This window comes from Sciurus vulgaris, assembly GCF_902686455.1.
Source record: "Sciurus vulgaris genome assembly, chromosome: X".
Taxonomy (NCBI): Eukaryota; Metazoa; Chordata; class Mammalia; order Rodentia; family Sciuridae; genus Sciurus; species Sciurus vulgaris.
Window position 1 is genome coordinate 23340973 of NC_136471.1, and position 144179 is coordinate 23485151.

General features: G+C 37.3%; 2 protein-coding genes across 8 annotated transcripts in view; one reads left to right on the forward strand and one right to left on the reverse strand.

The window, feature by feature from the left end:
• Positions 1-16381: 16381 nt before the first annotated feature.
• Positions 16382-81666, reverse strand: OCRL (OCRL inositol polyphosphate-5-phosphatase). Of its 3 annotated transcripts, none has more exons than XM_079123359.1 (24): positions 81442-81666; positions 81103-81173; positions 76582-76661; positions 64062-64100; positions 55043-55153; positions 54532-54621; positions 53759-53879; positions 53514-53675; positions 52190-52291; positions 51382-51496; positions 49857-49973; positions 49572-49759; positions 47485-47596; positions 44360-44469; positions 42568-42703; positions 36842-36952; positions 35825-35990; positions 35316-35551; positions 27570-27593; positions 24439-24555; positions 23488-23572; positions 22733-22860; positions 20415-20526; positions 16382-20209 (listed from the first exon to the last, which is right to left on the reverse strand). In XM_079123359.1, the coding sequence occupies exons 1-24, from the start codon at positions 81478-81480 to the stop codon at positions 20085-20087; spliced, it is 2697 nt and encodes an 898-aa protein (XP_078979485.1). In that variant the 5' UTR covers positions 81481-81666; the 3' UTR covers positions 16382-20084. The 3 variants fall into 3 exon arrangements, with proteins under 3 accessions (XP_078979485.1, XP_078979484.1, XP_078979486.1); XM_079123358.1 differs by having other exon boundaries at positions 81103-81185; XM_079123360.1 differs by lacking the exon at positions 27570-27593 and having other exon boundaries at positions 81103-81185.
• Positions 81667-98518: 16852 nt separating this feature from the next.
• Positions 98519-144179, forward strand: part of SMARCA1 (SNF2 related chromatin remodeling ATPase 1) — a 72188-nt gene continuing 26527 nt past the window's right edge. For 4 of the 5 annotated variants that reach the window (XM_079123352.1, XM_079123353.1, XM_079123354.1 and 1 more), the window contains exons 1-18: positions 98519-98851; positions 103544-103630; positions 105528-105694; positions 105991-106091; positions 106197-106297; positions 109055-109234; positions 113903-114058; positions 115204-115335; positions 116368-116436; positions 121771-121880; positions 123481-123707; positions 124619-124740; positions 127432-127584; positions 129383-129515; positions 130266-130414; positions 132763-132882; positions 138612-138722; positions 138981-139094. In XM_079123352.1, coding sequence (XP_078979478.1) covers positions 98678-98851; positions 103544-103630; positions 105528-105694; positions 105991-106091; positions 106197-106297; positions 109055-109234; positions 113903-114058; positions 115204-115335; positions 116368-116436; positions 121771-121880; positions 123481-123707; positions 124619-124740; positions 127432-127584; positions 129383-129515; positions 130266-130414; positions 132763-132882; positions 138612-138722; positions 138981-139094 — 2406 coding nt within the window. In that variant the 5' untranslated portion in view covers positions 98519-98677. The remainder of the gene's footprint in view (positions 98852-103543; positions 103631-105527; positions 105695-105990; positions 106092-106196; positions 106298-109054; positions 109235-113902; positions 114059-115203; positions 115336-116367; positions 116437-121770; positions 121881-123480; positions 123708-124618; positions 124741-127431; positions 127585-129382; positions 129516-130265; positions 130415-132762; positions 132883-138611; positions 138723-138980; positions 139095-144179) is intronic. The other variant, XM_079123355.1, reaches the window with a different exon arrangement.

Consider the following 144179-nt stretch of genomic DNA (forward strand, 5'->3'; position numbering starts at 1 on the left):
TGTCCTTAACCTGACTATCCTGCCAATGACCTCAGGCAGGGGAAGTTTCTCAGTCCTCAATGGTGGGAATTTATCTGGGTTTAGGTGTATGGTATGGATCGTACTTTATATTCTTATAGATGTTACTCAATTGTCCCAACACCACCTAATGAATAGTTAACATTAGAATTTATTCCACATGGTGAGATGCTTGCACAATGAAAACTACATATATTAAGGGATGAGTACATACATGATTCCTATTGGTCTCATGCTCACTCGACGTACAAGCTCACCGAGTAGTGGTGTGTGTGGGGGGTAAAATTGCTGTACCAAATCATTGTTTTCATCTCCTTTATTTTTTGTTCTGAGTACTTGTGTGTGAATTCTGAGAGTTAAATGCTATAAGATATGCACTTACTATCAAACCAAGGCCAATTTCTGGGTTCATAGGTGCCATATTAAGGGACCCTGACCTTCAGTGATAGGGGCTCAGACAACTACAGACTAGCTCAGTGATTGGCATTCTTTTGGAAAGGATGTGATAGTCACATGGTCTCTGTGGCAACCAATCAATTCTTCTGTTTTAGTACAAAAGCAGCCATAGATTACCTGAAAAGAAATGAGCATGGCTGTGTTGCAATAAAAACTTATTTATAAAGACAGTGGGTTCTGTTTGGTCAATGTGCCCAAGTTTGCCAATCCGTGGGAGCAACTGAGACACAATTCTATAGGACTTGTCCAGAGGTTAATTATATGTTAGTCATATAGGAGAGTGTCATAAAATATAGGGTCATTGAGAGTCCTTCTGGACATCGTAAATGGGCCTTTTTGTCTAGATAGATAGTCAGGGCTTCTGGCAGGTGATCCCTTAATAGTATGGCCTGTGTCTACTCTCATAGAGAAGGCCTTGATGTCATTTTGGATCTCCCAGGGATGTCCCTAAATTAAGTTTAAACTACAACTAGGATAGGGTATATATAACCTAACATTGCACACATAAAGATTGTAAAGATTGCTAACATAACTCTTTAGATCCACATTTCCATCAGAGAACAGAGCTCCATCTGATCTCAGCTTAATCTTCAAAATCTGTGTTTATATACTCCTTTGCCCCTCACTGAAAAGCCCCACGTTACCTGAGATAAGGCTGCCTCACCACCCTGCTACACATTACAATGGCTCCAAAGTAAGCCTGACTTTAACTCATTTAAAGTTGTGTTCAAAAGTTTGATGATTGTTGTAAAGATTACTGTGATCTCAAATGGGAACTCAGCCAAAAATTCAAAATAGCTATTGCCCAAACTGAATGTTTTACTGTTGATGACTCCATTTTGTATTTTCCTTATAAATTCTAATTGTTGCCTGATCAATATTTTGCAGAAGTACTGCTTCAAGAGAAAACATCAAAAATTAACTTGGAATAGTAAGCCATCACCTATAGAACGGATAATGTAAACCCCAATTAGATAAAAGGGGGTAAATAACTGTAAAGTTATAGACATTAAAGCCAAAGCCCAGTACTCTTACTTTATGACTGGTGAGACTGACTTGCTTGATGGTTAAGATCAAACTTAGAAATACAGATTTTAAATAGAGAGGTCAAGAAAAGTCCGTATTTGGGTCTTGCCCTCAAAGTCAGCCTGAACCCAGGGAACAAGAGGACTTCTCCAAGGAGCTTTGCAACTTTGAGTCACACAACCTCCTGACCAAGGAGATTGATAAGGCCGCTAGAGGAAAAGCCACTCAGTGCACCTGCTGCAGAGGAGGGTCATGGAAAAAGGGAGACATCCCTGATACTTTCAAAGAAAGCCACATCATGGAGAAGACCCTGCCTAACCAAATGGCACTAATGGAGCTAAGAAGCTGCTCTTAAGTTCTTATGAGTGACCCCTGTGGAAACTCAGCTGACTCTTTAACAGACAGGAACAGGTCACTTTGACCAGCTTGATCTTAAACACCTAGCAAATCAGTTAAAACCAAAGTATAGCCATTCTTGGGCATTTAAAAATAATAGTAACTATCAAGAGAAACTGCCAGAGTCAGAAGTTTTTAGTCAGTTTAAGGCCTACAGACACAGGTAGGCTTAATCTGTTTGCTAGTAACAGAACTATAGAGAGAGAGATCTCTACTAAATGTTGTGTTCACATTCCTGACAACCTAGACAATGTTAAAGCTCCCAAATAAAGGCCTGTCCTCTCCAGCCTTTGCTAGGCCTTGTTATGGGAACAACTTCTCAGTTCTTCCACCCCCTGGTGAGGAATTATTGATTTCTGTCATCTTTGTAATATGCATTAGCATGTTCCAGATCCTGCAACATTTATATTGTATCAATCTCATTTCAGTACTCATGCCTTTTTGTTCTTCTCCCATAGAAGCACCCATCCCCAGATGCCTTTACAGCCTGCTCTCCCTGCAACCGGACTTCTACCATGAACCCCTCAATTGACCCAATTTCTAAAAAGGAACCTCCAAACTGCTTGCCCCACGCTGTCCACTACCAGCTCGAAGAAGTCAGATCGGTCATCGGCCCTTTTCCCTACAGCAGTGAAGAAGTTCCTAGTATTAGAGGGGTAAATGAAGTCAGAATTGGGGACAGGCAGTTAATGCAGAAATAGAGGATCAATTAAATCGAGAAAATGAAGTCCAAGAAAATCATCTGCCTTTGGAAACCTGGGAGGAGAATGAACTTTTTACATCTCACCTGCAAAACCAACCCCAGTCACCTAGGCAGGAAGGAGAGAAGGCTTCAAAAAGAACTGGAGAGCAAGATTTTTTTTATTTTTTATATAAAATGAAATGGGGGAATGTAAGATATAAAGCCACCTTTCTCTCCCGTGACAAGAATTTCCCACCTCCCAACGACCTGTCAATCTGCGTTTGCCTGCCTCTTCGGTTATAGGAATTCCCAGCCTCCCCACCACCTGTCAATCTGCGTTCTCCCCACCTCTCATGTTACAGGAATTTCCGGCTTACGTTGCTGTAATCTTCCTGCCTCCAGCATTACGTCCTAATATGTCATTGGTCCATCAGTCAGTCTGTAAGAATTCTCCGGCGATTGGTTCCTCTCAGCCCACGAAATTCCTATGTCTGAGAGAAACTGTGAGCCGTCTTTCTCCTTTTCTTTTTCCCCTTCCCCCGTGCAGACGTGAATTCGTCTGCGCAAAATAAAGGGTTCCTTGTGTGAAAAAAAAAAAAAAAAACTACAACTAGGACCATTCCACAGAGATGTCTCCTTTTGCCTTCATCAAACTGTGTTAGTTCACTGGTCAATTCCAAGCATATCACCATCAAACCCTGGGCTATCACTCATGCTGCCCATCAAAAGAGAGAAGGGGTATGAGGATTGCCAGGGTTGGATGGTGCTACCATTCACTGAAAACCCAGGAGAAGGAAGTTTATGGGGGAAAATGAATTCAGCTTGGGATAGGTTGTGTTTAAGATGTCTATGGGACATCCAAGTAGAGATCTCCAGCCGATAGTGCCATACAAGCATTCAAGCTACCTACATGCAACTCTGCTCATGCTTTCCAAGAAAGAGAAAATCACAGTTGAAAGCATTCTTGCAGTTCCACCTGCCTTTTGGTCAAGTGAGCATGTGCTCTTGAATGACTGTGAGATGGAAGAAGTGGCTCTGCTATTCCTTCAGTGGCTCTCAGTTCTAACATAACTTTAGTGGTATGACCAACTCCCTGGACTGAAGACATTCTAAAGATGACACTGTGTGTGACAGAGAGAGAGAGAGAGAGAGAGAGAGAGAGAGAGAGAGACAGACAGACAGACAGACAGACAGACACGAGACACCCCTCCTGAAATACCCACTTGGGGATATTTAAGGGATTTTTTTTCTGGGCATATTCAATTTCTGCCTTAGGTAATTGGCTTTGGAACATAAACACGAATAAAATGTGACACCACTGTAAATGAGTCTGAAGTGGAGAAGCGAGGATGGACATTGCTTCAGATAGTTTGAGAATTCATAAGCACACAGTTGGTGACTGCAAACAGATCAGTGAGTGGGGCTGATGGAAAGAGAATCAAGTAAGAAGTGACCTAAGCTTCAACCCCAGCACAGGGCATCAGTTAGTGGTGGGATCAAGGACAAGGAGCATGCAACAGAGACTGAGATGGAGCAGTCAGTGAGGTAGGAGGAAAACCAGGAGTATGGAGTCCTGACAACCCAGTGAAGGGGGTGTTCCAGAAGAAGGATGACATGCTGCTGAAAGGTCAGAAAAGGTGACAACTGAGAAAAAGCCTTTGGCAGAATAGAGGTTGCTAGTGATCTTGGTGACAGTCATGTCAGAGGGATGGGCTAGAGGAGATTGAGGGGTGAGTGAAAGGTGAACAAGTGTGGGTAGCAAGTGGAGACAACTCTTCTAAGTGTGACTGTGGAGCAGGATGACAGTTTGGTAGACCAGGAAAGTTCTATCCTTCAGCTCTCATTCCTTTCTATCAGATCAGTCCTGGGGATGAATGAAGGAATTTTATCTCTTGCTATCATTACATGGCCCCAAAGAGTGTAGGTCTACTGTACAAAGTGAGAGGTTGAGATAACAGATTATTGTCTTACAGCTCTAGTGGCTGGAAGTCTAAAATCAGCAGGGTCGGTTCCTTCTGAGGGCTGTGAGGAGGATCTGTTCCATTTCTCTGACCTGGCTTCCGGTAGTTTGCTTGGCATTCCTTGTGTTACAGATGTATCACCTTGATCTCTGCCTTTATCTTCATATGGCACTCGCCCTATGAGTGTGTGTCTGTGTCCAAAGTGCCCCCCTTTATAAGGATATCTGTGATAATGGAGTAGGGCCCACTCTTGTCCAGTATCACCTCATTTACCTAACTACATTGGCAACAACCCTATTTCCAGAGGTCATGTTCTCAGGTATTGGGGATTAGGACTTCAACAGAAGAACTTGGGAGGATATAATCCAACCCATAACAGGTCTCATTTCCTTTTTCTTCTTTCTTTTCACTTCCTTCTCCTATCATCTGACCAGGGGTATCCTGTTCTTTCGCAGTTCACACCTGTGCTTCCCTTGCTTCATTCAGCTGCCCCAATCACTTCCATCCTTCTTTCCCAGTTCCTTTCCCAGATCTAAGCCATTAGCTTTCAGCAGCAATATTACCTCCCAAGCTTTGTAGACAATTTCTAAATAACTTGAAATATTGAGAGACAGTGGCAGAGGAAAACATTATTTAATTCAGCCTGGTGTTCAGAGAAAGAAGGCTGAGAACTCCATGGCCTTTAGATAGGTTATATCTAGTCCTGAGAAAATGTTTTGCTTTTGTTGACTTTTGGGGTCATAGGTAGGAGACTATAAGGAAAATAGTGTATCATATTTCCCCAAATAGAAAGAAATGATCGTGAAATAAGAAAAGTGCACTTTAAATGCCAGTTTTACAACTGAGAATAATCATTCTCTTCTGCCATCTACTGGTCACAGCTACAATCAGTAAATGATCCTTGCTTGTCAAAGCCAGGGCCACTCTTAGAGGTAGAGGAGTGGCCCATTGTTGCCAAAAGGCCCTGGGTGGGAGGCGTGTGGAGGGGGTTGGGGGGAGGTTGTGGAGGCATGCCTTGCAGCTCCTTCTGAAGGGCACAGTCAAGACAGGACTGTTGCTAGGTGCAATGGCACACGCCTGTAATCCCAGCTACTCAGGAGGCTGAGGCAGTAGGATTGCAAATTTGAGGCCAGCCTGGGCAATTTAGCAAGACCCTGTCTCCAAATTAAAAAAAGGGCTGAGGATGTGGCTCATTGGAAAAGCACCCCTGAGTTCACCCCAGTTCAGAAGACATAAAACCAAAAATAAACAACAACATAAAGATAGAACTTTTGCCGGGCTACCTTGTAAGAGCTGGAGGAGAGTTGCCCACATGGATGTGAGAGAAAGAACAAGGCTGCAATGTGAAGGAGCAGTGGTGAGTGGCCAGCTCTGGGCTGGCAAGGCCTCCTCCAGTCGCCTCCATGCCAGAGCAGGACACTGTGTTCATTCATTCTAATACACAGACATTTCTTTCTTTCATGAAATAATGTTTTCCTTGATCCCTTTCTGATTATGAAAAGCAATACACATTCATTGTGAAGTATTTACAAAATGAGAAAAATATAAAAGTGAACAAAAATCATTGAGGTTGGCACCAATGAGTGGCTTGGGATGCTCTACCATAATCTCCATGAGCACCCCCAAAGTTGTTTTGAATACACATGCAATTTAAAGTAGAATTCTGTTTGCTATGCAAAGGCAGCTTGCAGCCTCAAGAGAAATTCTCCAGCCTACCTTTTCCTTTGGTTTTGTTTTTGCAGTACTGGGGACTGAACCCAGGGCCTCAAGCATGCTAGGTAAGCATTCTACCACTGAGCTACATCCCCAGACTGCCAGCCTACCTTTTAATGGTTTCTAAACTTTCCTATGTGGCATTCTAGAGCCACCATGGCTCATAATGCCACCATCTAAGGGTGACTGCTATCAACAATTTGGAGCATGAACTTCCACTATCTTTCTGCCTATGTATTATCTTTACATCTGATCATTTGACTTTAGAAATATTTAGTACCTACCTACTTATATCCTACCTTTTCCACTGAATGTTACATCCTAACATTTTTTTCCATGTCATCACCTCCCAAAAACATTTGGAGTGAAACTCCACATCATGTACAACCAAAAGAATGGATCCTAATTAGAATAAGATATACCCCATATATGTATAATATGTCCAAACACACTATTATCATCTATATCTTTAAAAAAATTTTAAAAATAAAGAAATGGAAAACATCATGCTATGTAAATTAAGTCAGATAGAGTAAATCAAGGATTGACCATTTTCCCTCATAAGTGGAAGCTAGAGCAAAATAAGCGGAAAAAAGTGGGGGTGGGGGGTGATTGGATATCATAAAGATATATGGTAGATCAGTGGGATAGAAGGAGATTAGGCAGGAAGGACAGGAAAGGGGAGGAGATGCAGAATGAATTTAACAAAACCATGCTATGCACATATGTAAATATACCATAGGGAATTCTACCTTTATTTATATGTAAAAAGTACCAATAAAGATAAATAAATAAATGAGCAAAAGGTAGATCAGTAGAGAAAGAAGAATAAGGGGAGGGAGGAGGGGAGGAAAAGCAGGGAACGTAGACTAAAAGGGAGTAAATCAAATCCCATTCATATATGACTTTGTCAGAATGAACCCAACTACTATGTATAACTATAATGCTCTAATAAAAAAAAAAAAAACATTATTTGGGGATGGGGACAGAGCTCAGTGGTAGAGCACCTGCCTAGCATGCACCAAGCCCTGGGTTTGATCCCTAGTACCACAAACAATAACAAAACTACACTATTTGTAAAGGCTCCACAATATTCTATCCACAAAAATCTATGTGTTCACCAACCTTTTGATTATGAAGGCTATGTAAATTTTTTCTAGATTTTGGCTCTAATGAATAATACTGGGATAAACATCCACAGAGTTATGCCTTGTGCTCCTCTAGGATCGTTTCCTAGAAGCAGAATGATTAGTGTCAATGTTTCTAGGCTCTTAACACATATTGCCACATTGCTTCTAGATGACACTCATTTACCCTTTACAAGTCCCAGGCATGCTTGTTTTCCCTGAGCTTTGCCAACACTGAAGTAATAGATGACAAAGATTATTGGACATCAGGCACTAAGTTAGGTGATGGGGCTATGAGATTAAGGAAAAATCCAGGAATTATATCTCTGCCTCCACAGAGTTTCTGACTTGGTGGGACAGAGTGACTTTGATCAAATTGTAATGTATAATTACAAGCTGAGGGAGAGGAAAGTGTATGAGGAGAGTGTGTAACAAGGTTAGGATCTAGCTGGAGCTGGGCAGTGGCCAAGGAAGGATCCTCAGAGAAAGTGACATTTCTGCTGAGACTGAAGTCTTGGGAGGAGTTGGCTCTGTGGTGAAAGGATACAGACACCAGTCAAGGACAGAAGTCATGTTGGTTGAAGCCAAAGGCACAGCAGGTGGTAGGGTGTGAATGGAGTCTTAGTTCATGACAATCAGACCAACTGGACCTTATGGGTCCCCATGATAATTCTAGGAAACCACTGGATGGTTTAAAACAGGTGATATAGTTGTATTTGTTTTCTGAGAATCACTACAGTTTTTAAAAAAAAATTTTAATTGTGATAAAAAACACAAAATGTATCATCTCATTCTTTAATATTTTTTAAGTTGTATATGGACACAATGTCTTTATTTTTATGTGGTGATGAGGATCAAACACAGTGCCTCACACATGCTAGGCAAGCGCTCTACCACTGAGCAACAACCCCAGCCCCCATCTCCATCATTTTGAAGCATAGAGTTCAATAGTGTTCAGTGTATTCACATTGTTGTGCAACAGATCCCCAAACTTTTTCATCTTGCAACACTGAAACTTGATACCCACTAAATAACTGCCTATTTCCTGTCCTCAACTCCTAGGAACCCCATTCTACTTTCTATCAATTTGACTACCTCCCATTAGTAGAATCATAGAGTAAATGTCTTTTTGTGACTGGCTTATTTGATTGCCACTTTTGGTTATTGCGAATAATGGTGCTATGAACATGAGTGTGTAAATGTATCTTTAGGATCTCGTTTTCAATTCTTTTGGATATATATCCAGAGGTATGATTGCTAGATCATATAGTAGTTCTCTTTAGTGTTTTGAGGGATCTTGAGAACTACTTTAAAAAAGCAAATTCGGCAAAGCTGGTTTTGCCACCTAAAACCAATAGAAAATAGCAGTACTCTATGACTGCTAAAAATTATTACCTTCTTGGACTACATTAATATAGTTCACTACATTTTCTCTGTCACACACACACACACACACACACACACACACACACACACACAAACTCATCTGAAGTTAATAGAGCTCAAAATGAATAATTAATTGCATATACATTTTAGGAATATCTACTGCATACACTTATATCTTTAAGTGGCTTTGAGGGACAATCTTTGTCAACCAAACATCATTGAGCACTTGATCTCTGTAAGGCATCATGGGGAAACCCCAAATATGCTGAGTTTTTCTACTCTCTTGAAGCTTCTAGTCCCAAAGAGGCAACAACACTCTTTGGTGTATGGTGTGTTGATCTAGTCACACAAGGAATGGTTTTAGGGGTCCAGGGGAGGCAAGAGTCATAAGGATTCTTGGAGGTCACATTTAGGTTTGATAGGGTTTGTACAGGTGGAGAGGGAAGGGCTACAGGTTCTAAGTGGCTGCTGCAGATTGAGCTAGAGTAGAGTGTGCATGAGTTTAGGGAAGGAGTGGGCATGAGAAGGTGGAGTGGGCGTGAGAAGGTTGAGAGGGGGAGACTCAGCCAGAGAAATGGGTGGAAGAGAGTAATGAGAGGTTTGAATGCCAGGTCGAAGAACAGGAACTTCTTTGGTAAGCAGGGAAGGGGGGCACAGAGGGATTTTGAGTATGGGAGTGACATCAAAGAGTGCAGTGATGTGTAGGATAGACTGAAAGGCAGAAAAACTGGCAGCTGGGGAATTCATTAGAAAAGGGTTAAATTACCTTAGGTTTATTACCCTAGGTCTGAGGTAATGAGGGTTTAAATTCTATGAGGCGTGGGAAGTGAGTAGGGGCAGGGAGGGGTCAGTGAGAGGAGACTGTGAAATGTCCTAATCCTGTTCTCTTTTCCTTGGACATTTCATCATACCTTTTTCCTTCTTCCTTCTACCCTCCCATTTTGTCTTCCCTCTCTTCCTTCCTCTGTGCTCTTTTCTTGTCCCATCCTCCCTCCATCAACCCCTCTTTTCTTCCATCAATCTTTTTTCTTCTTTAAGAAAAGACCATGTACTTGTTTCCAATCTTACCCATTTTGCTTTCCTTCAGAACCTTGCACAGTGGCCTGCAGTTAGCAGGTTCTTCATTAATATCTGTTGGGTTGCAACTGGTAAATGATTAGAAGTAGAGCAGGGTCAAAAATAGGCAAAGGTTCAGGCCTGTGTGATGGGAGAGAGAAAGATGCCAGGAGAAGCGGGTCAGGGTCTAAGACAGGTTGAACTTGAGCTGTGAACAGGTTATCTAGTTGACATGACATCTTTGGGTGCAGTTAGAAGGGATGGCAATTTTAAAGAGCATCCTCACTGCTCTGGTTTGGATGTTGAATGTCCCCTAAAAGCCTAGTGTTAAGTGCTTGCCCCTCAGGATGGTGCTATGGGAGGTGGTGATACCTTTAGGAGGTGGGATCTAGTGGGAGTAAGTTGGATCACTGGGGGTGTGCTCTTGAAGGGACTCTGATCTCTTCCTCCTTTTTGGGTTCCAGCTCAGCAGTTTTGCTGCACCACACACTCACTACCATAGCCATCCAGTATTCCCAGCAGAAGCCCCAAACAATGGGGAAACCAAATCACAGACCAAATCTCTACAAACATGAGCTAACCGAATCCTTTCTAAGTTATCTCAAGCACTTTATTATAGTAACAGAAAGCAAACATACCCACCTTTGCCTGGGGAGATAATGATTGTGTTTAAGAGCACAGTTTGGGCTCTAGGGTCATATTCTAGTAACTAGCTGAATAGCAAGTTACACAGACTCTTTGAGCCTCTGCTTCTTCACCTATAAAACTGAGGATAAAGCAGTACTTTTAAAGGTTGTTTTGATGGCCACAATGATAGTAAATGTATTATTACAGAATCTGGAATAAATGAAAGCTAGAATTATTAGCTATTTTGTTAAAGTTAGGAAGAGGACATTATGGAGCAAAAACTCATTTCACATCATTCCTCTGAGAAAAGCCACTCATGGCTTCCTGTTGCACATCAAGCAAAATGCTGCCCTTGTCCCCTCAGGCCCTCTGTGATCCTGCCCTGCTCACCTCTTATCTAGCACATCCTCCTCCTCACGGTGTTCTGCCTGGCTGTCCCTGGAACATGACAAGCTGGTTTGCTTCCTTAGGGCCTTTGCATTTGCTCTTTCCTTTCATTGGAATGTTCTTTGTTGGATCTTGCCTGTCTGGCTTTTTTGAGTTTTGGTATGTATTGTGTAACCACCATTCAAATCAAGATATGGTATGTTTTGGCTTCCTGAGATCTAGGTCTTAGCTCAAATACCTCCTCCTCAAAGCAATCCTGTCTGACCAAGTCCCTCTGTCGTACCCTTTCACACTCACCTTGCTTTGTCTGCTTCATAGTACTGTGATGGCCTGTGGCTGTCTCGTGTACTTCTTTTTGCATGTCTCTTTACCTCCATCCCTGCCCCACCCTCCTAATGAAAGCACCAAGAGAGCAGTGACTTTGTCCTGTTTACTTCTGTATCACCACTTTGAACAGCCTGCGCCTGTAGGAGGTACTCCATAAATACTTGTCAAATTGATAAATAAAATGCAAGAGGAGGTGGTGATGGTTGAAAAGGAAAAGTCCGGCAAGGGTAGGAGAAGGCTCATACAAGGAAGTGCTGGCCTCGGCAAGAAAGAAGGTGAAGCTAGAGACATTCTGATGTACAGGGCAGGACTTAGAGAGGGCTGCTTTGCTATTTTCACAAAGTAAAGGGTGTAGTCACCTGTAGAGAGCTGAAGGGCAGCAGGAGAGAGGTCTGGGCCAGGACCAATAGAGAGTTTGGGCTACTGCTATTTCCTACTTATTCACCAGGTATTATTCCAAGCCCTTTAAATGTATTAACTGATTTTATCCTTATGACAATCCTGAGGAAAGATACTATTACAACTTTTATTTTAAGGTGTAGGTTGCAATGGTTTGAGGGTGCACCCCAAAGGTTCATGAACTGGAAGCTTGATTCCCAGTGTGACAGTGTTGAGGTGATGGGAACCTCAAAGAGGTGGAACATAGAAGGTGATTAAGTGATTGGGGATTGATGTGGTTCTTGAGGAACTTGGGTTATAACAGCGAGTTTTTTTTTTTTTTTTCTTTTTTTTTTTATAAAGAGTCTGGCCCCTGAATCTCTCATTTCCTGTACTGCTATGTGATCTCTTCTTTTCCTTGGAGTGCTCCTATCATGATGCCATCTACCCTGTTGTGATGTAGCCAAAAGGCCCTCACCAGAGCCATCCCCATGCTGGCACCAGATGCCCCAAACTGAGCTAAAAAACCTCTTTTCTATATAAAGTACTTGGCCTCCAGTATTTTGCTACAGCAATGCAAAAAAAGAGACTAACACATGGATACACTTTAAATATGTACATTTTTCATCTGTCAATTATACCTCAATAAAGCCAGATAAAAAGATGTGTAAGCCAAGGTATAGAGAGATCAATTAATTTTTGCTCAGTATCATACATCTGGGAAGTGGCAGAGCTAGGATTTGAATTCAATTTGACTGCTGGAGCCTGTGTTAAGAACCACTACAGTTTCCTGCCTCCCTAGTCCCAGTGGAGCAAGTTGGTGAACATTCAACATGAATGAAAAGGATTACAGAACCACAGATGGCAGGCCCAGGGGCAGTTAGCCAGAAAACTGTGACAAAAAGCTCAGGACTTGGATCAGAGAACGTGAATGCCACAGGGTGGATGATGGAATTAGGTGCAGCAAAGATGGGGGCTGAGGCATTCTGAAGGGTGAGTGGGTAGGGAATTAGTTTTCTAGGGAGAAAAAACAGTATGTGCAAAAGATCTGACCTGGGAAAGCTCTCAGCTCACTGGAAGGGGTAAAAGAACAGTGTCATGGTGACAGGGGTTGGGGAAGGTTACTAGTAGACAGGGATAGGATCCTTCAGTGTAATATTCTGCAAAGTATGGTCCAAGCAATCCTGCATCAAGATGCTCTTGGGTATTTATTTAGAATGTGGACTCCTGTGCCTCATCTCAAACCTACTTAATCAGATTTTCTCAGAGTAGAGTGTTATGATTTAGATATGAGGTGCCCCCAAAAGCTCATGTGTGAGACAAGGTAAGAATTTCCAAAGGTGAAATGATTACAGAGGTATAATTTAATCAGTGAATTAATCCATGGATATGGATTAATTCGGTGGTAACTGCATGCAACTAGGGTGTGGCTACAGGAAGCAGGTCACTGGGGGTGTGCCTTTGGGGTTTATGTTTTGTCCCTAGTGAGCAGAACTCTTTCTCTTCTTCTTGATTGCTATGTCTTGATTGATTTCCTCTGCCACACCCTTCTGCTATGATGTCCTACCTCACCTTGGGCCTAGAGCTATAGAGTTCATCAACCATGGACCGAATCTCCAAAACCCTGAGTCAAAATAAACTTTTCTTCCTCTACATTGTTTTTGTCAGGTCTTTTGTTCATATCAGCACAAAGTTGACTGAAACATGGTGCCTGGGACCCACTTTTTAACAATGTCTCCAGGTGATTCTTTTTTTAAAAATTTTATTGGTTCTTTTTAGTTATACATGACAATAGAATCCATTTTGAAATAATTACACAAGCATGAAATATGTCTTGTTCTAATTCAGAGATTTGGCATCCACCAGTGTAGGGCCTAGTGAATCATGGGAAAATTCAGGTTTCACTGTAAATCCGACCTACTGTGACATTTATGTTCATTAAGAATTCAGTGATGGGGAAATCACTGAAGGGTTATCAAGAGGGGAATGATGAGACTGATGCTCTTAAGTCATGCTGCCTGCTGTAGAATGGATTGAGGGCAGCAAGGCTAGGAAGACAACAAGGTAGAAGGCTATTACAACCGTCCATGTGAGGAATGATGGTGGCCTGGATCAGTATATTAGCAGTGGAGGTGATGAGAAATGGATGAACGTCAGGCATTGTCATCAAAGTGGAGTTGATGGGACGTGGAGAAACCAAGGCTAAGTCCTAGATGCTTAGCCTAAGCAACTGGGTAGATGGCACTGACATTCTCTGAGATGAGGGATGACTGACAGAAGATCTGGGTTGGGTGAAGATAGAAGAATTCAAAATAAAAGAAATCCATTTTGTATATTTAAAGCTTGAGAGGCCTATAACTTATCCAAGGGGAGATGTCAGTTAGCTAATTGGACATATTGGGCAGAAACTCAGAAGGTATGAGTTGAAAAATACACATTGGACTCAGGGGCATTAGAGTTAGCATTTAAAGCCATGGTAAGTGGCAAGATGCCATGAAAGTAATGAATGGAAAAGCAGAGTGAAACTGTTTGAAAAAATAGACTTCCTACTTAGGATGAAGAAGAGGCTTAAAGAGCATGAGAAAGCAGAAGTGGATGATTAAGAGCTCTGGTCCTTTCAGGGTAATATGTGGCTAGGCTTGCAGGAAAGCTCTATACTGGGTTGATGGCTGAAAGAGTGGAAGTGAAAACCTCAGGGCTTTTGAAACAAGTGATATTAATGTCAGGTGACATTGAAGTCACCAAAGATGATGGCAGGGGGTGAGACAGGGAGGACAAATGGCACTAGGTAGCGACAAATGTGTTGTGAAATAACTGAATTGGTAAATCTTTGGTCCCTATACCAGTAGCCTCAACATTACCTGGGAAATTGTTAGAAATGTAAATTCTTGTCACTCCCCATATGGTTTGTCCCCAGCAAAACTCAAGATGAGGCTTGGTCCCCAGTATAGCAGTGTTAGGAAATGGGGTCTTGTGGGAGGTATTTGAGTCATGGGAATGGAGCCCTTGTGAATGGATTAATGCCCTTCTTTTGGAAATGGGTTAGCTATCATAGGAGTTCAGCCCCTTTTTCTCACTTGTGCACCTGCCCTCATGCCCTTCCATTTCCTGCTATGAGCTGAAGGAGCAGGAAGCCCTCACCAGAAGCCAAGAAGATGTCAGTGTCATGCTTCTGAGCTTCTCAGTCTCCAGAACTGAATCAAAATAAACCTTTATTCCTCATTTTTAAAGTATCCCAGGTGATTCTGTTGTGCCGCCAAGGATAAGAACCACTGACTTAGACAGTTTCCAGGTAATGCTGATGCTGCCAGGTTGGGGACCACAGAAAAAAACAGCCCTAGACGACTGTAATGAGTGGTCAGGATAGAGAACCACCTATCAAAGTGAAGATGGGCGAAGTGCACAGCACAGAACCACACTCTCAAAGCATCAAGGAACAAGCAAGACCCTCTTCTTTGCCCTGGGATCTGGAGGGGTGGGAATAGTTTCCACTAGTACAAGATGAGAGAGAGGGTACCACTGGTGGGTAAAAATCAATTCAGGTAAGAAGTCAGACAAGGCCCAAATAGCAAAGGTCAAAATTAAAGAGGGATTTACTCACTAGGCAAGTCAGAAGAGTCAGAAGCCAGGCACCCAGGAAAAGGCAAATTTCCACAGGAAAAAACAAAAGGCCAGCAGGGAGGAATGGGCAGAGCAGGTGGTGTGGCTCCTGAAGCTGGATGGCAGTCAGGTGTCACACATTGGTGATGGTAAATTGTTATGCATTCTTTGACTTACACCTCGCCCTCATTAACAAAAAGGTTTATGGGAAAATTCTAAAATACAGAACTATAGAAGGTGTGATGGCATGTCTGGGGTTCGTGTGTGTGTGTGAAGGGGTTGAACAGGCTGACCACTGGCCTGGTCTTACCTACCTGACAAGGTTATCATCAAAAGAGAAATCTAAAGCATTAGGTTCAGTCAATATGACAAAGAAGAAAGCTGGGGGATTGGTAATCTACTTAGCATCTTCTATGCACCAGGTACCATCCTGGGAACTTTAACTATTTCTAATTTAATGCAGGGTCTTGTGGGTCATGGGAAAGTTTGGATATTATTCTAAATGCACTAGGAAGCCTCTGAAGGGTTTTTAACAAGGAAGTGATGAGATTCACATAATTAAGTCATTTAAGATCAATATTATGCCTATTCCATTTTTAGGCAAGAAAACAAGAGGTTAGCTAGTCCAATAAACCAGGTCTCTTTGAGATAAAGCAATTATGGCAAAATGTTAAGTGGAGAGTTTAGGTTAGAGTGTTCACTGAACCAGGTCTAACTTCAAAGCTCAAGCTCTTTTTTCCCACTCTGCTGTACTGTATTGCTAACCTAAGTAACTTTAGGTCAATCATTGTCCCAAGACTTTCCCCATTTAGACAATGAGATTGAATTAGATCATCACTAAGTTTCTCTCAAACATTTTGCAATTTAACAGTTGCAGTGTGCAACTTTGGAAAATTAGGGAAAACCAAGAGCCAGTTCTTCAACTTGCCTTGTTATCAGAGAGGCCCTAATGGATCTCCTGCACCAGAAGCCCAACAGCCAGGATGCACTTTCCTCTGCAACATCAGGCAAGTATGGTTATCATGCCTCCTATGCCACACTGACCATCACTGTGTAAAAATGCTAGGCATAGCCAGGTGCAGTGTTTCACACCTTATAATCCCAGTGACCTTCAGAAGGTTGAGGCAGAAGAGCTGCAGGTTTGAGACCAGCCTTGGCAATTTAGAGAAGACCTGTCTCAAAATAAAAAATAAAAAGGACTGGATAAAAAAAAAAAAAAAAAAAAAGCTCAGTGGTAAAGTACCCGTGGGTTCAAATCCCAGTATTGAAAAAAAAAAAGCTGCTGAGGGGGAGGTCACTCTCAAAAGGAAACACCTTCTTCTGCCAAGCATTATGGGTGGGGTTAGAAAAACTATTCTTGATAACACTGAGTAAGCACATTCATCAGGGTCAAGCTCACAGTTGGAGGGAACTGGAAGAGTGCCCTGGTTGAGAAGAAGCTTACAGCTGAGGCCTCTTTAGTCTCAAAGTGAATGGAATCAGAATTCACAAATTCATAATGGATATTGGCTGGGAAAAAATGGCACCCTGCTCCAATCAGGGGTATCCTCCCTAAATGTTAGCTTAGATCTGAGGTACCCAAAGTACTAAATTTATATACCTATCATTCCAAAGGGTAATAAAAGTTCAAAACTGGCTTTGAAAAGCTGCAAAATGAATTATGTGAAAACAAGCTCTTTAGAAGTCATGGCTAACCTACTGAGGTTATGTCAGAAAGGACAATTGGGTCTTCTCCCAATATGTATGCTAAGAGTTTGTCAAATTTCTGAGGCTGGAAAGATCATGGATCTGACCTAGTGTGAAATTTATGTGCATTAAACTTCAACATACAGCTGGGTACATTGGAATGTGCCTGTAGTCCCAGTTACAAAGGAGGCTGAGGAAGGATCATTTCAGTCCAGGAGTTCAAGGCCAGCCTGGGCAACATTGCCAAACCCTACTAAAAAAATATCAACATCCTTTTCTTTTGTTGTATGAGTGCTTAGGATTCAAATAAGGGTATTTGGTTGGCCTGTGAAAGGATATGACTTTTTAAAACGTGTTTTGCAATGCTGGGGATGAAACCCAGGGCCTGGAGCATGCTAGGCAAGGACTCTACCATTGAGCTATACCCTAGCCAGTGTTACTTCTTTATTGGCTTCTGAAAACACATGGCTTCTCACCTCTGCGAGCAAATACACTGAAAAGTTTCTTTGTTTCAGTGCTGGGGATCAAACACAAGTCCTCACATATGCTAGGCAAATGCTACATCACTGAGCTACAGTCTCAGCCTGAGAATTCCTATAAATGATACTTCCCTGCAAGAGAGATGATCACAGCAAAGGTATATCTGATGGGGACTACAGCAACATCAAGTGGGACCCAGTGATATAAGCTTCCCTCCTCAGTTCTTTTTCACCAATATCACATTTTGATTTTTCATACAACATATATTTATTCAGAAAAGAATTTGCAATAAATTATAATAAAAAAGACACAAAATACAGAATCCCACTAGCAGCTTTGCTTAGTGACTAAGACATTTTTGGGAAATATAACAAACAATTACAGAATAAGAATCAGGAAACAGTGAAAGGAAAACTAATGCAATGTCACCTCAGGGATTTGAACAATTTCTTCCTAAAACAACAGGTGCAGAGTCCTTCCCTACCAGTTGAATCTGAAATCCTTAATTTGGAGGAACTATGAAATAGTACCTTGGTGTACTTAGGAATTAGAGGGTGGGATGCTGGGACAGGCACAGGAGGGAAGCAGATTTCTTATATCTAGTCTGTCTTCTCTTCTCTATCTAGAGATTGTCTAAAATCCTCAACCCTGTATATATCCCAGGATGAGCCGGGAAAAAGGTTGATGCAGTAAACCAACTTAGAGCTTTGACCTGATTAAGAAAGAGGCTGTGTGTGCTGCACAGAGCTCATAATCACCATACCCTTGGTCACCCAAAGACCCCAGGTTGGAAAGATACTAGAAAACAGGCTCAGGAAAGCCATTTCCCTGCATTAGTACTCTATCCTAGCTTCAATTATCTAGCTCCTATTCTCTGCCTCTTTCTGTGACCACTTTGTGGACAACTGGAGATGACCAAACTGTTCTGCTCTCAGTCTTCCATTAAGTAAGTTCACCACCCAGCCCCTGACCTATCAGACCTTAAACTATCTGGCATCAGTATTTTGACTCTAATTTCTCTCAGGCCCAATCAAGAAAGGGTTTAACCAGTATATTGCAGTATACATACCTTGTCTTCCCCCAAAGAACTCAACTTTCAAGAGATTGGAGAATCGGAGAACCAGTCAGTGGTAGAGTTTCCCCTGGCCTCTCATTGGATGGTCTAGAAGAGTTAAGGAATCAAAGCCCAAGATTGCACAGAGCCCATACATTATGTCCCTTGATCTAATGTTAACAGGCAAGAATAACTTGGGGTGGTTTTAATGAAAGAAACCAGGAGGAAGTCAATTGCATCAGGGAGTTTTGCAGTTAGTGGCTGGTGGCTTGTTTGTCAATCAACAAATTAATTTTTAAAAAGGTTGTCCCATAAAGCTTGAATGAATGAAATATTCAGAGGGTCATCTTGGGTGGGCAAGGCAAGGTTTTATGGTTGGTCCCACTGATCAATCTCTCTTACACAATACTGGATACAGTGACTGGGAGGCAAAGGGAGTCTTCTACATCCTTGAAGAAGCCAGATATGCAGCCCAAAGTCAACCCTGCTGGGGTGGGATAACACATGTCCCTTGGTACTTCAGACAATTGAAGAAGGGTTCTGAGGGTTATCCTCAGTATCCTTGCTGTGGGTGGAGCATTAGCTCCAGAGGAGTCTGCTAGAGGCACACAAACTCCCTTTTTCAGTGTGGGGAAATTGGCAAGTGTTGCTCTGGAGGTGAATTTTTTCTTTCTTTTTACACTGGGGATTGAACCTAGTAGTGCTTTACCACTGAGCTACATTCTAAGTCCTTTGTTTTTAGTCATTATTTTGAGACAATGTCTCACTAAGTTGCTGAGATTGTCCTCAAACTTGCAATCCTCCAGCCTCAGTTTCCCAAGTTGCTAGGATTTATAGGTGTGCACCACTGAGTCCGGCATTGGAGGTGGCTAAGTGGGAGATGCATCCCCTAGTGTCCAGGATTAATAAGCCTCATATAAAATGTAAATAAGAGGATAGGGAGAGTAGGAAGCAGGACCTATCAAATGTGAATACTTTTACTCCTGAAATACTCAAAGTGCTTCCACTCTGACTGTGATTCTCTTATGTCAATGGGATGCCATCTCTATAGCTCCTAAAGTTATGTTACTAAATGTGATCTAAGTCAAGAAAAATGGTTCCACCCAGAGCGGATCCACAAAAAGGCTGATAACAGTGACATATACATGCCATTGTAGTAGAAATGTACAAATGCATGTAATGACCACATATAGACAGTGAACTCACTGTTAAGGAGAACCAAGGAGTCATTAGCCTCACCCAGGCTTCCTTTGAAGTGATAGAAGGAGTGGAGTGCAAAGGAGTGACATGGGGAAGAGTGGGTCAAAAGTGCATTATATGGAGGACTACAGACAAGTCTGAGATATAGCAAGTAGTGCTTATAGACCTAGAATGGAAACATCTCAGAATCTAGGCCTAAGACTAAGGACAATCATGACAATTGGGTAGGAGGGCAACAAACATTATCCGTAGGTAAAGGAGTGTAAATACAGACCTCTTTGCCTTATAAAGAGAAAACACAAAAACACCAAAATACGGTAACTTTGGCTTGGCAATATAAGTCTAAAAGTATTTTGCTGTGTAGAATATGGTAAAGAAGGGATTAAGAAACTCTTTTTCTTTTGCACTATTAACAGAACCTGAGATCCTGCAATAGACCCTTCCTGTGGCACGCCTTCTCAAATCATTCTGAAATACTTGGAGCCCAAGATCTTTCTCCTCTAGAATTTTGAAGAAGAAAAGACTTAGTCTTCATCACTCCCAAGCAGAAAGCCCAGAAGAAACTGGATGGCACGCTGGCGGTCACTTGGAGTCTGTCTTGCCATAAGGTTGGGTGGAGGCCTTAGGAGAAGAGTAGTGAAGAGAGTGGCTGGAGGGCAAGAGAAAGAAAAGGGGAAAAGCTTTGTGAGACATGATGTAAGTAAAACCTCAGGGCTGGAAGGCCAGGGGACAAAAACAGTAGGATTGAAATGACTGTCATGTGCTTGAACATCCATAAGGTATACAATGTAAATGATGCACAGACTGTTGTCCACAAACACCCCCATGTAGCTGTTCTTATGAAGTACCCTTACCAATCATGTTGGCGCTGACGTTGTTATATTCAGAGAATTTTAACAGTTCTCGAAGGAATGCCATCAAGTAACGGAAAACATTTCTATGGCATCTTGGCAGCTGGGAAATTACCTGTTTTTAAAAAGGGGATGGACAGTGAGGAAAATAGGTGGAAGAAGGGAGTAAAAAGAATTTATAGGTGCCATAAAAGCAGTTTACAATCCAATCTTTATAGACCCTGTTTTTCTCTACCTTCCATTACTTACTCATGACCAACATAATACCTGCCAAATTGGATCTTCTAAGTAAGAATGGTCATATTATTTGGTACCTTACTCAATGACCAGGCCATGCATTCATCACAGATTTATATGCACATGATTCCTCAAAAGAAGGCAGGTGTTACAGTGAATCTCACCCTCATACATATCCATAAAGACTGAGGTCCTAATTAGAATAAGATGTATTTCATGCTTGTATAATTATATCAAAATGGATTCTATTGTCATGTATAACTAAAAAGTACCCATTAAAAAAAAGATCAAACTGTGGTATATACACACAATGGAATATTAATCAGCCATAAAGAGGAATAAAATTATGGCATTTGCTGGTAAATGGATATCATGCTAAGTGAAATAAGCCAAGCCCCCAAAATCAAAGGCTGAATGTTTTCTCTGATAAGTGGATGATGACACATAATGGGGACGGTGGCGGGGGTGCCAAGAGAAGAATGGAGGAACTTTGGATGGTGTAGAGGAAAATGGGGTAGGAGAGGGTGGGGGAAGGAAATATAATAGACTGAGATGGACATTATTACCCTATGTACATGTGTGATTACATGAATGTGTGAATCTACACTGCGTACAACCACAGAAATGAAAAGTTTTACCCCATTCGTATATAATGAATCAAAATGCAGTCTGTAAAAATAAAAACTTAAAAAAATTAAAATTAAAAAAAAGATCATATGTAAAAACTTAAAAACTTAACTTCCTAGAAGAGAACAGCAGAATAGTGGTCAGCAAGGGCTGGGAAGGAGGTGAGGTAGGGGCAATAGAGGGAGGTCACATGACCAGACACAGACAGGAATAGTAGGTACTAGCTTTCCACAGTGCAGTAAGGTGGCTGGAGTTTACAACGTATTACACATTTTGTAAAGAACTAGAGGAGATGAATTCAAATGTTTAAGGAGATGACAATGTTAATTATCCTCATTTAATCACTACACATTCTCTACCTATATGGAATTAAGATACTGTACCCCATAAACATGTACACATTTTTAGAATAAAATAATTTGGATAGAAAAAAGGGGTGGGAGGGGGCAAGAATGGAGGAAGGAGGGACTGTATAGAGGGAAAAGAGGGGTGGGAGGGGTGGGGGGGAGGAAAAAATAACAGAATGAATCAAAAACATTTCCCTAGGTAAATGTATGATTACACAAATGGCATGCCTCTACTTCATGTACAAACAGAGAAACAACATGTATCCCATTTGTTTACAAAAATAAATTTTAAAAAATAAATAAAAAAGAAAAAAGAAGGTATAAGTTCATTAGAGTAGACAAAGGGGATGGAAGGAAGGGAGGGGGATGAAAATAGGAAAGACAGTGGAATGAATCAGACAGAATTTTCCTTTGTGCATATATGAATACACAACCAGTGAAACTCCACATTGTGTACAATCAGAAGAATGGGATCCTAAATAGAATAAGTTATACTCCATGTATGCATAAAATGTCAAAATATACTCTACTGTCATGTATATCTAAAAAGAGCAAATAAAAATTTTTTTTAAAAAACCCTCCTCAAAAAAGGTAGATGTTAATCTGTTCTTTTCCTATTTTTCCAGACAGGTAGCCAAGCTGAATGGAATTCTCTACAATGTCATTTAGCATCACTGAGGACCTCCCCTCAATACTCACTAGTCTAATTTATAGGTAGTATCAGCTATTGTGCATCAAATTCATTTCAAGATTAAAAAAATACACCAAGAAGACTCAAAGGCTTCCTTCCTTCCAAGTGTCACCCTTTTTGGTAATAACCATCAGAATGCCATGTACAATCAACTTCACCAATCTTAACTCAGAGTAGAGGCATCTACTTCACTTTGTCTTCTCTAAACAGAAATAGGCCAACTGGAAAAAAATGTGGCAAATATAATCAGAAATAACAACCTAAAATTCAAGGGTCTCAACTCTGAATGCTGGTGTCCTGCCAAGAATAACATACACAGACCGATCCTACCATGCAGCTGGCTGACTCTCGGGCTTTGTAAAACTGAGGATTTCTCTGTGGGTGAAACTGCCCCAAACATACCTTCAGATCAAACTCACCTGTCGGCAGACTCGAGGATCATGAGCAGAGTCAAGACATCGCTGATACAGCTCATAACAGATAACTGGCTCTGGCAAGGCTTCCAGGAAAATGAGCAGGGCTTCAGCCACAGAGTGATTACTGCCAGCTGAATCACCTTAAGTCAAGGGAAAGGGGCTCCAGGAAAAAGGCCATTTAGAGTCTCAGATGGCTCCCTTCAGCAAGATCTTGAAGCGACATTTTCCTCCTCATACTCAGGGCATACCGAACCTAACTTGGGTTTGATATGTTATTGGTCCACGTACCCTGCAGCTGATTTGTTACAGAATTGGTCAAAGACTCTGGGATACTTGGCCCAATTTCAGACTCGGAAGAATCTAGAGCCAACAGAATAAGAGTTTCCACTGGAACAATCCTATAAACTAACTGCCAGTGTTTCCCATCCTTCTTCCTCCCCTAATGACAGCACATGTGGGGGCAGGAGTAAGTGATGGGCTGAAGGAGAACAGTCCTGAGGCTGTGGCTCCTATGCTCCGTGCTTATTAAAAGTCATTGTTACCTACCCTTGCTTCCTCTTAGTAATAGCTTGACACACAGAGAGGTCAAAAGTTACTGAAAGAAACAGAAACAACTGGATAGTTAGTGATTATCTTATAATAAAAGACAACTACAAAGACAATAAATATAGAAATACGAAAATTACATGTAGGTGGGAAAAAGAGTTTGGTCAAGTACCCATCCAACTTCTTAAGCCTTGCTTGGGTAGAAAGGATACGAATTTTCTCAGGAATGCTGGTATCCAGACAATCAATTATCTGCTGCAACTCTTCCTGCATTCCAGGAGTTTGGAACAGGTCCTCCTACCAAAGAAATCAGAATGAAGGGAACAAGGCAAGATAATTATCCCTTCTGTTCTGAAGATCACAGCAGAAAGCAAAAGGGAGGGCAGTATGTATATTAATGATTAGGAATGGAAGTTTGAAAATAACACTTTTCCTCTACATCATCTCTATAATCCATGTGAAATTGTATTTCAAACAAGAAAATGATCTTCAATGGTTTTAGCCTATTCTTGACAGGGCAAGAGAACAGTGGCCAGATCAAGAAACTAGGTGTCCCATTTGGAGCCTCTGGACAAGACAGGGTACACTTAACATAACCATGTTCAAATACTGACACTACTGAATGCTGGAAAGGAGTAAATGCCATATTTATGCTAATTTTGCTTTCATGTTATATTACTCTTTAGTAGATAAGAGAACATTACCCTTCAAGTTGGTCCAAGAGAATTCTCTTTTATTGGGTAATGGGTCAGGGTGGCTAGTGATTTAGATCTTATTTAAAAGATATATCAGGACTAAGTTAAGGAAATGGGCTTAACGTTTGCTTTGAACTTTAAAATCAGTCAGGCTATGTGACAGCTAAAGTGAGCATTACAGACAGGTACTCAGAAAAATGTGCAGAGCCAGGAGACAAGTATTCTCAGCTCTGGTCCTAGTTCTGCTACTGCACTTAGATCATGGCCTTAGGTAAATCACTTAGCTCACATACTTTAGCTGTCACATCTGTGAATAGGGATGCTTCCACCCATGCAGGCAGTCTGATAGTGCTACTGTGTGGAGGTGGCTTGGGAAAGTTTAAAAGCACTATGCTGACGTGAGGTCTTAGAACTTCCTATGGGACTTGCACACATCTGAAGTTACAAGGAAGGCCTACTCTTACTTACCTGGTGACAGGCATATTTGAATAAGTGATCTACTAGAAGCCAGATCTCCTTGGGGACTTGAAGGGGTCTCTCGCTGGTACCTTCGTCCAAGGGAACCATTTGCAGAAGGTTTTTCTCCTAATAGATGCAACAGGATAAGGATTAAAAGGGCCTCAGAATAAAAACAATTTCCTTTTAATTCTATTCCTGTTGAGTACAATGTGATTTGTATATCTTAAGATTTTTCATTTTTTTCCTCACTGGGGACACCCCTTGTCAGAAGGCACTTGACACAGATTCCCACAGTTAAAGGATCTCCTTTCCTAAATGCTTCAGTTGGTCATCAAAGTGTTTCACTTGGGTTTATGATGTTTATCATGTGGATACATTCTGTGTTATAAATCCTTTCAAGGGTGACACTGAGAACCAACATTTTAGAAATACAGTCATAACAGTGTCCTCCCTGACTTGTGAACATTGTTACAATCATCAATAAGTACTTTTGAGAGACCATGTCTATACTTAGGTTTGTTTCCTTTTAACTTAGTCTTCCTTCAGGTATTATCACAAATGCTACCATTTTCATTGTTGTTTTAAAGGGGGTTCTTTGGCTCTCAGGAATTAAAGACAATTGTCCATGTTAGACCCACATGCATGAATATTTCAGGCTTAATAGAAGTTCTAATCGTAAGGCACTAAACTCATAAGCCTTAAGAACCAAAAGCAGTAAATTAAATACAACAAGCGAACAATCAGAAATATCATGAAAAGTCTAGGGTCTAAGTCCAGAAGTTGTTGTTCATAGTAATAACTCAGTGAAGATTTCTATGAGAATTTACTCCTTTTACCTGCTTTTCTACTATCTTTTACATTCTTCTGAAAGGATGTAAGAGAAAATAATCTAGAAGTGTGACATCAATTAGATCAATAAATCTGAGCTTGAAAATGGCTAGGAAATAAACTGAGTTGTGCCTTAGCACTAAAAAAAACACCCCCAAAGGAACCTCCTATGTATGTAGTAAAATATAAATTATATGAGAAAGATGTCTGAAATAGGTTAAAAGAATTCTGAAGGCAGCCTTCAGAAAAATACTAATGAAGAAAACATGACCATTTTTTGGCATCCTCCTTTCTCCCATATCTTCAGCTCATATACTATATATGTTCAACTTTAGGAAATCCTTGCCCAACACTGTGCAACCTGTAAATTACATCCACAACCCCCATCCATGTATCTTTAATGGAAAAAAATAAATATTCTTCTATTTTCACAGAGGCCATGTATATTACAGCAGCACTGAGGTCTCAACACTATGTTCTTTAATAAGCACTGATGATCTTCTAAGGCTACTGTGCCTTTCTAAGGTAATAAGGAAGAGAAGGAAGCATGACAGTTGGTTACCATTTAAAGTCCATATATATTTTTTTATATTTGCTTTGTTTCCTTTCTTTCTTTCCCTGGGATTCTATCACTTGATATTCATGTTCCCTATAGTTGCCAGAACTTCCATCAGTGGCTCAACCATTGACTTCTTTCTGGTTGCAAGTATTAAGTGCAGGCATCCACATGGTGTCTGAGACAAAACACTGTCCATAATGTACTCTTCTTTCTGGACCAAATGCAACACATGTACAGATTGTTTAGCAGATGCCTCCAAACTTATCATATATAAATTATTCAACACTGATTCATGTACTTTAATAAACATCTGACTTCCAATGCCTTAGTACATTCTTGTACTAAGGCACTGAGGCAAACACACAACACTGACCAAGAAAAAGACAGAACTTGGACTACTCTTAACAGGGAAGGGCTGGGAAGCAGAGCTGTCTCAAATCACAGTGGTTTAAAAAGGTTAATAAAATGTCAGTAGGTTATATGTCCCATCCACTATCCATTCTCAAATTCATGTGAGATAATACAAAATATCATACTTGCATCTCTGAAGTCTAGAGAAAGACACAGTAAGAAAATGAAGAAATAATAATTTTAAAAGTTCAACAAATTATCCTGAGTTCTGAATTTTGAAAAGGAACCAAGACACTTTGCCTTCTTTCAATGAGACACACTCAGTGCCTGTAAAGCCCAATTTTTGTAACCTTAGTGCTAACAACTAAAGCACAAAACAGTACACCATCCCCACTGTCAAAACATACTTAATACCACCAAATGAGGAGGCGTCCCATTAGATACTATATGAAAGTGCTAGATAGAGACTGTTTACCAAGCCCATTCTCCTCTACTTGACAGTCCTCTGTGGAGCTGGCCACTGTCCAACTGAAGACAGAGAGGCTGTGAGGTACTGCAGAAGGAGCACTTTACTGGGCATGCAGGAAACCTGGGTTCTAGTGCCCTCTGCCCCACACCACTGCTGTCAGGAGTGGTGTGACTTTCACAGGGTCTCCCTACCTTTCCAGGCCTTGGTTGTTTAGTCTATTAGAATGGAGGAAATACTTTTTCCAATCTGAAGGCAGAGGGTTGAACCAGATGATCCCTTATGATCTTGTTCAGCTCCACAATTCTAGTCTATGGTCTATTTCTTGTCCATAACTGTGTATTCTTTTAGGAATTAATCACCATTATCACTAACCCCAAACTACTCAGTACAACAGAAATGTACTTGTTTTGGCTTTATTATCATTGGAAACACAGGATAGCTAAGTGGTACCTTCCTCCTTCAACTCATGAGCTTTAGATACATCAAGACAGCTCTGGGTTGGATATAGTACGTGATAATGTTTGCCTCACATGTGCAAAGCTCTGAGTTTGAGCCTCAGTACCATGAAACTCACAAACACCCCCCACTCCGAATCTGGAATCTTGAGTTGTACTGCTTTTATGTACTGTGTCTTAATAACCTGGAGGATGCAGTAACATCTTTCTTATACTTCACATTTAAATACAGCTGGCAGGGCTGGGGTTGTGGCTCAGTGGTAGAGCACTTGCCTCACATGTATGAGGGCACTGGGTTCGATTTTCAGCACTGCATATAAAAAATGAATTTAAAAAATTCAGCTGGCAGGACTTTAGGTGATTCTCACCAAGTCAGAGGTCTCTGATATGGGAACACCTAGGGACAAATTTCGGGGACCACAATTAAATGTTAATCAAGCACAAGGACACTCTCATAACCACCAATGGATTGGATTACCTTTTCTAGGAAGCTGTCTTCTTCCTGAGAGCAGAGCAGGAAAAAAGTCATTGACAGATAGAAAACGATTAGAATTTTATTACAGAATTAGAAACAGATCAGTATCAGAACTCACTAGCTTACTAAATTCATATGCTTTTTAAAGCTTTCAATTCTTCAAATAAATTATGATTGTTGAATGGAACACATTCTCCATATGTAAACTTCTCTATTATGCATATTAAATTTTTGTGTGATTTACTGAGAATATCCCTGGAGAAACATACTTGTGCAGGACTAGACTTTTGTGCTCTCAGCCAGCTGGCCCAACCAAATACCCACTGATGTTTCTTCCTGTTCAAATGCTACACTGTGCAGCTTCTTACCTCATCATAATGCAAACTCAATGGAAGAGTTTGGTGTTGGCCCAACAGTAACCATTCAGAAGTAAAAGACAAACTACATTATTTTCCTTGACATTCCACTCTTTCTAGCTGGCCTCCAGAGTAGTGACGCAGACTCCTTTCAATCTCCCAATACATACCCTCCTTCTCAAAGGCACCTAGACTCCTCAGATTTGAAAGTCCCTCTGAAATGTAAATGAATTTCATTTCAGACCTTTGTGGATCAGAAGATCCATCAATAGCATCTCTTTTTGTTTTCTTAGTAGGTAGAAGAGAAAAAAGAGAAGCAGAGTGGAGGGAAGAAAGTAGCTTTTTAATCTTCCCTGTATTTATGCTATTATTACAATTCAATAATAATAACAGCAGTAATAACTACCACCACCACTTAAGGAACATCTGCAACACGCCAAGAGTAGTGCGAAGTGCTTCTAAGTGATGTCATGTAATCTGCACATGAATGTAAAGCAGGTAATATTCCCATATTGCAGATGAAGAAACCGAGGCTCTGAGAGTTTAAATTATTTGCCCAAGGTCATGCTTATGTAAGGGGCAAAACTGGGTTTGGAACTCAAGGTCTGAGTAACTCCATGGTTATTATCACCATGCTCCCTTAGACAATTCAAAGAGGGCAATGCAACTGCTTCCTGAATGGAGAGGCAGGGGAAAAGTGAAAATGTAGTTCTCAGTGTTCAGGCTAAAGACAGTGAGATGCCCTTATTTACAAGGCCACATCATTAATGGAAAGAGTATAGGCAGTGATGTTAGATGATCCTGGGTACAAATCTTCTGCCTTTTAATTTTGTACAGACCTTAGGCAAGTTACCAAACTTCATATTGCCTCAGTTTCTTTATCTCTAAATTAGGGATAATAGTATTTGTCTCACAGGACAGTGAAGCAGCCTAAAACCAAGGGGTAGTGGGGCACACTCCCCAGCAAATCCCTACTGGGTTCCTCATGATCTTGCAATGAGTCATTAGGAATTCAAATACAAATCATATGTATCACAATCTGGTAGGTAGAAGGAGAAATTCCAATCTTACTGTCTAAGATGCATGGGGGCTGGGAGTGGCAGCAATTATGTATTCACCGACATTGTAAGAGGTAATGTAGAATGTGTTTCCCCCAAATTGTTGTTTGCATATGACCATTAGGTTTTTTAGTATTGTTAGATGCATTGCAAATTAAACCTGCTTTTATGGGTTTTATACAGACTCTTAAATACCCCATGAAATAATCAGAGCAACAGTGCTTTATCAAGTACACATTATTTATAGTATTAAATAATTATAATAGTTTGTAATGTAAAATTCTGAGTGCCAAACATGTGATTTAATACAATTCTGGACAACCTTTTATAAAGTTTAGGAGTACCTGTTAACAAAGAGAGAATTTCCCTAATAGATTTCATATATTTTTCCTCCAATAAATACTTGACAAATAATGAGTAAAACTAGGCAGAAATTTGGCACACTAACCTGTCAAATCAGACTTTGAAAGAAGTTCTTTGAGTGTTGATTATCTACTAGTACAAGGCACTGTGCTCAATACCTTTGCAGGGAGGGCAATGAGAAATGAGGACACATAAAGTAGAGAGATGTGGTTGGTCCCTAATTCTGGTTTGCAGCTGAGTTGGGTAAGGAGTCCTAGAATTTATGATCACATGTAAAAGTTTTATGGTCACTAATCCTTAAGTCATGGGATTTTTGTGTGTGTGTGTGTGTGTATGGTGCTGGGGATGAAACTGAGGCCTTGCACACATTAGGCAAATGCTCTACCACTGAACTACACCCCAGCCCTGATTCATAGGATTTTAAGGAATAGACATGGGAAGGGGATATCACAAGTGGAAGAGGCAAGTAAGGTATTGGTGGCAACACCTGTAGTCCAGCTATTCTGGAGGCTGAGGTGGAAGGACCACTTCAGCCCAGGAGTTCAAGGCCTGCCTGGGTAACATAGCCAGACCATGTCTCTTAAAAATATGTGAAAGAGGAAGAAATATAGAAAGGCACAGAAAAGATAAATCACAAGGCGAGATTTGAAAGAAGTTAGTCATCTAGTTTGTGCTAAGCGTAAGCTGAGATAATTAGAGAATGCTGAGAAAAATAGTGGGAAATAAATCTGACCTTGAATAACAGGTTAAGGAATTTGGATTGTATTCAGCAGGCATGGGGAAACCACCGACTACATTTAAGCAAGGAAGTGATAGACCACAAATCAGTATTATAAAGATGAATCTGGGGCTGGGGAGATAGCTCAGCTGGTAGAGTGCTTGCCTGGACAGCACAAGGCCCTGAGTTCAATCCCCAGTACCGCAAAAAAAAAAAAAAAAAAAAAAAAAAAAAAAAAAAAAAGATGAATCTGATAGCCCTGAATAGGAAAATCTGAAGGGCAAAGACAGAGATAAAGGGAAACACTAAAGGCTATCAAAGTAGGTCAAGCAGGAGAGAGTAAACAACTTAAAACTAATAGTGGGAAAATAATTATTTTAAAAATGATTAATGGACAGCCTATGGATGTAGCTCAATCACAGAGCACTTGCCTACCATGTATGAGGTCCTGTGCACCATCCCCAGCACTGGAAAAAAAAGAATGGATAAAAAACAAAACTCTGAAAGAAGACTCAAAAGGACTTTGATTAAATACTGATGGAGGGACAGGAAATTTATATTGAGAATTTACTTCTCTGGGTATAAGCATAAAGAAAATAGATGAAGCATAAAAGAAAACACATTTAACCCAACATTAGTTTCAATTTTGAAAACAGAAACATCACTTAACCTCTACTGATGAACAGCGTATTCCAAAGGTGGTCTGAAGTTACTAATTACTTAATTCGAATGAACTTTAAAGAGTAGAAATGCCCACTCTTTGCAAGAGGCTGTGTTGATCACATTTAAAAAGGGAACCTAGATCAGGATCTCCCTAGTGGGGCAACATTGGCACATAGTAAATGCAATAGAAATCATTATTTACCCCAACATTTACTCTCAGGATAATGTTCCAAAGTGGTACATGTAGCTAAAATAATGTAAAAGTTATATAGGGGAAGAAGATACATACTTAAAAACAAAAAGCAGAAAATGGAATGGAAATTGAAGTTCTCAAAAGGATTAGTCCATATGAAACACAGAGAACAAAATAGACACCTAACAGATAAAAATTAGGGATTAGATCAATAGGATAAAGTAAACATCTAGTGAAGAGATCACCAGAGACAAACTGATCAGCAAGTTGTTATTCCTGTTATCTGAAATTTTTTATATCCTTTTCCTAAAGACATTTCCCAAATAAATGTAGTTTCTCCACTCATCCCTCATTTTTTTTTCATCTTAACCAGATTTGGTAGTTCAAGACTAGTCCCTTTTCCATTAGCTAATTCTATGAGCAATACCAGAATGTTTCTCCCAACATAGTTGATTTACAACATGCTAGTCCTCAAAGTCTTCTGAAGGTTCTGGATGCCCTCTGGCTCAAGCATAAGCTCATCTGCTGACTTTGTGACTTTTTATCACCTGCCCCTATCCTAAAGAACCAGTTTTACATGCTCTTATCCTTAACCTTCATTCTTTCCTAGAAAGTATTTTTTCCCCCTTACCCAGGGAATTGAACCTGGGGAACTTAATCAGCGAGCTATATCCCCAGCCCTTTTTAATTTTTTTAATTTTTTTATTTTGAGACAGGATCTTACTAAGTTGCTTAGGGCCTTGCTAAGTTGCTGAGACTGGTTTTGAATTTGCAATTTTCCCGCCTCAGCTTCCTGAGTCACTGGGATTACAGGAGTGGGTCACTGTACCTGGTTCCTAGAAAATCTTAAAAATCTTTCATTTGTTATCTTTTCAATTTCACCCTTTATCCTTTATTCAAGATGTCCCTTGCTCCTGAAAGAGCCTGTTCATCCAATATATGAATACATTCTTCTTAAGTACTTGCATTTGCTTGAAAATACTTCTATGACTAACACCAAATCACTTTCCTAATTTACTTTATTCACATGTACTGAACTTATTTCTAGGTCACGTTAATGTTACATGTATCAAATATTCATTAAAACCAAAACAGGCTGATTCCGAGATTGATTTTTCAGAGATTAACTTGTCAATCAATAAAACTTTTATAGGATATAAGGGCTTGAGTAAATAGCATGGGAAAGGAGTCTATTGTTAATACAAATCATAAGCTCTATAACCTTCACTTTACATGACCTTCTAAAACAATGATCTGCGAAGTACAGTGGACATTAGCTAGTAAAGATAGTTACTGTTCAGGTTATCTCTAACCAAACTACTAACCATGATTCAGAAATTAGTCATGCTGTATATCTAAGTATACTTTCATAACCACTAAATTATGGAACCCACATAAACTTCATACTATTTTATATCCAGTGTGTACCAAATAAATATTGATGATTATTTGCTACTTATATGCTATTTAATAAGCAGAAAAATCTATTAATTCTGGAAAAGAATAAAGAAAATCACAAACAGAAGATTGTTTTCTTTTTCCAGTTTGTACTAATCCCAACTACTCTAGGAGTGGCAAAGTGACTATTATTGAGAAGGGGAGGAAGAATGAAAGGATTTATGCCAGTTATTTCGTTCTGAGGAGCAGGGTATGGCACAAGAATCTTTCTGTAACGGTACATAGAGAGAAAACACACATGCTAGATTGATGTCTGTCTTCACCATAATTTTAAAGTACATAATACAATAATGGATGGGTACCACTGTCAATGGCATCATCTCACGGGATTTGAAATATCATCTTGGGTCTTAGAAAAACACACAAACATTAAACCTAAAAAAGCATTTCAGAAGGTTAAAATTAAGTCAAAACAGAGTACAAAGGAATTAATAATGGAATACTGATTATTTTAGATTACTTGTTTATTACCCATGCTAAAATGGGTAATTTCCTCATCAATGAGATATAGGAATTTAATAACACTGAAATGCAAGACTGTGAAGGGAGCAAAAACCCCAAATCTTACAAAATAAAAGCTTTAAAAGAAAAAATGATGACCATACCAATTTAATAAAAACTGAGAAGTTCTGTAATTCAAAGTGATCATATTTCTATTTTTTAACATTGAATAACTGATACACACAAAGAAGAGGGCTTCCTATAGAACCATTAATTCCCTAATGATTTTGGCTACTTTCTATTCATGGGTAAATGTGGCAGAATTACCTGATAATACATTTTACGTAATTTTTTATGCTGGTTGAGCATCCTTCCAATCACTTCCAGAATTAATAAGGAAAAAATATTACAAAGGCTATAATAATGCCTCTACTAATTTTGACCAAAAATAAGCTAGGTTTCAGTTTATAGGAAATAAAAGGGGAAAAGAGAGTATGCAGGGATAATTTAACAAATGCCTAGAAGAAACAATCAGACAAATTTAGAAAATGGTGGAACCTTGATTGGGTAACTATATGAGATTCTTAAGAAGACAACAGGCTGGGCTTGGTGGTATGCACCTGTAATCCCAGCAACTCAGGAGACTGAGGCAGGAGGATCTCAAGTTCACAGTCAGCCTTGGCAACTTATTGAGGATCTTCTCAAAATTAAAAAAAAAAAAAAGGGCTGGGGGTATAGTTCAGTTGTAAAGTGCCCCTGGGTTCAATCCCAGAGCTGCAAAAAAAAAAAAAAAAGAGTCAGTATCATTAAAGGAAGGAGAGAAAAACTGTTCTACTCTTAAAGAGACTACGATGAACTGATGTACTGATGATTGCATTTGGGCTATAAAAAGCTATAAAATAAATTCTTGGCATACCTGCAAAAATCTGATTATGGACGAGATGTTAAATGATTTTGTGGATAACTTTGTTTTCTTAGGTGTAATAATGGTATTATACATAAACAGAAGTTTTTCCTTTCTCTTAAGAGATACAAGCTGAAGAGTTTAGTGGTAAACTGACATGATACATCAAATGGTACAGCAAAAAAAGTGTATATATGTATAAGGCATGTGGGGTTTGTTGCATTGTCCTTTCAAATTTTCCACAGGCTTGACAATCTTCACAATAAAAAGCTGGGACAAAGAAAGCTGGTAAAGGGTATTGGGGATAAATGGAAGAGGGTAGGAAAAAATTATTCCAAATGTATTCTAAAAGATGAAACATTGAATTTGACAGGCAGGAATACGGTGGTAGAGAAAAAAAAACAATTATCATGAGAAACAGCAGGATGGCAGGATATGAATTTCTTAAGAAAATGGTTCTCTTTCAGCGATAAAACAGTCATGAGGGCTCTAGGGAAACAAGTATAATTCCAAGAAAGAATGTTGGGACTGGACTCAAGTGCTTTAATCTGCTATCTAAGTCACAGCTAAAACAACTCCATGGCAACAGAACAGATCACACTCAGACAAGCCCTGGCCCTCCCCACTAGATGATGTGATCACTTGGTCTGGCTATGCCAAAGGAATCAATTTGAATACTAATAGTAATGATAAAGTATGACTGTCACTTGGCCTTACTTTCTTGGGTAAAAGATCAAGAATATACTTTTGCAGCCCAAAGAGATCTGCCCACAAATCCAATAATATTTTCATTTAGAAGAAAAGTTCTCAATTGGATGAACTTGTTATTAAAGCAATTTATGTTACTAAAACACTGTGCATTTCCCTCATATGGACATTGATACTAACTTGGTTGAGGGCAGGAATTATCCTCCTTTCCTTTCTTGAGTCACATTAAGTATCAAGCCTTAATGGGATGCTGATAAAATACGTATTAGACCCCACAACAATTCTGATTCTGCTTCCAGAAATGAGCAGTGGGAGAAACCTCTATTTTAATAAGCACCACCAGGGATTCTGATACAGGTTCTCCAAGGTTTCACTACAGGCTTCTATTGGCAGGGAAGTTTTACTGTGCTTGGATATGATGTAGCATAGGGAAGAATACTGGAGCAGGAGTAAGAAAAATGTGGGTGATAAATGTGTCACAAACTTATTTGACTTTGGACAAGTTGATGTCTCTGTGCCTCGGTTTTCTCATATTCATAAGAATAATCACCACCTGCTCCACTTATTGTACCTCACATACTGCCAACTGAGACAAAAGTGACTTGAATGTATGAAAAACTTAACGAATATGCATTGTACCTTTGATAAGGGAGTCTTTAATTTTATTTGGTGAGCTTAATATTATCTATTATATTCTCATTGAGAGCTAACTACAAATTAAGCCTCTCCTTTCTTAGGCTTAATCTAACCAAAGTAGTGCTAAAGTAACATTCTTCTGTAGCACTTAACAGTCCCCCTGACCCAAAACAAAAAGCACAGAGATAAGAACATCACTTAAGTATCACCAAGATTACATGTACTGAAGGCTTATGTCTTATGTTTCTTACCAAGTCTATGAGTTTGGTGACTGGTACTTCTCGGATTGGTCTTTTCATTCGGCACAAAGCCTCTAAGGATGTACCAAAACAACTTGGGAGGTAATTTCCACTGATGGTCAAAAAGTAATCTTTGCCTCGATCCAGGTGAAGGACAAGAATATCTTCAATCTTATCTTCCCCTGAGTTCAGGATGGTCACAGAGTCTTTGCTGACATACACATCAAGAGAAATGTCCACTGTCTCATCTGAAATATAAGAGATGATACATGATAATACAGAAACTTCAAAAGGAAAAGTAAAAAGGGTATGAGACCAAAAGAATACGTGTCCTCTAAAAAAAAAAAAAATCACCAAGTAACAAAAGGGAGTAAATTGTACACACAAAAGAGGCATAATCAATATAATGACAGTGAAGGTAAGAGACATATGGTTAGAAAACAAGAAGTTAAGGCAATGGTATGGGAGTGTTAAGGAGATGATACATGACAAGCAGAGACAATGGTAAAGGGAACACTCACTTGGCTCCAAGTAGCCCTCAAAAGGTTCAGCCCGAAGCCATGGCTTGCAGTACTGGCTGTCATTAAGTTTAGGGATGAAAGAAAAATGGCAGGGAACCTGTCCATTGTTGCTGATCTGGAACTTCTCCTTTTGTAGTTGCCGAAACTTCACATTCTCAAACACAAACTGGGGAATAACAGACAGACACAAACATGCATCACTAGTAGGGGAAGTAAGTCAGTTGGATTATTCCATAGAGAATATGAATAAAGAATAAGGTAATAATTAACAAGGTAACTTCCATATGCATTCACCAAGTGAGCCGACTTCACATCATATACTATCATACATTATTAAACTCACAACAGCATAGAAGGAATTAGGTGGCTCTTACTACTTCTCTAGGCTACTCTGATTGATCCTGGAATCATAAGAGGTTACCCCAATCTTGGTCCAGAGTACTTATTCTATGACCAAATCTTGTTTTCTGAGATATGAACCATGAACTCTGAAATATTAAATAAAAGTGGCTAACATGGAGGCTTACTAGGTGCCAGGTGCTATTCTAAGAGCTTTCCATGTATTAACTCATATTATAATGCCCTTAATCCAGTAAAGGAAACAGAGTGTAAGACACTTGCTGGCAGTCATATATCTAATAAATAGCAGTACTGGAACCTAAATGGAGGTGGTCTAATTTCAGCACACACAATCTTAACCACTTTGCCTTGTTGAATTTTATTTTCCCTTCTTTTCTTTCATACTGGGGATGGAACCAAGGTCTTCCTGCATGCTGTGCAAGCACTCTATCACTGAACTATAGCCTCAGCCCTTTCTATTTTATTTTGAGACAGGGTCTTGCTAAATTTCCCAGGCTGACCTTAAACTTTCAATCCTCATGCCTCAGCCTCTGGAATAGCTACGAGTATAGGCCTGTATCACCATGCCTGGCTCCTTGATGCCTTTTCTAAGTATTATAGTCTCCTTTGTGCTAATCACAATATGCACTAGACAGGGAGGTCATATACTTTGCTCACCTCCCTCCTGCTGAGTTCTAAGGAAGGAAGGAAGTCATTTTCCATCCTGTCCATGATGCGAACAATATCTTCAAAGACTTTCCGATACCTCCGTTCGTCCACTACTTTTACCTAAAAGAAAAAAAACCCTATTTTCAGTCTTACATGCTCCCAGTTCATCTCCCTTTTAGATTATCTAACAATTTAATCAGTCATTACAGCAATCCTTTAAAATAAACTGTAGTGTGAATAACATCCTAAAAATTCTGACGTCGTGCTTCATCCACAACTTTCCCCTGAAAGAAAACAGATCTTTATTTTAGTCTTACGTACTCTCAACTTCTGAATCTCCAAGAGTCTGTAAAAACTTTTAAAAGGTTATTAAAGCAAACATAAATCAATCTAGTAAGCATTACAGAAGCATACACTTTAAAGTAAAGGTAAGGTTAACTGTCTAATTTCTGGAAAAATTAAATCTCTAAGTTAAGAAGCTTGGTAATAATAAATATTTGGGAAGAAAATTTTCTTGCTCCATTGTTAATATATTTGGTACTTCAAGAAATGTGATGATTGTGGTAAAAATGATTTTCTGCATTGTATATAATGACAGTGCCAAAATATACCCATTACTGTTTTCACAATCATCATAAAGTAGTGAAACAGCAGAAAATACGATTAAAGCATTTAACTCCATTAGCTGTTATGCACAATGCCAAGAATCATAATAGCACTGCTCAGATTATATAATGGCAAAGGTATGTGCCATTTTAGAAAATGGTCAACACAAAATGTCCTGGAGTAAAACCATGACAACAAACAAATCATCTGGACTAATCAAAATATTTCCCACCTGACACAGCACTTTCAACTTCCTGATATAGCTGTATTTTTTAAAAAAATATTAGAGCTTCAAACAAACCAATGCCAAAAGTTAATATAAATAACAACATTTTAACTTACTGAGACATCAGTTTCTTTTTCAGAAGAAAAAACTTTACAATAATCCATGTTTTAAAAAAAAGATTTATGTATACAGAAAAGTTTCTAAAACAGAACACCAAAACTGAGCCAAAGATCTCAGACTAGAGAGATTTTATTACATATTTGAACCACAACTCTTAGGGAACTGAGGATCAATCACTTTAGTGTCACCAGGTTCCATATTATACATACTGTTGAGATGAATTTTGTACTTTCACGAAATTTTGCAAACTTTTTATTTCAAAAAAGTATTTACATATGTCTTTTTATTTGGTAACTGTAAAGTTACCAAAGCAAGGAATATTCTGATGGTTGAGAACATTAAGATACAAAACTTGGGGCTGAGGATGTGGCTCAGTGGTAGAGCGCTTGCCTAATGTGTGAGGCCCTAGGTTTGATCCTCAGTACCACACAAAAATAAAATAAAGGTATTGTGTCCACCTACAACTAAAACGAAATATTTTTTTAAAAAGATACAAAACTTGCTCACTGCCAGAGTATACCAGAGGTAATGGCTGGACCTCTAGCTGGACTCTTTCAAAAACACAAAGTATGTGAAAGAATTAACCCAGTTAAGTCTTAAATACCATGGGTGCATGGGCCTACCAATCACAATCTCCAGGAGTGCCCATGCATCCACATATTTTAAAAACTCTCTAGAGAATTCTGTCCATGGGAGTCTGAGAATCAATCAATGGATCATGGTACCAAGCCCAGGAGTGGGACCCTATCTCAGTTTAATCTCAGTCAGCCCACAGCAAGTCTTCTGAAATTAACTGACCACAGAGCATTTGGCTCCTCTGCTAACAAGTCATTGGTGCCAATGGTGGTAAAAATATAATGTGGTTTTTAAAGCCTCTAATCATAGCATGCCCAAGAGTCCAAAATATGGAGTGGTTACTCAATAAAAGCAATCCTTTTCTCAGTGGGTTAACATGACTTAATGGCACATTAAGGATAATGAGGTGAGGAAAACCAAAGAATTTCACCATCTGATATATTCATTTCAGAAATAGAAATTACCAACAAAATTAGGAATCAGATAAAAGTACAATGAGCTAGATTGCTATGTAATATTATAGAGAGCTCTCTAAGAAATGCTATTAAATGTTAAAAAAAACAAGTTACAAACCAACATGTACGGTATGAGACTACTCACAATACACACAAAGTTGTACACAAAACTGTATTTTGTCTATGGGTAAACAAAAAGCACATGCAAAGGTCTAGAATTGAACTGTTCAATACAATAGCCACTAGGCACATGGGGGACATATAAATTTAAATTGCTTACAAATTGAACCTAGTTAAAAATTCAGGGGGGCTTGGGAGATAGCTCAGTCAGTAGACTGCTTGCCTTGTAAGCATAAGGCCCTGGGTTCGATCTCCAGCACCCAAAAAAAATTCAGTTCCTAGTAACAATGGCCACGCTTTAAGTACTCAATAACCACCTATACCTAGAAACAACTGGACTGGACAGCACAAATATAGGACATTTCTATCATCACAGAAAGCTCTAGTGGACAAATCTGGTCTAGGAAGATATAAATTGACCTGGCCGGTGAGTGGGGGTTTAGGTAGTTAGAAGTGGGAACTGAGAATAGGAATTGAAGAACTTCAGCCATATTTGTAAATTCTGCTTAGATGTATATTTGAAAGGAAAAGCTCTTTGAAACTGCTGTACAATTTTAAAAATCATTAAAAAATAGAAAGAGAGTCCTTTGTTGAAGATACACAAAAATATTCAAAAAGCCTGGAAATTTAAAAAATATCCCACTGGGAGCTCTGGATTAATGTGTAACAAAGAATTAAAAATATTTCAAGGTTCTGCTAGGCATGGTGGTGCAAGCCTATAATCCTAGTCACTTGGGAGGCTGAGACAGGAAGGTTGCAAATTTGAGGCCAGTCTTGGCAGCTTAGCAAGACGCTGTCTCAAAATAAAAAGAAAAGAAAAGAAATGGCTAGGGATGGAGGTCAGTGGTAGAGCACCCCTGGGTTTGATCTCTAGTACCAGGAAAAAAAAGTTTCAAGCTTCTGAAAAGAAACACCAACAAAAAGCCAAGCATAGCTTATTAAACCAAGGAGGTAAGTGTTTGAGGAAAAACACCCTCATAAAATGGATTAAGAGAATTCAAATGAAGAAAAGAGGGAAGTCCCCAAGTACAAACTGGAATCTGATGGGCTAAAAGTAATATCTGAAGGCATATTTAGTTAAAAAAAGTACTTTAGAATAGGGGAATTGTGGGATAGTGGAAAGGCCATAGTTAGGGAGTTAAACAGACTTAAGATTTGAATCTCAGCTCTCCTTCTAGTTGAATACTCTCAAAGAAGTTATCTTAACTTGCAAGTTTTCCATTTGCTCATCAGTTATATGGGAAATATTTAACTCAAATCATTGTGGGGAGTGAGATGTGTAAAATTTGTCTAGCAAAGTTCCTGGCACACAGCTACTAGTTTAAGAGTACTGATCATTATTATTTCAACGATTTCAAAATGGGGTCTGGGGATGTAACTCAGTGGTACAGTACATGTTTAGCATGCACAAAGCCCTAGCTTTGATTCCCAGCACCGCAAAAACAAACAAACAAACAAACATGTCAACCAGGGATACATAAATTAAAACTGCATTAAGATTTCATCTCAATCTAGTCAAAATGACAGTTATCAAGGATACAAATAATAATAAATGCTGGTGAGGATGTTGGGGGAAAAGTACATTCATACACTGTTGATAGGACTGCAAATTAGCACAACCACTCTGGAAAGCAGTATGAAGTTTCCTCAAAAAAAAAAAAAACTAGGAGTGGAACCACACATGAAACCCAGCTATTCCACTCCTTGGTATTTATCCCAAAGGAAAAAAAAATCAGCATACTGTAGTGATACAATCACCTAGGTGTTTACAGCAGTACAATTCACAATAGCCAAATTATAGAACCAGCATTATTGCCTATCAATGGATGAATGGTTTAAGAAAATGTGGTATATATACACAATGAAGTTTCACTCAGCCATAAAGAATGAAATTATAGCCAGGTGTGGTGGTGCATGCCTGTAATCCCAGTGGTTCAGGAGACTTGAGGCAGCAGGATCACAAGTTTGAGGTCAACCTCAGTAATTTAGCAAGGCTTTAAGCAACTTAGTGAGACCCTGTCTAAAAATAAAAATTGAAAGGGGCTGGGAATGTAGCTCAGTGGCAAAGTACACCTGGGTTCAATCCCCAGTACCAATAAGTAAAAAAGAATGAAATTATGGCATTTGCTGGTAAGTAGATAGAAGTAAAATAAGCCAGACTCAGAAAATCAAGGGTCCAATGTTTTCTCTCATATGAAGAAGCTAGAGCAAAGAAAGAAAAAAGGGGTGGGGGATTAGATCACTGGAGTAGAAGGAGGAGGAGGGAGGAACAAGGGAGAGGAAAAGGGAGGAAACGCTGAATATACTTAACAAAATTATGCTATGTGTACATATAAGACAGTGAATTCCACCTTTATGTATATCTATAAAGTGTCAATTAAAAGCAGTCAAATAAATAAGTGAAAGTAAGACCACTAAAGTAGAGGAAGGGAAGAGTGGGAGGGAAGAGGAGAGGGGAAGCAAGGAGACACCAGAGACTGATATGGAGTAAATTAAAGTCCATGCATGTATGATTTTGTCAAAATGAACCCAATTACTCTATATAACTATAGTGCACTAATGAAAGCAAAACAAAAACAAAAAATCTCTTAATTTTCAAATGGGCAAAAAATAAAATGATGACTGTTCTGATAAAATTTAAAATATATTCAAAGAACAAGAATTAATTTTGCTCCTCGAGGAAAAGTTCTTTTTTTTTTTTTTTTTTTTTTTTTTGCAGTGCTAGGGATTGAACCCAGGGCCTTGTGCTTGTGAGACAAGCACTCTACCAACTGAGCTATATCCCTAGCCTGGAAAAGTTCTAAAGTCATTCTTCTTTAAAAGAGGCGTGGGATAAGCAATGCTGGTGATAGCTATCTCAGAAATAAAAAAAATCAATATAAACACAAAGGAAAGAAATATGCCCTATTACACTCTTTACAGGTCTGAATTCATTAACCTTCATGAGTAGGTACCATTATTATCCACCTTTTATAGAGGAGGAGACTGAGACACTAGGATATTATTCTATTGCCACACAATTAGAAAGTGGCTGAGCTGGGATGCATATTCAAGCAGGCTACCATAAAGTCCATCCTACCAAGTCCTGCACTAGATGCTTTGATAGATTACACATCCACAAGTGTGGAAAATCTGCAAGAAATACTGTAAACATACTAGATATAACAAATTAAACCAGCAAGATTATAATATGAAATCTGCATATTAATAACGCACAGCTGAAATATACAATGGGAAAAGTAATATGTAGATTTGGTCACATTCTGATCAGTCTGTGCCTTTGCTCCTGCTGTCAACCCCTACCACCACAAATCTCTCTCCTGATGCTTCCCTTCCTTACTATCTGATGAAAAGCCATTCATCCTTTAATACCTAAGCTTCCAACTCTTCTTTATGCTACTGACTTTAGGAGGCTCATGTTACCACCCAATCATTAGGTACCATGAGAAAATTCTGTATCACGAAAAGGTCTGGCACGTGAAGAACTATAAGGACAGCAAATGGGAGGACTGAGGGCACTAACTTTTCAACCCTGCAAATGATTATTTGGTTATGGAACATATATAGCTCACAGTCTAAATAATACTCTAGAAATATTTAACACACAAATGAATGAACAAACAAGTGTTCACCCCAATATGGAAGAGGGCGCTAACAGGCTTGTGGTCACTGGTTTTCAGTTCCATGTGACTCCGATAATGAAGCTGATTAACATTTGTTCCTCTCCAAAGAATTCGGTCACACCAGGCTGGAACTCGACATTTTCCACTGTAAATTAAAAAAAAAAAAAAATGAGGTATAGCGAGAACAAACCGCAGATGAACATATTACCCTACCACACCAGTTTAAGATCTGGATTAGGCCCTTTTGTTATATGCTCCTAAAGAGCCATGTACTCCTTCCCAAAGGACCCCTATCATCTTCCTGACTCCAACACAAGCTCTGTTAAGAGACTGTTTCTGCTTGTCTGCCATGGAACTCCTGGCACATAAGTATAGTATCTGGTGTAAAGAGGGTGCTCAATGAACAGTTATCTAATGAATGAATAAATGGTTCTCCTAAGATTAGGTTTACATCTTCAACAATTTTCTTAAAATATCCCCAGAAGTTCAGGATTCTATCTACTCTGAATACTTCCTCTTTCTTTGCTCTATGAACTGCAATGACATGTCACAACAGACAGATAACTAATCAGGTTTAAAAATCCAGTCCTCAGCTGGGGTTGTAACTCAGTGGTAGAGCACTTGCCTAGCACATGTGAGACCCTGGGTTCGATCCTCAGCACCACATAAAGATAAATAAATAAGATAAAGGTCTAAAAATAATTTTTTAAAAACAAATCCAATCCTGTATTACTAACCTAGGCTTAATCTCTGGAGAGACCCAATAAGAGATTTCTCCTTTAAACCTAGACTTTTATGGACAAACACAGCTTCTTCTGAAAGAGATGAACTAACATCGAAGCATGTAAGTATGAGCATGTAACAATCCATGAACTACTAAGGATATGGAGAAATCTATTTATCATTCTATTCAAATAAGCAATACCTTATATGCCTGATCTAGAAGATGACATGAATATTTCTTATCAGAAGCTCTACAGCTGGATCTCAAGTGAGGTGTAGAAGAAACAAGGTAAAGTATACATCATCTATTAGTGTCACTTTTCTTTTGCTGACTGGTTCCACTGGAACATAGGAATACAGACTCCTCCCACCCCATGCTGCCCCAGGGCCCTCAGAGAAAGAAGCAGCTGAGTATGCTCAGGGATGCTTTCTCTTTCAAGCTTCTGTGTTCAGCCAGCTAGTAAACTGTAAGAAACAAAGAAACAGTAGGGAGAAGACAAATAATTACCAAGAACTTACTGACAGAAGCACTTCACTGGAGTGATTAGGAAATCAAAGGGTCTCCTAGATGATTCTTAGTCTTCTCCAATAGTGGCAGACATGGGGTCCAGGCATGAGTATTTAAAAAATATCTCTAAGTGATTCTAATGTGTTCTCAGGATTAAGAACTACTGTGCTAGAACAACCCTTCATGGCCCTATGTTTTTACCTTCTGGTATCCTGAGTTAAACAGCTAAGAAGCACTTTGGGAACAAAGGGCCAGAAGAGGGCAATAGGTGAGAAACAGGGGCAAGATCAGAAGTCAAAAACTTAAGCAAGTATGTTGAGGTGATAAAAATATTTACTATAGGCAGCCCATAAAACTTCACCAGCCCTGACAAATATGTAACAATTTCCTAAGATAAGATCACCATTGAGTACACAATTAAAAACTTTCTGATAACAGCATTGAGCCATTAGGTTATTATCTCTTCTTATGGTATGGACTAAAAAAATTCCTAGTCTCTTACTAACAGAGGAGGGAGAAATATAACATTAAGACTTAACTTATTCTGTGAGAAGGTTCTTATTACTTTACCTGGAATCCCATCGGTCTGTTTTCGAGTCATACTTGTAAGTGGGGATAAACTTGATTTCCCCTTCATTGAAGTCGATAAAAGCTTTTTTCTGTGTGCGCTGGATATTTAGCTACAGATAGGAATAAGATCACATAAGCATAATACCCTCTTTTTTAAAAAGTATTTTTTAGTTGTAGATGGACACAATCCCTTTATTTTACTTATTTTTATGTGGTGCTGAGGATTGAACCCAGTGCCTTATACGTTCCAGGCAAGCACTTTAACACTGAGCCAGAACCCCAGCCCCTAAGCATAATACTCTCTTAACATAAGTGATAATCAGGTTGATTAGTCACTGCACCCATTTCTTTTTTCTTTTTTTATTCGTGGTACTAGGAATTGAACCCAGGGTAGTTATACCACTCAGCTACAACCCCAACACTTTCCCCCCTTTTATTAGTGTATTAAAGATGTACATAATAGTTGGGTTCATTTTGACATAATCATACATGCATGGAATTTAATTTATTGCATTACAGTTCCGGGTTCCCCAACTTTCCCTCTCCTCCTCTCTCCCATTTCCTCTTTCTCTACTCTCTACCTTCCACTCAATTATTTTTAATTGGTGCTTTATAGATATATATAAAGGTGGAATTCACCATGGTATATTTATACATGTACACAGCGTAATTTTTGTCAAATTTATTCCACATTTCCTCCCCTTTCCCGTGCCTCCTCTCTCCTATTTTGAGACAGGGTCTCACTAAGTTGCTGAGGTTGGCCTCAAACTTATGATCCTCCTGCCTCAGACTCACACCCCAGCAGCTGGGATTACAGGCATGCACCACCATGCCTGGCCACTGCTTCCCTTCCTAAGTACCTAATTCTACACCTTTTATAACTGTGGGGGAATACATAATTAAAATTTCTGTATCTTATGAATAAAATCTTGGTATTCCCACAGCATCTAAATTCACCATCATACGGGATGCTCATTATTTGCACATCACTAATTTTTTAGTACTAATAATGCTAGGGGTAAAATGGAAACATGAAATTTGAATAATAAGTTCCTTGAAGCTGGGCAGAAATGATCCAGCAAAATTATAATTAAGTACAAACAATTGTTGAATGGATAATTCCAAAAACTGATTTCAGGAATAGTTACAATTTGTTTTGAAAGTTATCCTTGCTCAATTGTTTTACCAGAGTTACAAAAGATTCAGAATTTACTCCAACTGTACTCCTTTTGGAGGCAGGAAAGAGGAAGAAATGCCAAGAAATTAGCCAGTCAAACTCAATACAAAGGCAAACGATCAAGAAAGGTTCCCTACAGTCAGGCACAGTGGCACATGCCTATAATCCTAGCTGCTCAGAAGGCTGAGACAGAAGGATTGTAAGTTCAAAGCCACCTCAGCAACAGTGAGGCACTAAGCAACTCAGTGAGACCCTGTCTCTAAATAAAATACAAAATAGGGCTGGGGGTGTGGCTCAGTGGTCAGGTGCCCCTGAGTTCAATCCCTGGTACCTGCACCATCAAAACAAAAGTTCCCTACAAAAACCATTCTACTGTAAAACATTTGAATTTTGGCCATGTCTAAAGGCCAAAAAGGCTCTCCATAAGGATTTAAAGACATATGAATTAAGTCAAAACATTACTTTCCTCAATCAGAAGCATTCATTTTTGTGCTAGTCCCATGCTATTCTGTGTATCTATTCAAAGGAAATAATATCAATATATCAAAGTGATACTTGCATACCCATGTTTATTGCAGCACTGTTCTCAATACCAGATACAAAATCAACCTAGGTGCCCAACATGGATGAATGAATAAAGACAATGTGGTATATATGCACAATGGAGTATTACTCAGTCATAATGAAGAATGAAATAAATCCTAATCATTTGCAATAGACTGGATGGAACTAAAGATTATTATGTTGTTAAAGGAAGTAAGCCAGACACAGACAAATACTGCATGTTGTCTCTCATATACGGAAGCTAAAAAAGGCAACCTCAATAAAGAATATAGAAAGGCTGGGAAGGGTGGAGGGGAAGGTAGATAAAAGGAAACCAGATTTGACTAATACATGCTGCATGCATGTGCTGATATATCACATTGAACAGTATTAATACATACAATAAATGTATGTTAATCAAAAAATTAAAAAGCTTGATCAAATTGTGTTTTTATGTATGTGCAAATATCCCACAATGAAACCCACCATTCTGTATAATTCATTTGGATGAATCAATAAAAACCAATCTTGGAAAGGATTTAACTCTTCAAAGATGTTTAGGCAACCAATCATCCTTCCCTTGGGTGAATTATATTTTCCAAAAGGGAAAATTTCAAGACAAAGGAAAATGTATTCATTCTTTCTACTTCACACTGACTCTAACTAGAATTATTTTACCAGAACCTAAATGTGTTTTATGGAATAAACTGAACTCCACCATAAAAATGCACTAATTGGTAATGGTCAGTATTTATATACTGAAGTAAAAATTTAAGTCACATGCAGGGTCTAGGGGCAAATATACTTCCTGTCTCACATATATGGGAACTGGGTTCCTGAATATCAGGTTTTATCTGAATGTCACAGAGCCAGTGCTTTTTCCACAGGTTTTAACATGAATAGCTATATATTAGCTAAGTCCCAACTTACCAATCAGTTCCAATTAGATTATAGCTTATGCTATTCTTCCCAAACAAATCTCCTTTTGGTGCTTCCCAATCTCCCTCATGGGACCTCCCTTTTTATTAAATAACCTCCAAGCTACACTGCTCAGCCTGCCAAGTAATCATAGAACAGTTTTCCCTGTTCCATCTGCCAAACCACATCAACAGAGTTGAAGGCCCACTTCCTCCAGGAAGTGTTCTCCAATTAACCCCACCCATTCTCCAGCTCATTTATACAAATCTCTGCTTGCTAATGTTATGTTTACTTTTCACCACCAACGTTATTTCCCCTCTGCCCATCCACTTAATCAAAGCACTACAAATACTGTATGCACTCAATTCATCACTAGTCACACTTTTTGCAAGACAATATGACTTTTCTATCTCTTCCTAGAGTAACACATGCCTGCCATGTGTCTATCTCATACTCCACATAATCTTGGCCATGGAAACTTACTTACCTGATCGAATTTCAAGAGTCTCTGAAGGTCATTCTTACTAATAAGACTTTTCACTTCACTGGCATCAGGCATGCAAAGTCTGTAGTTCAAATCTCCCAACCAAATTACAACACTGAGGACCAAGAAATATATGAACAGAAGTAGCAGAATTAGCATAAAAAATCAGAGAAGAACGGAGAAAAGAAAATGGGTAGATTATTATAAGGATTCATTTATCATTATAAAGGTTTAAAACTGTCATTAACCCTTTGGGGGCAAGCACTATCAACATGAGAGAGAGAGAGAGAGAGAGAGAGAGAGAGAGAGAGAGAGAGAGAGAGAGAGAGAAGAGAGGAGGATTATAAAATAGATGGAAAAACAGGCACTCTGCATATGAAGAACAAAACTGGGAAATACAGTATATGTGTAGGATTCAGTAGCCAAGGAGTTAATGGACTGAGAGCATAGAGTTTATTTGCTGGACAAGCTTCAAAATTTTGCCTGGTTGCTTGCCAGGTATTTAGGGGAAGAGAGCTGAACATTTTCTGACTCTCAGAACTCTGAGATTCTGCAGACTCTCTGCTAAGTTCTGCATGGTCAGAAGGACAGCTGTCTGAGTGACCAACTAGAAAAATTAGGTCCAGGGCTCTCCAGTATAGCCGACCTGTCTACCCCTGCCCAATATCTGCAGGCCAAGTTCCAGCTGAGGAGACTGGAATCCCATGGAATATTCAGCTCCTAATCGCAGTGTCAAGACTTGAGATGTGCTGAGAGGGAGACCCTAAAATTACCATCTCAAATGGATTCTCTTGTGAGCTATCAAGTTTCCAATGAGTAATGTTACCAATTTCAAACGCAACATGAAAATTTTTTAATAATGGGGAAATAAGTATATCTAATTGTGTGGCAACTTCATGAGCATAAATTTCAAGACCTTGACTTTATCACTTTGAAACAGAATTCTATATGATCCTAACTGTTGAAACAATATGGAAATGTTCCAATACCACAACCCTTCCCTACTCTTTCCTCAATTATCCTACTCTCTACTGATTCTAATTCCCTAAAATATCCCATCTCAAACTACTTATTCTAAATCACACTTTTAGAATTATAATTACCAGTATTAATTAATTAATAATTTTCCACCATCGATCCATCTATTCCTCGAAGAATTTCTACTTCTATACCTATTAAGTCCCACTATTCACTGGCCTCTTTCTGCTACTCCTATTGTTAATAACCACAACCACTAAAAATAATAATGCAGATTTGCATATACTGGCTTGGAAAGAAATCCATAATAAACAGGACGATATGGTCACATACAATAAGCATGTGTGTGTTTGTATATGTACGAAGTTTAGAATAGCACTGTTGAATGGAATTAATTATAATGCATGTCACGATACAATTTTAAATTTTCTAGTAGCTACATTTAAAAAGTAAAACAAATGAAAAAACAATATTCACTTAACCCAATATATCCAATTTTTTATTTCAACATGTAATTAATATTTAAATTTTTGAGATAGTCTACATTTTTCCCTACTAAGTCTTCAAAATCCAGTGTATAGTTCATGCTTACAGCACATCTCAATCTCGGATAGCCATTTTCAAGTGCGCAATAGCCACATATGGCTACTGGCTATCATAATGGACAACGGCAGATGTAGATGGATACACACCCAACTGTTAAGGATGTTTCCTTTGGAGATTGGGGATGGCTGGGGAGAGTAAAGGATGAGAAATGAGGGATTGTTACTGATAATATTATCTTTATTACATTTACAATGAACACGTCTATTTAATAAAAAGAATAAAAAACAAAAGTTGACTCTAATCAACAGATCCCTTCAGCATTATTCTAGATGCTCCACTAATACCACTAACCTTTCTTCTAATGTCAAATCCAATTCCTCTATCTCAATGAGTCTGCTCTTCCTAAAAAACAAAACAAAACAAAACCAAAAAAAAAACCCCTCTGTTCTTTGTGACCCCAGTCCTTAAATGGAAATCCCTCAGTCTTCACAGCTCTGTAATTTCTCACCACATTTAATCTCTTCTTATGCCTACTATTCAAAGGCTACGGGAGATATGCCACTCACTCATGTTTCATAATGTTCAGTTGCGGGAGAGTCTGATTGGGGACCACAAAACTCATTCTTGCACAGATGTCCTTATAATCTTGATTCCTTCTCTCAAAGTCTTCCACATGGGCAGCCAGGTGAGAATTAACAATGCAGAAAGTAGTGTTGTGAAACACAAATCTCACAGCTACCCCACCTTTGTTTCCCTGTTAGCAAAAGTAATTATTCAGTTAGTACACAAAACTAGAAATTCAATTTCTCATGGACATAAAAATAGTCAAGTTCATTTCCAAAGTAACTCACCATTTTCCCCATGATCCCAGTTCCAACTGTTTCTGTAGCAACATCACGGATATACCGACACTGATCCTTTCTGGCAAATATAAGGAGCATCATCCCAACCAGGCGGACTAATTGAACCTATGAATGCCGGGAATTATAAAGGGTTTGTGTTAATACCACTTTTTACTGCAAATTTAACTTTACAGAATTATTTTTTTCACCAAAAAGATATACTGATCCCTAAATCTGAATCCAAATTCTCTAATTTCTCACTGGATCCCATAAAGTAGAAACCAAAATTCTCTGGAGAACCTCTAATCTGGATAACCAATAAGAGTTAAAAGCTTTAGCTGGAGCAGTGGTATACACCTGCGATCCTAGAGAATTGGTGGCAGAGGCAGGAAGATGGCAAGTTCAAAGCCCACCTTGACAACTTAGGAAGACCATCTCAAAATAATACAATAAAAAGGACTGGGGATATAGCTCTGTGGTAGAGTATTCCTTGGTTCAGCTAGTACTACGCCCCCACCAAAACACACAAAAAAATCTTGAATAACAACAAGTACACTAAACTCTAGATTTATTTGTTCAATCTCTGTTTAGCCTACCAAGAGTCCATTAAAAGTTAAAAAACAAAGACAAGGCTGCTATCCCAGTTTCTTTTTTCCACTTTTCCTTCCTAGTTTCTGATTTCTAATTTTCTAAGAAATTTAAATCTATAAACAGCAATTCTTTTTACTTTATTATTAACCTGTGAATAAGAGCTATAAATGTGTCTAAGATGTTTGTTTATTTGTTTTTGGTGGTGCTGGGGATGGAATCTGGGGCCTTGCACAGGCTAAGAAATTGTTCTGCCACTAAGACCTTGAGGTATGTACTCAACAAAACCTATATGAGAAGAACAATATCTTTAGGAGTTATGTTACCTATATAAACTGTTAAAAGATATAGAGGTAAATTACTCAGATTACTCCTTTTAAAGAGCTTAGGATGGTAGCCCCGTAATTAAAATAATACTTCTGGTAGCTAAATGCCTCTAACAAAGTTCTTTTAAAGACCAACAAATTAGACCACCTTGTTTAAGTCAACTCTACTCTTGACCTGCAACCACATTTAGAACTTGTTTAAATTCCACAACACTTCTATTTTTGTTCTGATTCCAAAGTATAGTCTTTGCAACTACGTGCTTCACATTATTTTTCTATAAAGCATCTAAGTCTGACCATGTCAGTGAACAATATCACTCTTCAACTTTCATAGCACAAATCAATTACCTTACGTGTAACTGTACTGAATTATCGATATGAGAAAAATAAAACTGTTCTCTCCTAAAACCTACCTAAGCAATAAAAATATTGGGTCAGAAATCTTAGAGAACTCTTTTTCTTAGGAAGTAAGTATGAAGGATTAGTCTTCCCTATCCCAGTATCACATATAGGAAAGAATTCTATTAAACCATTCTTTTGGAACAAGTTACAGATAATGGAATAACTCTCAGCGAGTTCTATTTAGTCATATACTAAAAAGATTATTAAATGCAGCTTACTTTCTTATACTTGGCTTTGGAATGCAAACCCCTCTCCACAGCCATGGACCATTCTTGTTCCTTCACAGATTCAAAGTAGAAAAAGGCCTCTGTGCTCAAATCCAGTTCTTGGAATCTGAGAGAAAGAAGAAGTGAGATCTGTACCTTTCCCATAATTATCTCTGACTACCTCCTGTCCTGTCTCCTTGCTGAGAAACATTGCACCAAAAAAGAACGGAAGAGAGAAATTTCATAGAACTGCTCTGTTGACCTAGGTTACGGTAAGTTAAATAAGTAAGGTTATCAGTAACTTAAGTAAATAAGTTGCTTTTTTCCCCCTAAAGAATGAATCCCCACTATTGCATTAATAGGGTATGCAACAAACAAAACCTCCCTAAAGGGATAATGGTAGTGCTTTGCTCTTACAACCCAGCTAGAGTCATTATTAAAATTGACCTCAAGAGGCTGGGGCTATAGCTCAGTGGCAGAGTGCTTGCTAGCACGTGTGAGGCACTGGGTGTGATCCTTAGCACCACATAAAATAAACAAATAAAATAAAGGCATTCTGCCCATCTATAACTACAAAAAAAAATTTTTTTAAACTGGCCTCAAGTCTCATTTTCTATCTAGAATATAGTTTTCTATAGGTTCTTCTTTACACCATGTTAGGTATCTGTTCCATTCTGATCTCACAAATTTGACCCACAAGTTAACTTTCATATACATAGTCACAGTAGGGTTTTACAAAATATTTTTTTAAAAGAAGGTAAATCATCACGTAAACTAACACCAAACATTGCCAAAAGGGAGTTCTAGAAGTGTTCTTTACCCAATGCAGTAGATATCAGGAGGATTTGGATCACAGTTCAGCCAGGGTTCTAACGTGCTATCCGGAGACTGGCCATTCACATTCCAAGTTCCAACAAAAAATCTATTACATTACACCAAAAATAATTTGAAAACAAAGGTCAAGTATGAACAAACAGACATCCTCTCTTGTCATTTCTATACAAGGGTATATTCACAATAAGCCAACATAATTTCTCAAAGTGTTTTTCCACACACACAAGAAAAATCTCTTGCATGTAGAGTACGAAGGCAGTAAACTTATTTTCCCTAAATTTTACACTGAAGGAACCTACAGAAAGGAGCCAAGTCTCTATTTTAAAAACACAAAGTTAATTGCTCTACCACATTTTCTTTCAGTTAAACCCATCCAAATTCTTACTTGAATGGAAAGCTTATGGATGGGAAAGGGGTATCTTCATGTGGCAAGTGAGTCTAATATGGATAACTGCTCCATAAGGAACTGTAGTTGCATCCAAAAACTCACTTCCCAAAGGATTACACGGACATCTGCGTAGGAAATTCTGATGAGGCAGATATAGTATTAAGAGGGAAAGCAGAAGGGAAAACTCCTGGCTGTCTTAAGTGTTTACATACAAATATAAAGCATCATGTGGAACATGAGAGACTGAAAGTTTTCATAGGGATATAGTTATGATTGAATTAGAATAAATAAGACATAATGGGACAGCAGATGGAACTGGAGTCTTGGACTAAAAGGATATATTCTCTTCATAAATAACAAAGAGTGGTATTGTTGCTTCACACTGGGGATACACGCCCTGCACCACACATACCAGGTCCAGAGAAGAGGATATCAATGAGGTAAAGGTACAATGAAAAATAATACAGGGGAAAGAATCCCATGACAGACCTTTCAATCAAGAGGACTTGGTGTAACTTTCTTTAATTTACCAAAGTAAGTTAAATGGTAATGGTGAACTTTAATTTTCCAATATTGGTTGGAAAAAAATTCAGAAGCCCAGATAGATAAACATACTTGGGTATGAAAAGTGCTAGGGGACAATTATCTAGTACATGTGAGCTTGATTTGGTTCCCTAAGAGTGGATAGAAACATTAGTAGACATGACATTATTAACAGGTAGAAAAACCAAGGAAAATTGAAGCATCTACATTATTTTGGATATGCATGCTATTGACCAGCATAGAGGCAGGGACTCAAATCAAATGACGATTCCCTTTTTTCATGCTTGATTCTTAATTAAGTAATACCTTGATTATCAAAAGGCTATTATTGTCTGTTATACCTAAAATTTTAGACTAAGTAAGTAGAAAAGAGACTAACTTGAAAGTATGAATGTTGACATATTCTTTTTCTCGTTTTGCCAGGATATGTTTGATGAGACCCTCTCGCTGGCCAGACTGGGTATTTGGTACAAAGAGCTTCCTCATGGTGTTGGTCACTTTGGGCTGTTCCTTGTTAGAAACTTCTTTTTCACGTGGAAGCCTAGCAAATAAATGAAGAATTCAAAGTAAAATTACCTAAAATGTAAGTCTCCTACTGGGGAAATGCTTCAATGTAGGACTTACATTCTATTCAAGGAAGTGGGTGGAGGTGGGGGTTCCCGATGAATCCCCGTAGGCTGATTTTGTGAATTTATTTTCTTGTCCAAATTCATAGATGAAAAATTATCCTCAAATCCAAGAAGCCCTGAAGGACATAGAACCCAAAGTCAAATTGGGGAAGAAAGTTAATATATAGCCAGGGTAGACAGAGCTTTGATTTGATCAGCAGTATTACTAAACAGAAAGATAACAAAAGGGTCATAACTACTTAGATTGGGGGAAGAAGTACATCAACCCTGAAGCACTAACACACTAACTAGAACAGACATTTACATTAATTTGGAACCTGCATAATAACAGCTAACATTTATTGAAGAGTTAGCACAATACCTGTTTGACAGTAAGGGATATTATTTTCTCCCTTAATCATCACAAAAACCTCACAAAGTAGGCACTGTCAAGAATTTTCCCATGTTATAGAAAAGGAAATGGAAGCTCAGAGTTGTTGAATAATTTGACCACGATCCTATAACTAGTAAGTCTCAGACTTAGAGTTTAAACTCAGGCTGTCTGGCTCTGGAGTCTATTCTTGTTTCCACTATGCTAAGCTGGTTTCTAAAGAGCTATTATATGACATATAGGATTAGGAGTGAATATTAGTCAGTGGCTGTGGACTCAATAAAGCCACTTCACAAGAGACTGTGTCTGACATTGGCTTTAATCCACATCTGGCCTAATAAAATCTAAATGATCTGAAATGATCACAGCAACCAGGGATAAAAGAATCCTTTCAGTACCTGAAAACACAGAAGGTTTGTCCTTAGTGTCTAATTTCTGGAACCAGCTAGATGAGTCTTTTTGCTCTGGAGCAAGAAGCTGTGACTGAGCTGGAAAGATAAGGGTCATTGTCAGAAACTGGGGAGCCTGGTTCTGAATGGAATTTATCATAAATATAAAGTCATTCACTCAACACTCCTCAAATGCAGGGGCCAGCACCATATCTGAAAGTTACAGAAGAGACTAAGGAAACAAGGGCAGTTCTGGGGTCATCTGGGGGCAGAAGGAAGATTGCAATGTGTGGTAAACTGTATGCCATGACACTGAAGGTTCTAGAAATTAACTCAGTACCTTTATAGCTTAATAGACTAGTTCCCTAACCTATTCCTGGGTTCATTCCTGAAGAAAAAAATTAACTATAAAGGCTCAAGGGTGAGGCACTTTGCTAAAGGCCACCTGCCTCTGAACCAATGTGTCAGTATTTCATTCCCATTAAAATAATAGAAAGTAAAGCACTGAATTTTGTGTTACCTTCCTGGGCAGCAAGGACCTCTGAGAGAAACTTCAAACAGTGTTCCTCATCAGGGATTTCAAAGCGGCGCTCTCTGGTCCAGTCCCCCTGAACCCGAATTTTGCAGCCACCTAAAAAGAATTGAAATCCATACACATACAGCTATAGGATACAATGCTGTATTGAGATAATATTCACAACTTAGGTTAACAGAAAATCCAGATCAAAAGATTCCAGACCTCTAACACAGGAGGCACATGTACAAGGGATGAGATGTGGTAGAGGGAGATGAAGCAAGGACGGAAGCTTAAGGGAAGAAGACAGTAGTCTCAGGGATGATGAACTATGTTAAAACATCAGCCAGATCTAGTGATAGACGTACTTAAACCTGATCTATCTCTCAGATGGCAATGCAGGAACGTCCAAATTCTAGGAAAAGATAAATTTCTCAATCACTCTCCTCCTACTCATGAGCTGGAAATTCCTACCATTTCAAATTCAGATAATACAGTAAGAATATCTGAAGCATTAAGAGGATAAAGGAAATAGAATGGTTGCTTATAGGTTCAGGGTAAATTAAATTTATGAACTCATTAAAAATAGTGCAATTGGTCCAAAGTATTTGGAAAAGAAACATCTACATCTCATTACACCAACTGAAAAATGTGTGCTTTACATGAACTTGCAAAAGCAATATAATGATCTTTGTCCAGGAGAGCTCTGGTTCAAATATAGCTAACTAGACACAAATTTACCTTGGGCTGTAATGTTTTACAGTTATAACATCTTATCTCCCTCTTTCTGATGCCCTATTGTTATTAAGTCAACTGTTTGGATATTGTGATTTAGAAAAAAAAAAATATATATATATATACTGGTTTACATTCTTTTTTTTGGTACCAGGGATTGAACCCAGGGGTGCTTAACCACTGAGCCACATCCCCAGCCCCTTTTTATATTTTATTTAGAGACAGGGTCTCACTGAGTTGCTTAGGGTCTTGCTAAGTTGCTGAGGCTGGCTTTGAACTCGCAATCCTCCTGCCTCAGTTGCCTAAGCAGCTGAGATTACAGGTGGGTGCTACCACACTGGTTACATTCTTATTCTAACAAGTTGACTAGGTATGCTACTTTTCCACACCCCTGGAAACCATGAGCTCCTTAAGGGCAAGAGGCAGGCTATATATATGTTACTAAATACTTTCCATGGTCTAGGGTGAGGAACTTTCTCAGGATTGTCTGGGACTAAGGAACATCCTACAACTCAACATTTTCAACACCAACACTGAGAAAAATCCCAGGCAAACCAGTCCTAGGCTGGTTGGTCATTCTGCTGGTGACAGTGATGTCAGACTTCATAGACAAAAAGCATTTAATAAATAACTCTTGAACCGGACTCTTCCACACTTGTCAATTACAAAGAAATATGAAAATCATAGTTTTTTCGTGGTAGAAATTCACTTCTGAACCTTCGGTTCTCTTTGGTCCTCTAAATTTTTTGTTGTTTCTATCTTCATATAATGAGTTTTAAAAAGGAAAATAAAATTACTGTTCAGAAGAAGAAAAAAAGGTAAAAATGAAGAAAAATGTGAAAGAAGGTATCCAAATGGAGCAGAGATAAGAAAATTAATGAGGGTGCCACTGCAAGGAGGAAAACAAAGGAAGTAAGATGAATAGAGTGTCAATTAGGAGCAGCCTTGAAGATACAGAGACAAACTCCTTCAGGGCATACCAAGTCCTCCCTTTCTCAGATAATTTTATATTCAGAGTAGTTAAAAAAGAGCAGTTTCTACCTGATAGAAATTTAGAACAAGAATACACATTTTCTTTCTCTCACAATTCTTGAAAGATGTATTTTAGCAAGTATGAAACTGACCTACTTAATAGCCAGAAATTGTTTATAAAATAACATTGGATGTTCTCTCACCGTGTTGCTTGGAAAAGAGGAGAAATTATCCCATAACCCAGGCTTTCCTCTCTTCCCTTCCAAAGCTCTTCAGGACCTCTGTGTTCAGCAAACCCTATTACATCTTCCATTTCGTCTAACAATCCCCTGCACCTCTCAGTAGTTCTCAACCATGGATGCATTACAATAAGCAGAGGCACTTTTAGAAAACATTGACACCTGGACCTCACCCCAGGACAATTAAAACAATTGCTGGGTATAAATCCCAGGAAGTGGCAGTTTTTTAAAACACTCCCCAGGTGATTTTGCTGTATATCCAGATTGAAATATCAGAGTCAACTGCAAACTGGCTGGTTCCTAAGAGGGGCACTTCCCCTGCAGTCCTCTTAGTGGAGGCTGTTTATATTCTTTCACACCTGATGGAATACACACGAATACATAAACACACACACACATAGATTATAGGCATGCAACACCTTGCCTGGCTTACACTAGATGGAATTTAAAGTTGGTGTCCTTATTTGTTGTAATACCACCTCCAGACCATTCCATCTCCTCCTCCCTCTAGAAAAACCCTTTCTCCTTTGAAGCTTACCCATTGGATTGAATCATCTTCTTGCCTTTCCTCCTCTATAAGACCATCCAGCACCCTCTTAGAAACATCGGAATCTAGAATTCAATACCCAACACGTAAGACTTTCTCTTCTCTCAAACTCCTGCCATTATTTTGGGTCTCTTTAAAATTACCACAGAAAACCCAGTGAACACTTTCAACTTCTTCATCCAATGGCCTTCCCACTCCACCTCAGCTGCCACTCCCTCAGTCCCTACTGGGACTCCCTCATTATACCATAAATTTTTTCATCACAGAAACATCACCATTTCACAAATCTCTAATTCAAATATCCCATGGAAGCTGGGCATGGTGGCACATGCCTGTAATCCAGAGACTTGGGAGGCTGAGGTGGGAGGATTGCAAGTTTGAGGCCAGTCTCAGCAACTTTGTGAGGACTTAAGCAACTCAGTGAGACCCTGTCTCAAAATAACAAAAATAAAATAAAAAGAACTGAGGATGAAGCTCAGTGGCAAAAGCATCCCTGGGTTCACTTGGATTCAATCCCCAGTACCCTTCCCCCGCAAAACACAACAAATAACCCATGCCGACCTCTTAATCCTTCCAATTTACTTATTATCCCCACTGTAATTGTTCTTCACCCCCTGGGAACCTCCAGTCCATTGATTCTTCCACTTTATCATTATCCATCAACTCCCTCCTGATTTCACTTCCCTTTTTCTCAAACAGGTACCATCATTACACTCCATTCCAAAAACCCACAACTGCCTTAGCCCTGGTCTCCCAAGGCACCACCTGGCCAAATTCCAAACCTCAGAAACCCAACTAATTGTCTTCTCTGTTCTTATAACTGAGCAACCAGAGGTAGTAAACACACATGTGTATACACACACACATGCTATCATTATAAATTAACCGCCAACCTCAATGAGGCCCTCCATCATAGGAGGCAATGTATTTCCACAGTCTAGTCTCCTACTGCTACCTGGAACAATTATTTCACACCTTCTCATTTATTCTCTCTTCTCATGCACTCTCATTCTAAGCAGATTGCTTCACCTCAAACTTCAGAAAAAAGAAGCTCTCACATAGAAAACTGTATTTTGTACTCCTTTCCATTCTAACACAAGAAAGAAAATTCTTCCTACCAAGATCACCTTTGTTTGGAAATCCAGTACTGGGGATAGAACCAGGGCTTCACACATGCTAGGTAAGCATTCTACCACTGATCTACATACCCGGTCCTCTCATTCTGGCGGGTGGTGGGGACCAGGGATTAAACCCAGGGTAGCTTAACCACTGAGTCACATCACCAGTCCTTTTTCTATGTTTTATTTAGAGACAGGGTCTTACTGAGTTTCTTAGGACCTCACTAAGTTGCTGAGACTGGCTTTGAACTTGCAATCCTCCTGCCTCAGCTTCCTGAGCCACTGGCATTACAGGCATGCACCACGGTGCCCAGCCATCTCATGGTTTTGAATATTATCTATGTGCTAGTGGTCCAAACCTTTCTTTTGAGCTTCAGCTGCATACATTTAGCTGCCAATTTATCATCTACAGTCAAGTATCTCAACTATACACAGCTAAAACTGAATTCATAACACTTTCTCAAAGGAAAACTTGTTCCTTCTGCAACCTGTTTATGCAAATCGTAGGTACCATCAACCAGGTTCATGTCAGAAATCTGGAATTTATCCTTGACACTTCCCTTCCTGTTACCCCTGTACCCAAATCGATTTCTATTGATTTTACCTCCAAATACATCTATCAGCCCTACTTCTCTCCATGTCTATTACCACCATATTTCTGTATTATACTACTGAAAAAGCTTCCCAACTGGCTGGTCTTTCTGTTTCCATGCAAATTATAACACCTCAGCATAAACTCCTTCACTTCTCATTTTTTTTTTTTTGGTACCAGGAATTGAACTCAGGGGTGTTTAACCACTGAACCACATCCCCACCCCTTTTTTGTATTTTATTTAGAAACAGGGACTTGGTGAATATTTTAGTTACAGAGGTTGGCCTCCCGAGTTCCTTTCTTCTCATTTTTAAAACCTAAAAATACTGATTCAACACTATGGCTTATAAGATTCATCTGCATCTGACTCTAGCCTGATTTGTCTTGGTACTGAAGTGCAGGCATCCTGGTCATCTTTGACTTCAAAGAAACTGTGAAACTACTTCCCACCTTGGTTAACCTGGAATATTCTTTTCTCTCCTGTATTCACCTGTCTGTTATTGGTCCCTCTCTAAATGTCTTCTTCAAAGAGGCCTCCCCTGGCTACCCCTCCTAATTTAATTACCCCTCTTATAAACTCTTTTGGGGGGGGGTGCTGGGGATTGAACCCAGGGCCTTGTGCTTACAAGGCAAGCACTCTACCGACTGAGCTATCTCCCCAGCCCCTCTTATAAACTCTTTATACCTCTTTGTAATAGCAATCATGTAAATGTCTGTACCTTATCAGTTTAAAGTCTGTTTCCTGCATTAAAATCCATAATTTATCAAGGCTTTGTTGTTTTCTGCTATGTCCCTAGAGCTAGCACAGTGCCTGGCCATAAAATGTATTCATACTTTTATGGAATGAATTATAGGTAACTATGTGGCTCCAGTACCAAATAGCACATAAGCAAGAACCAAAGCAGGAGAACCAACCTTATCTATATTGTGCTCTGATGATTCTGCAGCACTTATAATCATGCCTGGCAAACAGAAGGTACTTAACAAATATTTGTTAAATAATAAATTAGGAAGGGTTATATTGATAATTAGTGTAGTAGTCAAGCAAGTGGTGCACACCTGTAATCCCACTTACCCAGGAGGTTGAAGCAGGAGGATAACAAGTTCAAGGCCGGCTTGGACAATTTAGTGAGACCTTTTCTCAAAATAAAAAGGTCTGGGGGTGTAGCAATGTGGTACAGTCCCCTGGGTTCAACCCCCAGTATGGCAAACAAACAAAAAAAAAAAACCCAATTATTAGTACAATATAGTCCATTAATAGGTCTGAAAACTATAAGAAAAGAAAAACAAGGAAAATATAACCATCTCCATAAATAAAGAAAACACATTTAATAAAATTCAGTATACACTCATGATTTTTAAAGAACACACAATATGAACAAGAATGACTTTCTTAAGGACTTTGGAGGCATCTCTTTGAGTCTAACTTTTGTGGGCATTTCATTCCAAATCGCAAAACTGGTCCCTCTAATAAAAATATGTGAAATTCATTTTTACTCTGGATAAAGTCAGTTAGATAACACAGATGGTTATCCCAATTACCGGTAAAATTATCGTGAACTGTGGACAACATTTGGTAGTCAAGTTCTCTTTTTTGAAAATTAGTTGTTTACCTTGAAAATATGTATGTCATGGGTTGTGTCTGTTTGGATATATAAATGAGTGAGATTTCTTTCTGTCTTTGTAGTTTCTTAGCTAATTGTGATGTGAATCACATTCTGTTTTAAGGCCTATTCAATAATAAAAGTATTTTCTCTAACCAAAAATAAAAGAACACACAAACTTGAAATAAATGGAATTTTTTAATATGGTCTTTGTAAAAATAAAAACAAAAAACCTGTCAAATCAACAGGCAAAAATGTCCTCAACTGTAGCACCACTGAAGCAATTCTCATGGAATTTGGATGTAAATAGTATTTAATACTGGCCCTTAAATTTCCACTGGTGTAGTGAGACATGAACCAAAACTCATAGTTACAGCTAATAGAAAGGAGACTAAATTATTATTTACAGATGATTAAGGCTATTTACCAAAATGAAAAAATAAACAGCAAAGAGTAGTAAAAATATAGTTGGTATGGTTTGATATAAGGTGTCCCCAAAAACTTATGTGTGGGACAATGCAAGAAAGCTTAGAAAGCTTAGAGGCAAAATGATTGGATTATGAGTATTAACCTAATCAGTGCCTTAATCCCCTGATAGGGATTAACTGGGTGGTAACTGTAGGCAGGTAGGTTGTAGCTGGAGGTGGGTAAATGGGGTGTGCCTTTGGGGTTTATATCTTGTATGTGATGAGATCTCTCTCTCTCTCTGTCTGTCTCTCTCTCTCTCTCCTTCCTGGTAATGTCCTGAGCTACCTTCCTCTGTCACACCTTCTACCATGATGTTCTGCCTTACCTCTGACCCAGAGGAATGGAGTTGGCCATCTATGGACTGAGACCTCTGAAACAGTGAGCATCAAATAAACTTGTCCTCCTCTATAAGTGTGCTTGTCAGATCTTTTGGTTACTGAAGCAAAAATGCTCAGTAAAACAACAGTGAAGTAGCCAGATATGTTCTGTATATTAATAATAAGCAAGTGGAAGTTAATAGAAAAAAATGCAATTCATAATAGCAGTAGACAAAATCCACCATAAAAATTATAACTTAAAAATGTGATATGTATGAAGAAATTATAAAATTTTACTGAGAAACATAAAACAGGACCAAATAGAGAGATGTACCATGTTCCCTGAGAGTAACTTTATTTTATAAAGATGTTAATCTAATAAAATTTGGCATATATATATATATATATATGGTGAAACATTGGTCATTAAAATGATATTTTAAAATAAGTTTAAATCACATGGGAAATGTCACAATATAATATTCAATGAAAATGTAGGATAAAAACTATATGTAAAGTGCTAGGGGTATAGCTTAGTAGGAGAGCACATGTGTAGCATGCAAAAGGCCCTGGGTTCAGTTCCCACCATGAAAAAAAACCTCACAAAAATAACAACAAAAACTATATGTAAGGATTCCAATTATGTAAATATATAAATAAAAGAACAGAAGGAAATAAATAAAAATGTTAACTACAATGATTATCTCTAGATTTCAGGAGAATAAATTTAATTTGATACTTTAAACTTTTCTGACTTTACACATTATACATAATGAAGTTATATTAACTCTATAATCAGAAAAACGTGAAGTTTCTAATATGTACAAGTATGAACATATAACAAATCTTACCATTAAGTATAATTATATTGCACCAATAAAAAATATGGAAAAAAGTGTTTAATACCAATAACCTGACAATGGGGAAAAACATATTTACACTAAAATCAGGCCTATCTGACAAACCCAGTGTCCTCCTCCTGTAATATATTGAATGCTCTAAGGGTTTATGTATGAAGCCCATTACTAAATGTGAAGAGATAACAAAGGAATTTATAAGTAGTCACTTAACTATATTACTGCTCTGATCCAGTAACTTGAACTCTACACAGAAACACATGAGTAATTTCTATGTAGGAGAATTTACAACAAAACCAGCACCATAAATTCAGTGTTTATAAGAGAAAAGGCACAGCTCATTTTCATATCTCAATTTTGGATCAAATACCTTTCTATATCAAGAACAGGATATTTTAATATCTTATTTCAACAGCAATGTCAGTCCGAGAAGAAATGCCTTTGCTCTGATTTTCCTTTTTTTAGTCTTACTTTTATCTTCTACTGCTTAACACAACAAAACAGATACTGAGTTTTCTTAGATGCCTGTAACAAAAGCCAGCAGCTAGGTCTACTTAGAGTCACAGGATCAGGCCTTAAGGTTTCCAAAATCCATGATTAAAGGAAAGAATAATAAAACCCAAACTAGAAAAAGCCTACCTAAACCATTCAGTACAAATTAATAGTGCCAAAGGCAAGGATTGCATTTAAACAAAATTACACATAACCTGTAGCCCCAAGCTAAGTGCCAAGTCCCACTCATCCAAGGGTTCAACCAAGAGATAAGACAACCATTTGATTTAGATTCATGTGGTCAGATACTCTTTTCCATAGCAACCAGACAGCAGTCACAGTAGCAGTCAAGTGCTCATTTTCTCCTCTCCATAACACAGTACAATTAGATGATAAACAAAGAACAGCTTGCACAGAAAGTCAATGATGATTTGCTTCAAACAGATAAAAAGGAGAGAACAGTGGAAAGGAAGACCATGTTCCCTCTGATAAAGGGATACCTAAAGGGAATGGGGTTTAAATAAAAGACCAAATTATTTTTAAAAATAAAAAGAATGCCTGGACAAGCAATTTAAGGGACTCTGTACCTCCTAAAATAATATAACAGATAAATGAAAACACTATGGTTTAACATAAAAAATAAAGAGGGCAAGAGAGAAGCTTAAAACACAACAGCATTTTAAATAACCAAAAAAACACCCATAAACCTTAAGTGCTTTAAAAAACATTTTACTAGCCTTTCCTACAATTATCGGTTTCACAGCAATGATTTAACTGACAGCAATAATACTGCTAGTGCAAAGAAGTTCAGCATTAGAAAAAGTGCAAAGAAGTTCAGCATTAGAAAAGCAAACCATGCTTTCAATTTTTGTAAAGATTCTTATCAGTCACATGCTTTTCTTCAGGCTCAACCTAAATGTTTGTGCAAGACAACTGCTAATTTATATTGTTACTTTAAGAAAATGTAAACTACAGAATAATATGGTAAAATAGAAGATGTGCCCCAAAAGGTATCTCAGATATAGTGAGCCTTCAAGTAAATATTTGTTGAATGAAAAGCAACTGCATTCATAAAGATACTCACTGTTTGAAGCGATGTCAATCAAAAGGGTTTCTTCCGCTTCTGAGAGGAGAAAAAAGAACAAGATAAGGGAAGATAAAATCATTCATCACAATCAAAGGAAGTATACAACTAAGTGCTTCTCTCAGTCACTTCTCCTAGGTTTTAGAACACATTAAAATTTACTCGTTTAGAGGCTCTTTCCACGGGGTGATCCAAGAAGGCAGACTAGAAGGCGATTGCATCTCCAGTCGCTCCAGAACCCAGGATTCAAGAAGGGGAGGCATTGAGAGACTCGGACTAAAATAGAGCCATGGGGTGAGTCTCCCCCACCTGGTGAAGCTCGGCCTGGGCGGGAGGCCCGGATAGGAGCGGCTTATCAGAGCAGGGCAGGGCAGCTAGAGTCTTCCCCAGGCAGCCCTGGGCACTCCGGCGGTGGGCTCCTCCCACACGGCCAGCTTCTCCAACTTCTCAGAGCAGGCCCCCCAGTGAGAGCCTTCCTGCACAGAACCAGCTCCAAGTCCGGGAGCCAGCATGGCAAGCTCCAGCCTGCAGGCAGCTTCAGGGACCAGGACTGGGCAGTAGGGACATCCCCAAGCAGCCCGGCTCCCTCCGACGGGAGGCGCCTTTCAAGGCTAGCTTCTTGGAGCAGACTGCCCAGTGAGAGCCTTTCTACACAGAGCCAGACATAAGTCCCCGAGCCAGCGGAGAGCTCCAACCCGCAGGCAGCCTCTGGGACCAGGACAGGGCAGCCAGAGACTTCTCCAGGTGGCCCTGCCCCCGCCGGCCACAGGCTCTTTCCACAGTGCGATCCAAGATGTTGGACTAGAGAGTGACTGCATCTCCAGTCGCTCCAGAACCCAGGATTCAAGAAGGGGAGGCATTGAGAGACTCGGACTGAAATAGAGCAATGGGGTGAGTATCCCCCACCAGATGAAGCTCGGACTAGGCGGCAGGCCCGGATAGGGGCAGCTTATCAGAGCAGGGCAGGGCAGCTAGAGTCTTCTCCAGGCAGCCCTGTTCACTCCAGCAGTGGGCTCCTCTCACAGGGCCAGCTTCTCGTAGCAGGCCCCCCGTGAGAGCCTTTCCACACAGAACCAGCTCCAAGCCCTGGAACCAGTAGCAGGCTAGGGGCAGCTTTCTTCGGAAGCACTGCATTACCAAGTTACTCCAAGACTTCAGGCTACTGAAGGTTGGGAGGTGATACACTGGAAATCTACAGGGACACTATAAGTCAGTAGAGGAAATCTGCAATATCTCAGAGTCCCACTGACATCTGACCAATATGAGAAAACAAGGGAAGAAAATGTCCCAAACAAACCTAGATATTATATCAATAAACCCAATGACAGCACAGCAGAAGAAATGTCAGAAAGGGAGTTCAGAATGTACATAATTAAAACAATCAGGGAAGCAAACCAGGAGATGAAAGAGCAAATGCAGGCATTAAATGATCGCACCAATCAACAGTTAAAAGAGCAAATACAGGAAGCAAGAGATCATTTCAATAAAGAGTTAGAGATACTGAAAAAAAAAAACAAAACAAACAGAAATCCTTGAAATGAAGGAAACAATAAACCAAGTTAAAAACTCCATACAAAGCATAACCAATAGGATAAAACACCTGGAAGACAGAAAGTCAGACATTGAAGACAAAATATTTAATCTTGAAAACAAAGTTGACCAAACAGAGAAGATGGTAAGAAACCATGAACAGAATCTACAAGAATTATGGGATATCATGAAAAGGCCAAATTTAAGAATTATTGGGATTGTGGAAGGCACAGAGAAACAAACCAAAGGAATGAACAATCTATTCAATGAAATAATATCAGAAAATTTCCCAAATCTGAAGAATGAAATGGAAAACCAAGTACAAGAGGCTTATAGGACTTCAAATATACTAAATTAAAACAGACCCACACCAAGGCACATTATTATGAAAATACCTAACATACAAAATAAAGAGAATTTTAAAGGCCATGAGAGAAAAGGATCAAATTACATTCAGTGGGGAAACCAATAAGAATATCAGCAGATTTTTCAATCCAGAACCTAAAAGATAGAAGGGCCTGGAACAACATTGACCAAGCCCTGAAAGAAAACAGATGCCAACCAAGAATCTTATACCCAGCAAAACTTATTTTCAGAATTGACAACGAAATAAGATCCTTCCATGATAAACAAAAGCCAAAGGAATTTACAAAAAGCCAGCATTACAGAATATTCTCAGCAAAATATTCCATGAGGAAGAGATGAAAAACAACGATGCAAATCAGCAACAGGAGGAACTAGCCTAAAGGAATAGCCAAATAAAGGAGAAAACAAATCATATCAAAAAAAACAAAAATGAGTCAAATGACTGGGAATACAAATCATGTCAATAATAACCCTGAATGTTAATGACCTAATCAAAAGACATAGACTGGCAGATTGGATTAAAAAGAAAAATCAAACAATATGCTGCCTGCAAGAGACTCATCTCATAGAAAGAGATACCCATAGACTAAAGGTAAAAGGATGGGAAAAAACATACCATGCACACGGACACAGCAAAAAAGCTGGAGTATCCATCCTCATTTCAGATAATGTGGACTTCAAGCCAAAACTAGTCAAAAGGGATAAAGAAGGACATTACATATTGCTTAAGGGAAGCATAAATCAGCAAGACATAACAATCATAAATATCTATGCCCCGAACACTGGCTCATCCATGTATATCGAACAAATCCTTCTCAATTCCAGAAATCAAATAGACCACAACACAATAATACTAGGTGATTTTAACACACCTCTTTCACCACTGGATAGATCTTCCAAACAAAAATTGAATAAAGAAACCATAGATCTCAATAATACAATCAACAATTTAGACTTAACGGACACATATAGAATATACCATCCAACCAAAAGCGAATACACTTTCTTCTCAGCAGCACATGGATCCTTCTCTAAAATAGACCATATTTTATGCCACAAAGCTACGGTTAGCAAATACAAGAAGACAGAGATACTACCTTGTACTCTATCAGATCGTAATGGATTGAAATTAGAAATAAATGACAGAATAAAAAACAGAAATTTCTCCAATATCTGGGGATTAAATAATACAATATTATATGGTGAATGGATAACAGAAGACATCAGGAGGGAAATAAAAAAATCCTTAGAAATAAAGGAGAACAAAGACACATCATATCAAAATCTCTGGGATACTATGAAAGCAGTACTTAGAGGAAGATTTATTTCATGGTGCGCATTCAACAAAAGAAGTAGAAATCAACAAATAAATGACTTAACACTACAGATCAAAGCCCTAGAAAAAGAAGAGCAGACCAACACCAAAAGTAGTAGAAGACAGGAAATACTTAAAATCAGAGCCCAAATCAATGAAATTGAAACAAAAGAAACAATCGGAAAAATTAACAAAATAAATAGTTGGTTCTTTGAAAAAATAGACAAAATTGATAAACCCTTAGCCACACTAACAAAGAGGGAGAAAACTCAAATTACTAAAATTCAGAATGAACAAGGAAATATCACAACAGACATGAGTGAAATACAAAACATAATTAGAAGCTATTTTGAAAATCTATACTCCAACAAAACAGAAAACCTCGAAGACATCAACAAGTTTCTAGAGACATATGAATTACCTAAACTGAATGAGGAGGACATACAAAACTTAAATAAATCAATTTCAAGCAATGAAATAGAAGAGGTCATCAAAGGCCTACCAACAAAGAAAAGTCCGGGACCAGATGGGTTCTCAGCTGAGTTCTACAAAACGTTTAAAGAAGAGCTCATTCCAATACTCCTCAAAGTATTCCATAAAATAGAAGAGGAGGGAACCCTCCCAAACTCATTCTATGAAGCCAATATCACCCTGATACCTAAACCAGACAGAGACACATCGAGGAAAGAAAATTTCAGACCAACATCCTTAATGAACATCGACAAAAAAATTCTCAACAAAATTTTAGCAAATCGCATACAAAAATATATTAAAAAGATAGTGCACCACGATTAAGTGGATTTTATCCCAGGGATGCAAGGTTGGTTCAACATCCGGAAATCAATCAATGTCATTCACCATATCAACAGACTTAAAGTTAAGAATCACATGATTATTTCAATAGATGCAGAAAAAGCATTCGATAACATACAGCATCCCTTCATGCTCAAAACACTAGAAAAAATTGGGGTAGTGGGAACATTCCTAAACATTGTAAAGGTCATCTACGCTAAGCCCATGGCCAATATCATTCTAAATGGAGAAAAACTGAAAGCATTCCCCCTAAAAACTGGAACAAGGCAGGGATGCCCTCTTTCACCACTTTTATTCAACATCGTCCTTGAGACTGTAGCCAGAGCAATTAGACAAACCAAAGAAATTAAAGGGATACAAATTGGAAAAGAAGAACTCATACTATCTCTGTTTGCTGATGACATGATTATATATTTAGAGGAACCTGGAAATTCCACCAGGAAACTTTTAGAACTCATAAGTGAATTCAGTAAAGTAGCAGGTTACAAGATCAATGCTCAAAAATCCAATGCATTTTTATACATAAGTGATGAATCTTCAGAAAGAGAAATTAGGAAAACTACCCCATTCACAATAGCATCTAAAAAAATAAAATACTTGGGAATCAATCTCACAAAAGAGGTGAAAGACCTCTACAATGAGAACTACAGAACACTAAAGAAAGAAATTAAAGAAAACCTTAGAAGATGGAAAGATCTCCCATGTTCTTGGATAGGCAGAATTAATATTGTCAAAATGGCCATACTACCTAATGTGCTATACAGATTCAATGCAATTCCAATTAAAATCCCAATGATATACCTTACAGAAATAGAGCAAGCAATTATGAAATTCATCTGGAAGAATAAGAAACCCAGAATAGCTAAAGCAATCCTCAGTAGAAAGAGCGAAGCAGGGGGTATCGCAAAACCAGATCTTCAACTCTATTACAAAGCAAGAGTAACAAAAACGGCATGGTATTGGTACCAAAATAGACAGGTAGATCAATGGTACAGAATAGAGGACATGGACACAAACTCAAATAAATATAATTTTCTCATACTAGACAAAGGGGCCAAAAATATGCAATGGAGAAAAGATAGCCTCTTCAACAAATGGTGCTGGGAAAACTGGAATTCCATATGCAACAGAATGAAACTAAACCCCTATCTCTCACCCTGCACAAAACTCAACTCAAAATGGAACAAGGACCTCGGAATCAGACCAGAGACCCTGCATCTTATAGAAGAAAAAGTAGGTCCAAATCTTCAACTTGTTGGCTTAGGATCAGACTTCCTTAACAGGACTCCCATAGCACAAGAAATAAAAGCAAGAATCAACAACTAGGATAGATTCAAACTAAAAAGCTTTCTCTCAGCAAAGGAAACTATCAGTAATGTGAAGAGTGAGCCTACACAGTGGGAGAATATCTTTTCCACTCATACTTCAGATAGAGCGCTAATTTCCAGAATCTATAAAGAAGTCAGAAAACTCTACACCAAGAATACAAATAATCCAATCAACAAATGGGCTAAGGAAATGAATAGCCACTTCACAGAAGATGTACAAGCAATCAACAGATATATGAAAAAATGTTCAACATCTCTAGTAATAAGAGAAATGCAAATCAAAACTACCCTAAGATTCCATCTCACCCCAATTAGAATGGCGGTTATCAAGAACACAAGCAACAATAGGTGTTGGCGAGGATGTGGGGAAAAGGCACGCTCATACATTGCTGGTGGGGTTGCAAATTGGTGCAGCCAATCTGGAAAGCAGTATGGAGATTCCTCAGAAAGCTTGGAATGGAACCACCATTTGACCCAGCTATCCCACTCCTTGGCCTATACCCAAAGGACTTAAAATCAGCATACTACAGAGATACAGCCACATCAATGTTCATTGCTGCTCAATTCACCATAGCCAGATTGTGGAACCAACCTAGATGCCCTTCAGTTGATGAATGGATAAAGAAAATGTGGCATATATATACAATGGAATATTACTCCGCCATGAAGAATGATAAAATTATGGCATTTGCAGGCAAATGGATGAAACTGGAGAATATCATGCTAAGTGAGATAAGCCAATCTCCAAAAACTAAAGGACCAATGATCTCGCTGATAAGTGGATGAGGACATATAATGGGGGTGGGAGGGGTTAGTGTTAGGATTAGGGTTAGGTTTAGGGTTAGGGATAAGGAGGGTGGTAAGAATGGAGAAAGGAAGGACTGTATAGTGGGAAAAGAGGGGTGGGAGGGATGGGGGGAAGGGAAAAAATAACAGAATGAATCAAGCAACATTGTCCTATGTAAATTTATGATTACACAAATGGTATGCCTTGAAAAAAAAATTACTTGTTCAGCATTTTTTCCAAAAAGAATTTCAGTAGCACTAGGTTCTGAAGACTTGAACAATTCAACTAAGAAAAAAATGAACTGAATAAGTACCAAATGAAGTTTCTCAAAACAAATCAAGAATGAAAAATTAATAATAGGGAACTTAACATGTTCATTCAAGTGAAGACAAGTTTAGTCCCTCAAGTATAACATACGGATTTAATATAATGCATGTCCTTTAGATACTTCTTATAACAAGCCAAGGAGTGACACTGAAGGCCCCAAGGTAAATTATTTTCTCAACTCAGATCTAGTCTCTGAAAATTTCCCAGTGATTTCATTACCTCTGCTCCTGCCTTATACAAAAGCAGAGTACCAGAGCACATCTCAAGTTCACACCTGGGGGTCCAATGCCTACCACACTCAAAAAGAAGTATAAAACAGTCCCATTCCTATGTTTATTGAGTACTATTCACAATAGCCAAGATATGGAATCAACTGAGGTGTCCAAGGAGGGATGAATGGATAAAGGAAATGTAGTATATATACACAATAAAATATTTTCCAGTCATAAAATGTATGAAGTCCTCTCATTTGTGGCAACATGAATGGAACTAGAAGACATTATGTTAAACAAGACAGGCACAGAAGTACAAACACTAAATGTTCCCACTTACATGTAGAAGCTAAAAAAGTTGACCTTATACAAGTGCAGAGTAGAATAGTGGTCACCAGAGGCTAGAAAAGGTAGGGTGGAGGAGGGATAGAGAAGATGGATAACAGGTCCTAAAGTACAGTGAGAAAGGAAGAATAAGAGGCATGGTGGCACATGCCAGCAATCCCAGCAACTCAGGAGGCTAAGGCAGGAGGACTGCAAGTTCAAAGAGAGCCTCAGTAGATTAGTGAGGCACTTAGCAATTCAGCAAGACCTTGTCTCTAATTAAAATATTTAAAAAGGGCGGGGGGGGGGTCTGGGGAGATAGCTCAGCTGGTATAGTGTTTCCCTTGCCTGCACAAGGCCCTGGGTTCGATCCCCAGTACCAAAAAAAAAAAAAAAAAAAAAGAGCGGGCAGGGGATGTGGCTCACTGGTTAAGCACCCCTGGGTTCAATCCCTGGTATCAAAAAAAAAAAAAAAAAAGAAAGAAAGAAAGAAAAGAAGGAAGAATAAGATCTAGTGCTCTATGACTACATATTGTAACAATTTAATAAATATAACTAGAAGAGAGGAGTTGGAAGATTTCCAACACAAAGAAATGCTAATTACTGATTTGATTATTACTCATTGTATATCAAATTATCATACTGTACCCCATAAATATATATATAATTAATATAATATATACATATAATTATTATGTGTCAATGAAGAAAAAAAAACAGCACAAAGCAGTTTGAAATTTCAGAGTTCTTTTTTCTCTCAAAGGCTTTCCTGGACTTCCTTCATTGCCCCTAGTGTCAACCTTATGTCAACCTTATCCTAATGATAGGATCAACCTATCATTTCCTCTCTGACTTCTCTGGATTTGACCAACAACCTCTGCCAGAATCTCCTAGCTAACTGAACCCTGGGTACTAACTCCTTGGGATTAGCCTGGATCTATGCTGATCAGATGGAGTAGGCTCAGACTTTTCTAGCTCACTTACAAGACTCAATTATATATTTAGCTTCATTATTCAGGTATAACAGAAGTAACTGGGAAGGAACCAAGTTGTCTAATATTAGAAATGAAGTTTCAATACTACGACTAGCATGTTGAAGCAAACTGGACATCAGGACATAGGCACTGTATGTTCATCACTGTTTTTTGGGACCTTTTAGGTAAAACTTGAGCATTTACAGATTTCCAGACAGAAAGGAAGTGAAAACATAAGGACATAACATTTTTCCACAGGGAACTATGGTGTATGCAAGCTCATATTTTCCAGATCCCAAGAAGCATCACTATAATCTAACAACTGGCTGTCTGTTTCTTATTAAAAACAATACTAAGACAAACAAGCCAAACAAGTTCCTAGAAGCAGTAAAAAAGGTAAAAAGCAAACAGGATACTATTGTAAAGTCAAGTTCTTTTGCTTTTCTGTACAGAGCTACAACTTGAAAAGTGAGGCAGCCATAGCGACTTACTATGGTATGCAGGTGCCTTGCTTATTAACATGTCTCACTCACACAGGGCAGGCTAAATAGTTATGACTAAATTATTCTAAACAATGTAGAAACTATTTATTGAAGGTATTTTTAATGCTTAATACATACTGTCTTTTCAAAATACCATCTTAAAAGTCAAACCTGCTACTATCACTGTTTGCTGATGACATGATTCTATATTTAGAAGACCCAAAAAATTTCACTAGAAAACTTCTAGAACTAATAAATGAACTCAGGAAAGTAGCAGGATATAAAATTAACACCCATAAATCAAATGTGTTCCTATACATCAGTGATGAATCCACTAAAGGAGAAATTAGGAAACTACCCCGTTCACAATAGCCTCAAAAATATTTGCAAATCAATATAACAAAAGAGGAGAAAGACTGCTAAAATGAAAACTACAGAACACTAAAGAAAGAAATTTAAGAAGTCCGTAGAAAAAGGAAAGATCTCCCATGCTCTTGGATAGACAGAATTAATATTGTAAAAACGGCCATACTATCAAAAGCATTATACTGATTTAATGCAATTCCTATTAAAATCCCAATGACATTTTTCATAGAAATAGAAAAAGCAATCATGAAATTCATTTGGAAAAATAAGAGACCCAGAATAGCCAAAGCATTCCTTAGCAACAAAAGTAAAGCAGGAGGCATCACAATACTAGACCTTAAACTATACTACAGAGCCACAGTAACAAAAATGGCATGGTTTTAGCACAAGAACAGACATATCGACCAATGATACAGAATAGAAGACACAGAGACAAATCCACATAAATACAGGTATCTCATACTAGACAAAGGTGCCAAAAACATACATTGGAGAAAAGATAGCCTCTTCAACAAATGGTGCTAGGAAAACTGGAAATCCATATGCAGCAAAATGAAATTAAACCCCTATCTCTCACCCTGCACAAAACTCAACTCAAAGTGGATTGAGTACTCAGGCACTAGAACAGAGACCCTGCAACTAACAGAAGAAGAAGAAAGAGTAGGTCCAAATCTTTACCATGTTAGCTTAGGAACAGACTTCCTTAACAAGACTCCTAAACTGCAAGAAGTAAAATCAAGAATCAATAAATGGGATGGAATCAAACTAAAAAGCTTCTTCACAACAAAGAAAAAAATAAAAAAATTGAAGAGAGAGCCTACAGAATGGGAGAAAAATCTTAACCACCTGCTCCTTAGATAGAACATTAATCTCCAGGATATATAAAGAACACAAAAAACTTAACACCAAAAACCCAAATAACCCAATCAATAAATGGGCTAAGGAACTGCACAGACACTTCACAGAAGAAATATAATTGATTAACAAATATACGAAAAAATGTTCAACATCTCAACAATTAGAGAAATGCAATTCAGAACCACACTGAGGTATCATCTCACTCCAGTCAGAATGGCAATTATCAAAAATACAAGCAATAATAAATGTTGGTGAGGATGTAGAGAAAAGGTACACTCATACATTGCTGGACTGCAAGTTGATGAAACCACTCTAGGAAGTAGTATGGAGATTCTTCATAAAGCAGAATGGAACCACCATTTGACCCAGCTATCCCACTCCTTGGTTTATACCCAAAGGATTTAAAATCAGCAAACTACAGTGATGTAGCCACATCAATGTTTATGGCAGCTCAATTCACAACAGCTAAACTATGGAACCAACCTAGGTGCCCTTCAACAGATGAATAAAGAAAATGTGGTATATATACATAACAGAATATTACTCAGCCTTAAAGAAGAATGAAATTATGGCATTTGCTAGTAAATGGATTGAGCTACAGAATATCATGCTATATGAAATAAGCAAATCCCAAAGAATCAAAGGCCGAATATTTTCTGATATGCAGGTGCTAATTCACAGTATAGGGTGGGCTAGGGAAGAATAGAGTTACTTGGGATTTGACAAAGGGGAGTGAGGGGAGGGGGTATGGGGGTAGGAAGGATAGAATGAATCAGACATTATTACCCTATGTGCATATATGATTACATGACCAGTGTAATTCTACATCATGTACAACCAGAACAATGAGAAGTTATGCTCCATTTCTGTATGATGTGTCAAAATGCACTCTATTGTCAGGTATAATTAAGTAGACAAATTTTTTTTAAAAATTTCAAAAGTCACAGCATTTTTTTTGGCAATACTAGGGATTAAACCCAGGTCCTTGCACATGATAGAAGTGCTCTACCACGGAGCCACATCAATTGCCAATAGCTAGATTGTGGAACCAACTTAAATGCCCTTCAATAGATGACTGGATAAAGAAATCATGGTATATATACACAATGGAATATTACTCAGGCATAAAAGAAGAATAAGATTATGGCATTTGCAGGTAAATGGATGGAAAGAGAGAATATCATGCTGAGTGAAATAAGTCAATCCCCAAAAAACCATTCTCTGGTAAGTGGATGCTGATACATAATGGGGTGGTGGGATGGGGTAAGGGGAGAATGGAGGAACACTGGATTGTGTAAAGGGAAATGAGGGGAGGGGAGAGGGAGGGGGAAGGAAAGACAGTAGAATGTGACAAACATCATTACCCTATGTACATGAATGATTTCAAGTATGGTATGATGCTACATCGTGTACAACCAGAGAAATGGAAAGTTGTACTCTATTTGTGTACGATGAATCAAAATGCATCTTGCTGTCATGTATAAGTAAATAAAACAAACAATAAAAAAGCCACACCTGCTATTTTCACTTAGAGAAATAAATCCTGAGGAAATAAGAGATGTATGAAAATTTATATAAAAAGATGTTCATCACATTAGCATATATATTAGTGAATAATAATCCAAATGTCAATCACAGGAGATTTATATGTTTTCAAAACAGAATAGAATATATCAATTAATAGCATGGAAAGCACTCATAATAATAACTGCATGTGGAACAGACCAAAAAAAAAAATTAAAAGATGAGTCCCACTTACCCTGAAAGTTATATGTGTAGAAAAAGGGGAAATACTAGGCATTTATCTCAAGGATGGAAATTTGGGTGACTCATTTTCTTTATGTTGTTCTGCTATTTCCAAACTTTAGACAGCATGCATGCATGCATGTATGTGTGTGTGCATGATATATATTCTATTTAGACAGTATATATATACATTATATGTACTCTCTATATATGTGTATATACATATATATGTACATATATATTACTGTTGTGATAAAAAAAACTTCAAGGTAGTTAATCTATGTAAGGTAGGATTAAAGCTTTCCAAGAAGCTACAATTGATACAGAAAACTTTTGCCTGATAAAACCATTGAACATGATGGAAACATAATGCATTTGTTCTCTAGTAATCAATTCTCTTTCTAAAGCAATGTGAGATGACAGAAGCAACACATCCTACACAAATCTCTCAATTTTGGAGTTTCATTGTAACAGATGAAACAACAGATTTTCGGTGCTCAGTCCACAAATTTGAGGGCAGGAAGCCAAATATTTCCACTCCAGAGTTGATTTTCTTATGATTCACCAATGTCAAGTTTTGGGAATCAACACAAGAGTGTAAGGTATTACAGTTTGGCAAGGCATGCTGCCAAATATTTTAATTTCAAATTGGGAACAAAGTGTTGAATATTTGTGACTCCAAATGACCTTGATACTTTACAATGAGCTGAGTGTCCATTAAACCAAGAATTCCATTTTAAATCTATATACAGGACAATAAGCATAAAAGATTACCTACACAGGTAATAGAAGACATACGTTTGTAATCCCAGATAGGAAAACAGGTCTATGTATCTATATCTATGTATCCCTATCCATCTATATCTATCTATGCATCTATTTATCTATGTATGTTTCAATATTAATCCTTAGCCACTCTTAAATAAAACACTTATCTGCTAAGTGATAAATCAGTAATGTCAACTTTTGGTGCAAAGAGTAATATATTTCATTCTACATGCAGTGACAAATTTAAATATGTATGGCATTATACAATGTAATAATGACCAAGGAAAAACATTATAAAACTAGCTAAGCAATTAAGGCTAATACCTTGAACACATCTGAAGTGGCTATTTATAGGAATGATATCTTGGACATGCTGTTCCTTCTCATGCAACTGGATTATTAACCTAGGAAACAGAAAAAAAATGCATCAATTAATAGCTACTGAAAAATTCAAGCCTTTAGCAACAAAATTCTGTGTGCTCTTGTTATACAATTCTAGTATTTATTAGATTTTCCACATCTAGTTCCCTGGATCTGAACAACATAACAGCTAGATACTGCTGTGGAGTTAAAGGATGTTTATGGTGATCAATATCTGAACACCCATAGAGTCTTATGTGCCATAAAAAAACATACAGTAGTCTATGTCCTAAAAACAGTGTACAGTCTTTAGAGCATGAATTGCAGAGTATACACCTTCAGAGTATGCATACCAGAGTGAAGAATGAATAGCTAGATATGAATTACATGATGGTGGAGGCCACAGCTGTCTTTTCATCATAGTATTTCTAGCATCTAACACAGAGTCTGACACATTAAAAGCACTTCCATGTGTTAAATTAATAAATTTGAAAAGTCATACATTAGCTTTCAAATTATAGTCCCATGACTTTTACCAAAGAATGGTTCTCTCTTCAAATAAACATGCAGGTTCACAGAGGAATATGAAGGGGTACCAAATCAGCTGGATCAGTCAAAATAACTCCAGTGACCAACAACATAGATATCGAAACCAGATTGCCTTCACATCCCTGTGTTTTGTCCTCTGATTTCTAGCTTCATGCTGGTATTTTTATGTAAACATGATTGAACTTGGCTCCCCAGTGTGAAATGCAAGGCTTGTAAATCCACATGTACTCCTGAAATACTAATTTTCATTTATTACTTATCGTTAGTGGCCAAGAATAAAGATATAAACTACTGGGTAAAAATCCATTCTGAATATCAACTAGCTTCTCCAAAGTCAAGCACTCTTAGGCTGTTTTTTTTGTTGTTGTTTTTTTTTGTTGTTGTTGTTTTGTTTTTTTAAGCCTGGAACACTCCTTTTTTTTCTGAGACCCAGATCAAATATCACCTTCTCTGTGAAGCTTTCTTTGACAACCACAAGTAGAACCAGTGGCCTTAACCACTTTTCTTGTCCTTTTTTTGTACTGGGGATTGAACCCAGAGGCACTTAACCACTGAGCCACATTCCCAGCCCTTTTTATGTTTTATTTTGAGACAGGATCTCATTAAGTTGCTTAGCCTCGCTACATTGCTAAGGCTGGCTTTGAATTTATGATCCTCCTGCCTTAGCCTCCCAACCTGCTGGGATTACAGGTGTGTGCCACCATGCCCAGCTCCTTTACTTGCCCTTCTAATTGAGCACTTACACACTCCATTATGGTTATATTTATTTCCCCTCAAGGATTGAGCTCTTTGAAAGCAAGGACCCTATCATATTCTGTCTGCAGCCTAATAGATGCTCAATAAATACTGGCTGAGTAAGTGAACTAGCTTAATTAAGCTATAAACAGAGGTGAATTTCTAAATATAACTCTTCAACTACCAACATTAAAAATGTCATTGTTGGACTGGGGTTGCAGCTCAGTGGTGGAGCACTTGCCTTGTATGTACAAGGCACTGGGTTTGATCCTCAGCACCACAAAAAAATAAATAAATTAAATAAAGGTATTGAGTCCATCTATGACTAAAAATATTTAAAAATGTCATTGTTTTGAAGGCTTTGATTTCTATTTTTTTGATTTCATGAGCAATTTATTTTTGCTTTTGGATATTTTTCAGATGTGTTAACTCTGAAGGGGATAACCCAGGGTAATTGCTGAAATAGAACTAAGGGAAATAAAAGTATTAATGATGTTTTTCTGCTTTGATCCTGTCTACCTAATTTGTAATAAATTATATTTTAAGGTGATTACAGGAATATGGGGCTGGCCTCTTTCAGCCTAGAAAGTCTGTGCTTTGAACAGAGTCCTATAAACCCAGAGAGAGACCAGAAACTAGATAAAAGACTGAGAAGAAAGCAAGGGTCAAAGAGGAAGAGCTTATTTTGAGGAAAATGAATACAAACCACCAGAATCTGAAAATATGAAGATTAGAAATGGTGGTGATCATTAGCAGTAAAGCTTAAATGGATTGTATTATTTTAAAACACCACGAAGATGAGAATTTAAGTGAATTTCACACAAATATTTATTGAATATCTACTGGATGTTAGCCACAAAATAAATTGTAGCAAAAGAATAAGGCAAGGAAGAAGCATAAAAATCTATCTAAACATAATTATTCATTTACAAACAGAGTGATTCAAAATAATAGGTGGATGCAGTGTTACATGCCTATAATCCCAGTGACAGGAGGCTGAGGCAGGAGGATCACAAGTTCAAGGCCAGCTTGGGAAACTTAGTGAGCTCCTATCTCAAAATTAAAATTAAAAAGGTTGGTGATGTAGTTTAGTGGTAGAGCATTCCTGGGTTCAATTCCCAGTACTACAAAAAATACATACATAGGCATATAGCAAAACAATAGAAATAGGAATTTAGGAGTTGTCAAACAGAAAGAGTGATGAATTATGAATGCCAACCCAGCATTATCCCTAAGATTTGTTCAAGAAAGGTTAAAAGTCAAACAACAGGTTATGTAATAATCTATTATCTTTGAAAAAATAATCTTGGTGTGTGATTATTTTTTTAAAAACTTATTTGTAATATTGGTCTCTAAGTAAATTTCTTTTATCATTGATAATAGGAACCACAGAACTAAAGATTAAGACAGGTTTCAAGTTGCAGGATAAAAAGTGGAAAAGTAAAAAGTTTTGGACCTCCAAGTCAGAGAAGGCACTTAAGATAAAATAATTTGAGGATTATAGATGGTATTTTGGTATTAGGTGTCTCCAGTAAATTATTTCTCTATGTTAATTCTGAGATACATTGCACAGGTTCAGATCTCAGTTATGCTACTTCCTAACTGTGAACAAGTGACAACTTCTCTGTGCCTCAATGTCTGTATCTGTAAAAGCAGGGTGATGTTGATAATATTATGAGGGTTAAATTAATTAATAAATAAAAAGTGCCTTGAACAATATCTTGCACATATCAAGAAAACAAGTTTCAATTGTTGCTACATCTGCATAAGTTAACACAGAATTATAACTCAAGAATTCAATTTCTCTGTGGGGAGGACACAAATAGTCAAGACACCTAGCCCTCCAAGTTGAAATATTCTTTAGTACAAGAGCCAGATAGGAATAGGCACTTATGTCCAGGCCAGCTGCTTACTCGTTATTGGTTGAACAGAGATCCAAACCTACCAAAACAAGGGACTAGATCCTTGGTTACAGTCATTTCAACAATGTAGCTATTCTACTCATCTCTTGCAATTTTGTTTTTACAGAAGATACAAAAAAAAATTTATAGGTTTGCTCCAAGATCACATCTCTCCACTCCATTCTAAACTTTCCTGTTGAATTTAGTTTTATTAATCTGGTCTTCCAGAATGTGACAAAATATGGGAAAAACATCATGAATTTCTGACATCAACAGAACTGACCAAGCAGAACCTAGGAAAGACCTACTTCATAGAACCAGTTGAAGTCCAGTTATAATGGCACCAATAATTTCAGCTAAGTGCAGGCTAGGTTAGTGGGAATTTCTTCTGTATCAATTAAAAAAGGTAGGGACTGAGAACATTGTTTTTATGCAGAATTCAACATCAGGAGACATGAGGATTTAACTGATCAACCATTTTTAAACTGTGAAAATATGCGATTTCAAGAAATCAGTGGACAACCAAGGAGGTGGACTGGCAGCATGTAGGGACAGGGCCCTATGATATGTAAAGGTCATCACAGATAGTTTAAAGATGAAGGGTAAGTGGCAAGGGAATAAGATGAATAGCTATGGTGACAGCTCATCAAAGCAATCAGTAGCACTCACTGATACAATGACAAATGTAACTTATATTTCTACATATTTCATCACCTTTGCTTCCAACAGTCAAGTAAGGCAGTTACTGGCTTACACTAAACCACTACTGAATTAATGAGTATGCCTTCAAGCAAGTGGAATAACAGAGTGTGGGGGACTGGAGGAACCAGTTGAATGGGATTAAGAAAAGACAAGACTGTTAACATTGACAATGCACCTTTCCCATAGACCTTTACTTTTTGTAAACGTTTGCAAATATTATTCCCCAGTTACACCTCCAAAGGCTATAAAGCAAGGCAGCTGATTTTCTATTCAACTGATGAGGAAACTAAGACGCAGAAAGCCTACTGACTTGCCCAAGGTTACACAACACATGTCAGTTGCAGGGGCAGGAACTAAGAACTCAGGCTTCCTGCTACCCCGCCCATTGAGTCCTTCCACTGAACTACACTGCCAGGAGCAATCTACAGGGTTGCAACTTGGGGACAAAGCCCCGTGGTTAGAGAGTACTTGCACTTCACACCTGGGCATGAACCTGTTGCCCGCGTGGCCTCAGTGGGAAGACGGTGGGTGGCCCGTCGCGGGTAGGGCTTGGAGGTAATGGAAGGCTCCCTTCTGTGGGAATCAGGTGGTTACTTACTCATATTGCCCATTCCTCTGGGCTAGGGTCAGCGCGCAGGGCTCCCGGAGAGGACCCTTCATCTCCAAACCCTCGATAGTATGCAGGCACTAGTCAAGGGTCTCCTTTTCAGAAGCGCAGCTGTGCAGGGGAAATGCGTTGTGGGGCGGTGGGAGTCTCCCGCTCCCCTGGCCGTCCTCCCCCATCCCCCACAAATGTCGCCTCCGGTGCCGGCCCTCTCCCCAGCTGGGTTCATCCTCTGGGTTTAGCGGCGCCCCCGCCCTGCGATGTTCCGCAGTCCCCCCGACCCCCACCCCGGCCAAGCGCGGCCTCCCCTCCCCCTTTCTCTTAGGCGGATACGGCAAGGGGCTGGGCTCCGACCGGGAGCGGCGGCTCCATCCCGGAGGCCTGCAGGCTCGGTGGGGCTGCGGTGTGCGAGTGGCTCCGACGACTCTGCCTCCAGCGTCCTGACACCAACCCGCCTCTGCTGCGCGTTGTTTGAGAAACGGCTCAGCGTTGGGAGCTGAGAGCCGGGAGGCGAGAGCCTGACCCGAGAGAGAGCGGCGCCTTGCGCCCCCGCCAGTTTTCCAGGCCGCCGCAGATTCCGCCCCCTGCGGCCAACAGGGGGAACTACAGCCAGTGACCCGGCGGATTGGGGGCGTCTCGACCACATCCAGCAATGAATAAGTTTCAAGTGCTACATGTGACACACCAAAGGACTTTGGAAATTGCCACAGAAACAAAACACGTCCATACCTATGAAGAAACTCAAACATGGTGGGCCAGTAGGATCCTCATCACAGCCCCAAACCAAAAAACCAAAAAACACAAAAACACCCTTATTAAAGTTATGATGCACCATGTTGGTTTTCTCACTTATCAGTTGTTCTACCTTTCCTCTTCTTTCTTCCAACTCTTACTGGAATATTTCCCAAGACTCAGATCTTTGCTCCTTCTTTGCATCCGCTCCAGGTCACCCCTAAGCAGGCAAAGCCCAAGTATATATCCCTGACCTAGACCTCTTACCTAATATATCACTTTGTCAAAAGAACACTGTATGATAAAACGAGCTCATCATTTCAGATAACCACCCAGCCCCGAAACCTCAAAACCACATGCTTTCTTCCTCTCCTAATCTCCGTATCCAAACCGTTAACAAGCCTTGTTAACATTTTCTTTGGAATGTCTTTTCCATCCTTTTACTCTCCTTTCAGACTGCCATTACTTTATTGTAAGCCCTTGATGTCCAATCTGGGTTGCTGCATTTTACCCGAATAAATCCTATTGGCTTTAATCTCTTCTTTGACTTTTTTACTCTGTTGACAGCCACAAAAATATTCTCCCCCAAACAATGCTTCAATTGGGTTATAGACTTGTCCAGAATCTATACTTAACTAGATATCAAGGCTGACTTTAAGCCAATAATAATTTAAAATGTAGTATGGAAATAGACCAATGGAACAGAGTACAGAGCCTCAAGACAGACCTACACATATATGGAAAATTGATATTCAAATTATGTGGCATTTCAGATCAGTGGGGAAAGAATGGATTATTCACTAAATGGTCCTGAGGCTATTGCTTTTTCATATAGAAAGTTATAAAATTAGATCCCTACCTCAAATCATAAGGGAAAATTAATTACAGGTAGATTAAAAGATCTAAATGTTAAATGCAAAACTTCACCACTTTCAGAAGAAAATGGTAGCGGGGCTTGGTGACAGGAGACTTTCTTAGCATATACAAGGCCCTTCAATCCCACTGCCCCAAAAAGAAAAAGAAAATAGAATATTCTTATGATCTTGAAGTAGGGAATGAGAATGATACCTTCGGTCACATTAAATTTCAAAATGGATATGTTTTGTGACAATATAAAGGAGACAAGCCACAGAGTGGGAGAAAATATTTTTCAAATGCATTTTATCAACAAAGGGTAATCTATGAGGTCCTATACTTTTAGCTGTCATCGCCTTCTGACTTGCGTTTCCAGCACTCTTTATCATTTGCTATGTTTAATCACACTGGCTCCTTGCTTTTCCTAGGACTTGTCAGGCACACTCTTGCCTCAGGGCTTTTGCACTTTCTGTTTACTCTGGCTGCACTCTCATCTCCTTCAGCTCTTTGCTCACATGTCACTTTCTCAGTGAGGTCTTCCTAGACCACTTCATTTAAAATAACAAATCAATAATGCCCTCTTTCTGCTTCCATAAACATACGATCCTTCTTCCCTGTTTACTTTTCTTCAAAGGATTTCTCTAACTATCCACTGTTTTATCTAATTTCTTATCAGTCTTGTTGGTCATTTAACTTCCTCCATCAGGATACTAGTTCCATGAGGGTAAATAGTTTTGCCTGTTTTGTTCATAGCAGCATTCTCAGTGCTTTGAATGATTCCTAGAACAAAGTAGATGCTAGAAAAATATTGATTCGGGCTATATAGGAAATCTGATAAATAAGTTAGAAAATGAAAGAAACCTAGTAGAAAAATTGACAAAATGTATGAGTAAGCAATTAATAGTCAAGGAAACCCAAATGGTCAATAAAGATATGAAACTTTATTACTATTCAGGGAAATTTAAAAATGAAATCATAAGATATCATTTCACAACCATTGATTTGGCAAAAATTTTAAAAGTGAGAAAATACCAAGTGTTGTTGAGGATGTTGAACAGATAGATCTCTGATCCGATGCGAAAAGGAGTAAAAGTTGGTAGAATTGTTGTGAAGAGCAATTCGACAATGTCTAATAAAGTTGAGAATTTAATACCCTTCAACTTAGAAATTCCAATTTCTAGGTATAGACCCTGGGAAAACTCTAATCTTTGTGCACAAAGCAACAAATAAGTAATGTTATTTGCTGTACTATTTGTAATCTCAAAAAGGTAGCAAATTAAATACTTATTGACAGATAAATAATCATAATATTCATGAAATTAAATACTATTTTGAAATTAAAATGAATTTGAGATATATGTAGTAAGAGTTAAATCTCAAAAATATAACTGAGCAAAAAGCAAATTGCGAAACATGTTCTATGTAATATTTATATAAAGTCTGAAAATATCTGTTTCTAGTGGCTACATAGTATATAATGAATAAATATAAAATATGAAAGGGCACAATCACCAAATTTAAGGAAGGGTTAAAAGAGTGAGACTGGGAGGATTATACAGGGAATATCAACTACACCTGTAATATTTATTTCTTTTTTTAAAAGTTTTTATTAGATGTTGATGGACCTTTATTTTACTCATTTATTTATATGTGGTACTGAGAATTGAACCCAATGCCTCTCACATGCTAGGCAAGTACTCTGCCACTAAGCCACAACCCCAGCCCTGTAATATTTATTTATTGAAACAATCTGAAAGATGATATCACAAGATTTGATAGAACTGGGTGGTAGGTCTGTATATTAGTTATGTTATTCCATGTGATTTTCTGCATTAGATTGTAACTGATGAAATAAAAGACAAAGAAATCTATGAGGGAGGAGGGTTAGCAATGACAAATGTGGACAATAGTCCAAGAAAAATGAGGGTCAAGAGGCTTTCTTTCTGATGAGTTACGGAGTTTACTGGAGACAGATGTGTGACATCAATAAGCCATGAGGGGGCTGGGGTTGTGGCTCAGTGGTAGAGCACTTGCCTAGAATGTGTGAGGCACTGGGTTCCATCGTCAGCACCACATATAAATAAAATATATAAAAATGAATGTATTGTGTCCATGTACAACTAAAAATAATTTTATTTATTTTTTTAATTTACAGACTGCATTTTGATTCATTGTACACAAATGGGGTACATCATTTTGTTTCTATGGTTGTGCACGATGTAGATTCATACCATTCATGTAATCATACATGTCCATAGGGTAATGATGTCTGTCTCATTCCACCATTTTTCATACCCCCCTCATTTACTTCTACATAATCTAAAGTTCCTACATTCTTCTCTCACTCCCCACCCCTCCACCCCATTATATATCATCCTCCACTTATCAGGGAAAACATTCGGCCTTTGGTTTTTTGGGATTGGCTTATTTCACTTGGCATGATATTCTCCAATTCCATCCATTTATTTGCAAATGCCATAATATTATTCTTCTTTAAGGCTGAATAATATTCCATTGTGTATATATACCCAATCCTTGGTTTATACACAAAGGACTTACAATTCAGCATACTACAGTAACACAGCCATATCAATGTTCATAGCAGCTCAATTCACAATAGCTAGATTATGGAACCAACCTAGATGCCCTTCAACAGATGAATGGATAAAGAAACTGTGGTATATAAAAATAAGTTTAAAAAAATAAGCCATGAGAATAGAAGCAAGATGAAAAGGGTGGGGGGCTGTGGCATGATAAAATGGAAATAAGAGAGCACATACTGAAGAAGTTTGGAAATTTAAAAAAGGAGCAAAATACAATTTTAATTAAATGATAAGAAGTGTCAAACAAAGGTTCTGGGCGAAGCCTGAAGCCGCTTTAAAGCAAAGATAAAAGAGCCAGCAAAGAGGGCACCTTTTAATATGCTAGAAGATGGAGGCAGCAACATTGCAAGCAAAATCCCATTCCCAGTAATTGGGAAAAGCAAGGATCCGAGGTTAGGATGGAGGAATTTGGCTTAGAGAAAAGGCAAGATACATCTTCCTCTGTTCTCAGAACTTAAAACAGTGCCTGACATATAGTGATATTCAATAACTATTTGTTTAATGAAGAATAAGAGCTTATGTAGAAACTGAAGCATATTGAGGTAAGGAAACTAAAAATTGGGGACTTTACCAGAGGAAATGATGGTTGTACGTAAGAGATATCTAGCCAGGCATGGTGGTGTATGCCTGTAATCTCAGCAACTCAAGAAGCTGAGGCAGGAGGATCACAAGTTCAAAGCTAGCCTCAGCAACTTAATGAAACTCAGTCTCAAAATGAAAAAATAGGGTACGGAATATAGCTCAATGGTTAAGCACTCCTGGGTTCAATCTCCAGTGCCCACCCCTCCAAAAAAATACAATGTGAAGAGTTAAATGGTCACTGGATGAAATGCAAATAAATGAAATGTTAGCTTCAAGAAAAACAGAAAACTCATTAAATTCATCACCCCCATGGGATTAAGTAGGTGCTCAGTGCCTGTCTTTTATCCATTAGACAATTATCACTAAATGCCCAGAACTTTTAAGATTTCAGAGACAAAATAAAAATTGAGACCTTGGTTTGAGGATGTGGCTCAGTGATAGAATGCGTAGAATGCTTTCCCTAGCATGCTCAAGGCCCTGGATTCAATCCCCAGTATTGCAAGAAAAAAATGAGATCTTTAAGATATCAAGGCTATAAACTAAAAGAAATTAACAAACTCAAAAGATAATTGCTATTTAAATGGCCACAAAATGAGATAGTGCATCATGTTCATTAATTGTTAAACTAATTTAACAATTAAATTGTTAATTGTTAAATAATTGTTAACAATTTAAATTGTTAAATTTATTTCAAAACTCACTATATTCATTTGATTTTTGTGGTGCTGGGCATTAAACCCAGGACATCACACATGCTAAGCAAGAGCTCTACCACTGAGCTATATCCCCAGTCCTAAAACTCATTATATTTGAAAACACATTTTAGGTTAGGTTGGAACTTCTCACTTCCCAAATCTGCATAATTTTTATGGAGAAATCACAGCCATTATTAACTAAATTAGTTAACGTGCAGAGAAATAATTTCAAAAGCAAGCTTACAAAAGCCATTTCAAAAATTTATGGCAAAAATATGAACGTTTAATGCAGAATGCAGATGCCTTTTAATATGTTCAATATGATGCTGCCTGAAGCCTCCACAAGTCAAATTGTTCAGGGCCTGTGAAGGCAAAAACAGGCCTGCCTGACATAGATGAGTCTGGGAGGGAAGATTTCAAGTAGGTGAGTCAGCAGCCAGAGACTGGAAAGCAGGCCTAAGAGAAAGCAGGCCTTGAGAAGCATAAATGATTCATTGATTTCTAAATCACCACTAGTTGAAAAGCCATGCTTTACATGTACACAAATCCAACATCGATATGGTTTTCTGTAGAGAAAAGCTTACTTTATTTACATATTTTTATTTTACATTTCTGTGATTTTTTATTTTCATTCCTCATAGAATCTGGAGTGAGAAAGGCTCATTACCTGGGGCCACAGGCCATCACCTACACTCCTGGTGAGAGGGTGACAGGCCCAGTAGGCAGGAGAAACTGGCCTCCTTGTATATGCAATGCCCTCTAGACCCTCCTTCTTCCCCTCTGAGTCTCACCTTCCCTTTGCTACTTTTGCCCTACTCTGGCTAGTTTCTTAATTTCCTTCCCTAGGTCGTTCTCCTTGGCTAGGCTCTCCTTTCTACTTAGTGAATCTCATAACCAGGTCTGGCATTGCCCAGGCCTGCTTGCTTCCTCCTCTCAGAAACTGGAGATGTCAAACTGAAATATGGAGCCTTTAATACTCCAAGGATCTGTCCTGAATGTACCTTTCCAGAGTTATCACCTAAGACTACTCTATACAAACTTTATGTTATTACCCATCATTCCTTCTGGAATTGCACATGTGCAGCATTAAGTGGCAATCAGATACGTGTGCTCATAACTCATGTATTCAGTTGATCATTCAGCAGAATACTACCAGCTTTCCACTTTGGTCCTGACCTTTATATAGTGTTATATTACAAAACATGATCATAAGCTGTTTAATATATATCCCCAAATAATTAGAGAGATGATGATGATGGAATAAAAAAACATTAAAAATAATCAAATTTCTACAAATTCTCAAGATGACACCCATCAGGCCCATAGGGTGCATTTATCCGATCCAAATTCTCATATAGTACATTACATTGCTCAGTACTTTGGAAACCCTAAAGGAGAAAATGGAGTTATGGTTCAATTCATTTTGCTTTCTCACTTATTGGAAATAAAAATTCACATCTGCAAAATAAAACGATGAGATCTTCAATCTCATCATTTAGAAACAAAACACAAGAATTATTAAAGTAAGCAATTTGATAGCTTTTAAAGCACAAAATTCGAGAATTCTGAACATCAGGTCTTGAAAGCAGTTTTTGTCTATTTGTGAGTGCTATGAGATCTATACTGTCATAGATATAATGGGATGATCTATAAAGATTGCCTGAGTGCCTCTCTACCCTCACCCTTGTGACCCTTCTCAATGTAGGCAGTGAGACATGAGACTTGTCTCACCTCCAATGCAGGTGTCATAAAGGTAGGAGGAGAACATAGCTTTTGTGTTTAGGTTATTGTTTTATATCACTGTCCAGGGTATAAGAAAAATTTGGGAAGAGTCCCTGCTGGTCAAGACATTACGATCTTCACACCAACCCTCCACCTCCAACAGGCAAGAGCCTCAAAAGTGATAAGAGGCAAGTAGAAAAAGAATTTAAAAGCTGAAATATTGTGGTCATGACAAAATGGAGCTGTGCTGGGGAAATACAGGGACCATGCCATTAGAGGCCTGGTGGGGAGTTAGCCACATTACATGGATGGCAGCATAGATGGATTACTGAAGGGCCAGTGCAGACTACATCAAGAGTCCAAGAAGCCAGGTGTGGTGCGCACAACTGTAATCCCAGAGCCTGAGGAGGGTAAGGCAGGAGGATGGCAAGTTTAAAGCTAGCCTCAGCAACTTAGCAAGACCTGAAGCAACTCAGTGAGACCCTGTCTCTAAACAAAATACAAAACAGGACTGGGGATGTGGCTCAGTGGTTGAGTGCCCCTGAGTTCAATCCCTGGTACCCCCCCCCCCCCCAAAAAAAAGAGCCTAAGAAGTAGGCTTCTTCTATCCACCACTATTATTTTATTCTTGCATAAACTCTGGAGTTCAAAATCAACATGAGGGTCACGAAGGAGGGAGGAGGTGAATCCTAAATCTGGTCAAGTTTAAATACGAAACGACTAAAAGAGCCCAAACATTGAATTGCCTGAATTTTACGTGCATAAGACTGGATTGTTTCTCTCAGGAAGAATGGTGCCTCAAGAAAGAAATGAAGTCCAATTGCAGGTAGTGTAAAGTCCAGAACTTTGTCTGCTTGCTTATGACTGTATACCAAGCAATCACTTAGCACCTAGCACAGTAGCATTTTGATAGGTATCTGTGGATCATAAAATTATAAATTTGCAGAAAATATTGATTTTGAAGAAATATTTTCCTTGCAGAAAATAATGATTTTGAATCTTCCTGAGTATTTTAAGCATCAAACCAAATAGGGAAATGCTGCTCTAATCAATTTGTTTGATTTTTTTGACCACAATCTACTCATTCCTACTTTCATCATGCTGCTAATGCCATACCTTTCCCCCAGTCTCTCTGTGAGGGTACCTGCTGGAATGATCTATTCTTCAATGCTCACCTCAGTTGGTGAAGTTTTTCTCCTGTTACCTCTCAGCTGGAAAGGAATGCTCCATCTTCTGGACAATAGTGTCTCTGTGCACCTCTTATAGAATTTTCTGAAACTTCTCAAATCTGTTTTGTTTCATGTTGTTACAGAATGAAAAAGCACATGATGGGCCTGGTCATTCTTATCTCCACTTGCCCCACCATCTCCCCACAGCGCTTTATGGTCACATCTTTTTTTTTTTTTTTTTTTTTTTGTGGCGTTGGGGATTGAACCCAGGCATGCAAGGCAAGTGCTCTCTCACTGAATTACATTCCAAGCCCTGTAGTCACATATTTTAAAATGAATGTTTATAAAACATCAGTTTATATTTTCCGTGGCAGGTCTATTTTCCTTTCTTTAATGTGCATAAAATATACAAGCATAGCTTAACAAATAATTATAAAATGAATGCCCATGTAACCACTACCTGAGTTAGACAATTGAGCATTGTTAATGCTTTGAAAAGATACCCCCAAGCCAGGCACCTCTCTCTAATCACTCCTTCTTCCCACCCAGAATTAAACTAGAGCTAGCACTGAGCCACCATTCTCTGGAGAAGTATAAAAGCTTTTGTCTGTTTGATTTAGTCAAGGTTTGTGCTATACTGGTCATTAAATTTTTGAAGATTGAGTTGAGGATATAGCTCAGTGGGAGAGCACTTGCTTAGCATGTGCAAGGCCCTGGATTCCATCCCCAGCAATGCAAAAATAATTTTTAAAAAATATCACCCCTGGATATAACCATTATCTTGACCTTTGTGATAATCATTTCCTTCATTTTTCTTTTTTTATTAATTTTTTTATTTTTAAAATTTGTTCTAATTAGTTATACATGACAATAGAATGCACTTAGACACATTGTACACAAATGGAGCACAACTTCTCCAGTAGTATAATCATACATGTATATAGGGTAATGATATCCATATTTTTCTTTTTAGTCTTATCACGTATGAATATAACCTAAATATGTTTGCCTATTTGACATCATATGGTATGTACTCTTTTATGTCTAGTTGATTTCACTCAATAGTATGCCATGCTTGTGGTCATATATAGATGTTATTAAATTTCACTGATGTATAATATTCCATTTTGTGAATGTATTCAGTTCCATTCATTCAATGTTAATAGACATTAGGTGTTTTCCAGTGTTTGGCTATTACAAACAAAAACTGCTAAGAATGTTCTTGTACATGGTTTTTGGTGTACATTGGATGATTTTTCTCTAGGGTAAATTTTCGTAGTGGAATTACTAGGTCAAAGGTGTCACAGGTTGGGCTCTGAGGCTGTAAAAGCTGAGGTGCAGTGTTGGCTTTAAGATGTTTATTAGGGATCAATACCTGTGAAATAAAGGCAGAGGCAGTAGGATAGGTAATGAAGATGAAATGTAATTCAAGCATAATGAAACCTGAGTCAAACTTTAGAACAAGGAAAGCCAACTGGTGTGTTCTGTGTGAGGCCAAAATGGTCCTTTACATTCTTGCCTCACTCTTTCACCTTAGGAGGAGTGTGTACTTAGGCAAACAGCTCTCTGGCACCAAGGCAGACAGCTGAAGACTGTCTGCTGACTGTGTTCCCGATGTCTAGACAGAATGCACTTCCTTGAAGGAGAGTATGGGTGGCGCATCTCTGTCTCCACAACAATAGGGTTCATGTGTGTTCAACTATAGTAAACAATGGCACACTAGTTTTTAAAGTAGTTGTATAATTTACACTTTCACCTGCATTATATGAGTTCCCATTGCTGCCTATCCTCATCAACTCTTGCTATTGTCGGTCTTTAAAAATATTAGTCATTCTAGTGGTTGTGTAACGGTATCTCATTTTGGTTCTAATTTACATTTTCCCGATGCCTGCTAAAGTTAAACACCTTCTCATATTGCTTTGTTTTTTCTTCAATTTTCCACTTATGTTTGTCTTTTTTTCTTTTTTGGTAGTGGGGAGTGAATCCAGGGGCACTTAACCAATGGGTCACATCCCAAGCCTTTTTTCATATTTTACTTAGAGAGAGGGTCTCACTGAGTTACTTAAGGCCTCACTAAGTTGCTGAGGCTGGCTTTGAACTCATGATCCTCCTGCCTCAGCCTCCAGAGTCGCAGGGATTAAAGGCGTGTACCACCATGCCCTGTGCGGTTTTTGATCTAAGATTGGTTTATACTTTTTTAAATTGTTGGAAAAATCAAAAGAATAATATTTCACTATTTGTGGGTGTTTTTCTTTTTTTTCAGTGCTAGGGACCAAAACCCAGAAACTCATGAATGCTAGGCAAGATTGTTTTATTGGAACATAGGCATGCTCATGTGTTTACCTATGTCCTATGACTGCTTTCATGCTACAACAGCAGAGTCTTGTCATTGAGACAAAGTCATTATATTCTTTAAAGCCTCAAATATTTACTCTCTGGCCCTTTATAAAAAAAAATTGCTGGTCCCTGTTCTAGGTTATGGGTTCTCAAATGGTGGTCCCTGGACCAGCAGCATCAACATCACCTCAGAACTTGTTAGAAAGGTAAATTCTTAGTCCCACTTCAAATTTACCAATTTAGAAACTCTGGGAGTGGGGCCGGATATCTGCATTTTAACAAGACCTCAAGGTGATACTCATATACAAATCTAGGTCCTGGACAAGGACCCAATTCATTCTCTTGGCAAATCATCATAGTCTTGGGAATCTTGTTCCAATGGGTTAACTGCAAATGAGCCCCGGAAACTATTATGCAAGTGTGTAAATGACAGACCCCTTGACTCTCCCTTTGCTGCTACTAGGCTCCAGATTTGGATTCTGTGTTCCTGAAGCTAAAACTCTAGAGTCCTCTGTGTTTCCAAGAGCAAAGAGAATGGATACACTTATGGGATTGGTGTTGTTTGAGGATGTGGTGGTGAATTCACTTGGAAGGACCCGGATGGTACTCAGAGTACTTTGTACAGGGACCCGATGCTGGAGACCTACAGTAGTCTGGAATCATTGGGTTACTGATTTACCAAACCTGAAGTGATCTTCAAATTGGACTAAAAAGCAGACCCATGGATGGATGAAGACTGCCCCCCCAACCAACCAGAGCATCCCAGATGTCTAGAAAATGAATGAGAAGAACCAGGAAAATCAAGACAGGCATCTCTGGCAACTTGTTCATGAACAACAACACATTAACTGAGGAGAGGGTTTTGTTAGGAAAACATTTTATTTCAGCTCAAAGTGTATTTCAAAAACAATGGAAACTATTTAGAAATGAGGCTCAAAGAGTTTTAAAAATTGTATTCTTATACATGTGAAATCTGGCAAAAACCGACACTGAGGGCAAGACTGAAGGAGGAAAAATGGGAGAAATAAGAGGACAACATGGAGTAAAGATGAATCAGATATGGTCCCTATCTTCAAGGAGGTCACAGTCTAAGTAGGGAAGTTTCCTACGCCTCTTCCCCCTTATTTACTGACTTTCTTCAGAATCTACCTTTGGGAAAGTGTAATTGCACCCAATTGCTGATTCTAACAAGTGATAATGAACAGAGTGAATTAACTTGGCAAAGACAGTTTTGCCTCATTTCTACTTTAGAAGGACTGACTTTTAGAACTTACTTTCTTATAACTTTTTTTTTTTTTTTCTTTTTGGTACTGAGGATTAAATGCAGGGGCACTTTACCACTGAGCTACATCCCAGCCCTGTTATTTTATTTTATTGTTATTTTGAGACACAGTCTCCCTAAGTTGCTGAGGCTGGCCTCAGACTTGTGATCCTCCTGTCTCAGCCTCCTGAGTCACTGGGCACTTTCTCATATCTTGACTTTTTCCTTGGCCCAGTCTAAAGCTCAAAGCATCACCTTGCCTTGCCCTTTTTTTTTTTTTTTTTTCTTTTTTTTGCAGTGCTGGGGATTGAACCCAGGGCCTTGTGTTTACGAGGCAAGCACGTTACCAACTGAGCTATATCCCCAGCCCTTACCTTGCCCTTTTTTATTGTTAATTGACATACATTGAGGGTACATTACATGCCTAGAGCATGATAAAAATTTTACATGTATTTTACATTAAATCTTCATATAACCACTTTGAATTCAGTATTATCATACCCACTTTGGAGATGCAAATCTGATGTTAGAGAGGTAGAATAAGTTGGTAGAATGTGAACTCCAAGTATTTTTTGACTGTAGAGCCAAAGTTGGTAATACCTGCTATTCTGATTCTAATGATTTTTATTATGGATGATATTGTGCCTTTAGCAAATCCAATTCAGATTATTTAGCATGTGTTTCATGTTTGAGGGCATCATGAACAGACAGAATTTCGAGGTTAGGGCCACTTTTAAAAATCTGCTATATCTTTTTCCTGAGCTGGGTTTTGTGTGATGATTTTTATTTTTTAATTAATTTTTTGGTACCAGGGATTGAACCCAGGGGCGCTTGACCACTGAGCCACATCCCCAGCCCTTTGTCTCTTTTGAGACAGGGCTTCGCTAAGTTGGTGAGGCTGGCTTGGAACTTGCCATCCTCCTGCCTCAGCCTCTGGAGTCACTGGGATTACAGGTATGTGCCACTGTGCCCGGTTGTGATAGTTTTTAAAAGTAGAAAAATCCTTATATATACAATATAAAATGACAATGGTTAAAAACAATTCCTCAACTATATTGTAAACAGTAAATACATTATATCATATCCATTACATTACACATTATAATTGTATGGTCTCCTCAGTCTAAAATAATTATTTTCCTTTTTTGGGTTCACCCTATCTACTCGCGCATTCCTGTTAGGGATTATATCAACTTGTCAAACTTTGAACAATATTTTGCCATTCATCTTTTAAAAATGTGATTTGTTTATTAATTATGTAAGGAAACACATCCATTGCAAAAAACTGGAAGTAATAGAAAAAGGAAAAATAAGAATTCATCCATGATTCTACCACATTGTAATTACTGTAAACATTTTGAACAGATCATTCAAGGTTTATTCCTTTGTGAAAATATATTTATGTAAGAAGGCTTTTCTTTTTTGCAAAAAAATTGAATAATTTTATTTATTTTTACCCCACCCTTTTTCACTTGACAATATTTTAGGAGCATATTTTCCATAATAATCATTCTTGGTGCTTGTATAATATTCCATTTATGAATGTATTACACAATGTTTTGCCAGTCCCTTCTTCTTGAATGCCTAAGTTTTTTCCATATGGTCTCCTCTCTCTCTCTGCACTAACTATCCTAAGAACTATTTCTGTTCTGAGAAAGTGTACCTTTTTTTTTTTTTTTTTTTTTGCCCAGTAGTTGGGTTTGAACCCAGGGGTAGTCTGCTATAGAACTACATCCCTAACCATTTTTTTAAACAATTTGAGATAAGGTCTTGCTAAGTTGCCAGGGCTAGTCTCAAACTTGCTATCCTGCTGCCTCAGCCTTCCAAGTAGCTGGGAAAATAGGCATGCATCATCATGCCTGGCTGAAAATTTACATTAGATGGAACACCATGAAGACAGATGACAGAAATATTTTTCAGTCATTTTTTGATATGATTTCTACTGTCAAGGAGGAAACCCTGTGAATAACAAGGAACTTGATAAAAATGAAGTGAAAAGATGAAGTTTTAAGCCAGACTGGGATTTGAATCTGGCTTCTGTAATTCATTAGCCATGGAATATCAGATGAGTTATTTAGCTTGTTTCCATTTTCTCATTGGTAAAATAGGAAACTAATATTTATTTCAAGGAATTATCCAGAGGATTATCAATATCATACATTAAGAATCTAGCACAGTACCTGATACCATGGTGGGTGCTCAAAAAATTGCCATTTCTTGAGTATACCAGCTATTAACATTACCTTTTCCTTAACACAGAGAGCACCAAGGAAATACCATTTTCAAAAGTGCCACTATCATAAGTGTTTTTAAGAAAAATGGTGAGAAAGCTTACTTTTGTAGTTGTAAGCAAGATAAATGTAACCAGAATCCTATGTACCAGTTTCTAAAGAACAGTGATCAACTGGGATAACAATGTGGTTTTATGTCATATTGTGGTTTAAATGACATATTTCAGATATAGGATAAGAGAAGGAACACAAAGTCTTGGACCTTACCCCTAAAGAACTTTACAAGACTATTTAATACCACCAGTTGATACTCATTCCGGTAGGTACTAAACAAGTTTGGCTATGTTAAAATGATTATTGAATGATATCTACAATGTTTACAATCTGCCAAAATGGATAAGTTGTACAGTAGACTGAGATTTATTTCAGGAATCCCAAATAAGACCCCAAGGTTCTTTATAAAAGTTTCCTTTGTTCTTCACCTCCAAAGGAGTAGAGCAATTAAAGACCATTTCAAATGAGAGGATGTAATAGGGTAAAGTAGTAGCAGATAGAGTAAGGTGTTGAGTAGGATCAAGAACCAGGTAAATTGTTGACAAAGTCTACAGATCATGAATTTTAGGCAGATTTACAAATAGGGTTAGCACATGCTATGTAAATAGCAGATGTTGCCACCAGCCAAAGGGCAATATTTACATGAATCCTGTGTTAAGATCTATTGACTAAGCATCGACCTTTCCAGTCAAAGTCACATACTTGGTAGCACTTTCAGTCATGTCATCTTGAAAAACAAGGATCACATTATATATACATGGAAGTTTGCCAATGTACAAATATCTTCTGTTCTCCAAATCAACTTCTAAATTCTTGTATTGGAATGTGGAATGCCCGTTTCCACAGAAAAGGTGTTCTAATGGGATGAGTTTCCCAGACTTTCTCACAAAAGTGCATCTAATCCATGATTCACAGAAACACTGTACATTGGCAATGAGAAATACAGTTGAAAAAAGTTCCTTTGCGAGCAGAAACACACCAATACATAATGAATATTTTTTGAGTCTTTCTCTTTTGAAGTCCCAGGCAATGAAAGGGGAAGTCTATCTTCCCTCAGTGCACTTTGGTGAAAAAGAAATCTTCCACTACCGCCCTCTGATTTGACTTCTCAAGTCAGGTGCATGCACGTACTGCAGCATCCTTGTATTTCAGTGTTTCTCTAACTTTTTCCACTAAAGAACTTGTAACAACTGAGGAGACTCTATGAGTACTGGGGTAAGGGTAGGATGTTCACCTGGCTGTCTCCAGTTTCTCTTTGGAGATGCTTCACATTTTGTAGTTCATTCCTTAGTACATCTTCCCATTTTAATAGAAAATGCATATTCAAATGATCAATGAAGTGTCTTAATTCCATTTCACCCATCTTTCCCATGTTTTTTAAAAATTTTTTTAGTTGGCATTGAACTTTTATTTTATCTATTTATGTGTGGTGCTGAGAATTGAACTCAGTGCCTCACAAATGCTAGGCAAGGGTTCTTCCACTGAGCCACAATCCCAGCCCCTGAAGTTGATGCTACAGAACTATGAGCCATTTTTACATGGAGACACCCTATGCCCATTGGATACACTTCAGGATGAAAAACATGGGCTCTGAAGGGTGGGGCGGTGGGGGTGGGGAATCTAAAGTAAATGGAAAGAACATAATGAAGGTAATTTCAGAACAAAGCTAGTGCCACCAGCTTGTCCCTTCCTCTCTCATTGGTACACCACTTCAGTCACCAGAGTATTGTTTTCTGCCTCTTTTTCTCTGTTCAAAACAAGTCTCTGGACAGGATCTGACACTCATTCACACTGAGGTGCAAATGAGCAAGAACAGCTAAAACCTAACAAGTTTTTTTTCATGTTGAGGATTAATTTTTTTTTTGGTACCAGGGATGGAACCCAGGGGTGCTTAACCACTGAGTCACATCCCCAGACCGTTTTTATATATTTTTAAATTTTGAGACCTTGTCTCGCTAAATTGTTTAAGGCCTCCATAAATTGCTGAGGTTGGCTTTGAACTCGTGCTCCTTCTGCCTCAGCTTCCTGAGTCACTGGTATTACAGGCGTGCACCACCGACTGGCTGAGGATTCAGTTTTCACACAAAAAGAAATTTAGGGTGGTATCACCAGAGGAAAAAACACACTTGGGTTCAACTGCGTGCTAGCTTGCTACTTGAGGAATTTACACTTTATTTCGGATTGGTAATTTAGGAAGGTATGCTGAGGAAATTAATCATGACTGCTTCATTTTGGAAATAGTACGCTTACTGGTTGTTTGAAATTTTAAAAGCTAGGATGTAAATCTTCCCATTATTGATCAGATTAAATGATAAGAAATAAAAGTTATGTTTAATAATTACATTTACATGCTTTTGCACCCTTTACAAAATGGTTTTACATCCATGATCATGCCCATCATTGATGCTGAATTATGCCCAAATAAGGAGGATGCGAATAGAACACGAACCAACAACTACAACAAATCACAGCTATTAATTCAATTACTTACATTAAGTACTTATCATGTGTTACCCGGGTTTTGTGGAGGACCTCGACCTCAAAAATTCAGTGGTGAAAGCAAAAGAAGGAAGGGTTCCCGCACATTGGCCATCTGAGACGTACCAGAGTTGAAAATAGAACAAATATACATAAAAGCCAAGAGACAGGTTTTGCCTTGTACGTGAATGTTTGCAATCAAGAGTTTAAAGGAGTGCCTACCACTGTGCAGAATTTCGGAAGGTGGGAACACCACCACCAATGTATTCCTTTAGAGACCTGGGAAAGGGCAGTCCCCAGAGAGGTTCTGGGCTTTGCAAATGGTGAGAAAGACCTTCTACAGTACAGTTAGACGCGAGGAAAAGTTCTTTGTGCAAGAGGGGGAGAGCGCCCCGAGGTACAAAGAGCAGATTTAAGGGAAAGAGGATTCCTTTTGCTCACATCTACGAGGGGAGCTCAGGCTCACTGTTGGGGGCGTGTGGGAAAATAGATTTTCAGGGGGCTGCAGGCTGTGGGTTCCCGCCTCCGCCGCTGCCCGCGCCCCACACTCCGGCAACAGTTGGTCGTGCGGGGCCGGCCCGGGCTCTGGGTGGGGAGGGGGAGTCTCGCGATCGTTGAGGGGGGGTGGAGGAAAGGGGGAGGGTGACGGGGGGAGGCCATGACGTAGGGTGGGTGGACGGAAGTGGGGCAGGGTTGAGGGTTATTTAAAGAAGGGGGGGCCGAGCGGAGGGGTTGGAAGCGGAGTGATTCCCCACCCCTGCTCCATCTAGCTCTTTCCAGTGCAGCCACTGCCGCCGCCCAGGAGCCCTCATCCCCTTCCTCGTCCCCCTCGCCGTCCCGCTCCAACGCCATGGAGCCGGACACCTCCGCAGTGGCAGCCACCGTGGCAGCCGCTGATGCGACCGCCACAATCGCGGTCTCAGAGGACGAGCAGCCGGGGCCGTCTACCTCTAAGGAGGAGGGAGCGGCCGCCGCGGCCACCGAAGCCACCGCGACCACGGAGAAGGGCGAGAAGAAGAGGGAGGTAAATAGGAAGGGGGTGTGTGTGTGTGTGTGGTGGACAAATCCCGTGCCTGGCCCCTCCGAGGGGCCCAGACCCTGACCTTTCGGCGCCGACAGGTACCGGCGGAGCTCGGCAGGGGTGGGGGCGGCGGGCTCGGGGATGGGGGCGGCGGAACAGCCTAGCATTCACTCCCCTCCCCCTTCCTTCTCGCCGCCTGGAGGGCGGGGGCGGGGCTGGGGCGCGGGCGGGCGCGGCGAGGGGTGGAGGGGTGCCCGTTAACCCAGGGCTCTGGAGCCTTCCACAGCCCCGGGCCCCCTCTACCTTCCCGGAACTGGGGTAACAGGGTGGGGGATGGGACCGTGCAGGAAAAAGCCTCCGCCTCTCCCTCTTCTCCCCTCGCTCGCTCTCCCCCCTTTCCAGTAGGCCTCTGCCTGGGAAATCTGGGCCCTTCAATCCCACATTCGCGCTAAAGGGGTTTGGCTGGGGCTTATTTTTGTAGTTTGAATTTCAAGGTGCTGGTGGTTGCGGGGGGGTGCAGAATGACAGGGAGGACATTTATTTCTTTGGCAATGTAGGTCTTCTGGATTGCAGAAAAAAAAATCTCCCTTGTTCGTTTGATCCCCGCCTGCTGAGGCGGGGGGTGTCACCTCGAGAAAACAAGCCCTCGGCGTCAGGCGTCATACCCCACAACCCATACCCCACACTGAGGAACCGTGCACGCTGGCTTAGGAAAATTTCCAGCGTCTGCACCCTCACGCTCTCCTGCCCCGCCCCCGACGGTATAGTGTTTCACTCCAGGGCCACCCAAATGGTCCCCCAAACCGGCCCCAAGCCTTCCAGGCTTCTGCCTCCCTCTCCTAGTGGGCGCTGCTGGCTCCTGCAGGGTTTTTTTTTTTTTTTTTTAATTAAAAAAATTTTTTTTTAAACCCAGCGAAGCCAGGATGAGTTGCTGCTAACATATATTAGGGAACCGCTCACACTGCTGTTAAAGCCAAGTCAAAAAATGTGTTATTTACATGAGACATAATTCACATGGATCGAGCAAGCATGCAAATAAAACTCACGTGGATCGAGCAAGACATGCAAATAAAACTATGAAACCCCTTGAAAAATTGGGATTAAAAATAGGATAGAGCATAAGGAGTTTTGGTGTATAATAAAATTACAGAACGGATCGTTTATGGGTGGATTTTTTCCCGTTTACTAGTAGACAACACAATTTAAAAATGGTGGGTAATTAAAATTATGCTTTAGAGATCTCGGGTGGCTTTGTCTGAATCATTTTATGATACTATACGACCAAATGAAAAGCTTTTGTGGGAAATTAACACCTTTCGCCTTGAATTAGAAGAGTAGATTTAAATTCAGCAGTTGCTTAAGTGACATATTTTACTGTTCCAAGGTTGACTAAACAGAAAGACAATTGTAGTGCTAAGTGAAAAACTGGGAAACACACGATTTAAGATCTGTGTGGTACCTGGAGCGGTAATACCACATCGGTGATTAAAACTGGGCCATACACCAAGCATCAATATAAATCAAACGCAAAATTCAGAAATGTTTCTCGGTTCTTTTATTTCCTAGACTCTGAAATATAAGTGCCGAAGTCGCGTTTGTATAGCAGTAAATATTGTGGAATTTCTAGATTGTATAAGTTTTTTGAATTGTGAAGTGTCTTGGGAGTAATGAAAAATCTCTATTAAGCGCTGAGCTGATAACTATATATTCATGAATGCTGTGGCCTCTTCAGAAATTGCCCTGATGGTACTTCATTTGTCTACACAGGATGGGGAAATGAAGTGCTATGTGGCAGAAACTTCCTACATATGTAAAGTTTATTACTTTAATCACTATACCTTTCTTATTTTATTTTTAATTTTTTGGGAAAAATCTAAATATATTGATACTACCTTGACTCCTTAAAGCATGTACTGAAAGTGTAGATCAGCCTTTCCCTCATGACACAAAGGCAATTGAGATCCGGCAGGTTGTTTTCCTTCAATTAAAAAACCACTTCCCAGACACTTTGAATATTGTGCTGATTATTTTCTGTCTGCTCCCTCAATTGCCCTTCTGATTGCTATCACATCATCTGCTTTCATGAGAAGGAATTTGTTAGTTTATAATAGGACATAGATGAAACAAAACCATAAAATCATTTAGAACAACTGTAAAATATAAAAATTCCAGTGATGCTGACCCCAAGGATAAGGGATGCTGTTGCAGTAGAGCACACATTTTAGTCCTGGGTTTCTACCATCCCTTCTTACTTGTCCATTATGTGCCTTCCTCTCTCTAGTGGCCTTTGCCTTGTCATTTGCTGCTGCTTTTATTCTCTGGGGTATGGGAAACCACATTACTAACTAGAATTATGTATCAAATAAAAACAAATATGCTTCAGAATGAGAGTACTTTCATGCTGAACAAAGTAGATGAGGTTTTGTGAATTGACTTTTGACATTTGGCTATCCAAAGATATTTTTGTTACTCTTTGGTTCTTGAATTTAACCTGGATTAAGTATCAATTAAACCAGGTTAAGTACTATTAAACCTGATTTAGTACTATTCAACTTGGTTTAAGTGATATTCTAACATGCTAGAAGTCGGGAGATTGTATTTTAGGTAGTGAAAAAGTCAAGAAAAAGGTCATGGTCTTTAAGACAAGGCCTTTTCATGATCACGTATTGTATTTTCTTGGCATCTAGACTACCAGATGATAAAATCCACATGGAATCTATTGGAATATCTTATTCACCTTTTATCTTTTTCTGTATGAGAAATACATTTTTAAAACATATACACATAGATGAATGAGAAGGTTTAGAAGGTGGGTATATTAAAATCTTTTATGGAAGATAGTGCCAATTAAGTAATTACCCATAGCTTTTAATAATGCTTTTTCAGATTAGGAATTTTAATTAGCATATAATTACATTTTTATGGCATTCTACCACAAGGTAAGCAAAGAAGTAATGAATAAAATGTTTTCCTAACATTGAAGTTTTACTTTTGTGTAAGTGAAGCTTATTTCCACAAATACTCATGTACAGGAGATGCAGTAATTGTCATTGTTTTGAAACTTGAAAACTACACTTCATGTAGCCTTTTAAGGAATAATGGGATTTTGACACCCAATTTTTCTTGTTGCTTCAAAAATTAAAATGAGACGTAATATAGGTTACAGTTTGAAAGTGTGGGTTTGAGGTAATCTTTTGCAGATTTCTATTCCCATCCATCAGGATTAAAACATTTGAAACATCTCACACGGATGACTATACATAGGAGATTCTGTAAATAAAGGTGATTATTATCTGATCAGCTCCCCAAAGTAGGATGCTGACCACTGTCAAATTTCAAAATCTTAGTTTGGATTTCCTCAAAGTAGAAATTTTAGTAAATATTGGAAGACATGTTCATTAACTCTTGGAGCCATGTTTTTCTTGTATTTAAGGTCATCTTCTGTTATTAATTTTTAAGATAGGGTTTCAGAAACAGGTTAGCAAGGGCCATGATAAAATTGACATATCTTGTTTAGTTTTCACAAAACGATGTGTATTTTGACTTCTGTAAAATCTTTGTTAAAATGTAAATACTCTTGGCATTGGTCTTAATGGATAGAAGTTTATTTTTTTGGTACTGGGGATTGAACTCAGGGACACTTGACCACTGAGCTACATCCCCAGCCCTATTTTGAATTTTATTTAGAGACAGTGTCTCCCTGAGTTGCTTAATGCCACACTTTTGCTGAGGCTGACTTTGAACTCTCTCCATCCTCCTGCTTCAGCCTCCCAAGCTGCTGGTACTAGAGGTGTGGGCCACTGTGTCAGGCTTAATGGATACATTTTTGTTGTTATTATTTCCAGATTTCTTACAGGGGAGGATACTCATTCTTTATATGTACTTGTAAATACAAGCACGATCTTGTTTTTTTTTTTTAAAAAGGATGAAGATGTGTGAGATCCTTCCCTCCACCACCCAGATAATTTCAGTCTTTTTAAGTTACTGATTGATGTTTGTTTTCACTAAATTACAACTTTTAAAATATCGATGGTTAATAGTTAATAGCTCTAAAAAACCTCTTCTATAAAATATTTATACAACATAAAGTTTTCTTTCTATTTATAGAAAATAAACATTTGCCAATACTTCAAAGCTGTACTATTAAATCATTTAAATATATATGATCACATTGCATTGCATAAAAATTAAAATGTTCTAATTTGACTATGAAAACAATCTTAAAATATATTTTCAGGAGAAGAAATCACATTCTTTTCTTCTGAAAGTCTGGTTTGCCTCCATTACACAAAGTGTTTCTGAGAATTAGTATTTACTTTTGTTAAATTTTTTGGTTTGTGGTTGATGATATGAGGCTATTCTAAAATTTTAAATCTTATTTTATGGGTGCACATTTATTTATGCTTTAAATTAAAAAAGGGTGAAAAGGCTCAGTGATTTACCTTTGGTTTTTATTCTAATTAATGTCGTTTCTCTGGCTTTTCAGATTTTTTTTATTGGACCTCAGGTGCACAGAACTGGATTAATCATAAGCCCTGCTTCATAACATGATCTCATCATTGGTCCATGCACGTCCCACATTGATTTATTTATTAAGTTATTTAATTATCCTTCACTTTCTTCAAGCGAGAATGATGACCAATTTAAAGACCTTGCTTTGCAATTTGATGATATTTATTTCCTTTGAAATTCTAGAAAAACATTTCTCCGTTTCAACTCAAACTTGGTACTAAAGCTTCTAAATCTGAAAAGGAAATGGACCCAGAATATGAAGAAAAAATGGTAAATAGACTCTTGGGTAGGATAGCGAATGCTGTAGTTAATCTTTATAGAGAAGATGTGAAAGATGAAAAACCAGATGTATATTTATAATGCATAGAGAATCGTAGTTTTTAGAACTGAAAAGTAATTTCATATATTAATCTATCATAATAAATTTTTTCCAAGTAAACTCATTTTCAGATGAGGAAATAAAGAATCAGAGAAACTATATGGAATAGTTGAAACTAGAAGCCACATCTCACTTTGTTCAGTGCTCTTTATCCTATAATAAGGTGTTTTATGATAGAAATATTTTATCCACTGAGTGATGAAAATATCAATAGCATTATCACTGTGGCCTTGTGACTTGAGAGAAATCCAGTCACAAAGCCAGGTTGGTATTTCTTCTTCTTGCTTTGTATATATGAATGGATGTTATACATTACAGAAACAAGTAATATGATAATATACTTTTTAAGGGAAGTATATTTACACAGTACTTGTAAGTATTACTTAAAAAGTTTAATAGTTATACCTACATATTGCTTTGTTATTCATTTAATTATTTAATTTTTAGTCACTAAGAAGTTAACAGGTAACTGAAAATGATTTCCCCCTAAGGGGTTGTTTTTGCAGCAATGTTATTAAAATAAGTAGAAATGAAGTACATTTTTTTTGGTTGTTGTTAACTGTTCTATAAGAGTCTCCCTTAATGTTTATAGCCACTTCTAATGAGACAGTTAATGTTTTAGCAACTCTAAAAACAACATTCCAGTGTGGATAACATAAAATGGAAAGTTTTTGGCTTCCTTCCAGCTAGTGGTCTGAATATATTTGTTTAACTCTTGTATTATGTTAATGAACTCTTCTGTAAGTTTCTGGTGGTATTAATTACGCATCTTTCATTAGCAATCAGAATCTCTACCCTGTGGTCAGAAAGTGAATTTTAGAATCCCCTCGTCTTCATTTTTTTCTTCATCTAGAATGATGTATCTTTTGATCTTATAAATTTTTGATTGAATCAAAGTTTATTGTATTTATATGGTATAAGTTGTATGTCCTTTTACAGTTTATTGAGAACTTGAAATACATATCAGCTTTAAGTAGTTAATATGTATTAATGATTTCATGTGTATATGTATATGTGTGCGTGTGTATATTTTTTTTCCTAAATCCTGTCCCCTTGCGTGAGGAGATACTTTATATATGGCTAGAATAACATGCAATTTTCCAGATCACTGTGATGGAGTAGAAGAATGTTTATTATATTATTGTGTATGACATTAAAAATACTTTGAGAAAAGGTGGTACTGTATTCTTAGATTTTAATTTCTAGATGCAGTTTGAAAATTCTTAAGAGTTTAGTTCATGGTGTGTGTATATCATAGTTAATTTGTATTTCTATATTTGAGATACATTAGATATTTGATGCTTAATTTTCTTACTAATTTAGGAAAAGAAAATCATGCTTTGGAAAGAGGATTTGTTTCTGATTTTAACTCTTTAAGAAGGGTACTTTTGGGGGAGTACTGGATATCGAAACCAGGACCTTGACACATGCTCTACCACTGAGCTACAATCTCAGCCCAAAGAAGGGTACTTTTTTTGGGGGCATTTATTGTCTGTCAGATCATTTGGCTTCTATACAAACTATTTGAAATTACCATTTTCAAATTCTGCTACTTATTGACTGTAGAAACCTGAACTAGTTCCTTACCCTCACTGTGCCTCAGTTTTACCATCTGTAAAATAGGGATGACACTAGTAACTACCTCATAGATTTCTTAAAGAAATTTAAAGTATGTTTAAAGCACTTAGTAAGTGCAATATAAATATAAATATAAATATAAATGTTTGTTAAGTAGCTTGAATGAATAAAAAAGAAAACCTTTACTTTTTCTTTTGTTTTGTGAATTAGAAAGCAGACCGTGCAAAGAGATTTGAGTTTTTACTGAAGCAGACAGAACTTTTTGCACATTTCATTCAACCTTCAGCACAAAAATCTCCAACATCTCCTCTGAACATGAAATTGGGACGTCCTCGAATAAAGAAAGATGAAAAGCAGAACTTAATTTCTGCTGGAGAGTATGTTGACATTCCTCTTTCTACTTTTTCTCTTTCCCTGTCTTCTTCCTCCTCTTCACTTATTTGGTATTGGATATTAAAAATAAGCTTATTACCAATATAAATATGTTTTAGAGACAACATTTTTTTCTTGCCAGAAATAAATCAGTAAAAATGTAGGACAGTTCTATCCAATTCTGAACAAGACCCTAGATGACTCATTCTTTTTCTATGAAAGATGTTAGCAGTACACACTGACTAAATTGACACCTTAGCATTTGAAGTGAATATGACTGTGTTTCTTTTTTTCAATTCAGCTATCGCCACAGGCGCACTGAACAAGAAGAAGATGAAGAGCTACTGTCGGAGAGTCGGAAAACATCGAATGTTTGTGTGAGATTTGAGGTGTCACCTTCGTGTGAGTACTTCATCACCTTGGTGATTTTTTTACTTAAGTTTGGTTTTAGAAAAGTTTTACTTGATTGTTTTAATGAAAGCACGAGACATCCTTAATTTTTTTCAGATGTGAAAGGAGGACCCCTGAGAGATTATCAGATTCGAGGGCTAAACTGGTTGATCTCCTTATATGAAAATGGAGTCAATGGTATTTTGGCTGATGAAATGGTAAGGAACTGGTACTTTTTAGTGTACGTTTGAAATACCTGAGTTGACCTACTCCTAACTTCCATGCACACCCAGAAATTTTAGTTATTATGATGTGAAAGGATTTGGTAAAGTCTTACATAGACTTTCACAGGGCACAAAATTGTGACTGAGATTTTGTCAAATGGTAGAAAACCGATTGTGCTTTTGTTTTTGTTTGTACTTTGTCTTCCAGGAAGCACAGAGCGAAGTTGAATTCCCACATGCATCATCTGTGTACCCTTTAATGGTCTGCCCTTTGTGTCCTCCTTTTTTTTTAGAACCTTCTAGGCTTTCTTATTTTCCTTGGTACCTCTTTAGTTCTGTTTTACCATTAATCCATGTACCATGTTTTCATTGTAGGCTACCTGACATCATTTGGGAATGATGTGGGGTATATAAACCAAACAATGAATGAATGAATGAGTACACTGATGAATGAATGAATGTAAATGCCCAGATTTGTAATCAGAAAAAGACTACATGGACTAAGGAGCAAATCAAAATCAATGTTAAGTCTTGATACATTAGAGTGCCAGGTAGAAGTCTTAGGAATAAGCCAGAGAGTTGTGGACATATAAGTAAAATAACCAAAGAGGGAGAAGTAAAGCCAAGGAAGATGCTAATTAAGCAGATAAAGGGAGAATATGAAAGCCTAGATTTGTATTTTAGGACCAAACTAATAAAATTGAATTTAAGAGAGAACAGAAGTTGTTCTAGATCTGTTTAACCCAATAATATCATACTTAGGAGACTCTGGAGTCATATTTGCAATCACTTATTAAAGGGTCATGTGACAACATTTAGTAGTCAATCCCATGGGTACTTTTCCCTGGCTGAGCAGCTGTTAGGTGTATGGCACAGGATCCTTTAAATCAAGGGTCGGCAGCTTCTTATACTTACATATTCTGATTTGGGGACTCTAGTCAGCTCAGAGGGAGGAACTTAGTTAATATGTAAATAGGTAGACCAGGATTATTTGCCCCAAGCACTTTGTAGCCATAGCTTGTCTAAGGTGAAGGCTCCAGTGATGCTTAAAGATACTGTTGACACCAGATACAGTTAAAATCCCAACGATGTACCTTACAGAAATAGAGCAAGCAATTATGAAGTTCATCTGGAAGAATAGAAACCCAGAATAGCTAAAGCAATCCTTAGCAGGAAGAGTGAAACGGGGTATTGTAATACCAGATCTTCAACTCTACTACAAAGCAATAGTAACAAAAATGGCCTGGTATTGGTACTTTTTTAAATATTAAAAAAGAGAAAGTTATTTAAAGGAGCATAGAAAATTTGAAAAAATAAAGTAAAAATAAAATTATAATTATGACATCTGGAAATAACCACAAATGACCTTTCGGCATATTTCTTTTAGTCGTTTTCTTCTGAATGTGTTTATTTTGCATAGTTGAGATCACATTGTAGAAATAATTTTGCATTCTGATTTTTCACAGTTACAATTTTTTTCCATGTAATTTAAATATTTTGTAAGATATTTGTTTTTTGAGGGGCTGAGGTTGTGGCTCAGTGGCAGTGCGCTTGCCTAGAATCTGTGAGGCACTGGGTTCGATCCTCAGCACCATATAAAAAAATAAATAAAATAAAAATAATTTTTTACAGCAAAATGATCCTAGGGAGGTACCATAATTTTATTTCACCCTTATTGCTATTCATTTGAATTGCTTGATGTGTAGTATAAATAAAACTTCTATGAGACTCTTGTGATTTAGTTTTTTTTGTACCTCTCAGATTTTTTTCATAGGATTCCTGGAAGTGGTATTAGTTTGTTAAGGAGTGTAACCATTTTAAGCTTTTTATTCATATTGTCTATTTGACCCATCTCATTGACATATCAAATAAGATAAACCCTATTAAAACAGTTTTAAGTTTAGTTTGTAAAGAGGAATACTTACTTTGCTCAGAGATAAAGTCAAAAGCTATTATTTATTTATTTATTTATTTAATTTGCCCTGGATTGAATCCTGAATTGAATGCAGGGGTTCATGCATGCTAGTTAGGCAAGTGCTCTACCACTGAGTTATAACCCCAGCCCCAAAAGCAGTTTTAAAAGGTCAAACAACATAGGATGTAGTTAACCTTTGCCATGGGTAAGGTGGCAAGGTTCAATATATATTTTTTGAAAGTCCACTGGACTAGTGATCTTTAAGGTCCTGTCTGACTTCAAATCTGTGTTCTTTTGTGGTTCTTGAGGTCTTTAGGCATGTGGCAGGTAAGTACAGAGCCACAAGTCCTTTGAGATGCGTAGCCTGCATATTTAATGCCTGGGCTGTGGTAATGTTGGGAAGAATAGGAAAGAAATGCTGATATCTAAGCAGGCTGCCTGGAGGAAATCTGTCTTTGTCTCACACACACACACACACACACACACACACACACACAATTCCTAGCTTTGTAATTACTAGAAAAATTACATATTAGCATGCTTATTCCTTTAGGAATAATAGAAATAATAATAATAGAAAGTGACTTGGTTAAGCAACGTTAGAAGTTCAGGTTCTTGGTTTCTTTTTATCCTCACAGTAAGTACTAAATTGAAGTGTGTGTGTGTGTGTATGTGTATGTGTGTGTGGTTTGTAAAAAGGCCTTTTTCCTTGTTATTGGTAGAAACATAATGCTCAATGCGAGATAGTTGGCAGTGATCTTTTATAATGTTATCAACAGATTGTTTCATTAAAGAAAGCATATTTATGGATTTTTTCCCTTGTGATGATAATACAGGGACTTGGTAAGACTTTACAAACGATTGCTTTGCTTGGCTACCTGAAGCACTACCGAAACATTCCTGGACCTCACATGGTTTTAGTTCCAAAGTCTACTTTACACAACTGGATGAATGAATTTAAACGATGGGTCCCATCTCTCCGTGTTATTTGTTTCGTTGGAGACAAAGACGCAAGAGTAAGTGAGAAACAAGCTTAAAAAGGCAGTAAAAAATAACATCATTTAATCATGCTAAATGAAATAAGTCAATCCCAAAAAGCAAAGACTGAATGTTTCCTCTGATAAATGGATGCTGCTACATAGTTGTGGGGGGTAGGGAAGAATGAAGGAACTTTAGATTGTGCAGAGGGGAGTAAGGGGAGGGGCGGGGCAGTGGGGGGTGGGAAATACTATAGAATGAGACAGTCACCATTACCCTATATACATGTATGATAACACTACTGGTGTGACTCAGCACTTAGTACAGCCAGAGGATGAGAAGTTATGCTCCATTTGTATACAATGTGTCAAAATGCATTCTGTCTTATAACCGATTAGAACAAATAAAAAAATTTAAAGAAAAAAAAGAATAACATCATTTACATAGTATTGCTATTGGAGACTTAAGTCACTACTGCTACTAATAAATAATGCTTAAGTTGTGCTTACTCTAAGCTAGTCTCTGTTGTAAGTACTTTGCATATATTATTACTTATCACAACATCCTGTGAGGTTGATATATTACCTATTAATAATAGACAATCTATTTTTATGCTTCATCTGTACTTATAACTAGTTTATTAACTTAAGCATTTTGAAATTTTATTTCTGTGACTTTTTAGAAATCTTATTTTATTGATAGTATGTCTTCTTATTGACTTTATCATTTGTGCTACTTTGAATCCAGAAATGTATAAATTTGTATAGCTTAAATTTTGTCTTATTATAGTCACAAGTGCACATGTACACAAATGGAATCTCTCATGTGTACCCAGAGCTTTGTAGTTTATGTTTATGCAACACATATACATGTCTGTAGATATTATGAGATATTAGAAACTTGGGTTTCAGGTGGAGGTGTTTAAAATAGCCATTCATCAGTCTTGTAGGCTACAATTATTTTAGGAATGTAGAATTAATCTAAAAATATTACATTATACAAATATACAGAATTAATAATCAGCTTTGAAAAGCATATTATTAAAATTTGTCTTTATTTTGCCCCCAGAGAACATAATAAAGTGTATTCTATCTTATATATTTAGATAGGTTATCAAAAGATTGTCTCAAAAGAATGGGACTATAATGAATTATGTAATTTTATCCTCATCATTTTGCTTTAAGAAAAAATTATGGCATTTGCAGGCAAATGGATGAAATTGGAGGATATCATGCTAAGTGAGATAAGCCAATCTCAAAAAACTAAAGGACGAATGATCTCACTGATAAGCGGATGAGGACATATAAGGGGGGTAGGAGGGGTTAGCGTTAGGGTTAGGGTTAGGTTTAGGGTTAGGGATAAGGAGGGTGGTAAGAATGGAGGAAGGAAGGACTGTATAGAGGGAAAAGAGGGGTGGGAGGGGTGGGTGGGAAGGGAAAAAATAACAGAATGAATCAAACAATATTGCCCTATGTAAATTTATGATTTTTAATTAAAATAAATAAATAAAAAAAGAAAAAGTGCTTAAATTTATTTAAATTTAACTTATAAATAGTTTAAATATTGAAACACTGCTTTATAAATTTAGAATTATAGGCTTGATCCTTCACCATGCCTAATATTTCCCATAGGAAATTAGTTACTATGAAGAACTCTTTCTGATCATTGATGTTATTCAATATAATACCACTCTTCATAAAACGTTACATTTCTAAAATACTGATCTTTTGCTAAAATTATCTTTTGAAAATCATAAACAAAAGAGAAATATCTAGGCTTTTGTTTTTTGTAATGCCTTACTAAAAATGAAAACCAGCAGCTTCACCTATGTTATATGTAATCCTAGGTTTCATGAAGTATTTCTGGAAGTTTTAAAGAGACACTTTAAATTCGTTACTGCCCTGGCTGCCCATGGTGGGTTTGGATTCTGGTGGTTGGAAAAATTTTTAATTTTGAAAATTAGTCTTCAAAGTCAGTGTTTTTCACATTGTGAGTTGCCATCTGTTAATGGATTGTGAATTCAGCTTAGTGGGTGGTGACAAAGGTTTCTTAAAACATTGAGAAAAATAGAACATTAAGCAGAGTTTCGTACTATAATAAGTATTGTTTTGAGAAGCTTTTAAGTTGTTTCTTTCTATGTAAAAATACACAAACATGTATGTGTATACTGGATTGCAACTTAAAATGTAATTTTACACTGGGCCATGGTAAAAAGAGTTTCAAGACCAGTATTTATCAGTCATATAAGTAATTAATGTACCATATTCTGTACTTAGAGATTAATGTTGACATATATAAAGTCCAGATCATTATTTGTAGACAGATTTGATACTACATGGGGTGGATTGGGTCCTTCTATTATTTTGGTCTTCTGTAACATTATAAGGTCAGTATTTCAGTAATAAAAATCTGATGTGTTGTGACTCTACTTCATGTACAACCAGAGAAACAACAGTTGTACCCCATTTGTTTACAATGAATCAAAATAAATAAATTATAAAAAGAATCTGATGTGGGTTAAAGTGGACATTTAATTGAATTAGGAAGTTGTTAGAGGTACATTTGATCCTATCTGATACTAAAGTGGTCCCGAAGCATATAGAGGTGTGATTCCCAAAGATGGTTTTGTGACTCCTTCCTTTTAGCTACCTCAGAGGTAGTGGTAATGGACATTGAAACAGACCTAGTTTTAGTTCTGGCTCTTTTATTGGTTGTATGATGTTCAGTGAATCTCAGAGGACCTGAACTTTATTACCTACAAAATGAGAGCTTTTACACTATGTGACATTTAATATTTTATCAGGATATTTATATTTAAATCTGTCCAGTAGTTACAAACATTCCAAAGCAGAGCTAATTTAAATTAAAATATACATATATTCTATGAAACTTGTAGGAAGAACCATCAAACCGAGTGTTCACAAAATCAAATAATGATAAGGTATTAGCGGGACTGATTGAGGTCTGGCACCTTCAATATGTGGCAATTTCCCAGGTGCAACTAAGATTGCTACAAATGCCTTTTTTACAGTCCTCTGCTTCAGTCCAGGCAATATTACACATATTGGACATTCAGTAAATATTTATTGAATGAGTTCATACTGTATTTGGTGCATAGTTGTGAATTATGGAATAAAAACTTTGCAGTAGACAATTCGTTTTATTTATTTATTTTTTTGTGGTTCTGGGGATCAAACCCAAGGCCTTGTGCTTAAGCACTCTACCAACTGAGCTATCCCCCCAGCCCTGTTTTAAATTTTTTATAAACATTTTTTCTCCTTTTGTATTGGTACATTATATCATACATAGTAGTGGGATTTGATATTACGTATTTGTACATGCACACAAGATAATGTAATTTGGGCAATATCTGTCCCCAGTATTTCTCTGGACCTTCCACATATGAGAGAACATACGACTCTTGACTCTCCGAGTTTGACTTATTTTGCTTAACATGATGTTCTCTAGTTCTGTCCATTTTCCTGCAAATGATAGAATTTCATTCTTCTTTATGGCTGAATGTAACTTCATTGTGCATATATACCACATTTTCTTTATTTCATATTTTGAAAGACATTTAATTTTTTCAAATTTCATAATGCTTAGTATGACTAATTTGCAGATATTTACATCTAAATGATTACACAGACTATAAGCACATACATACTGAAAAGAAAAATATATTTATTATTTTTTTGCCATTGGGTAGTGTACACAACATTTTATTTATCCATTGATGGACATCTAGTCTGGTTCCATAGTTTGGCTATTGTGAATTTTGCTGCTATAAATGTGGGTGTGCATGTATCACTGTAGTATGATGACTTTTTATTTCTTTAGGGTAAATACCAAGGAGTGGTGTAGCTCAATCATATGGTGCTCCAATTTCTACTCTGAGGACCCTCCATACTGATTTCCATAGTGGTTGCACTAATTTACAGTCTCACCAACAGTGTAATAGGAACAGTTAATTTTTTAATGCAATATAGCTTCAGATTTATGATACTAATAAGCCCCTTCTCACATAGATTTTGCTTCTTTCTGTGAAGTTTTGTGGTTTTACTTTGACCCATAACATCTGGAATTCAGTTCATAGAAGTTACAAATGCTTTTAGTCAACTTGACTACCAAGTTGTCCATTGCCTGTGAAGATTTAAAAATGCTATATAGGGCAAATCTACTTTATAAAATTGCATTTGTAGCCTTTTAACAACATTAGGAACTTCACAAAAACATTAATGAGCTTCTGTGATGCCTTAACAAAATGTACAACTCATCCCTGCTAGGAAATGAAGGAATATATGAGAGTTCTTGAAAGGTTAGAAGCATTAATGTATGTTGATTCTTTTTTTGTTGAAACTAGATTGTGTTAAGAATGCTTGAATCTTGTTAAGGATGTAGGGTTCAGAAAGACTTAGTTCATCCATGAAGTTAGAGCTTTGTAATTTAGTGACCCAATGATGTGAACTTTTCTAGTTCATCACGTAAGGGGAACCTTTGTTTCTTTTCTGTTGTTGAATATATTAGCATTGCATCTAGATAATTGATGATAAAGGTATCTTTGGGCCTTAATTTTCCAGTCTCTAAAATGGATGAGATTGACTGATCTTCAAGGTCTCTTAGAACTTTTAATATTCTCTTGAAGCTTTAATTCTTTGATCATCTTGTCAGCAATTTCTAATATAAAGAACTTTATTTTGTACTAGGCTGCTTTTATTCGTGATGAAATGATGCCAGGAGAGTGGGATGTTTGTGTTACTTCTTATGAGATGGTAATTAAAGAAAAATCTGTATTCAAAAAGTTTCATTGGCGATACCTTGTCATTGATGAAGCTCACAGAATAAAAAATGAAAAATCTAAGGTAAGTTCTCAGTATATTTATTCACATTTTTATTTAATTACTAGGTTCATTCACTTTTCTGTATTCAAAATAAAAATGTAATGGGAGATAGTGATTTTATTCATGAAAGGTGAATGAAAGTTTTTAAAATGGTTTTAAAGTCTAAATTTATTGACTACAGGACAAATAAAACTTGAGCACATTTTAATTTAAAGAAAATTAGGTGTTCATTTGCTGTGCCTCCTGTTACAGCCTAACTCTGTTATGCTACATTATTTTAATATTGTTGTGAGACTATTGGGTGTACAAATGTTATTTGCATTGACTTATTTTTTATTGAGGAGCTACCTTATGTGTATTCATGTGGATTAGAAAAAAGAATTTCCTGGAATTATCTGACTTGTGCGAATTAGAGTGTGGTGTTAACATTGAAAAATACCAATATTTCTTGCCATTCAACTCCATCAACAGTAGAAAAACCTTCAATTATTATGATGAGCCTCTCTTTGGATCACTGGGCTACTTTGGGAGAAACAGGGACAGAACTGGAGCAAAACCACCAGGTGGATCATACTAATTTCAAATTGGAACTAATAACCTGATAAGAGGACGCATGTTAGAGAGTGATTATTTAAGAGTATTATAAAAATTAAGATTTTTGTTAAGATTATTATTCTTTTATGCTTTTTGTCTTAATTTATGTGATCTAAAATTTAGGAAGTTCATAGTTCAGTGTCAGGGAAAATGAGCTCAATTGTAGCACTGAAAAATTGTGATCAGGCCAAGTTAGAATTTAGCTACGTATGTAGATGAATGTGATTGGTGGGGAGAAGGAGATTTTATTGTATAAGGTGATAGCCTGGATTCCATGGGGAAGTTCTGACTCTTTTCTGGGAAACTGAATTGGAAAAAATAAATTTTTTGAAGTAGGGATGGGGTTTTAGGTATAACTACTATCTGCATTCTGTCAGCATAGAAATGTCTGGCATGTTTTGTTCAGTTGTACTTCACTGCAGTAGTGTCACCTGAACTAGGATACATTCCCATAGAAAGTTAATTTTCAAAGTTTACTGTGTTCAGAAAACTTTATTTCTTAGCTAAAGTATGACTGAATGTTGAACATTATTACAAATAAAACAGTGCTTATATAACTATTATTTTTCTAGCTTTCAGAGATTGTTCGTGAGTTCAAGTCAACTAACCGCTTACTTCTAACTGGAACACCTTTGCAGAATAACTTGCATGAACTCTGGGCATTACTCAACTTTTTGTTGCCTGATGTCTTTAATTCTGCAGATGTAAGTGTAAGCTGTATTTTTTTTGGAGGAGTGGTGCTGGGGATTGAATCCAGGGTCTTGAGTATGCTTTAGCATGTGCTCTACCACTGTGCTATAGCCCCAAGCCACACACTTTAAATACATTTTTATTTTGTTCACAGATAACTGTTTTCAAAATGTAGAATATAGATTGAAATTCATAATTCTTTTTCATTTGTAATTCTTTATCTGTGTGTGTTGGTTTTTTCTTGGGAAAAAATTCCCAAGTACAAAATTGTAAAATGACGGTATTTATTGAAATACTTCCTCTTGAGAATAACCTGCCCATTCAACTTTGCCTATGTCATATTGCTACCACAACTTATGATATAAGCTGAGTTCAGAATAGTACCTTCAACATTTTCTTTTAATTAAATTGGAGGGGCTTGAAACATATTTCTGCGTACCATGGTGACAGGCAGGGGCTTTGAAGTGGTCTTTTTGGGAAGGTTTATTTATTTATTTTTGGTATATTATAATTATATGTAATAGTGAAAATCATTTTTATACATGCACATAATGTAATTTCATCCATCTTATTTCTGTGTACCGTCCCTTGATTATTGTAGGCAATGACATTTGGTGAATGCTAAAGAACTTATGGCATGTGATTTAAAACATTTTATTTTGTAAATGTGTGATTTATGTTGTTTTTATCATTAATACAACATTCCCATAGGGCAGCAAACTGAATTGAGTGACTTAAGGACTTTGGGGATTGATTTTTTTTTATTCTTACTCCTTTTTAACTAGACATAATATTACTGTGGTATGGGAAAGTCTAATGTTTTTAAGGAAAAAAATGTTGACCAAGTTTCTCTATAATGGGGTCCAAATTTGGTAACTATTCCAGTATTTATCTATTTCAGAAGTAAGTAATACTGGTCATCACAATTAAGCATTTCTGAAAGTACTTTTATAATGAATTATTTCTGTATTGGCTGTATGAGAACTTATAGAAATCTGGTTTATTAAAAAAAACTGTATACTTATTGCTGAATTTTTATCCCTCAGGACTTTGATTCTTGGTTTGATACTAAAAATTGCCTGGGTGATCAAAAACTAGTGGAAAGACTTCATGCAGTAAGTAATAACAGACAAGAAAATTAATGAAGTATACATAACTTAGCCAGAAAACAAACTACCATAGAATTCCGTTTGAACTTTTGGGTTTACCTCTTGGTTCAGTCTCACTGCTTCTCTCTCAGACTTTCTGATAGCCTTTTTGTCTAGCAGACTTCACTATATCCTCTGCCTCTGCAGAATAGCTTTTTTGGCTTGGTCTTTTCTGTGATAGTGAGGTCCTTTCCAGTAGAGGCTGTTGACTGTCTCACACTCCATAGGTCCTCTGGATGGCCTCAGTATTCGCCTGGTTCCCCAAGGCCAGTGCTTCTTTACTTACATGTATAAAACTCTTCCCTTGAGGTTCAAGCTGTCTTTCAGTTCCACCCTCTACCCATTCTCTTCTCTATCATTTATCACCAGGTAATTCCCTCACATTCATTGAACACTAGTTTTCTATTCTTCGATAGCAATGCCTTATATCCTTCTAGGTCTTTCACTCGTGTTTCACTGTTCCATTACCTTACATACACCTCCTGTCTGTGAACCCCGGCTTCTTGCTATGTATCAACCCATTTCTGTTATGAATTTTTTTTGTATCCAACAGTAGGCCCATTTTCTGTCACTTGAACCACTTTTTTTTTTTGCCAGTTCTAAATGTCTTTGCTCCCTTGTCTGTCTTTTATACCTGCCCTGAAAATCATAAATTGGAATAACATAACTGTCACTTTGTCTTCTGGGTTTGAATTCTGCTAAAACTTATTAGAAGAGTGATCTTCCTCATATTGGGCCTGCTCAATATTGATGAAGAAGATTACAGCTCTACAGATTGGAATTGCTATGATTTCATGTCCTCTAATAAACTGGGATTTCATGATACTGGTGTTTCTTCAACATGATCTTCTATGACCTGCTTTCTCATTTCCTATAACAGATATTTCAGACCTTTCCCAGTCTCCTCAAGATTTCTATCCTAGGTATCTCCTGTCTTCTGCCTCTCTCAGCAGGTAGATTCATTCTCTTCTCAAAGAGAATATAGAAAACATTAGGTAGGAACTCCTTTAAGTATGTGTATATTTCAAGGAGGTCTATGTATGTGTTAACCTTCTCAGGTCAGTGGCTAATTCTTTTATGTGAACTTGGATCCTACCTCTTCCTGTTTCCTTATGGGCTTTTTTCTGGTCCTTTAAGGACTTTCCCCTCTGATTTATCCTGTCAGTTGACTAAATTTTCTACCTCTCTCTCCATATTGGATGGAACACATAAACACAATCAGGTATCTTCCTTATTAAATTGAAACCCAATTTAATAAGGGTTACTGAACTAAGCCTGTTTTGCTCTCTGCACAGTAAGCCTGTTGTTGCAATAATGAATTTTGCAAAAAATAAAGTGTTTATTTGCAAGGTGTCTGAGCCCATGGAGGTAGCAGACCCAAATCTCAAATCTCTCTCTGAGGATGAGTTTTGGGAATATTTATGGGATAAAGAAGCAGGGTGTTCTGAGGTATGGGGAAAGGTGATTGGAGGTGAAGTGATCAGTGGTCTGTGCATACATAATCAGACTTCTTGGCTCTTCAGAGGACTCATGGTCAGAAAATGGTGGCATTATAATGATCTGAGGGGAGTTTTTGGCCTCCTGGTGTTGAAAGGTTACCCAGTGCACACCAAAACAGGTCCAAGTGAAGAGTCAGTGGTTTTAACAGGAGTAGCTTTCAATTGGAAGGTAACCTAGGCAACAGTTATAATCATAAGCAGTACCACAGAGGTTATATCTACAACAAAGCTAGTGGGAGCCAAATAATACATGGCTCAGCTATGTGATCTCCAGAATTAGTGATTCTTTTTTTTTTAATCAAGCAAACATCTTTTTTTTTTTATTTTTCTGGAATTGTCTACCTTAATACAGGGAATAATGCAAATTTCATGCTCTGTATGTATAGGCCTTGGGTCATTTATTATTTTTTATTTTTTGATTCATTGTACAAACATAGGGTACAACTTCTCATTTCTCTGGTTGTACACGAAGTGGAGTCACACCGTTTGTGTAATCATACATGTACATAGGGTAATGATGTTTGTCTCATTCCATTATCTTTCCTTCCCCCCTGCCCCCTCCCCACCCCTCATTTCCCTCTACACAATCCATCCTTCCTCTATTCTTCCCTTACCCCCTCTTCCCTCCCCAATATGTATCATCATCTACTTAGAGAAAAATTTGGCTTTTGGTTTTTTGGGATTGGCTTATCTCACTTAGCATGATATTCTCCAACTCCATCCATTTACCTGCAGATACCATAATTTTATTCTTATTTATTGCTGAATAATATTGTATTGTATATATACACCACATTTTCTTTATCCATTCATCTGTTGAAGGGCACCTAGGTTGGTTCCATAGCTTAGCTATTGTGAATTGAGCTGCTGTAAACATTGATGTGGCTGCATCACTGTAGTATGCTGATTTTAAGTCCTTTTGGGTATAGGCCGAGAAGTGGGCTAGCTAGATCAAACAGTGCTTCCATTTCAAGTTTTCTGAGGAATCTCCACACTACTTTCCAGAGTGGCTGCACCAATTTGCAGTCCCACCAGCAATGTATGAGTGTACCTTTTTCCCCACATCCTTGCCAACACCGGCTCCCCTTCTACCTACGCGTGGGGATGCCTCTGCCCAGCAGAATTAGTGATTTATAAAACCAACTGAAAGCAAGTAACTAAAGGGAAACATGGGGTCTCAGAGTCACAGAAGTAAAAAGTATAATGGTGGTTAGAATATGTGAAACTAGGCACTAGGCCAGCTGTGTCACTTGACTGGTAATTATCAAAGTTAGGATTTTGTCCTCCCATGGAGTCTTGGAGACTGAGGTCTTATTTTTTTGATGGTTACATTCCTGAGAATAGCTCTCAGATCCTTGAGAGATACTTCTGAGTTACAGAAGATGAATATGTACAATTGGAAGCCCTTCTTTTAGTAAATGCCCAGCAGAGCGATTGTAGTCCATTGAGCCAAGGGCTCAGTTTTTCTAAACCCACAACTACTCAGACCTTACATAAATATGACACTGCTCTCTTAATATTGTATCTCTGCGATTCATTCTTTCTTTCTTTTCTTTTTTTTTTTGGCAGGGGGTACTGGGGATTGAACTCAGAGGCACTTGACCACTGAGCTACATCCTCAGTCCTGTTTTGTATTTTTATTTAGAGACAGGGTCTCACTGAGTGGCTTAGTGTCTCACTTTTGTTCAGACTGGCTTTGAACTCATAATCCTCCTGCCTCAGCCTCCCAAGCTGCTGGGATTACAGGCATGTGCCACTGTGCCCAGCTCTGTGATTCTTATTTCTTTGATGGCCAACCTTCTTGAAAGAGTGGTCTACTACCACTCTACTACCATGTCTACTACCTAACTTATTGAGTCTTGAACCCACTGACCACTGGTTTCTATCCAGTCTCACATAGTGTTTTGAAGTGACTTTCAGATATTGAATTAAGGGTACACCTTTTGGTCACTGTCTTGGCTTTTCTGTAGTATTTGATACTGCTAACTACACCTCATGCTGGAAACTCTTTAGAGATTTACTCCCATAGTTTCACCTTCTACCTATATACTGGTAACTCCCAAATTTACTTCTTGCCCATATCTCTTTTCTAAACTCTAAATAGTACCCCTCCCTTACCTTCACTTTTGTTTTCTGTGATTTCGGTTACCCACAGTCAACCACAATTGAAAATTATTAAATTGAAATTTCTAAAAACAGAAATTTTGTACGTGTTGGCACCACATTTGCATAATTTTTATTACAATATATTATTACAGTTCTATTTTTTTATTATTGTTAATCTCTTCCTATGTCTAATTTATAAATTAAACTTTATCATAGGAATGTATGCATAGGTAAAATCATAGTTTATATAGGATCCTGTACAACCTGTTTTAGGCATCCACTATGTTGGGGGTATATCTTGGAATGTATCCCTTGTGGATAACAGGGGACTACTGTAATTTCTTTTGTTTTCTTTCTTTTGTTTTTGGTACTGGGAGTTGAACCCAGGAGTATTTCCTGCTGAGCTACTTTACCAGTCTTTTTTATTGTTTAGTTTGATACAGGGTCTTGCTAAGTTGCTGAGGCTGACCTTGATCCTTCTGCCTCAACGTCCTGAGTTGCTGGTACAGGCTGGTACCATCAGTGCCTGGCGGGACTACTATACTTTTCATATTCTTTTACCTTCTTAGTCTTTTTGCTGAAATATCTTATGGGCAGATTAAACTTCTTATAGTCTCTCTTAGATAAGTTTAAGAACCCCAAATCTGACACCAGAAGTCTTATTTTCACTCTTCTCTTTTCCTTATCCCCCATAGATTTCTAAATAATAACAGCTACAGTTTATTGAATGTCTACCATGATAAATCTCTGTACATTACTACCACAAATTTCCACAGCAGCCTTGGAAATAGGTATCATTATCCCCCTTGTAAAATACTTTTTATATATGCTAGCCATAAATATTTTTTGGATGAATGAATGAAGAAACAGAGTTGGGAAAATTAAATTCTAGCTAATCAGGAACTGAGTTGATTATAAAGTTAGCTTAGTTTGGATTTGAATTCTGCTTCCACTAATTAGCAAATGACTGCAATGAACTTATTAAAATTGAAATAATCATATTTATCTCAAAGATTTATTTTAAGAAGTATACTATATATAAATTTTAAGGTTCCATGTCTAGCACATTGTGGGTAGGTATTCTGTGGTTTAGAACATTATTATTTTCTTGTGATAGAATCTGTCTTCCTTATGTACACTGACTTTTTTCTCTTTTCATCCAGATCTTCCTTAACATTGAATCATTTTTCCTCATTTATTTAACTACTTTGAACTGATCATCATTTTAATTTCATTTTTAGAGAATTTTGATTAGAGCTCTTAACTTCAGATTTCCTCTTAAGTTTAAAAATCTTGTCACATTATGGCATTTTTTTTTAAAAAAAGAATTCTTTGGTGCTTATTCAATGGTCAATAGTCTTATTGTCTTAATATATATTGTCTTTAATATATTTTGTGTCATCAAATCATGACTAATTTAGGTTCCCTATTTTTGGATGGTGCTGGGAATTGAACTTAGGGCCTCATGAATACTATGTATTCCCTCTTCCACTGAGCTAAAACCCCAGCCCCCCATTCTGATTTTCTAATTGGCTATTAACTTGGCTCTTTACTGAAAAAGTTGGCAACGGGTGTTGGTAGTGTTTATCATATTATGAAGTGGGAAGTAAATTACACATTAGAGTATCGTTAATAAGATGCATAGTTTTAATTTTTAAACATTTTATACACTTTTATAAAATCTCTCACATTTTAGGTTTTAAAACCATTTTTGTTACGTCGTATAAAAACTGATGTAGAAAAGAGTCTGCCTCCTAAAAAGGAAATAAAAATTTACTTGGGACTAAGTAAGATGCAACGAGAATGGTGAGCTCTTTTATTTCCATTATCATTTATTTGTGTATAAAATTTACTAAAAATTAGCTTTGTAGTTATTATGCCTTTAGTTCAAAAATTACATTTTTATATTTATGGTAAGTTTTGTAGTTCATATATTTTAATAGAAAACAGATGAATATTTTATTTAACCCTTGGGAAAGAGTAGTGGTTTTATAGTCTATAAATCTGGGTTTGAATCCCATGTATTTCCTCTTCATAGCCATTTAGCTTGGGCAAGTTAAATAACCTAAGTGATCTTTCTGTAAAATGGAGATAATAATACTTAGCTTATGAGGATGATGTTAGGATTGAAGGGGATAATGTTACAGCTACACTTGTTAGGTACTTTTGCTTTCCATCAGTGAAAATAATAACCACCATGATAATTATAAAGATGATGATTAAAACAGTGATGGGGGTATTACAAAAAGTGAAGCTTGAATGGTTTGATGAATACAAGCAAGCAGAAATTGATAAGGAGTCATAAGAAATTATATATAGAACATGTTAATAATGTAACAGTTTTGCTAAAGGAAGTACATGTGCTTATTTAGAAATTAGATCATATATAAAATATATAATCATTTGTCTACTAATAAGCCAGTATGAAGAGATAGTCTTTGAACTCAGACCTAAGATCGAATTTTGCTTTGTCCCTTGCCGTGGCCCTGAGTAAGTTGTTTATCTTCTGTTTCCTGCCTGAATTTCCATCTGTAAAATAGGCATGATACCAGTAGATACCTCAGAGTTGTGAAGATTTAGTGAGGCAATTCACTCAAAGCCCTTGACATAATACCTGACACTCATACCCAGTACATGTTGGCTATTAGTAAGTATTGGATAGGTGTTTACATAGGTCTCTTTTTTGCCTGAGTGAAAGTCTAAAAAAGATAATGTAAAATGTTTCCAGGAGCAGAAAAATAAAAGACCTGTAAAGACAGGTATAAGAAATTGAGATCATAAAATTTTTAGTGCAAACATTTTTTTTTGATTACTGGGTATTGAACTCAGGGGCACTCAACCACTGAGCCACATCCCCAGCCCTGTTTTGTATTTTGTTTAGAGACAGGGTCTCACAGAGTTGCTTAGGGCCTAGCTTTTGCTGAGGCTAGATTTGAACTTGTGATCTTCCTGCCTCAGTCTCCAGAACCGCTGGGATTATAGGCATGCACCACCTTGCCCGGTGCAAACATATTTTTTAACTCAAGTTGGATGCCAGTTTTCAGCAAATATTGTAATTATTGAATAATTATCAGCTGAGGGAAGTTGTTGGTAATAATGAATAAAAGAGGAGAAAGATAAAACAGGTCTGTAAGCAAACATATGGGTTAAAATGTTCAAATCTTGGTGTTGCTGATAACTGTTTAGTCTCAAATGAAATCTTTTTTTTTTTTTTTGTTCTGGGACCTGAACCCAGGGGCCTTGTGTATGCTAGGCATGTGCTGTATCACTGAGCTATATTCCAGCCCTCAAATCAAATCTTGTTGTTTTTCTATGAACAAGAATTGAATCTGATTGCCAGAGGAACATTTCTTTATGACATTAACCATTCTAATAATGGATGATTAATTATAGTTTAAAATTTTAGGTACACAAAAATCCTGATGAAAGATATCGATGTTTTAAACTCTGCTGGCAAAATGGACAAGATGCGACTCCTAAACATTCTGATGCAGCTTCGCAAGTGTTGTAATCATCCATATTTGTTTGATGGTGCTGAGCCTGGTCCACCTTATACCACAGATGAGCATATTGTCAGTAACAGTGGTAAAATGGTTGTTCTGGATAAACTGTTGGCCAAACTCAAAGAACAGGGTGAGTAATGAATTTTTATACTACTATGGAATAATTCATATTAGTGATTTGTCTACGAGTAAAATTTTCCATATTTATTCAGTCAGCAGACATTGTTGAGTACTTAGTATTTGCCAGGAATTTTCCTATATCCTGGGTGTTCGAAGATGAATTAGAGTCTCAGCCTTGGAGAAGCTCACAGTGTAGTGAGGAGGAATAGTTAGTTTGTTGTGATAAGTGCTATAATATGTTGAGGAACTGGGAATTGGAAAGTCTTCACAGAGATGATGTTTAAGGTGAGTGTTGGAGAATGTGTAGGAGTGAACCATTAGTAAAAGGGAAAAAGTTTTCTAGGGCAGTGAATCAGGTGTGAAAGAAGGGAAGTGGAGATAGCTTATGATATTTGGCATAGAGCACCAGCTGGTGAAATCTGGGAAGATGAATAGTACCATATTACAGAAGGTCTTTTAAGCCATGCCTTTAGGAGTTTAGACTTTTTATTTTAAAGTTAGAAGAAGGGCCATAGAAGATTTGGCTGTGGTGAGTGTTGTGATCAGAGTTATATGTTAGAAAGACAACCTTGGAAGCAGTGTGGGGGATCTACTGAGGATGAAAGACCAGAAGCAGGAGACTAGTTGGGAGACTATTGTAGTTGTCCAGTGAGAGATCATGTGGATTCATAGCTTGTCCTTAGGACAAAGAAAAGGTAGGCTTCAAGTAATTTCAATATGTGTAGAGGATGTTTAAAGACATTAAAAATGTCTAACTCAACAAATGTGTAATTATGTGTAGCATCCCTAAATTTATGGTGTGTGTTTAATGGAGTGTTTATGTGCTGTATATTTTTATTGTACATACTAGTTAATTTTCATTTTGTAACTCAAGTTAGTTTACACAAGTCATATACATTTTTTTTCAATGAAATGTTTTAGGTTCAAGGGTTCTCATTTTCAGTCAGATGACTCGCTTGCTTGACATTTTGGAGGATTATTGTATGTGGCGTAGTTATGAGTATTGTCGACTGGATGGACAAACCCCACATGAAGAAAGAGAGGTGAGGAAGAGAAAATAAAACAAGACTTCAAAAATTGGAGTTCAGTTACATAGTGTTTTTCATCATTAGGTAGTTTTGAACTTTTGCCTTTTCTTTAACTTGGGTGTATTGAATATTTTGTTACCATTTCTCTGACTTTCAACTTGTCTTTTCCATCAACTCTTTACAAATCATTCTTTCTAAAGTCTTCAAAGACACATTTAGCTACAGGACACTGTACCATTTCATCCTTTTCTCCTCTAATTCCTGCTATCTTTGACCCTTTTGATTATTGTTTGTCAGCTTGCTCTCTGACCTCTGATTCTGTGTCATTTTCTTCTCCTAATTTATCTCCTGTAGGAGGACCTTGCCATTTGTGAGTTTTACAGTTGAGATTTTGCTGGTTTATGAGCAACCTTAAAACTCGTGGAATATAGTAATCTGTAAAGGGAATATCTTGACTTTTTAGAACTTTTGTAAAAATTAAATATGACGGCATAGGTACAGTTGCTTATCATGAAATTGGATGTTGGAACACTAAAAGGTTTCTAGGAAGAAGTCACTTAGTAAGCCTATCTAGCACTTAGGATCTTTCTTGAATTTGGAAATTCTTATAGGTTTTTAGATTATCTCTCACAAATTTCATGGCTTCAAAGCATTTTAAACCCTTTCTGACTTCAAGTAGCCAGTTTGTACTTGTGACCAATCTCTCTGTTCATTTCCTATTCCTGTCCAAATCTAGTTGTTTTAAAAAAAAATTCAAATAATGATCTCCCTTCAGAGACTGAATTACATGTATTGAATTTTTTAAATTTAAATATGGCAAAGTCAGAGATACTCTTTTTTTTTTCTGGAAATGCCCTGCTTTCCATTATGTTGTCCCCACTATCATTTCATCTCTTTTCCTAATAAGGGGAAGACCACTTTGGATTCCTTACCCGATTGTGTGCCAGCTGTGAAGAAATACATTTTCTCAGTAATTCTCAGATATTCCCTTTCTCCATTAGTACAGTTAAATTCACGTAGCCAAGCCTCTGGTCATCCTCCAACTTAATTGTCCTTCTCACTTCTATGGGAAAGAAACTAACATTTGTCAAGCAACTACTGTAAGTTAGGCAACTTAAAGTTCCAGTTGAATTCTCTCAGCAGCCCAGGTGAAGTAGTGGCATAATTTTCACCATGTGAAACTATGAGAGGTTAAATACTTGGCCAGAATCACAGATATAATAAACAGTTGAGTTGTGATTCACACCCTTTTTACCAGTTCTGCTCACTATGGAAGTAGGAATCACCTTCTCTGCCTACAACTTTGACCATGACAGCCCGTTCCTTAAACTTCCTTCATTTTGTGTTTATACATATGTTAATGATGAAGGAAATTTGGAAAAAGAAGTATTTCTGGCCACTCTTTTTATGAATATATAGTATGTATAAGTAATTGATTATTATACATGTTATACATAAAGCACACTCTCCTGATTCTTTTTACTCCATATTATATTATACTTACCTTTGTCAGTAAAACTATTATAGAAGCCATTTAAGGATGATATTTCATCCTCTGGATGTACTATAAATAACATATCCCCTTATTATTGATTATTTAGCTCATTTTCAGTTTTTGATTGTTCTAAGTAGTGCTACAGTGAAAGTCCTTATGCGTAAAACTTAGTGCACATCTCTTTTCTTAGGATACATTTCTAGAAGTGAAATTATTGAGTCAGTGGGTATGAGCATTTTTAAGGCTCTTGCTGCACATTGCCAAATTGCTTTCCAGAACGTCTGTACCAATTTACACTCATAGCAGCAATGTATGAGAGTGCCTGTCTCCCTGCTCCCTCATCAACTTTGAATGTTATTAAGCTTCAGAAATGGTATTTTGTTATTTTAGTTTATATTTATTTGATTACTAGTGAGATTAAATATTATTCTTATATTTTTATCCATTTGTATTTGTTTGGTGAATCATTTGTTCATTTTTGCCTTATATTTTTTAATTAGTTTTTTTATTTGTTCTAATTTGTTGTACATGACAGGATGCATATATATATTTTGACAGATCATACATAATGGAGTATATTGGAATGTTAGTGTGTTTCCAATTTGTATGAGATGTTTATGTAGCGGATATTGATATACTATTAACTTTTAAGATTCCTTACTATCCTTGGAATTTCCTTTCTGATTTCCTCATTATTTACCTATTTGTTCCTTGTTTTCATACTGATATAAATCTTCTTGCCTTGCCCTTTATTGCTCTCATTCCATTTCTAAACTTTCTTGGTTGATCTCTAAGTTGTACCTTTATCATTCCTTCATAAGCTAATGGGAATGAAGTTGATATTTCTTCATTTTGCCTCCCAGATGTATTTTAGCTTTTAGTCAATTAGAACATTTTTGCTATTGTTTTAGAATGTAAATGAATTATTGATTGCTTAAATGTGTCTGTGAACATTCTAAATTTATCTCGTGGTATAAGCTTTTAGAAATTAGAGGCTTCATTTATGTGTGGATATTCTATAGCCATCCACACAGTGCAGTATCTAGAAAATGCTTAAATATTTTTGAAAATGGAAGAATATTAAGTATATTTATAGAGACGATTATAAAGTGTATAAAATTTCCTGTATCCGTTTAAAAATGTTTGTTTCTCAAGACTCTGGTATTGTAATTTGATTTTTTCTTTTTCTTTTCCTTTGTTCATTAAAAAAGGAAGCAATAGAGGCCTTTAATGCTCCTAATAGTAGCAAATTCATCTTTATGTTGAGTACCAGGGCCGGAGGTCTTGGAATTAACTTGGCAAGTGCTGATGTGGTTATCCTCTATGATTCAGACTGGAATCCACAGGTTGATCTACAAGCTATGGTTAGTATTCTTTAATGAGATCAGGAGTTGTTTTTATTTTTTTGGTGGTACAGGGGATTGATCCCAGGTCCTTGTGCATTCTAGGAAAGCATTCTACTACTAAGGTACATCCCTAGCCCAATGTCAGGAATTTATCATAGCTCAGAATGCTACTGTTACATATATAGGACAAATATTTTATTTATCATTAAAGGGTAATGATTTTGGGGAAGTTTTGTAGATGATAGATTATGCTAGGAAATAAAGTTGCTGTGCTAATTGAAAGAAACAAAAGATATGAAAATAAACACACCCTAAATCCAATTTCAGCATTATGTGTCAGTTTTGTCTTTTATGATGAAACAAAAATGTCAGTTTTTTTTTAGCATTGGGAGGTTGGATTTTAACTTTCATAATAAAACAATTGGAGAGAGAAGGTAAAAAGGAATGAAAGTAATATATTCCAGAAAAGCATGTACTGCTTAAGGACACTATCCAAAAACTATTTCACAATTAAAATTTTTTTCAGGAAGCTATTTTTCTGACCTTTCATAATGATATTAAAGGTAACCTCTTTGATATTTTAGTTTCATTTATTGAAGTAGAGTTACAACTTCTCTCAATGTGATTCACATTTTAAGATTAAGAACCTTAATTTTAGAAGTTAAAAGATGCAAAATTGCTACATATCCAAAATTCTAAGAAGTAATAGGATAATGGGATAATGCTTCTTTTTGGAAAGTAATGGGACGATGCATCTATTTGGAAGCAATGAAGTCATATGCCAGCTAAGTTTAACTTACAAGTCCTTCCTTTTATAATAGAGTCTCACTGAAAAATATTTAACCATCGGGATATCTTAAAATCATTATGCTGAGTCATGATTATCACTACTTTAGCATGATATTGAACTACATGTTTGATATAACTAAGTTGGATTAAACCCCATTAAGTTATGGTATTAGCGAACTAAAAAAACTTAATGGTGATAGCACTTCATTTCCTTGAAAGTGTTAAGAGTATAGCAAGTCTTGCAGGACTTAGTGGTCGGAGTTTAAATTTTTAAATATGTGTAAGTTATTGCATTCTTTTTCAATGTGCTTTATTGAAACATCGTTACTATATTATAGCATTTTCCTATTGAATAAAAGGGCTGTTTTGAATCTTGTTTCTTTGATTTTTTCCCCTCTACTACTCTCCCCTCTCCACCTATTTGCTCTATTAGTTTCTGTGTGTTAGAAACACTCTCCCTCAATGTTTTTATATTACCAGAGGTTGCCACCTTGTCATCTTTGCCAATGATAAACCATAAGACCAATTCTAGACCACTGTATCATAAGGATATTAATATCCCATTAATTTTTATGACCCTTTTACTGCATATTTCTGAATTGCCTTGGTACGCAGAAAGAACTGCTTGATGATGAGATAAAGTCACCACATAACCACCCTAGTTAACTAACTTAGTTTTTCACATATAAAACTTCTAACTAGTGTGGAAGATGTTTGTGTTTAGTGGCTTAAAGTAACTTAGTAACTCAGTCAGGAACTTTTTAACTCCTTCTTGTCCTCATCTTAAAGGTGCTTTGCCTTCTGTTCTCCTGGAAGTTTCCCACTGGTGATATGGTATAATATTTGCACATTTCTGTGTTCCCAGGAGTCTTTAAATTTTCTTAACATTCATCACCCTACTTTCAAAAGTGGCAGATCTAGAGAGATAAGAGCTAATTTTATTTTCAGAATTTTACAGTGTATGATGGTTATACTCTAAATTTTATCCAGAGTGTCCAGTGTCTTATAGTAGGAATCTTTTTATTAGGATCGAGCCCATCGAATTGGTCAGAAGAAGCCAGTTCGTGTATTCCGTCTCATCACTGATAACACTGTTGAAGAAAGGATTGTAGAGAGAGCTGAGATAAAACTGAGACTTGATTCAATTGTTATACAACAAGGTATTTATATGTATAAACTTAATTATGTGATTTTTGCTAAAACACATAGAGTTTTCTTCAAAGGAGATCACTTCTAATAAAGGTTGACCAAAATTTGAAAACTTAGAGAAAAAAGTCAGTTAAAAATGCTAATGGATATCTTCCTAATTGAAACCCTTGTAGTTTATGATTAGAGTGCCAATAGCATGCCTTTTAAAGTACTGGATATTATTTAGCAGATAAAATGTGTAGTTTCTAAAGGTTTTAAAAAGTGTATTAGAGAGTACCTTTCCTTGCAAAACAAAGTTTGGACACAAAAAGTGTCTCTGTCCTTCTGGGTTTTAAATGAACTTTACAGAAAGAAATTCATTGTGAAATAGTATGGTAGAAAAAAAAACTTGTAAGTTATTCATTAAATAAACAACTTTAAAAGTCATGATGTTCTATAAAGCTGCTTAATGTATTGTTTACATAATAGTGACTGATTTTAACTTTCCTTTTTTTGGTACTGGGATTGAGCCCAGGGGTGGTTAACCACTAAACCACTTCCCCAGTCCTTTTTATATTTTATTTAGAGCCAGGTTCTCACTAAGTTGCTTAGGGTCTCACTGAGTTGGTGAGGCTGGCTTTGAACTCATGGTCCTCCTGCCTCAGCAGCCATGACCCCTGGGATTACAGGTGTGTGCCACCATACCCAGTTGATTTTAACTATTATGCAGTGCTTTCTTTGAAATATAACTGATTGAATATAATTTGAATTTTTATTATTAGGAAGACTCATTGATCAACAATCTAACAAGCTGGCAAAAGAAGAAATGTTACAAATGATACGTCATGGAGCCACTCATGTTTTTGCTTCTAAAGAGAGTGAACTAACAGATGAAGACATTACAACTATTCTGGAAAGAGGGGAAAAGAAGGTTAGTTAAGATAGTATCTCATATCTATAATGAATTGCTTTAAAACCAACACATTTCCACACACTTACTGCATTTGCATTGTACTGAACTACATGTTTCAAATAACTCATGTGCTCTATAAGAACTTATAGATTTATTTCTAGGGACAGATTAGGCTTTTAAACAATATTTTCTTATTAAAGACTAAGTGCCAGAGTTTAAAATTAAGTGATCTTATACCTCATACTTATTGAAAAGACTACTTAAAAGCCAAGTACATTTTGTATTTAATAACATGTATAAGGACTCATTTTTTGTGATTAATTAATCTGATACACCATGTTAATTGAAAATCTTTTGTAAATATTGAGTGATATAGTAAAGCATTATTTGTTAAAATATTACACATTTTTTCAGAGTCACAATTTTATGTTTAATGTGTCTTTTTAAAAAATTATGGGTAATTTCAAGTATAAGCAAAAGTTGACAGAATAGTATAATAAGTTTCCATGTATTCACAACTAATTTCCAACATCTGTCAACCAGTCCTGCTGTATTCACATTCCCAATTAATTTTCCTCCTTCTTAGAGTATTTTGAAGTAAATTTCAGATATATCATTTCAGTTATAAATATTTCACTATGTATTTCTGAAACATAGGGACTCTTTAGAAATTTTATTATGTAATTTTCCCACCTGAAAAGCCTCAATAATTTTTTGGGGGGTCAAATAATTTTATTGAGGGGATTGGAGGTTAAGGAGTACTGAAGCACTGAAATGGAGGATGAAATTCCACGTCTTCTGCAAGGCCAGATCTTGCTGTCACCTGAGAAGCCTCAACAATTCTTTATTAATATCAATTATCTAGAAAGTAGTCAAATTTCTAATTATTTAATAAATAGTTTTACTTTTAAAGTTTTCTTTAAAAAAGTCAGTTCACACAAGGCCTATACATTGCCATTAATTGATGTATTATATCTTTTTTAACTTATAGGTTCTCCTCAACTTCTATATTTTTCTTTTCCAGTTTATTTGGTGAAGAAATTGGGTTGTTGCCTTTTGAGTTACTCATACTATGGATTTTGTTGATTCTGTGTCCGTGGTGCTTTTCAACATGTTCATGATTGTTTTAGTCCATTTTGTATTGGACTAAAACCTGAGGCTGGATGCTTTATAAAGAAAAAAAGATTTATTTGGCTCATATATTTGGAAGTCCAAGGCATGGTACTGGCACTGGCTTCTGTGGAGGCAGGAAGCAGCACATGGTAGAAACATGTGAGAAAGAGAGAAGTTACATTGCAAGAGAGAAAACAAGGGAGCAGGCAGAGGAAACTGAACTGGTTTTATAACAATCCACTCTCATAGTAATTATTCTAGTCCCACAAGAGTAAGAGTATACTCCTTTAAGACCTAACTCACACTTAAAAGAAAAGCATTAAGCCCCCTTAAAGACTTAATTGCTATCTCTTAACGGTTCTTCCACCTTAGTACCATTATATTAGGGATCAGACTTTCAGCACATGAACCTTTGGGGGACAAACTGCAAACCTTAGAAACTATGTATCCTATAAATAGGTTAAATTAGTTTTTAGAGGGTTTTGATTTGGGGTCATATCCAACTTTTTGAACAGTCTTGTGTTACTGTGTTTCATATCAGTATGTAAAATGTGTTGCTTTAGTTCAACTTTGCATTTATTTTAGCATTAACTATTTGTCTCATTAAAATTATACAGTAGACACACACTTGTAATCCCAGTTACTTGGGAGGCTGAGGAAAGGATCAAAGTTTGAGACTAACTTGGACAACTTAGTCCCTGCCTCAAAATGGGATTTAAAAAAGGGTTTGGGAATATAGCTCAGTGGTAGATTGCTTATCTAGCATGCATGAGGCCATGACTTCCATCCCCAGTACTGCCAAAAATTTTATACAATGGAAATTATAATGTGACTTCTATATCTTTGGTGATAAAATACTTTAAAGAAAGCCTAAGTGAGAATACTTAGGAAGCACCACTTAAATATTCAAAATACTTGGGACAAGTTAAGTAATAATAATAATAACAATAATAATAATAATATTGTTATTATTATTCTATTATATATTCCCAAATTATTATTATTATTTGTGGTGCTGGGGATGGAACTCAGGGTCTCACACATGCTAGGCAAGTGCTCTACCACTGAGCTATACTTCCAGCCCAGGACAACTCAAATTGATACTCAAATTTTATTCAGCATTGCATTCTTATCTTGTAAATTAATGGACTGGATATTTCATCTCAAAACCTGACTTAAAAAGGTAGAGAATTCACATATTTTCACAAGTAGTATATTGATAATTTCTTTCATTTCAATGTGTTCAATTTTAGACTGCAGAGATGAATGAACGCTTGCAGAAAATGGGAGAGTCTTCTCTAAGAAATTTTAGAATGGATATTGAACAAAGTTTGTACAAATTTGAAGGAGAAGACTATAGAGAAAAACAGAAGGTAACTTTTATTCCCAAACATTAAATCAGCATTTCTCCCCATGATAATTATAAAATAACATGAGCACTTGTCTAGTAAATTACTCTGATATAAAGTTGATGTAGATGAAAAAAATCTCATGCAAGGGCTACCTTTAATATATTTGGTTTAGTTCCTCCTCCTCCTCCTCCTCATAATCATCATTATCATATTTGCTGTAGCCGCTACAGGTTGTGTCCTTTTTCTGAGATGTTTGGAATCAGAGATGTTTCAGATTTTGCAGTTTTTCAAATTTTAGAAAATTTGCCTAAACTTTACAGGTTGAGTACCACTAATCTGAAATGCTCCAAAAACTCCTAAAAAGTTTTGTATTTTATAACATTTTTGGATTTCAGATTTTCAGATTAGTGTGTTCAATCTGTACTACTACTTTTGTTATTGAGAAGTAATACAAGATTGTGGTCAAATTCCCAATTTGGACTGAAATCTCAACTCTCTAAATGAATGACTTTGGATACTCACTTTTCTCATCCATGAAATGCAGGTTAGAATGTGATCATGATTAAGAAATGAGTTAATATTCATAAAGTAGTTAGAACAATGCCTGGGATTTAGTATTAACTATATGAGGAGTAATATTGCCAACATTTTGTTAATTAAATGTTGTGTGTGGTCTATTTTGAAAAATAATGCCTTATTGCATGCAGCATGGATATGAAGGATCTGCTGAAGAAGTGAGGGTTTTGCCTATTTTGTTTGTTTAAACTGAAATTAAGGCTGTAATTTTAAAGCTTTTTATTTGAAACAACTTTAGATTTACAGAATGGTTGTAAGAAAAGTACAGAGTTCACAAGTATTCTTCTTTTAGCTTTTTGTAATGGAAACAATTTATATGTATGTTTTAATTATTGAATCTGGGAAATTAACCCTCATTTTTCCCTTTTTGTCCTTTTCCTATTCCAGGGGATCTAGGATCCCACATTGCAGTTTTTTAAAAAATAGAATTTATTTTAAAGTAGTTGTAGGTTCACAGCAAAATTGAGTGGAAAGTACAAAAAGTTCCACAATACCCTCTGTCTTTCCCACATACACAGACCTCCCCAGATCCATCAACATTCTCACCAGAGATGGTACATGTGTTATAATTATGAACATATATTAACACATCATTATCACCCAAAGTCTGTCATTTAAATAAGGGTTCTCTACTGGTGTGATATATTGTATGGGTTTTGATAAATGCATAGACATATCTACCATTATAAAATAGAGTATTTTCACTGACCTAAAAATTCTATGTGCTCTGCCCATTCTCCTTTGCTTTTTCCCAACCCCTCCCACTGTAACCACTGATCCTTTTTCTGTCTCCATGTTTTTTTTCTTTTCCAGAATATCATGGAGTTATATGTAGCATTTTCAGATTGACTTCTTCCATTTAGTGATATGCATTTAGGTTTCTTCCATGTTTTTTCATGACTTGATAGCTCTTTTCTATTTGGCACTGAGAAATTTTGTCTGGGTATACCACTGTTTATGTATTTGTCCATTTACTTAGTGAAGGATATCTTGGTTTTGGCTGTGAATAAAGCTGCTATAATTATCTATGTGCTGATATTTTGTGGACATAAATTTTCAGTTCTTTTGGGTAAATCCAAAGGAAAATGATTGCTGGATCCTATGGTAAGAGTAGGCTTAGTTTTATAAGAAACTGCAAAACTGTCTTCCAAAAATGGCTATACTATTTTGCATTCCCACCACCAGTGAATAAGCATTCCTGTTCGTTAACATCCTTGCCAGCATGTGATATTGTCAGCGTTTTTGGATTTTCAACATTCTAATGTGTGTAGAGGTTTTTCATTGTCTTTTTAATTTATAATTCCTTGATGACATATTTTAACATATTTTCAAATACTTAATTATCATCTATATATCTTTTTTGGTTTAGGTCTTTGCCCATTTTTAATTTTTTTCTTTTGCCCAATTTTTAGTTGGGTTCTTTTCTTAATTTCGAAGTTTTAGTGTTCTTTGTATATTTTGGATAATGGTCCTTCAATCAGATAAATCTTTTACAAATATTTTCTCCAAGTCTGTGGCTTGTTTCTTATTCTCTTGGGCCACATTGCAATTTTGTTTCTCTGTGTCTTCCTTGTCTACCATAGTTCATCATTTTTTGCTTGTCTTGACAGTTTTGAAGAATATTCATTAGTTATTTTGTAATTTGTTTCTCACTTTGGGTTTGTCTGACATTTTATCATGATTTGACTGAGATTATGCATTTTTGGCAAAAATGCCACAGAAAGGATGCTGTGTTCTCAGGGCATATATGATGTCAGTATATTTTATTATTGGTGATGTTAACCTTCTTCACTTAGTTGAGAATGTCTCCTTAGTTTCTCCCCTATAAAGCTACCATTTTCCATTTTTAATTGATAAATATCTTGTGGGGAATGTTCTGAAACTTTTACCCACTGATTGTGGCATCTATTGTTGGAGTTTGCCTGCAACAGTTATTATTGTGGTGTTTCCCAATGACAATTTTGTATTTCTTTTATTCCATCTGTATTTTGGGCAATTGGAATTTTTCTATAAGGAAGAACTGTCCCTTTCCCCAATTTATTTATGTGTTTACTTATTTATATAAGTATGGACTCATAGATTTTTTTGTGTGTACAGGAAATTGAACCCCAAGGCACTTGACTACCAAGCTACATCCCTAGGCCTTTTTATTTTTTGAGATAGAATCTCACTAACTTGCTGTGGCTAGCCTCAAACTTGCAATCCTCCTACCTCAGCCTCTTGAGTTGCTGGAATTACAAACATCTGGAATTACAAACGTGCTATCACACCTAGTGGACTCATGGATGTTTATTTTTTCAAGTTATAATCCAGTTGTATCATTGTTTATCTTATTTCTCAAATGGGATCATAAAGCTGTTACATTTATAAACTGATAGCTATGAATTTTATTAAAATGAAAAAGCTGCATTCTTAGTTCTTGGAAAAGGAAGTGTGAACCATTTTAGTTTGCATGGCAGTTAGTATGCTGATAATGCTTTGTTGTTGTCATTTGCTTCTGAAAAGCTTTTTGTTTCTTATATTTGTCTGAATGTTATCCCTAATCTTAACTCAGACTGCCTATGTTTTATCCTGCTGAGATGGAGGTGATGGCCTGTTTGCACAGGGTGAAAATTGCCTTCCTAGTATGCTTTTTAGATCTAATTATGTGATAAGCATTTTATTAATTTTGCAATTATTTCTGTGGGCTTATTATAACTAGGAATGCTTTATAAAATGGAAAAATATTAGACTAAATATCATTGGAGCTTTTTACCCACATTTTTTTTATAGTGCTACAGACTGAACCCAGGGTCTCCTACTTGCTAAGCATGCAATCTACCACTGGGCAACATACCTAGTCCCATCCATATTTTTAGAGGAAAATTGGTCTTGGTGAAATACTTGTCTATTTCTAATAAGAGAAGTTTTCCTGTTTCTAATTCTGGTAAAATAATGATGAACAGTTACACAGAAATTTTAATAATTATGTTTTGTATTTTTATAATTGAGTGTCTGACAGTAATAATAATAATGTCCAAAATCAAAAAAATTGAATATTCTGAACTGAGGTTATATTTTATTTCTGTACATTCATATTTTCTAGATAAGCTCTTAAATTATGTTCAAATTGTCCTTTGAAGAGAATTGAGAATCTGAAGGAATATTGTTTATAATCATGGAAATTATATGTTGAGGTCAATTTTCATATATGATTTATAGAACCAGTTTCATTATTTTATTATCACATTTAGTAAATTAAGTAGGATGACTTACATTAATCCTCAAGAAATTTACGTGAACAAGTTAGTATTAATGTATTCTTTTCTAAAACTAACAGTAAGATTTATTCTGTTTTTGAAAGTTCAGGAATTAGCCTTTAATGCTTATTTCAAATTTGAATACCAAGACCTTCAAACAAGTATTGGTTAAATGGCCAAATACATTAATTTTAGAAAGTTAAACTGTTACTAATTTATTTTCACTTTAATCAAGAAAGATAAAATATTGGTTATTTATAAAATTTTTTAAAAATTATAATCACTTCACAACTGGGGATGAACAGCAAAATTCATTTCAGTATATTGGGTATTTCTTTTTTAAAAAAATACTTGGTGTTGTGGATGGATTCCAGGGCCTTACACATGATGGGCATGTGCTCTACCACTGAGCTACACCCAAGCCCTAGCTGTGAATATTTCTCATTTTACTGAAATATCACATTGTAAGGTCCACATCTCATAGTCCTTTATAGTTAGAACAGACCTTAAAGGTCATTTACTCTAACCTTTCTTGTAATTATGAAATTCTCCTTATAGTATCTAGGACAGATATCCAACTCTGAACACTGTAGTATTGGGAATTTTAACCCTCTTAGGATAGTTCCTTTTACTGTTTTGTATTTGCTGTTTCAGCTGAGATGATGAAAGAGATTATTTTATTCAACAGTGATTTTGGGGCAATTCCGTAGGTATTTAATCATGGTTATTCAATTATTTTGAGTAGCAGTCTATATCCTTGTAACTTTCCAAATTGGTTTTAATCTTATGAACCAACGAAGAACTGTGTTCTTTTCACTTTTCCATATGTGAATGCCATTATTATGCCTGACTTTAGTCTTTACTTTTCCAGACACTGGGAGTTTGTAGATCTCAAATCATCCTGGTCATCTTAGTTTATCATCCACTCCTAAAACATAATGCCACGGTTGGAATTCAACCCTTAGATAAGATCAGGGTGGGGCCAGTAATGGCCTACTTTATGTAAAGTCACTAGGCTAGGCACTGTGAAATCAAGAAAAACATATTAATTAGAAAATCATTCCCCAGAATCCAGAACTTCGTATTGTCAGTGTTGTGTATTGGCTACTAAAATGTATTTTCTAGCTGATGATGGGGTAGAATTTTATAATATTAGCAAATTATCATTCACACTACTTTGGAAGTTTGATAATACCTCACATTTAACTCTTGGTTATTTACCTAATGCTATCATATATTTGGTCACATTTTTGGTGCTGGGGAGGGAACCCAGGACATTGCATATACTAAGGATGCACTCTACTATTGAGCTACACCCCCAGTCCCTATATGATCACACTTAATCTTCAAGGTAGGTATTATTTTTCTTATTTTAAAGACAGAGAAAATAATTTCCCCAGTGCTGTACAGCAGGTAAAGTAGTAGAATTTAGATTCAAATCTATGTCTTTCTGATTCTGTTGACTTTTCCAACTCTAACAAAATTATTTTTCTAGGAGGTCTTATTTTAGTATTTCTCTTGATTTGAAGGGGAATATATGTTTGTCATGTTGATATGACTTATTTATCCCTCTCATCTATTTTCTAATTCATATATTAACATAGTTACCAGAATCAAAATTACTCCTATGTTAGTTACTAGATATTTATTCAAAGCAACATAAAATACTCAGCAGATTTTGCACATTATTCTCAATCACTAAGGAAGAACTAATTTTTGAACTACTTAAAAAAAGAGAAGAGAATCATCTTTGAACCTAAACTTGGTGTACAGTACAAGGTCAAGATTGTGGAACTTTGAACCTGTAGTTGTGATTTATAAAGCAAGTTTTGGGTTTTTCTCTTTTGGTTTTCTCATGCTTTTATAACCGTAATGTACTTGATGGTGATTAAGAGTTTGGATGATTAAACTCCTGTTCTTGCTTCTTGTGTATAGCTTGGTATGGTGGAATGGATTGAACCTCCTAAACGAGAACGCAAAGCAAACTACGCAGTGGATGCCTACTTTAGAGAGGCTTTGCGTGTCAGTGAGCCAAAGATTCCAAAGGTAAAACAGAACAAGGCCAGTTTTTATGTCCTGTTGTGGAGTTCTATCATAACATGGTCTGTGATTCAGATTTACTTGTATTATTGCCAAATCATAGTCCTTATAATATAGCAATACAAAAAGTTCTTGATAGTCCAGTCATATAAATGGAGTCCATTGTATTTATTTCCCCATGTATGAAAAACAGTAAAAGATAATATGTTCAGTTCATATAATTCATGAAAACAAATGTATAGGTAATTCATTCTCCTCTTACAGGCTCCACGGCCTCCAAAACAGCCAAATGTTCAGGATTTTCAGTTTTTCCCACCTCATTTATTTGAGCTTTTGGAAAAGGAAATTCTTTATTACCGGAAGACAGTAGGTTATAAGGTAAGTTTTTAATGTTTTAGATTAGTGTAATACGATTTTTAAAACAAGTTTTTTAGTTGTAGATGGACAAAATACCTTTATCTAAAGATCAAACCCAGTGCCTCACATGTGGTAGGCAAGCACTCTACCACTGAGCCTCAACCCAGTCCTAGATTAGTGTATAATAATCTTTTAAGATACTGTAATCTATTAAGCTAGACTAGATGTTGCATTTTAATGTGAGAGAATAGAAGAGTAAATAAAAAGAGTGTTTTTAAAACAAAGAGGAGAATTGAGTAGAAGTAAAGCATGAAACTATGAATCATGTAAGAAGGATCATCACTAAAAGGGATTAATGGAGAATTATCCAATATTTCAAAATAGAAATACATGTAATAACATTATTTTTAATAATGCTAGCATTTGAATGGTCAAATAATATGAAATAATACGTAGAAAGAATAAGATATGTGTTCAACTAGATATGAATGTTAATATATGATAGGAAATTTTTCATCATTTTCCTTAATAGTATCAAGAAATAGTATTTTTGTGCTTACTGCTCATAGGTTGATGAAAATCCCATTGGTAGTTGGTAGATTGTGGTTGCCTTAGGTGTTAAAATTTGATAAACATAATAATGAATTACACAATTTTAAAGTGTTTTTTTAGAGTTCAAAATTCTTATTTGTATAGGTAGTAAATAGGAAGTGATTTTTAGTGAGTGCAATTTAATGTTTGTCATACTACAACATACTTGAGAGAGAAAACATAGAAAGTTATTTCTGTATTTTGAAATTGACATCCTAATGAATGGAGGGACAATGGAAGGTATAAACGTCACTAATATAAAGTTGTAGAAATATTAACACTTATAATTTTATGACGTTTTCTGCTTTATGAATTGGAAGTTGTATTTTAAAATTTATTTTGTGAAACTTTATCACAATTGAAACTACAATCAGTTATTTTGCTTTTTAGCTGGAATGTGCCTACAGAAGCTTCATGTATATAAAATACTTACTTTGTTTATATTTTGGAAGTTGAGTGGGTCTCTAGAGTGTTTCTATTATTTGTCCAGAGTGAGAACTTCAATCTTTGAATGAGAACAAATAAAAAAGGTCTTTCTTGATATGTATGTATTGTGATTTTAAAAATATACAAGTAAGATTGAAAAGTTTAAGGGGACTAAAAGTGGTTAGTTATGATCTCGTGATCAAATTTGAATCTATTTATACTAACAGTACTGGAAAAAAAAAATCCTCCTTTAGGAAATTCTAGAAGAATAAATTAAAATATGGTTTAACATTGAGACAGGCCTAAGACTAGTTTCAAAGAAACTGAAAACAGTGATATACCAAGAGAAACAGGCATGTCAAAAATTCAAAATGCACAATAAATTAATAATAATAATAATTAGTAATAAAGTAGCTAATTTCATGAGAAACAAATATACATCTAAGGTTTAAATAATTTTAGGTTTAGAACATTATTTTCTATTACTTTTATTGTTATTAGCGAGACTTGAAATGTTAGACTTCAGTTAGAAATAAGCTAAATATTCGTGTACTTTTTAAATAATTTGCACAGTGCTTTAAAACATACTTCATTTGATTCCTAACAACCTCATAAAGTAGGTATTATCATCTTTATATGATAGATATAGAAAGTGAAGTTCAGAGAGATTAAAATACGTCGTTCAATGTCACATAGCTAACAAGGTTGTCATGCGTGCTGGTCTCATATCCAGTTCTCAGTATTCAAATGCTGTGCTCTTTCCACTCAGACATTCTGGGTTATTTCTGCATGTGATATAACCCTGCATCTTTCTGCAGCCCTAAATAAGGATTGTGTTTATAGTGGTGTGACTTGTCATTTGGGAGGTGGGCCAAGTAGTAGTCAAGTAACAGCAATAAAAACTTTATCTCTGATGATAGAGCTGTTTATGCCTCTTTGGAGATATTGAAATTTTGTTCCCTGTGGTAATTACAGTACCCACCATTTTCTGGCCACAGATCTGGTTTGAATGCAAACAGTGCCTTTCATTACAGGCAGTTTGTGGTTAGGGGTCAGGTCTTAGAATGACTTTTTGGGTGGTGGCCAGCTGGAAGAAGATGGAGGAGAAAGGAAACCTCAGAAGATGGGGACTGAAGGGAGAGCTGCAAAGGGTGATATAAAGGAGGAGGGAGAAGAAGAAGGTGTAAGATGAGACAAAAGGGATAAGTGGGAGAAGGAAGGTAGCCTGTTTCCTCTTCCTCACCTTTCAGAAAGAAGTGTCAGGAGGAGAATGAGTGAAAGGAGGACTGTTGCCACTTACTACTTATTTATTGAGCACTACTCTGTGCCATGTGCTGTGCCAGTTACTTGGGATAAAACAATAAGACAAGGTTCTTCACCTCACAGAATTTACATGCCAATGACAGAGACAGATATACACAAATACTTCAGAGTAATGATGTTATTACTTGTGTGGTCTGGTACCTTAACCAAGGGTGCTGCTAGGGAGTCTTAACAAGGGTGTCTAATGTGGACTGGGAGATCAGGGCAGTGCTCCTTGAGGAAGTGTCATTTAAGTTGAAGTCGGAGATGTGAATGAGCATGTGAAGGGTGGGAGAGAAAATCTCAGACAGAGACAACTCCTGTGCCAATATGTTGAGGTTCAAAGGAGAAGGTCATTATCCTGGAAATGCAAGAGGACCCGTGTTGCTAGGGCTGGCAAGAAGGAGAGTGAGTGGGGAAGAACTGATGAGGAGGTAGAGTCTGATCACATGGAGCTTTATAGGTCATATAATAAGATTGAACTTTAGCTTTAGAGCCAAGGCAAACTGTTGCGATGTTTTTAAGGCAGGGAGGTGGGTGGGAGGTAAAAATGACAATAATAGCAGATACTTTTATTTGGGTTTTACTTGTGTTACATATTGTTTCAAATTCTTTATAAATATTAGCTCTTTTATCCTCAAACAGCCCTGGAACCACATCCTTTTTTTTAACCAATGAGGAAACTGAGGCATAGACTGATTGAATAATTTGCTCAAGGTTATATAGTTTATAAGTAGTAAAGTATGATCAGATTTTCATTTTTAAAAGATCACTATGGCTGCAATGCAGAGAATGGCAGGTTTATTTAGGGAAGCTAGCCAGGGGGCTCTTGAAATATCAAAATGAGAGAAGATAATGACAGTTTGAACTTGGTGGTGGCAGTGGCAATGGTAGCAGGGGAACTGGAATGCTACTAACTCTGCTCCTAGCCTTGTGCTCTCTTCAGCCTCATCCTAGATGACTATCCGTTGTCTTAAGTCTTGCCATGATCCCTCATATGCATGTTTAGCTGAGGATTTATAAGACAAAAATATGTTCTAGATATTGGTCCTTTCCGAACCTTGTCTCTTCTGCTCTTTACCAGGAACTATGGACCTGAGATAAAGTGTATTCTTCAGTTGAGTGGGTTTCATGTTTGAGTTCAGAGTATAGACAGATCAGCAGGGGATAATCTTCTGCAGAAGCTTCAAGGATGATGGGATATATATTAGACATAATCTTTTCAGGGGATATCTAGCATTGATTTTTTTTCCCCTGTACCTCTAGAAAACTCGTAAGGGCCACAGAACAAATGGAGCACTAGTTTATTCTCAGATGAACAAAACTACTGTAGTAGTTACCTGGTATTCTTCATATGCAGTCAGATTCTCAAAAATGGTTTTCTCCCACCCCTTTCTGTTAAATGATTGTTGATTAAGGGGAGATAAGTGTCCAGTTAGGGGCACTGTGGTTCATGTTATGTTTTATCTATTTTGAGTCCCCAAAGTCTTACTTTGTGTAGTGATTTGGATGGGATAATAAGGGGCCCACTAGTTCTGAAGCATTTGGCAAAGGGTATTTTTTGAGAGTCTGCTTATTTACATTTTTATTTTCTATTTTGTTTCTCCTCCCATAGCACAACAAGGTCACAGCAATATTGCTGATAATAAGATCCAGAGTTAAAGAGTTTTGTTTTATTTGCAGCTGAGAGAAGTATTTGTTTTGCTCTAATCACTTGGTGACTAGCAGTGCATTATGTTTCAATTCTTCCAAGTTTTGACTGTGTTACTAATTGGGCATATTCACAAGCCTCTTTGTTCTTGTTGATTAGAGTTGTTGAGGAGTTGCATTTAATCACTTATCACTAAAATCTTTACATTGGAAGAGGATGACTTAATTGAAATTTGGATTGCAGCATAAAAAATGCAGGGTACCCACAAGTTCCATCAAATCTAAAACCTGCAGTGAAAGAGTATTGCTGTATTTGAAGCCGAAGAAAGCTGTAGAACATTTTAACATTTATCACCAATAGGAATTCTTTATAGACATATATAAACATTTGAAAAATGGAATAAGTTATATAATCTTTGTAAATTTTGGTAGTGTGTCATAGTGGGACACCTAGTTGGCACTTTTAGAACTAAAATATGGTGAGATGATTTCAGGTTAGTACTTTGATTTTGTGTGCTGTCACATTTAATTCGGTATTCCATGTTTCCATGAAATGCTTGATAAACTCCTAAGAAACAAGACCCAAGAAAGTTTTTCACTACTTTATGGAATCCAGCTTTTAATCACAAATTTCTTAGGGTTTGATTAGAAATCCGAATTATAATTGAGGTTGAAAGACAGGTTTTAATGTACATACTGTGTTTCTGAGGCATAGTAAGACAAAGAGTACGAGTACTACAGATGCCTTCTGGGTATCTGTTCAGAATTCTTTTTTTTTCTTTGGGTGCTGGGGATCGAACCCAGGGCCTTGTGCTTACAAGGTGAGCACTCTACTGACTGAGCTATCTCCCCAGCCCCCGTTCAGAATTCTTGATCTATAATTCATCTACTTCATTCTTTTGAAAAAATTGTTGTAGTTGTCAATGTACCTTTATTTTATTTATTTACACGTGGTGCTGAGAATTGAACCCAGTGCCTCACACATGCTAGGCAAGTGAGCCACAACCCCAGCTTCCCTCTACTTAATTCTTATATAGCACTTTGAAATCATTCTAAGAAACTTGTTGCTGGTAAAGAACCTCATGAGTTTAAAAGTGAATGTTCTTTTTAAATTTTATTTAAAATTTTTATTGGTGC

Excerpts from the sequence above, each read along its gene's own strand:
- OCRL (XM_079123358.1), bottom strand. The coding sequence starts at position 81,480 with ATGGAGCCGCCGCTCCCGGTCGGAGCCCAGCCCCTTGCC. Across the intron at positions 55,154-64,061 it reads GATTGACATCGCTTCAAACA|GTGGCTGCAAAATTCGGGTT; the intron begins GTGAGTATCTTT and ends AATTCTTTTTAG. Across the intron at positions 54,622-55,042 it reads GGTCCTTGCTGCCCAGGAAG|CTCAGTCACAGCTTCTTGCT; the intron begins GTAACACAAAAT and ends TTATCTTTCCAG.